We start from the raw sequence: 109,821 nt of genomic DNA, 5'->3' as shown, positions 1-109,821 counted from the left end.
CAGCCGTGTGTCTCACAGCACGCAGCATCTGCTTTGTAGCTCAGACACACACTCTCACACACACACGTTTACTGTACGCACTGCATGCACACGAGTGAATGCAACATCGTGCACACACATGTATACACACACACACACACATACACACACACACGCACACACGCACACACACACACACACACACAAAGGCTTTAATCAAGTCAAAAGCTTCCAGCTGACTGCTACACAGGAAGTCAGATGAATTCACACACTCATCCGTCTTCCACACTGCACTCACACACATGCACATCGTCACACACACTCACACACACATGCGCACCGTTTCCACATGCTGCTGGCAGATCATGTGCCAAAGCATCTGCCCTTTTCTTTGTTTATAAGCCAATAATCTGAAACCAGGAAGTAACGCTCAGTTTCCTCACTGCTCATTGGCCAGCAGAGTGCAATCTGTTCGTCACGGCCAAAGTGCTCAACCAGAACAAGGCTGTTAAATGTGCCATGATTCAGGTGATTTCAATGTTCCGTACTTTAAAATATGAAGTGAGACCCAACAACAGCCGGCTGCCTCAAGCTATGCTTGTAACTTTTGTACAAGTTATTTATTATCTCACATGAGTCACTTGGCTCCTGAGGATCCAGTTAGCCCTTTTAATTCAGTGAATATAACGATAATATTCACCAACATGCTAACAGACAAGATGCAGAGGAGGATGAGTAGGACAGGAAAAGAACTAACTGACCATTGTTCAACTGCTGGAGTCCCCAGTGGCCATTTGCTTTGGGGAACTGAGGCTAATTAAAAGGGAAAAACAAAATTCAAAGAGCAATGGCTTCCAGACAGAACATGGACATGAAGTAGGCCTAAAGCAGTAAAGATCCAAGTACGTTTGTTTATATACCAGGTAATGAACCGTTAGAGTGTGTGAGTGACACTTAATTAATTGTGAGGCTAATTTTTCAGTGTGGGCATCTGTGGAAATTTCTGTAAGTTTCGAAATAGTGAAACCATCTATCTCCTGAAAAACAACTGACATTGAATCCCAGTGTTCTTCACCTCCAGCCAACCAGCAGAATGGACTCAGTGTTTGGGGTGAGCAGGGTTGTCAGTTTAACCGCATGGCACTGTGTGGGAGTACAACAGCCTGCTGTGTGTGTGAGAGTGTGTGAGTGTGTGTGAGAGTGTGTGAGTGTGTGTGAGAGTGTGTGAGAGTGTGTGTGTGTGAGTGTGTGTGTATATGTGTGTGTGTGTGAGTGTGTGTGTGTGTATATATATGTGTGTGTGTGTGTGTGAGTGTGTATATGTGTGTGTGTGAGTGAGTGTGTGTTGTGTGTGTGTGTGTGAGTGTGTATATGTGTGAGTGTGAGTGAGTGTGTGTTGTGTGAGTGTGTGTGTGTGTTGTGTGTGAGTGTGTGTGTGTTTTGTGTGTGTGTGTGCGTGTGTGTGTGTGTGAGTGTGAGCCTCGGGCAGACAGCAGGAATGTGTCAGTGCGGTGATGAATGAAGCCGAGGCCGTGGAGCCCTTTGGACGAGCTGCACCGTCAGGGCTCACCTGCACCGCGGGGCTCACCTGCCTCCGGGCAAACTCGAACTCCTGCGTGAGGTTTGTGTCTTGCTGCCAGGGCTGCTCGGCTTTAATGAGGAGGACGAATGCTGTGGCACTGCAGAAAGCTAATGTTTCCTCTGGCAGCCGACAGGCAGTGCTGGATGGGTCGCTGTGAAAAGCAGCGGGCTAACACCGGCTCATATTTGTCTGTGTTATTTTGCTGTAGATACCACGGCAGCAGCTAGCGAAGTGATATGACTGATTCTACTGAGCTAAAACGGGACTACCCTCCTTATTTCAGAACTAGTTTTTGGGAAGTTTGTTTACCAGACCAACCACAAGAATGAGTGAAATTTCAATATGTGCATTAATCACATTCTTCTTATTATTCTTCTTATTATGGCTCTGGACCAACTGGCACCAGAGAAATACAAAACTAACACTGTTCAGTTACAAGCCTGGGTGAATGTATGTGTCTCTGAACTCTGAGCAGTGGTAAAACAGTTCCTGGGTGAAATAGTTTAGCATGTGGTTTCGGTTCAAAGACAGGATCTTGTAGTTCCAGCGTGTGGTGTAGTTTTGCACTGTGGCCACCGGGGGGTTTCTGCTGCGGGCGCCACAGTTCCGGTTTCTCCTTCCTCTGTGTAGTGTGTGAACATCTGGGGGCAAGACTAGACTACATTAACCAGCGTATGTGTGTTGGGTTAGTGTCGCTGTGGCGTGTTTGGTGGCCGGCCGGGTGTATCAGCGTGACAGGTAATGCTAATGGAGGTAGCCGATCGCCACACTTGTCAAGTTTTTTTAATCCATCCATTTTCCATTTTTCGCAGGGGCAGCAGTCTAAGCAGGGACACCCAGACTTCCCTCTCACCAGACACTTCCTCCAGCTCCTCTGGGGGGACCCCACGTTTTTTTAATATCTTGCTGCGTGTCCTCCGGTCAGCACTAAGTTTATGTGTTGCCGTGTGTAAGTTTATGTTCATTCACCTGTCCCCTGGTTATCCATATTCTTGCCGGTCACAAACACTCTGGGGGCTATTCTTTAATAAACCTTTTAACACTGTTATATTCTAACCAAGGGTTTACTGGATTCATAGCATAATGATTTCATCAAGTGTCGGCGGGCCTGATGAAGCCACAGAGGGGATTATAATGCTATAAGTCCAGTTGCCTTGATTTTAAACTCTTGGACGTAACATGAGCTGGATGAGTCTTCACAGGCAGCATTAATCCTCACAGCAAGTATCATTATACGAGCAAACATTTTCTCATTAGCCTCTTCCACAGTGTTTACCACTTATAAATATGTGACATCTGATTCTCATTCTCTTTCTGTCCTGACACCTTCTTCACTGACACCTCCGCCCCCAAACACACACCCTCCTCCCCTCCATCGCCCATCTCGGATAACCCATATGACGGTGATGACAAGCTGACCTCTCTCTCTCTCTCTCCCTCCCTCCCTCGCCCCCCTTGTCTCCCCCCTCCTCACTTCTCAGATTTCCCACCATGCCGTGCTGCAGACAAGATGTGGTGTCACCTCTGCCTGTCCTCCCTGCAAACTCTAACACTCTGACCCTTACACGTACGTGTGTGTGTGTGTGTGTGTGTGCGTGTGTGTGTGTGTGTGCGCCCCATGCTTCAACTTAATCATCAGCCAGTTTCCAAAATTGTGCAATAAGCCGTGTTCTTGAATCCAAGGACACTACATATTTATTCATACTAATTTTTAGTGCAAAACTTCTGCACTTTTGTTTGCACAGTGTTTGTTGTGTTGTCAGTGTGACTGCTGCACATCCCTACAGTCTGAAGCCGTTTTAATGTTTGTACGTTTAAGGGTGTGTCAGCCACACACGTTTCCCCCTGTGACTCACTGATAACCAGTCATCAGGCTCAGGGAGCACATCTACATTTGTATCTGAATGTGGGTGAATCCAACTAAAAACACGTGTCTCACTACTGCTTCAAACTGCAGAAGGAACGGAAGGAACGTTTGGCTTATGGCAGTTTCTCAGATTTTTTACTTAGAATGTAAAATATCTCCAGCAGCACTGGCACATGTTGGCATGATGTTTTTTCGTATTATTAAAGTCAAATTTAAGTGATGTTGAAGTCTAAAGAATGAAATAGATCAATAACTTTCTGTCACAATGTTAGCTCTGTGGAGTTACACACATAAAACTGTCTTTGCTGTCAACGCACTAACATGGAGTGAATGGATCACCCACATTACACACATAGCTGACAGAAATAAAGACCTGTGGCGCTGCTGCGTGCACACCCGGGCCTGGGTTCATGCACACCGGGCCTGGGTTCGTGCTGGGTCAGGTGTTGCAGAGAGAAATGTCAAGAATCTCTTGGCCCAACCTCACCATGACCCCAACAAAGGTCAGCGCAGGTCAACGAAATCTGACCCCCTCAGGAGGTAGGCTATCTCTGTACCAACACACACTCACACAGATGGAGAGTGGTGGTGGTGATGCTGTCAGGACAGAGTGTCAGGTCAACCTGTGAAAGAGGACAGACACCCAGTCACATGTTGCAGCTGTGGCTGAGATAAACATCAATATTTCTTTATCTGTTGATCCTTCTTTGGTTTGTCGTCTTTTCTAACTACACTGCACCACGTTATTCATTTCCAGCTTTTTAAAACCACAAAGTAATAATAAAAAACATTTTAGTATGAACACACCCGAAACCAGTGGATGGACTCCTCTGGGTTCTGACAACCACTGAAAAGAACTCATCCCCAGAACTGAGCAGTTGCATGTCTCTGTTACATAAAGACAGACATAAAGTCTAGATACTCAGAAGAAACAACAGCAGGAAGATGACAGAAAAAGAGCTGCAGAATGAAAGATGTGGATGACTCTCGACCATCTTTAACCTCTTGTTTCTCTTCTGTCTCCCTCAGGTTAAGCTCGTCCTCTCTGTATTTGTACATTTTGTTTCTCACCTGTCCTCTTGGCACCCTTCAACATTAATCTTCTGCAGAGGTCGTCACTACAGCCATAATTGTTGACCTTTCTTTAACCTGATGTCATCACAGACAAACAAGGGGAGCCCTCAGCTCTAATACAGTCAAACACTCAGCTACAGAGTCTTATCCGTGCACTCTGGGTGCTGGTTTTAAACAAACTAGGGAGGCATTATGGCCACAGCGGCATAATAGATGGGTCCTTGTAGTGATGTTGACCACAAGAAGCGAATATAATTAAAGCTAGGAAGTAGCCAGCATTGTGTGGCTTGGGAGAGCAGAGAAGACTTGTTGGTGTTTGTGGTGTCTTTTAATGTTCCAGACAACTGACAGAAGTGTAAGAGGTTAAATCTGCCTCTCCAGGTGACAGGTCAGACCTCCACGGCTCCAAGTATGGGAGAAGAAATAAGCCCGAAACTCTGTCTGTGACCCTGCTGAGGCCTTTAGCCATTCTTTAAGAAAGTGTGATGCAAACATCATCCATGTCAGGAGTAACAGTGACGACTGAAGACAGAGCTCAGTCACAGGAAGTCATAAAAAGAGGATGGACTACTGCAAACCTGGTGATTAAGCAATGACCCAGTGGCAACAAATTGTGAGGTTAACATGTCAAAACTGTTAACTTTAAGGCTGGAGCTGACAAGAACAGAAGACAGAATGAGGAGCTCAGTGGTGAGTCACAAACTCCGAACAGAAGAAGTGTAAACCTTAAACCTGACCTGGCACCCGGACACACAGCGATGACAGAACGCCTCAGTCATGTGTCCTGGAACTGGAGCCATAAAAGGGAATGAACAGCTCCATAACTGGCAACTCAACAACAATAAAGTGACACAGAGGAAAGATCTCACTCATGGTGGCACCAGAGCCATAAAAGCAGGATTAAGTCTTCACACCTGGTGGACCCTTGTTTAACATTGTGTGCTCTAACCGAGCGGATCACTGAGGCATGTACTTGGTCAAACAGTTCCTGATCAATGATGGGCTTGTGGCGATGACCTCATTTTCTGGTTATATCCATTGTGTTAACTCTGCAGGAACTCAGGGCTGGAACGAGCCGTTTTTTACAGGAACTCACCCCCTCACCCATACATGATCCTGGCATGTATTTTCATCACCGACAGACTCAAAGGGTTGTTACATCACTGTGTCTTATATAATATCTACCTGACAGCTATCAGGGTGTGTGCAGATGACCCAGCCCATCCTCTCCTAGAAAATGCAACATGCGAGTGTTTCTCTGGCAGCAGCTCTACGTGTTCATGAGACTGTAAATGGTGACTGTGTGACTGGAGCAGTTTCCCTTGTGAAGTGTGTTTTAAGGTGATCTTTGCTGCACCCTTACCTGTTTTAATGCCTAATCTTCATCAGTTGTCTTTATTCTTCATCCAGCTGTGATTAAAAACATTAACTGAGGGCAAAAACTGAACTTAAAGACAAAACAGCGTGAGTTGTCAGGGGGCTCGAACCTCGGACTCCTTGGAAAGAGCGCACCCTTATACCCACGTCTTTATGTTCAGATGTTAGTAGGTCAAATACAATACGTACCATTAACGTTAACGTAAACATAACATAATGTCTGATGTCGGGTGATATGTCCATATGTTCTATAAGCAGAAATGCAACCATGTGTCATATCTGGTGGGTGTGTTATTGATCAAATGTGCCATTTTCTTGTGAGGATAGTGTGATCCACTGTGTGTGTGTGTTTGTGTGTGTTTGTGGCCTCTTGGTCAACAGTATACATTTAAATTGCTATTACCCCATTAATAAGCAATTTTAAGTCAAAAAGGTTTGCTCATTAAATATTGTGTGTGTGTCTGTGTGTGTGTGTCTGTGTGTGTTTGTGTCTGTGTGTGTGTGTGTGTGTCTGTGTGTCTGTGTGTGTGTGTGTCTGTGTGTGCATGCTTATCTGTGTGTGTTGTCACCGTGTGATGGATGTGCCCTTGCTTTCGCCCCAGAGTTGAGGAGGGCTGATGCACTTTAGCTGTTCCTGTTTCTGTCTTTATTCCACACACACACACAGACAGAGGTGCTGAAAGAACATGGCACAATAGCTTGTTTATCTCAGGCTAACACAGCAGGCAGGCGGTGGTGTGTGTGTGTGTGTGATGAGGACACGGTCAGGGGATATACAGCGTCACAGTGAAGGCAAACAGTCCTAGGTGTTCAGGCCTGTCTGCCACACACACAGAGGATCCGGTTTGCGGCACAGAAAGACTCTGTTAGGAAGGATAGGAGCTCACACGAGCTTTAAGGGACACATGTAACATGTTTACATTTTTTGTCACTTAATCACAGCTGTCACAGATGATTCTGCATGTTTTTACTGTGCATTTCTTCTTCTGCATGAACAGGAATGTCTGGCCTGATAACCTCCTGCTCCCTGTTCTCCCTCTGACCTCTGACCTGACAGGGCAGCACGCTGACAAGCACACTTTCCAAAAAAATCCTTTCAGTTCCACTGTAGGTTCATGAACCTTTAGCACTTCCTCTGCTTACTGATGCTGTTTCCTCATTGAAGAAGGAAAACATTAAATGATGTCAATTCAGTATTATTGAGATTAAGCAGGAACCAGGCTGCAATTACCGCCATTAATAAATATCAATTATCTGCTTTAGACATAACTTCATACTAAGCTGAGACTTCTTATAAGCTTTATCATTCGGTATATTATACCTTGTGTCCTCAGTTGCATTGATTTCTAAGAACATCAGATGAGTCTTCAGATCTCCTTCAGATGTTTTTGGGGCCTGTTTTTCTGCAGCAGCAGGCCTGGGTCAGCGGGGCGTGGCGGCTTCTCTGCAGGGCTGCAGAGCTCCTCTGAGAGCAGAGCGGAGGAGGAGAGCTGCTGAACTCCAGGTGACCCCATCAGACAAATCCAGCACACACACACACACACACCTAACTAAAGATATTAAAGACATTCAGCAAAGTATTTTACTCTTCTGACACACATTTCTACAAAACTGATATTCACTTTAAAAGCTTTTTTTAAAAATATATCTATATATTTATATTATATATATATAACCATTAACTGCAGTGTTTTGTAGTTTTTAATAAAAATATTTCCCTTAAAATGTTCAAATAAATACATTATGTTGTACAAAGAATTACTGTAAGGAAATTGTTCTGCCTGTTTAGTTTTAGACACATGGAAATTAGTAGGAGTACAATTATATATGGTGTAATTGTAAATGATAAAATCTAATATTATTTCATTTCATATTTGTAAATTCTATGAACATTAAACTAAAACAAAAATATATATTTTTATGCTAACAACTATATTTCTGTCATTTCTAATATGGAATAATAAAAATAATCTTAATAACACCGTTCATAATTTGTACATAATTAGGTTTACTGCATGCTAAAAACCAAACAATATTAAAACATATGCAGCAAATTCATTTTAAATAAATTTTAAAATTTAAAAACTTAACCTTAAAATAGTAACTTTAATAAAAACAAGTCTCAACTGAACACACACACATTAAAACAAATGCTTGATATTATTGTGAGTTTAACGTCATTACTGTTGCATCAGCTGATCATCAGTGTTCTAACTTCATCACACACACACACACACACACACACCATCTGGCTCTAATCAGACTCTCTCACACACACACACACACACACAGTAGGCTTTGCTAAAGTTCTTTAACCCTTCACCAGCTCAAATCATATGGCTTGGCATTAATTCTGGATCCGCAGTCAGTCTGACCACAGAGGCCGTGTGGGGCTGTCTCTTGGCCCGGCCTGTTTGCGTGTATACTCGCTTCGCCTGCATGTGCTCTCATCTATTTGATTGAAAACTGAACTCTTGAACTGCAACCACACCACTTTATCTTTCACTGCTCATTGTAAGAGCATGGACACACACACACACAGACACACACACATGGACAGGCAGACTGTGTTGAACTTGAGGTGAGTTATGGAAAAGAAAACAGACGTGTAGGGTCAGACATTATGAGGTCACCCTGAAAGAATCTCCAGCCTTTCTCACACTAACTGTTTTTTCTTTGCATGCTGCTTATTTTGATCAAGTTAAAGGAGCCCATTGCATCAGAGCTAGTCAGAAATAACTAGATGATATGAATAGAAAACTAAATGAGCAGAAGTGAGGAAGAGGATTTCTTCCTGTATCACTACAATCAGCAGCAAAAACCTGCTCCACCAGAACATGAAACAGCACCCGATATGCTGACATTTAACTGTCCATGTCGTTTTTCATGCACTTTAATGGCAGACACTCAGGACAAACATTATTCCAGCGTGCTGCTTTTGGCCTCCTTGTTTTCAGCATCTTCTGAAGCTACCGCTGCACCTGTTGCTGCTCTTCCCCTCTGTCTAAGACTGGCCTCTACAATCCTCTTTCCAAGCTGGATGTTTTTCCTCGCTAGTTTTTCCAGATCTGTTCCTTTCACATTTTCTTTGTGTTGATTGTGCCTGGCTCGGGAAAGTCCGTCTTGTCTCCATGCCATCCCCTCTCCTTCACTGCAGTAATCCTGATTAAGTTTAGAGCTTGGCGACACTAACACATAACTTTAGAGCGTTTCTGTCCTTACATGACCTGTACACTCTATAAAGTAAAGTAAAGTAAAGTCGTCTCTCAAATGTTTTGGTTTCATCAACCACTTTTTAAATCTAAGTAACTGGACAAATGTATTATTTTTGTTATAATTATAACCCATTCTGGACAGCTCAAGCAGTCCTTAGACAGAATTTTTCAAGTAATCCTGATGCTGGTTCTGGTTCTGATTCTGGTTCTGATTCTGACAGCCTTCTGAAATCTGGCTCTCATTGCTCATTGTTGCTGTTTACATTTATTTTGTGTCAGCTTAATTTTTAATATGAAAACATCTTTTGCATAAACACTTTCAAACAGAAGATAGTCTGGATTTATAGAGCAACAGATGATAGATCTGTGCCATTAAAGGGACGCCAGTGATTTAGCATTATAGTGTCAATATCAATGGTGCAATGCAGTTGATAACCTGAGATGCTAAGTCTGTAAAGTCAAGAAACCGCTGGCATTTGATGAGTTGTGACTATGGAAGAGGATCTGTGGTGGGCGTGACTGTGTGTGTGTGTGTGTGTGTGTGTGTATTTACGTGTGTGATGAGGTGATGACTGAGCTTGCCACCCAGGCTCCAGGGACAGGCATCTTTGGACCAGGAGAGGGGAGAAGGAGATGAAGATGAGCAGGAGGAGGAGGAGTGTGTTTACATGTTTAGATATCCCAGAGGCTCTCCAAAGGTCAACAGGTTGGCAAGCCACCCGGAAAGTCCCGTTACATTCCTCACTGTAGCCCTGCCTGTATGTGTGTGAGGGTCAACCGGAGGCCACGCAGCCCGTGAATGTGAGAGGCCTGACTGCTATTGAAATGCATGAAGCTCTGTGTGTCCTGGGCACAGAATACATTTGCATGATTCATATCACACATATGCTCTGCAGCATCCCTGGGACTGTTGGGGACTATTTTCCAAGTGACCTCTGTGTGAGTTAAAGGTCCACCTTTGTCAACATTTTGTATAGCCTATAAAAAAACAGCTGCTCAAACATGCATTTACAGTTAAACTACACTTAATCATGAGATTTAATAGTGAGAAATTCACATTTATTTTTTGTTGTTTTTTGCACTGCTATTATAGAAACAAACACCGGTATCAGTCTGTATAAATTCATGTATATCCTGATCATTAGAAGGAAAAAAGGATCTGTGTATTGACAGAAGAAGATTTATTTGAGGTAGTTTAACATAGAAAAAGACAGAGCGGAACATGATTGGGAGTCTTTAAGGCAGCAGAACTAATAAAACTCAGTCGGTCTGCTCTCATTTAAAAACAACACATCATCATCAACGGGTTTACAGTACAGGCCAACGTTACACCCAACAATATCACTCCAGGACATGTTTCATTGATTCTGATTTAAGTATAAAAAAAGATTTATCTCAAGTATTTTTGTCAGGTTTTCAAAATGGCCTTCAGCAGTAACAGAAAAGTGTCACTGTGAGGAAAACAGTCTTTTTCCCATAATCAATAACATAAAATTCATTCAATAATTTACTCTTAAGGGGAAGAGACAGGCACTACAATACAACCCCCACCCCTTCTCTTTTCCTCAGTTCAGTAGTTCAGTCACGTCTCTCCTGTGCACGCTCACTGTCACACTCCAAATGAACCTGAGTCTAACTAGCCTCATCAAACCTGAAGGAACCGAACGTTCTCGAGCTCCAGTCAGGAAACAGTACCCTGTAGTCACCTAGTGCAAAGGCCAGAGCTGCGCATCAATAAAACATCCACACAACATCGCCTAAAATAAACAAAAATAATAACAATACAACAAAAATAGCTACAAGTGTGTTTTGCCACCAGTGGCTCCCTGTGTTCCTAAGATAAGGCTCAGACTGGTACACGGGTCACATGGACCACAGTTTCCCTGTATTAATCATGAAGGCTTCCAGGTGACTTTAAGTTTTATGATAATAGCTAAATCTACAAGTCACTCCTTTTAATTTGGAAAGTATCAGCTATGACAGAAACACTACAAACTACCTTAACTTACTGTTTTTATTACAAAAGATCACCAGAAATTCTTTTATCGAGCCCAAAAACCAGCCAAGCCCTATAATTCAGACATCATGTCAAGATGCCAAAGTGCATCCTATCACCATCCACCACAGCCTGTCCTTCAATAGGCCGCAGCGTTATCGGTCACTGATGGAAATTATGGGCATGTAAACGTTAGGACTGATGAGGTTTTTATCAATAAATATCGGCAACATGTTTTAGCTGCTTAGTCAGGGAAACATGGATAAGTTGATGTGGTGCAATTCGTCAGAAACAGTGACACTGCACCTTTAAATTATGGGCGGACATTACACAGGTAGAAACCTCAGGAAATAGACCAGTTTAGACCATCTTGTGACCCAATGTAGGGTCATGAACCCCACCTTGGGAACCATTTTAGTGAGGTACAGTACAATTTGGCACTCCATCCTTTTCCGACTCATTGAATAGGGGGACTACCCCAAAGGATTCTGGGAAATCAGCAGCCAGAGCAGGTGATGCAGGATGTCCATCAGTTTTTCTTCTGTGTCTTACATGAGTAGAAATGCTTAATCAAGCAGTGCCTCAACACTGCACGTCACCAATCACCCGTCCAGACTACGTCTCCGAACTCGGCGACGCGCCTGGTGACGTAGACGCGGAAGAGTGGTCGGTGTCCTCCAGCTCTTTGCTGAACCCGGTGCCGGAGGAAGCGGGGCGCGCGGTGGCGGAAGCTCCCTCACGCTCGCGCTTCTTCTGCTTCATGCGCCGGTTCTGGAACCAGATCTTCACCTGGGTTTCGTTGAGCTCGAGCGTGGCCGCGATCTCCACGCGCCGCGCACGCGTCAGGTACTTGCTGAAGTGGAACTCCTTCTCCAGCTCCGTCAGCTGCCGCGTGCTGAAGTTGGTGCGTATGGCGTTGTTGTGGGCACCCGCGAGGCCGAAGTCTGACGCTTTGACTGGGTGGAGGGAGAGAGGGGGAGAGAGGGGGAGAGGGGGGAGAGAAGCTGTTACAGACCTGCTGTGATTCACAAGCCTTCAGATTCATAAGAGGCGCATTCCTTCGTGTTAACGCGACAAATACATGAAAAAATGTATTTTAATGGCATGATTTTGCTGCTGACATATTGTTAAAAGGGAAGGAGGGTGGGAACACATGGAAGTAAAGACAATGAGGCGGTGTTGATGGTGATGGGAGGAGTTGCTTTAAAAGATAACAGAGCAAGACAGACTTAGGGAGAAATAACCCGTCTGCTGTTTCCATTAACAGAGAGAGAGAGAGAGAGAGAGAGGCCTGCTCTCGTCCTCAGACATGTCTGCACAATTATTTTAAACACATAAAACACACTCGATTCAAAATGAGAGCTGTTGAATTTGTGCTGTAATTAGAAAGCCGTGGTTTGATATTCCTCATGCAGAGCAGCAATGTGTAGCCTGTGACCGTAAATCCAAAGAAATCTATAATTATTATTTTTTCCCTTTTTCTGTCTATTGAAAAGATTCGTTTTGTTATGGAAGAGTTGTTTTTTCTGTCTTTGGTTGAGTAAAACCAACGCCTGAAAAAAAATCGTGTTTGTTTTTGTGAGAAAAAAAGATGAGAATAAACCAAAAAAATGTTTTTACACCAGTATCTGAACACACTGCACACAAGCGAGTCATTTTGTTTTTGTAGCAAAATTATGTTTGAGTTAAACTGCAGATTTCAGAACGAAAGGGGAAACAAAGAACAAACGGAAAGTGTGTGAGATTTACATGAGAAAGACATCTGCACCCAGAGAACCCAAACTGCGACAGACGATCTGTAAAATACGTAATATGAATCACTGCGTTTTTAGGTCAACACAAGTCAAAGGGACATTTTCCTGCCACACAGTGATTATTTCCTCATTGACTGATGTTTTTCAGCTTTTGTCTGCAGGCTCTGCCTCCAGCTTCTCGATGGGCGCCTGTAGAATGGAAACCTCAGAAATCCATAACGAAAATTCACGATAACAATTTCTTCACGTTTTCATACAGCACAGACCTGGATTGAATCGCCCAGTTCTCCCTCACCTGTCTTTGGCGGATTCCTCTTCACCTTCATCCAGTCGAAGGTCTGCCCCTGCCCGGCCTGCTGGCCCTCCTCGTCTCCTCTCCCTCGCTCCTGGGATGCGGGCAGCTCCCCATAGCCTCCCCCGTGTGGAAGCCCCAGGTAGCCCGTTGCGTCCAGACCCCCACCGATCTGCTGTGGGTAGTGTGACCCGGCTAGAGCGCCTTGAGGCCCGCAGTAGGCCCCGGCAAGAGCGCCATAGCTGGGGCCGACGGTGGGGGCCGAGCTGGGGAAGGTTGATTGATGATAGTAGGTGGAGGCCACAGACTCCTCCATGAAATACTGCGGGTGGACGGAGTTGGGTGGGCCTGCAGCATAGTCAGAGTTCGTTGCGCACTGGGCTGAATAGGCCCCAGTGTTTCCGCCATTGCTGTTATTATAAGATGACAATATTCCGCTCTGTAAGCTTTGGTTCTGATGGAGGTGTGGGTGTTGATGGTAGCCGTTGTGCTGATGCTGTTGCTGTTCGTGATGATGATGAGGATGCTGCTGCTGCTGCTGCTGCTGCTGGCTCGCTGCTGTGGTCCCGTGCGCCCCTGCACTAACCGGGTCTGCTCCGGTGCTCCCGTACATCCTTCCGTCCATGGTGCAGCCCGCGCCCTCTGCACTGCTATCACTCCTAGTCCCGGAAACAGTGGAGCCGGTGAAGCTCGTATGGAAGGCGCCGGAGGTCACGGGGAATCCCTGATGCTGATCCAGAGGGAGGGGGTGGTGATGGAGGTGATGGTGGTGGTGGTATCCAGATTTAGGCGCAGTATAGGCCGGTCCAGTCCCCGGTCGGTTACAGATGGAGTATTCCACAAAGGAGTTCATGTTGTCCATGCAGAGCTGAAGCACCGTGGGACTCAACACAGTGACCGAGGCTAATTATTAGCTAGAAGCACGTCCCGGGACGGAGTTAATGGAATTCAGTTAAAAATAAAAATAAAAAAAATCCATTTAAAGCAGTTTCCTCTGCTGGATGAGCTCAAATCAGAGGAACAAATGAAACGTTTAAGGCGAAAGAACATAAACCTGAAAAAGTTCCAATGTGGAGGACAAGAAAGTGGAGGCTGCGCGTCCCCGGAGCCGAGACACACATGAATAATGTGCTCTGCTGTGTGTGTGACGCTGTGTGTCTCTGTGTGTGTCTGTGTGTGTGAAGGCCTTACGCTGTCAATAACTCAACCTGTGGACTCATTGATGACAGTGGTAAAACAACGCGAGAGGAAAAAAGCCGAGTCACCTCTCCCCCTCCACACAGGTCACACTGCGTCCTCCTTCAGGATCTCCTAAACATTCTTCACTTCCCTCTCTCTGTCTCTCTCTCTCTGTCTCTCTCTCTCTCTCCCGTGTCACTTGTGTTCCTACCTCTGCCGTGGGTCACGTGGCTTGTCGCCTATAGTGACCGGAGGCCAGAAGTTTGTCAGCTGGTCCCGGGAGCGAGGGAACCAGTGCGTGTTATAGTGTGTGCGTTACAGGAGGAGGGGAGGGGGGGGGGTCCCTCCTTTTGGATCAGGAGTGGAGTTTGCGTGTGCACGTACATTTGTATCCGCGCGCGCGCCTCATCCATCACTCGCCGTGACATTAGCACGACAAAGAGACTTCAATCAAACCGGCCCATCAATCTGATATCAGCACGGATCTGTCAGAGCACAGAGAGCAGCGAGAATAAAAGAGGAGCTGTGAGCCGGGCCTGCAGCCTCCAGACCTGCTCCCCGAAACAACACACAGACCTGGTTCCACCGAGACTCGTTTTCATGTTCTCACAACAAGGCTGCGTAAGGTTTTCAAAAGTGCTATAATATAACTGCTCTACCTGTTTTAGTGCTACAGTAAAAGTGTAAACTGAAGGGATTAGTTCCTTAGTTTTGTCCAGAGTTTCTGTTGGTGCTGTTTAATCTGGAGGGATTACAGAGTTAGCAGCCTGCAGGCTGTAAAGGCCAAAGCTTTTGTACTTTATCAGATCTGTGGCTGAAATAAAAACCTGAATTCAGGTCTAAGGGATATTTTGCAGAGACGTTGTGGCAGCAAGTACACACAAGTAAAACAGGAAGTGTAGATTGTAGATTAATCAAGCCCACTTTAATACCACCGATTCACTGACTGAACGTCGCCTGTCCACAAACCATCCTTGGCTGAAATTTGTTGCATATTTCATCAGCTTTTGTCAACTTTTTCTGCTCCAGCTCCACCCTCCCTCACCAACACTCTAAAGATTATTGATTTATCTTTATCTGCTTTTTGCACATTCTCCCTACAGGATGGAGGAAATCTCTTCGAGGACCCAAAGGTTCCTATCGATCAAACATCCCCGATCGCAGGGGTAGACTTTTGGGAGTCAGTTCACTTTTCAACAATTGGATTGGGAAGCCATAGATTTCTGATGGGTGAATGTGCTCGTGTGCTCGTGTGTGCTAATTGAATGAACGAGCTGATCTGTTACAGAAATGAGGTTAAGGCAGACAGGAGGCCTTCTGGGCGGCCGAGCCCTGCTGGTCCAGCGGGAGAGGAAGCTGGGAGGACAACACAGCGTTCAGAGTGTGTGTGTGTGAAACTATGGCCTGCAACTGTGGACAGAGTTTAAAAGTGTTTTTAAACAGATATTTCATGTTTGTTTAGGGCAAAAAGGACAAAAGGAAATCTCTTTGGTTTGTATGAAATGTTTGCTCATGGAGTGTGTGTTCGTCTTCCTGTTACTCATTACCTTCCATTATTTCTGCCTCCAATGAACCCATCATCAATTTCTTCCCTCCAGAGCGCCTGTGAAGGAGCCTGACAGCAGACGCACTGCCGTCCTGCCACACACAGGACGAAATCAGGACGAGCGGCGTGGGCGAGCGACAAGGAGGGAGGTTAATCATCAGTGAGGGATTGAAAGGAGAGAGAGGCAGAAGGAGTGGGCAGGAAGTCTGCAGGAACAGACTGGGACAAGAAGAAGAAGATTAAATGACACCCACGCGGCTGTCTGGGTAGTGGAGACACTACAGGAGAGAGGAAGAGGTCAACAGGTCAAATTTAACTGTGTCCACATCTTTAACATTTATGTATTCATTCAGTTCAGTAACTATACTTCAATGTATATTTAGGTTTTGTACACCAGGACACAGTATGATGACATCTGATCATGAGGCCTTTGTCTGATGCAAGAAAACTTTAATAAGATGTGGTTTCACCTCCATTTTGCTTTCATAGTAAAAAGCTCTTAATATGCAAATGCTACATGTGAGTCTGCAAAGGAAAAGGAATGAGGGCAGTGGGAGGAGGCATATTTAGATGACAACTCAACAAGCTGAGCAGGTTGTAATCTGATAAATGAGGCTGAATTGTTGTAGATATTTGACTTATGATTCAATGCTGACAAGGTGAACTGACCAGCTTTGTACACATGAACGTGATTACCTTCATCTGAGGCAGGAGCTCACATAACAAGACTGACCTGTTCCAGAAAACAGACATCATCAGTATATCAGTATAGACAGATAGACAGATAGATAGATAGATAGATAGATAGATAGATAGATAGATAGATAGATAGACAGATAGATAGATAGATAGATAGATAGATAGATAGATAGATAGATAGATAGATAGATAGACTGAGGGAAATTCAAGCATCCAGTAACACAATCATTACGGGTTAGTACTGAAGAGAACAAACTAAAATAAATAAATAAATAAAAATAAAACAAATTATTAAACTAATAATACTACTAACAAATTAAATAAACTAAACTAACATATAGCTACATATAAAGTATATATTTATACCCATACTAACTGAAGAAGACAGGAAGAGAGCCGTCTTCAGAGGGCTGGTCCGCCACAGCTCAGCACACGGCCCCGCCCTGGAACTAACGAAGCGGAAATAAAAATGGCCGGAAACTTGCGGGAATCTTTTACAAGTGACAAACACATGGCGGCGCTGCAACCAACCTGAACAGTACTGAGTGAATACAATAAACTAGCATAAAACAATGAGAGTAAGATGTACGCCGGTTACTGTGCTGGCTAAGCACCTTTTGCGCAGGTTTTATATGTTAGAGTTTGAGTTTTGCGCCAGTTTGCCGCCGTCAGGTCTCTTTATCTGACTGAAGTGAAAAATACACCTGCGGCCTTCACTTCCGCTTCGAATGCTAATTTGTGGCGGCCCTGGTTGGACATACAGGTAAGACCCAGGCCTACAGCAAAGTTATATAACGTGACAATCCAAGAAATAATGGCTTGTTGCGAAGCTTTGAACGTATTTATGTGCGTTTTTTGTCAACGTGGCTTCTCTGCCTGCGCTGTGGGCCACACTGGGCCTCAGGATGGGCCTTCAGGCCTGCAAGGGTTAATCAGCCTCCCCGCAGACAGCAGCAGCATGATGTTTATAAGGCATTTAGTTTCTAAGTGAGTGTGCAGAGGATTATTGAGGATTACCTCCGTTTTGTCTCAGGCATATTCCAGATAAAATTCTACAGCACTTTTTATTTCTTGATTGATTTAATGGTTAATTGTACAGACGTGGCCGTGCTTGTGTCTCACCCTGTGTACGCTACAGGATGGATCACAGAGCTAGTAGAAGGATATTATTGGAATAAGGCTGCAGAGGGTTAGGCCCTCATGGATGAAGAGCTGTCTGTTCAGCGGTAGCCTCGTGCAGGGCCTGAGCAACACTTCAGATGTATTAAATAACCAGCTGAGGAGTGCTCATCATTTCTGAGGTGTGATGGTCAGATCAGTGCAATCTCTGAGTTCCAGAGCGGGAACACACAGAATGCTCTATCACCCTGGGTCCAGTGGTGTGGACAGGCTTATTGAGGAAGGAGGGGGCTGGTTGAAGAAGGATTTGTGGATAAAAAGAAGTTTTGGTTCAGTTGTGGGAGAGGCGGCCAGTGAAGCTTGTAGTGAGCAGGCGTGATGTGTTCAGTGGGCCAGCAGGCGTTCAGCAGGTGATTTCAGGAGGGAGTGTGACCAAAGAGATAGGACAGCCTGTGTGTGAGGTATCCCAGCTTCTCCGAGGACACAGAGAACACAGGTGGACACAGGTGTATAAGCCTCTGTGGCAGAGAACAGCATGGTCTGGTCTGGTTGGGGAAGGCTAACACAAAGCTAGCATCAGATTATTTGGCCTAACAGCATCAGTAAAGACCTGCAGGTCCTTATGATTTATGCAAAGCTTATGGTAATGTAATAAGTCAAGCTGAACTAATGGATAAGAAGTATGGTTTTATGATGATGTATGATGTTATGATGTATGTGTTCCTTATTCTGTATTTTCCTAAGATTAAAAAAATACCTATTGATATGCATATTATCTGTGGATTCTCACCAAAACATATTCTTAATTATGCGTAAGGTTAAATGAAAGTGTCTCTTCCTTCACCGCCCTCTGCAGGCTCCGGACTCTACAAGTGGTGGTGCAGCTTTAATACATCCACGGTCAAGACCAGATCTGCTCCAAACATCCCATTGCTGACATCAATAAATGGCTGGTGAGTGAACATCTTGGATATCATCTGTAATGTGAAGTCACTCCAGGCAAGTGTCTCTTTTAGTGGCAGCTGATTTATGTGAATGTAATTATGAGAAATGGATGAATATGCTACTGCTTCTTGTTTTATATGATGTAAGAGGCATGCAACTTTGTTGCGTTGGAGATGCTCATCAGGGTCTGATCTGCTGACGGTAGACAGTGCACCAACTGTGGATTGTGTACGTACACAGAATCAGAATCAGAAATACTTTAATCATCCCAGGGGGACATTGTTTATGCGGATTCTTACCTTTCTGTTGTTCTTATGCTCCCCTCCTCTGTGCTGCTTTAACTCTTTCTTCTTCTTTCCTAACTCATTTTGGAATGCAGATGTGGATGGTATTATACGTTGGTTACATTTACCACTCTTTATTAGTTTTATGGTTTTTCTGGTCTGGTGTATCATACATTATCTGTCTGCATGGGACTCAGGGCCTCGAGCCATGAGGTCATGACCTGAAAGTCCTATCTTGCCTCAGGTCAGGCATGGAATCTGACTATCAGCTCTGTCCCACATCAACTCAGACTATCTGAACTGACTGTGTGGAATGCATGCATGTATGTGATGTCCACAGGAATGCATCACTGCCCTAAATCAGGGCCAGCTGGTAGTTAGAATTAGAAAACAGAACAGTGTGCTATTGGTGGTTATTAGTTTAAAGACATTCAGCAAGTTGTTCAGATAGTTTCCTGGCCTGCTTTCAGTCTTTGCCTGTCTCTTTTAAGTCATATCAGATGGGTCCAGAACCAGGAAGCTATGCTCCAGTATTCCTGGAAAAGTGTGTGTGTGTTTTGATTTGAGGGGCTTTCTGAAATTCATGAAAGATGATATAGAAAGAGTGAACGAGAGAGGAGACTGCTGCTATAGCTGCATTATCTCTGAAACCTGAACCACACATTCAGACACTTAACAGCATTTATTAAGCGTTATTAATAACATTTACACACATTTCAGCGGAAGGAGAACCAAAGTGTCGGGGTAGCAGAGTCAACTTTTTTCCGCCTTCACTGCGTTTTGATATCATCCGGTTAAATTAAATAAATCTGCAAATGCGATTAAACAGGACGCATCAAGTTGGAGTGTTCGGCTGTACTACAACCAACTACGTGAATATTTGCTGTTTTTCCAGGCTTCTTATAGAATCCTGTTAACGGACCCAGGACTGTCAGAAGTGAAACAAACATGCCGTTAAATCAAAATCCATTATATTATTATCTTGAAATGTATTTACCTTTGTTTTTATTTATTCCACATTTACATACTGTTATTATTTCTATATTTTCTATGAATATTTGAATTTCTGTGCCTAGTGAGTAAATCTGAAAATGGCTGGGCTTCATATGTGGGGGAAAAAACCCACATCTTTACAACCTGTCATATCACTAACAAACAGGTGGTGGCAGTACCACTGTAACCCAGAAGTTAAAGGGACAAAAATGCATCTTTTTCTTGTTTATCTTTAAAAAGCATCCTTCTTATGAGGTAACTGTTATCTGGATGTAGTTTGCTGTGGGAGGAGAAATGAGAAACCGCCTTGACAATAGCAGTTTCATGGTGCAGTGGGGTATTTATAGTAAGAAACCGAGATGTCTGCTGTGAACACGTTTTACAATACACCTGATCTCAATGTGGATGTAGACCAAAGCCCGGGGGTCCATGTGTGTGGTTTGGCCCATAGGTAGGATCTCTCCATGTTGTTTTGAACTTCTGAACCTCCAAGTCATATTTTGAAAGCTCAGAGAAACTGTTGAGTTGTTAATGAGAAAAGAGGAAATGACACCTTGTAGCGACCTGTCGGCTCTGAAAGACGACGATGCCGACCCAGAATGCCCAGTATTGGGCCCTTTCCTATATGAGCTGCATTTAGTTGCCTTCACACCGTGTGGGTTTTCTTAGATAGCTTTTAATGACATGTCCATGGCTGCTTGTTAGCAGGCTGAACTGGTCACTCAGCAGTCTATTTACTGCCTGTTAATTGGTGCAGTGGAATTGACTGACAATTGTCTGTGTTGGTCCCTGGGTCCTTTATTGACCTATTAGAGAGACACTACAGTGGGGACTTTGGTGCATCAGCACGCCCATACACAAAGTGATTTGTGTGTTTCCTCCAAGGCTGCCACCTGACAACTCAATATCTGTAGTGTTGTGTTGTGTGTGTGGACACAGCCGTCGAGCCTTCTCTCTCACAAACACACCACACCTGTATATCAATGGGAGCCCGTAGAGACCTGAGAATTGATCATCTGCCTTTGGCTCACCTAAAAGAAATGGTGGTAAGTTAGCTTAGCACATGCTAATAAACACATTCACACATAGCAGAATTAATATCACAAGTACAAATGAAGTGACTGACTTGCTGTACATGTGCTGTTTTTTCAGCCGTGACCCTTTGATACTCGAATCCCCTCCTTAAACCTGATCTCTGTCACAGCATGGGGCCATTCTGGCTCAGAGCAGAGACCTGGGGCACTTTCTTTTCTTTCTTTCTTTTTTTTTTTATTGTTCATGCCCCAGAATGTCTCATTTTTGTGGATCATTTATTGCAAGCCTTCTTCAGTGAAGCTGTAGGAGTGCATAGTTTTATAGAGGCTGTGGAGTGAGATGTTTCTTTTGTTTCATTGTTCCTACCTTTGCTAAAAAGGGTTTCAATGCTGGAAAAGTCTACTCAAGCTACTTTCGGGATGGTTAGTTTCTCCAGTCACATGGTCACGTGCTCTCTGAATTAGTGCATTTGTTATTCCTCCTTCATTACTGGGATTCTCCACTACTGACTGCCACACTTGCTGTGAGTTATGGGCTGATGGGGTACTACACTGTTTACATTCTTTTTAGTCCTGACAACATTAAGTTGGTGGATAGGGATGCCATATTTTGTCATTTTATTGTCTTATGGAGCTTAGGGGTTAACTGTATATGTATGCTGCTTCCTTTTCAATTTAAACCCATCACTTTTACCCGCAGGTTGCAGTAGGTGTTAGCAGCCAAGTTAGGTCTGTAGAGCAGTGGAGTACGACAGTCTGCACGGTGGAGAATAAAGTTTCCTCTTGACGCCCAGGATGATAAAAATCCACCTCTCACATATTTCACCACTGTTGCTAAGTGGGTGATCTATCACGCCTGAGTTATGCAATATCTCTCTCTCTCACACACACTCACACACACACACACACACACACACACACACACTAGCAGAAATCATAACAGTGATGGTGACGGTGATGCAAGAGATAAAGGAGCAGTCCGCGTATTACAGCATGGCAGCAGGCCGACAGGCGGTGACAGCCAGGAGAGAGAGAGATTATTGGAACACACACACACACACACACACACACACACACACACACACACACACTCTCCCTCACACACATACAGGCACTCAGAAGGTGAGATATGTCTCCCAGCATAGAGATGTACTCTGCTGTAATCTCTTTGTCTACAAGATACACTCAGATGGATGGTTACAGGAGTGAGAGACTGTGTTGAGGTGACTGCTGTTCATTCTAGTTTCTAGTGTCATAGAAGATACACTTTTAATCTGAGCTTAATATTAGAGATAATGTTCATCAGGTTGTGGAAACATGTCACCGAGTGCTTTATGTGTCCTTCCTGACACCACTTTCATTTTAAGTCATTGGTTTAGGCATCAACATAGAAGGCTAGGTTTAGAAAGAGTTTTTGTAAAAAAAAACAGAACCTATTCCTCGTTACCATGGTGATGAGTCATGATGATGACACCCTGTTATCTTTAAATTCCTCATTAACACAGAGTTGGCTTGTATATGGACATTTGTTTAAAATGTTTTAAGTAGTTTGATCTTGTGTTAATATTTTAATGTGGTTTGTTTACTTTTGATCATCATCCTGTGAGTACTTTTTACGAGGCTTTGCCAAACGTAGTCATGTGGGCAGGCTGGGTGAGTCTCAGCTGTAAGAACTAAGAGCATTAAGCACCTATATACATGAATCGATGCGTAACATTGTGTTGCAGCAGTGGTGACAGAAAGGCAGCTCCACCTGCAAGCACACTGGCTGGTCTTCTCTGACTGCTTTCCACACTGGAATAATACAGTTTGTTGTTGTGTATTGTGTTTTCCGGTCCCCATGGGGACTGCATGTACCCAGTGTAAGACTTGTGCTCACATGCAGAGACCTCAGCTGGTTTTGTCCTGCTGACGAAATACAGCAATCCTGTTGCGTAAACTAAAGAGTTAAGGATGCCCTGTGTAGTGTGTCTATAGATTAATCTGAACAACACTGAAAGGGTTGTTTTACACAGTATTAAACTGGTTTTAGATTTGCACCTGAAACCTAATATCGCACTAAAATGTGAACTTGCCTATAGCTCGTTAAATTTTAATATTTGCTTTATTTATTATATAATAATAATAATGTTATATCATTTGTGGAAAAACTAGGCTGCTCATTCCTCTGGGTTTCTTTTTTCTACGTGCTGTGGCCCCCCTCACTCACACACCGCTCTCTCTTACAAACACACACCACACACCATGCCTGTCACAGTGAGCCAGTCATCCTGTAATGGCTGCCACTGCTCATTGTTCACATCCTGCTTTGTCTTCAGCGCCATTTTGACTCTGTGGGAGGAGGAGCAGCTAGTTAGCATCTTATCCATCCACACACCGGGAGCTAGCTGTGCTAGCTCACGGTTAGCTTCACATTGCTAGCTGAACAATGGGACAGATGGCAAGCTGCAGTTAACTTCCACGCACACATACTACCAACAGGAGGTGAGCCTTGATACTCTGCTGCTAGCCTCTGGCCTCTCACACTCTTTATAGCGCCGTATTAAGGTGGTTTTTCTCACAGGGTGATGGATGCCTCTGCTGCTGCTGCTGGTAGAGGGCCATGCTATGCTAACTGTTAGCTCCTGCTCAGAGGGCTAGCAATGCTTGGCTAACATGATAGAAGTAAACAGCTATTATCAGCCCTGGAGAATATCTCACTTTTATCCCCTTATGTCAGGGTTATCTCTGTGTAAACACATGAGCTGTACTGGGGCATATTGGGCTATATATAGCTATTTACTATAGGCTACTCAGTGTGGGAAAATTAGACAAAGGCAAGCACTTTAGTATAGGCTATCAGACACACTCGATAATTATTATTATTAATTTGATAAAAAAATAACTGATTTTTTTAGGCTGAATTTATAAATAACAATAAATTAGAACTCAAATATACATAAGAAATTGGACATTAAATGTCGTAATTTAACATTGTATAGAAATATACAAAATGCTATATGTAGAAACATTAAATATTGTTAGAAAATTGCCAGAAAATTATCATTATGATGACATCATTTGCTGGCTGTTTTTCTTAAGTGCACGTATGGTTTTAGCAGAATATACAGAATACATTGGCCAAATTCATGGAGTATAAAAACAAAATGACATGGGGCACATTGAAAATGTTTCTGTGTTTTTATTATTATTATTCCACTATGAAAATATATGTACAATAAATAATTTGGATTTTCACTATTAAAGAATCTCAATAAATAAACTAGGGTCTAAACCTCGGGTCATTAGCAGAGCTTCCCTCTCGTCCTGTGTTGTTCAGAGAAAGAATTCATTCTTCAGTTAAGATTTTCTGAAAGCAGTCCAGCATATCACACCGAGACTCTGAACAGTTCCTGAGAAGTTATTAAAGATCCATGAAGCTGCACCAGAATGGACCAGACGAAAACAAATCCACACACACCGATAAGGATTAGGCCTAATTGTTTTTTTTTTACCAGATAAAAAAAAAAATCAAAAACAAGAAAGGCAATAAATACCTGAAATTTGGACAAAGGCAGAAAAAAATCCACAACGTTTCGATCGAGGAAAAAAACAATTTCCTTTTTCGATGTTTAAATAAATTTTAAAAAAATCAAAACAGCATCTCTTAAACTACATTATAGCCTCAAAATAAAACCAGGAAGACGAAAAAAATATAAACCAACATAATGTTCAGAAATGTTTCAGGAATGTTGACGAGATTTTTATCAAGTCCTTGTCGAGTCCTCGTCGATTGTTCGTCCACACCGGCCTGTATGTCCGCTCCTTTTATAAGAATATTTTTTACCGGCTCGGCCTCAGAAGTTGAGGTGCTGCAGGTCAATGGTGCACAGTGTGCTTGTGAACAGGTCGAAGTCCTCCTCGGAGAAATCCACTGGGCTATCCAGGGAGCTCTGCAGGCTGGGTGATAGGCAGGCGTCCCCGGCAAAGAAGTTCAGGTCCGGGAGCGCGGAGGATGTTGATGAGGCGGCAACAGGGGTTGCAGAATTGGCCGTGGGAGTGATGGCGGAATCCCGCTGCTCTGGGAATGACCGGTCTGATGGTACTGCTGCCGCGGGCCCAGCCTCGTTCAGCTGCATCAGGCCAGGGTTGTCAGTGGAGTTCGTCGCGCTGAACGTTGGCGGCGAGTGGCGAGGCGCAGCAGAGTCAGACGAGCCAGATGCCCCGGGCAGCTGTGGGCGTTCGGGAAGGCTCAAACGGCCTCCCTCCTCTGGCGTGGGCTGTGCATTATCCCCGCTGTCATTAGCGTAGGCGGTGGGAGCAGCGGCCGAAGATGGATTGCCGCCCCCGGGCTCACCCTCCGATGTAGCGTCCCCGGTGCCAGAAGCTTCCAGCGGCTGGCTTGAGTACGGAGACGACGCATCGGCCCCTTCGAGCGGCTCGAACCCGCCTGGGTCGCTGGATTCGTGGCTCCCTCCACTACCATCCCGGTGGTGTGTTGTCTGTCGCTTGTGTTTCATCCGCCTGTTCTGGAACCAAACTTTAACCTGCCGCTCGGTCAGATCCAGAAGAGCGGCGATCTCCACCCTCCTGGGTCGGCATAGGTACTTGTTGAAGTGGAACTCTTTTTCCAGCTCCAGCAGCTGTGTGTTCGTATAGGCAGTGCGCAGTCGGCGGGAGCCGGCTCCTCCACCGTCCAGACCCGCCTGGCTCGGGTCTGGAATAAAAACACCGACAAAATAAAGAAGTTATGAGAACTGATATGGTTAATTGTCCGTTTTCTCAATATGTATTTTATTTCGTCGAAATATAGCCTAATGTGCTTCATAAGGGCCGCGTAAAACCTTCAGTTTCATTGCACATGAAATAGCTTCGGCATCGAGCAGAAATCCCCTCGACACTTCTGTCTGTAATAAAGCAGTAATAAAACAAAGGAGCTCTAATAAAAATTACACCTTCCAATTACTGTGGCAGCCACAGTCATAACTGTAACTGCAAACAATTTGGCGACTGTAAAAAATATAAAATAAAGGGGAACCCTAAACAAAGATAAAGACAGATGATCACAGTGACAACGTGCGTTTCTCTTTTCTCCTAATCCTTGAGAGCAGCGAGCCTGCTGTGAGGCTGCAGCGTGTGATCACAGAAATGTAAAGAGAGGAACGTAAATAAATCACAGGGCTGGAAGGAAATGTGTATGGAAATGTGGGAATGTCGACGTGAACTGAATGTGGCGGTATCTGTCAGCCAGCATAACTAAAACCCTAAATGGCTCTTTGAATGAGAACAGGAAAACAAGAATTTCTATCAAAAATGAATGGGGTGGGATCATGTTTTTAAAGCTGAGGGGGGAACATGAAAATTGCACAGATTGTTATGGAAGCCGGTGGAAAGACAGAAGTGACCTAAGCCCCAGAAAGATCAGATTGTGTGCACTGTGCTTCCTGTATGGATGTAGCTTATACCGCCCCCAACCCCCACCCCACCATATTTTGTACGCTTGCTTTGCCTCGCCATTATTTTTCCTACCTCCATCCAATATGGCGACCGTCTCAGTTGTGTTATGAATATATAATACAAGGATGATGCTGCTACTGATCTGAAAGCACATCACCCAATGAATAGCATGATTCAGCCTGCAGCAGCAATCATCTGTAGAATGATGAAGAAAATGCCACTTTGTGTGTCTTTACGCATGATGAATAATTTTACATGGGCAGAAAACATTTGGAAAGATTTTACGCTAAATTGTGCAGAACTTGCTCTGTGCTGGGTTTGCACTGGGCTCTGCTGAGTTGGCTGTTCCTATTGATCATTTTAATTGACAGTGAGCAGGCTTTCTGTTAATAGCTGTAATTTTAGGTGCATGATGAAAGAGTGTGCAAAGCGCTGCAGCATAATGCAGTGGTCTAGATATGGCTTCCCTGTTGACACAGCACTGCAAAATACACACACACACACACACACACACGCTGAGGGAGAAAACGGCAATGTCATCTAAGCTAATCCATGCAGTGTGTAATCACAGGTGGATTATTTCGAAAATAAAATAGTGTAAACAGAAAATTACAAAACATGCTGCAAGCCTTAACACACGTACACAAACACACATCCAGTATACCGACCTGTGGGTGACTCTATTCCCGTCGAAGCGTACCCAGAGGCGGTTGGCGACGGGGAGGATGAGGCGGGGGGGATGATGGATCCACCACCGCTGGAGCTGCTCCCAGGTTTGGGACACTTCTTGGATGACTTCTTCTCCTTCATCCAGGGGAACTCGTGGGCCAGCGGTCCGGTCGGAGTGGCCGTGGCCGGGGCAGGGGCCTGGCCGGGCGGGCAGGGCTGCTGGGCTGCTCGGTGATGCGTCTGGAGGCCATTAGTGGCGGTGGTTCTCCGGTTCTGCTGGCTCCTAGCAGCCGGTCTCGGCTGGCTGGCTGTGCAGGGGCTGAGGCTGGGGATGGTGTGCTCGAAGGGAGGCGGAATTACTGTCGACTCCTTGATTGATGAAGTTTGAAATGACTCCAGGACGGCGGGGAAGGACGTCAGGCACTCTGCTAGGGACGGCTGGCTGTTTATAAAACCGATCTCCCTCTCAAATTCAAAATTCATAGCTCCCTCAAACCGGTTTCACCCTCAAACTGCGAGTCCCCTGAACAATCCCTTCCACAAAATAAATAAACAAAAAACAAAACACATGCACGCACGCACGCTCGCACACGCACACAACACAATATGGCTTCTCCAAAAAATAAAACGGAAAGAAAAAACGCACGAGCATGTAAGATCCCGGCCGCAGGGGCGTAAATGCGGTGGCTATATAATAATTGTGTATATTGGTGATATTACTAGCGTATGGGGACCTGGGTAGGCTAAACTGAAGAACTATGGGGCGAAATTGCAGCCAATTCCTGGTCATGTGATCCAAAACCGCCAATCGGGGGCCCGGGCCTGGCGGCGGCGATGTCTGTGGGAAGCAGCATTATTATTTTTCCAGCAAAAGCTGAGGCTGTATCACAGGATAACCGCTATTGTTTTGTCTTAACGGGGGGTAAATTCTGGGGGGGAGAAAAGAGAAGACTGCCGGTTGCCATGTGCGCCGTGTAGGCGGCAGGTCGGTGCATCCTGGCCCGGTGATAGGCCTATGCGCTCAAACAATAGACTATCTCTCGCACATTTTCTCCAGTCTTTGGGTGATGTAATGACGGTTATCGGTTGGTGAAAGGAGCTGGCCGCACCGTTTACAATATGTCTCCCTCACAGGAGAAACTGCTGTTTACAGCACTCAGCTCATTAATCTTACATAGTGTGACAGAGGCTAAAAAATCGCCAAACTTAAGCGCAGAAAACTTGGAGAGGGTTTTAGATGGCGCAGCAGCTCTGGAGGAGAGGATGATGGAGATTTCTACTCAGCGGTAGTACAGATGGAGCAGTTTGCCTTCTAACAGATCAGACAGACAGAAGCTTAGATTTAAGGGGAGCCTATTGATGTGTAAGTGCTCGATTTTTGTATTTAATAGACTTCTTCTGTTGATGGTAGCTAGCAGGCTGTGTGCGTTTGTGTGGGGGAGAATTGCCTAAATATAACCTCACCCTGAAATAGCTAACCTTTACTAAGACTTCAACGTTCTTCTGCAAGATACCATGGACCTCCTCTCTGCACTGAGACGTGTGTGTGTTAAAAATGTTCCGTGTGTTTACGTAGAGAGAGAGAGAGTTCACAGCGAGGTCGCGTCATACAGCTGGAAAAGATGGAGAGCGCGCTGCCGGCCTCACGTCCCTCCGTCTAATAAAATAATAATACAGAAGCGGTAATATGAATAGTAAGTGAGGGTTCGCCGTGCGACTCAACAGGACGCACATGTAGATTTTTATAAAGATCAAGAAGTTGGGAGTTTAGCAGAGGATATTTTGGGGAGGGCCCCGAGTGGGGGGAAAAAAGAAGTGCGGTGATCAATCTTTCTCTCTCTGCAAAGAGCCTGACAGCAGCCCCTCTCTGTCCCGAAATAACAAGAAAAGCTCTGGTCTGACTTCCTCTATCTCTCGCTGTTTTCCTTCAGGCCTACGATTTTAGGTTGTTTTAAACTAGTTTTACGCGCAGTCAATACGCATTTAATGCAGCAGCTTTTAGGCATTTCTAATAATAATAAAACAGCTGAGCACAGGGCGCAAATAGATAATTTAGACTGCTCCCCATTCTTACATCTTCTCTTTTTTTGGCGTCCCTCACCCCAGGCATTGAGAAGGGACAGGAAAATAACTCAGAAATGTGTGTGGGAGTGAGCCATTGAGCGCATCAGAAAAGCGCAGGCAGTGAGTAGGCCGAGGCTCCATGAACACAAACACACAAACCCACACAGGAGACACAAGCTGCTGACTGCAGCTTCATTATCACAACGCAATGCGTTTTATTCCTCTTTCCTAAAATCTACATTTATTTATAGCTGCATATATTTTTGAGCTTTTTCGCAGGAGTTTATGGGAATTGTTGTTGGAGACCAGAGGCTTCCAAGTGTTTTTTTATGTTTTGGAGAAAGTGGATTGGTCGACGGGAGCATGAGACTTGACTTTTTTCCTTTTAAAATGTGTCCTGGGTAGGCCAGACTGTTATGTTGGGTCTTGCAACATTAACCGTTATATTTTATCTAATTAAACGTGTAACTACCAATTCGTGATTTTTTTTGTTTGTAGAATTTCCAGTGCAGAGCGTTATTAATTAATAATCATTCATTTTGTTTAGTCCATTGACCAATATTTTGTCCTATAACTAAAAGCAGGCTGCCTCTTTTTTTGGGGGATTTTATATTCATTAAATTATCGCCGTCGAATTGATCGCTATGTTGGATCTGCTGCTGACCCTTTTCCTGCCAGACACGCCGCCTGAAAATCTGTCTATCCTTCTGAAATGACATTTTGAACACTGGCAGTGTGCGCGTACCTGGCTGTGAGTGCGCGCTACAGTAATAGCAGCAGACTTTACAACAGTGTCTGAAACCAAGCCGAGCTCTCCGTCTGTTTTTATGAGGCAATAAATTAGATCCAATCTCTGCTTATTGGTGTTTTTATTGTCTGTTAGTCCAACGGAGATGTAAAGGGAAGTGCGGCCATTATTTATGGGCGCCTGATTTATGTCCCAAGTTTTATGCTGCTCTCAGGCCTCTGAGCACTCGCTTAAGAGAGAGAGAGAGAGAGAGAGAGAGATGAGGTATAGGGTTAGAGACCACGTGACCGAGCCATGGCGCAGGCCTCGGGGCTTTTTTTTTAAACAGCCATAAACATTAACACACACACACATGTCTAGCAGAAGGGTCTGCACGTGGTGGTGTCTATGAAGATGTGGGAGAAAAAAAGAACCATTAAAAGTTGTAGAAGCTTCAGGCTAAAGTGCAACAAGCAACTTTCAAACATCCACAGATCATTACTAATAAGCAAAGCCATCTTGGAGTTTCTGCCTGCTACGCACAGAAATCCAACCGCAACCATTAGTGCCTGAAAAGGTTGTCCAGATCTGTCTATCCACACCTCATCGTGTTGCTTAATATTTCCAGATTGGAGGAGAAAGTGTTATAAAACACACAAGTTTTCCTGAATGCTCAGTGTGACAGTTACCACAGCTGAATGCATCTGTCAAACTGTGAGAAGGCCGATATTGACACCAGGACACACTTTAACACAGATGAGTGGCAGCAAATCAAGCAGCAAGTCCTGTGGCATCAGATATATTAGAGATCAGGTTTTAGCAGGAAGCAGAGCCCATGAGTGACTCATGCCAGCCAACAGCTACAGACGCATAATAGGCTGTGATTGGTACGCTTGTGTGCACCTCCCTCCTGTCTGATTTGTGTAACATACAAGGACTGTTTTGAACTCTTCCTGTAGGTTTTATGTGTCCTTTTATGATTTGACATGTCACCTCTGGTTTTCAGACTCAGATTGAATTATTAAGGAAAGTTCTGTGCCATGCTGTTAGCCCCAGGTACTGACCTGATATTCAATACCTGCCTCAGTGTCAGGTCATCCTGAAACCTGGGATATCCTGCTTAAAGGAAATCACACCTACACCTGATCAGGGATTCATGAGCAGCATTTTGTTGCCTCAGCACTTTAAACATAAAACTAGGACACTAACCAAATGCTGTTGTTTTTAGATGTCTGATACTAAAGTCGAATCATTTGATTTATGTCTTTATAAAAATATTATTTTTGGTATTTACGGAAAATATGTATTTAAAATATTGTTGATAATAAAAGCTGCATCATAGAACTGGTTGTAAATTAGTTGTCAGCATGTTTTCATACCTTTTGTGACACAGCTGGCAGCCAAGAGGAGCACAGCAGTGCACTGGGTTGCTTGTATGTTGCCCTGACGATCAGTACAATAGGAGTTGGCAAATTTTCAATTAGCACTAATTAACCACTTTTGGGGGTGTTACTGGCTCCTGACTTTTTTTTAAACACTACTAAACACCACAATTTTTGCTCAGGATTCTTAAAAAACTGAAGATAAATCTGAATAACATAACATTTTATTAAAGAATTGTTTGACAGACAACTCTCTCAACAATGAAAGAAAAAGAAGCTACAAAGGACAAAGAAAGAAGTTGTTCTTCTCCAAAAAGACTCATTCTTTTTTCCAGCTAATAGTTTTGTCTAAATTTTCCGACTATGCACGGCTGGGTCACCAATCCCCATCCTTGCCTTTTCCCTGTACAAGCCAAGACATTTATGTACAAGGGTCATTATAGGAACATAAAAACTACTTATTTTCTTCTAAAATACAAGAACTAAAAAATTTAACCTCAGTACAATGGACAAGAAGAAACACAATGTTTTGTTTTTTTTCTTTCATAACAGGTAAATACTAAAAAAGTACATTTTTTTCTTGATATAAATACATGAAGGATAAATAATAATACAAAACAGAAAGTCTTTTTAAACTGGCTATAACAAATAAATATTTATATATGAATGTTCACTTGAACACACATTGGCGAAAGACGCTTTGATTGGAGGGCCTTCCGTCTTCAAAATAAGATTTTATTATTATTATTTTTTACTTTTTTTTTTACCTTTAACCATCAAAATGTAAACTCTAAGTGCAACAATGATGCCCAGGTGTGAAAAGCCTTTGTGTAAAATCTCCACTTTGAAAACAACATGATGGATTTACTTCCTGAACGTCAGTGAGTTTAGGACGGACCACACACAGCTTGTTTTTCTGTATTGGGCACTGGGTGAAACAGTCTGTAAGGGGTTAAGTGTGTGTGTTGTCCCAAAATGCCCTCACTGACGGTTCAAACACATAAACCATGTTGATTTAAAAGAGTGTTGTTATACACAGCAGCTCCGATTTCTGGGACATGCATTTTTGTTCAAATATATACCCTGTATCCACGTTAAAAGTCAAGATATGTGAGAACAAAATAAAAACAATAGAAAATGTGGACTTTTACGCATTGGTGTTCGCTAATGTTAGTGAACCCTTCCAAAGTGAAAGAGGGAGAGAGAGCGGAAGGCAATGACTTACTCAAACATAAATAAATAGTGTTCTCCACTCTTATTATTTACCCTGTGTCGATGATGTGCTAAAATAAGAGCATTAAACATCTTCCATGTCCTCTCGTGTTTGTTTGAAGATGTCAACAGCTGGCGTACCCTGGCTGTGGATGTGTGTCAACAAAAGGAAGCTAGCTTAGCATTGCTGTATGTGTATGAGGGAGTGATTAGCTAAAGTAGCTTAGCACAGATGTGTGTCTATGCAGGCTGGTTTAGCCTTTTGAGTTTGTAGCTTCCTAAACCCTGTTAGAGTGATGGGGAGGGGTGTAAGTGTGGTGATGGATGTGTAGGAGGCAGTCTGTGGGGGATTGTGGGAAATCTTGCCTCCTTCAGAAGCCATGTGCTGCTGCCACAGACGGGAGACGATGGGTTAGTAATGATTCGGTCTAGATGGACGGAGACGGGTAAAGCAGCGTGAGGCAAAAAGAGACAGTTCAGTGAAGGCCGTCCAGTGGTTTTTATGTGCTTCGTGAAATGTGGAGAACAGAGGGAGATGAGTGCTGTAAGCTCCGGACACATTTTTCTCCTTGTGATGGAGAGGCAGAGTCCTCCATGGAGCTCAGGTCAGCTGACAGCATGTGCTGCCTGGAGGGGGGAGAGAGCTCACCGTCACAAATCCAACCAGCTTGTTAACTGCCCATTAAAATCTCAACTATTTCATTTACTAGGCAGGAGCACTGTTGGAATATGTACGACATATGCTAGCTGAAGTACTGCTGCTTGTTTGTTCTGCCCAAACAAAAACTGTTTGGAACATTGATTAGAACACTTTCCTTTCATTTCTGTCATTTCTAACACATTTGTCATCTCCACAGAAACGGGCTACGTTTCATTTTAATTGTGCCAGGTCATTATCACCCTAATGAATAGTAACTAAACAAAGGTGCTGACCATAGATCTTGTCATATATACTATACAGCTGCCAATATATCTGTGCACCAGGGCTACTTTGTGACACCCCATGGGAGGGGAGGAGGGACAATTGACTGTACACTTCACCTCCTACGCCTACAGTATGCCTCACTGCCCTGGGACCAAGAGCTAAACTTATGGTACACTGCAAATCACTATTAAAGGATTTGTATGTGAAATGTGAAGATTAGTGAAAATTGCTTAAAACAGAAAGATACATGTAAGGTAATTTAAAAACTTAAGCCATACTGAGTTTGTGAGTTAAAGAGGTTCGATTTCTGAAGGCAAGTTAATATAATAATACTCTATGGTAAATAATTCAGTCACTTAACACTATAGGAGAATGTAATTATTGTAGAAATTTAAAAACTGGAACATTTGCTTCTTTTTCACAGCAGAAATAAGGCTTTTATGGACTTGTTTGGTATAAAGAATGGTTTGGGTCCATATCTGTTATTTGATACTTGTTCCAACCTCAGCCTTTTCAAATTAAATTTGCTGCTCTTTCAAAGTAGCAGTGAAAGCTTCTGCCTTAATCAGATTTGATGGTATAAGGCAGTGAAAAAAAGGTGGAGGCTCAACAACACCAAACACTGACTGTTCCCCTTTTGTGACTGTAAAGCACAGGACAAACCACTGGATAGCTCTTGTCTGTCTCGTTTTGTCTCCCCTGCTGTCCCATTGCAGCGAGTCCTCAGGTTTTTGTTAGTTGTTAGTGAATGTTCTGTGTCGTCTTCACTATTTCCTACATTGTCATTTTGTTCCAAACCTGCTACAGGTGAGTGAGCTTGGGTGCTTCCTGGATTCTGCCCTGAGTCGAGGTGTGGTGCGCCGACAGCTCGGTGTATGTCGGGTGTGGGGGCGGGTCACACGGACCCCCGGGGCCCCCGCCGCCCACGTGGTGCTGGTTGGCGGCCGACATGGGCCCTGCGCCATTGTAGTCCATGGCTTGGTGGTGGGGCTGCGTGGGGCCAAGGTGATTCAGCCCGTACATTGAAGGCCCTGAACCAGGCATGGGTTCCACATAGCTGCCACCTCCCACATAGACAGGACTGGCTTGCATGTTGGTGGGAGTCCCGTAGCCAGCGCTACTGGCCTGTACTAGGCCATGGTGGGGATGGGGATCGCCATAGTCTGGGTCTGGAGTGCCATACTTCTGCTGGGGAGGGCATCCCTTCATGGGAACATTGGAATAGGCAGTGGACATGGAGTAGGACACTCCTTGATGGGGCTTGCCAAAGGATGGTGGAGAAGGGGCATCATAGCCTGCACCCCCTCCTCCCCCTCCCATGGGGTGCATTGAGTTGAGGAAGCTGGCGGAAGACTGCATGGTCAGGGGTGGCGAGCCCGTTGGTGAGGGCCCTCCAGAGCTTGAGCTCAGACCCTTGGACTTCTGGTCCTTCTTGTACTTCATGCGTCGGTTCTGGAACCAGATCTTTATCTGGCGTTCTGACAGGTTGAGCAGATTAGCCATCTCCACGCGCCGTGGTCGGCATAGGTACCGGTTAAAGTGGAACTCCTTCTCCAGCTCAACTAGCTGGGCACTGGTGTACGCTGTACGAGCCCGCTTAGATGATGCTGATGACCCTCCGGTTGGACTCTTTTCCCCGCTGCTACCGCTCTCAGCTCCTCCTGATGCTGAGGAGAGAAGAGAAGACATTAAAAGAAAAAGGGGAAAAGGAGGAAAATTAAATGGAAAAAATGTAGAGGCGACATTGGAAAAGAGCAGCTATCAAAAGAAAAACAAATTAGAAACTAGGAGAAATACACATTAAAGGAATAAAACTGTAGATATTAAAATGTAAGAATGGGTAGAAAGATGAAATGAAATGAATAAACTGAGAAAGGTAGAGAGAATATATCACAATCAAGCTGCAAGCTGGAGGAAATTGAAAGCATTCAGGTTCTTAATAAACCAGAGGGGGGTCCGGGCAGGCTGGCCGAATTATCCCTTGATATTAGTTGTCAACACTTCATAACAGTGGCAGTTATTAAGAGACGGAGGCCCCGGTGGTGGCCAGGGGCAGCCAAATTGCATCTTGGCTGGCAAGAAAAACCCCCACAGCAACAGCAGCTGCAGTGAAAGAACTACAAGCAGGAAGTGAGGCTGACCTGCACTCACTTCAAACACCTTGCCAAGAAGTCAAAGTGATCATCACATTTGTGTCACACTTCTGATAGAAGTGGAAACCTGCTCAGAGACTCTGCAGACAGTTCGGCTACACCTGCTCCTCCCTTTCACTGATTCACTTTTATTACAGTTTGTGTTGGATTAGTCTTTTGACACTTGGGTTTGGATCTCAGTAGAAGTCTGCTACCATATTTTGTCTTGGTGAAGCAAGCGATAAGTGCAAATGTAGATATTTTAAAAATAAAGCCTGCTAAACCTAAAATCCTCCAGTGGCTGTATGTCTCACAAGATGTCTTTGGAATCAATAAAACATCATGACATGGACGCCAAAGACCGAAAACCCTAAAACGCACAAGCCACATTTAACTGGCATGCAACACTTGGAAGCTGCGTGTTGAGTTATAAAATTTTAGTGCCCAAAATTTCTAGTAATATTGCAAAATAGATTTTAAAACTCATGCTGTGCCTTTGAGGGAAATGAAAGAGCCCTCTGTCTTTATCTTCCAAATCATTGTTTCAGTCTTGCCAAAAACAATGAGGGGAAAATTACTGAAACTACTTTATTATGATTTAGGTTTCATTTCTGCAGTCCCTGCCAATCTCTAATGACAGCGCTGTTGTTAAAGTAGATGTTAAGATCTTGTAATAGTAGCGTTTCTATAAATACAACGGGTGAACAAACACAACTCATGTTGCAGTCAGGTTGTAAACCAGCTGACAGTCCATGAGCTGAAACTAAAGCTGTCTAATACAGCAGATCTTCAGATAATCATGGAAGTCAAACTTTGAACAGCAGAAAGCTTTCTTTAAATTGTGAATAATGTAGTTGCCTTCATTTTCTTGACTAACCTCGGAGCTTGCTTACAGCTTTGATGTAGCCAGATTGTAGCTCAGATTGTAGCTAGTTCTAACATATAAAGAAGTGAGTGTCTACAGCCACTACCTTATTTAAACCCGGTAACGCTGACAGTTCCATATGCTAAAACAGGACTCAACTCAATGTACACGACGGTTGGTTCGCTGCTGAAATAAGCAGCTGCTAAAGTTAACTTAAACAGAAACACATGATACTTTGGTAGCTCCTGCCATCTTGGTTTTTAAATCCGAACTAAACCTTAATGCTGCACTACAGGGTCTCTGTCTCTCTGTAAGTATGCAGCAGGTGCCTCTGTTGTGAATTTGCTGGTATGTGCATGCATACGATGCGTTCATACTAATAATAGCTGATGCAGCATAGTTTGAAGAATGTACTAGAGTTTAGAGTATAAACAGCTGACCCTTGTGTTCATGTGGATGGAGAGATGAGCGTGGAAACCACCGAGTCGTGCGTCTCATGGAGCACTGACATTCACTAAATGATTGTTTCAAATTCTCCTCAATAAACAGTCTAATCTCCTCTCAGATCTTCATCTGGTCCACTGAAAGCTTTTTGAATATAAATCACACTCATATTCATTATGGCACAATATATTTCTTCTCATTGATGGCTACCAATTCAAATAACCTATCAGTCTGCCTCAATGACTTTGTGCTACGTACTTTATCACACATGCAGATGATATTATCATCTCATTGCATTTTCCTCCCCTTGCTGGCTGATATCTACCATTTCAAATGTTTGCCTGTCACCCTCTCTCTCAAAATCTCCTCATCTGTTATCGTACATGACATTTAAATTCGTCCTGTTAATATCTTCGTACTTGCAGTGGCTTTCTGGCAAATCAGTGGCAAAGGGTGAAAGAAAATAAACAGGTGTTGAAACTGCACATTGGTCACATATTGAACCCATTAATGAGGAAGTTAGCTGTGGATGTGATCTTTCTTCTATATCTGTTACTGCTAAGCTGGTCTGATAGTCTTGTTTTGACAAAAAGCATGAAATGTACTTTCTATAGCTTTATAAAGGCACTTGGTATAAGCAGCGTCTTCCCCCTCAGCCTGCTTCCAGTCTTTATGCTATAGGCAAAACTTCAAATGTTCCAGCACAACACAAACATCAGTAATTTTCTCTCTTTAAATTAAAGTTAAAAGGTGCGGTGTCATATATTCATATGAACCTCATTTGTTGTGTCCAATCCACATTTCACTGTTGTGTGAATTGTTGTTTAGTGAATCGGGTTCAGCAACCTGTAAAATTACACCAACAACACACAGACAGATAATACCCAGTCTGACAGTTGTCTGTGGTAACCTCCCTGTCTGAACAAGTGAATGTGTAAATCTGTTTTGCCATAATAGCTTAAGAAACCTCCTAAATCCTCTGGGGATCTGGGCTTGGCAAGAGGATGTTGATAAGAGAGGTGAGGAAAGAGTGATGCGGTGATGGGAAGGAGAAGGCAGGATAAAAGGAACAAAGACGTTAATGAGGAAGAAAATGAAGGAAGGAAGAAATGGAGGACAGACTGAGCTGAGGAAAGCAGTAATGAGAAACAGAAAGAGGGTGAGGCTGTTGTTGCTGTGGCACTGTGTGCGGGAAATCAAAGCACAGACAGACAGAGACAGGTGTAATCTAACACACCGTTGCCGGAGTTGTTGCTGGGTGAACAGTTTTTCTGCTTGGTCGTCTGTCGACACTCTTTCATCCAGGGATAGATCTGCTTGGCCATGGCTGGGTTGGGTGGCAGTGAGGAGGAGGAGGATGACGTTGAGGATGATGTGGAGGAGGAAGAATTGGATGACTTATTGGGGCCTGATTTGGAAACTGAGGAGGCTCCAGCACTGCCCCCCGGCTGCTGAGCCCCGGTATTACCATTGCTGGGGTTTGGGGGTAGAGGAGGGGACACTTGGGAGCCAGGGTGGTGCTCAGGAGGCAGGCTAGGCTGCATGCAGCTGCCATTCAGCTCCTTGGTCTTGGCTAGCTGCTGCTGGTGGCCTCCATTACTGCCCAGTGACTGTAAAGAGCAGGCAGAGCGCTGGTATGAATCCACATCCAGATGGGTCGCCGACTGGAAGGCCGGCTGGTGGTGGGACACTGGGACCGGGGCATCGTAGCCCCCAAAGCCGTTTGGAGCCGCTGCTGCCGCCCCCTGCACCTGGTAGGACGAGTAGCCACCAAAAAGCGTTGAGGAGTTGTCGTAGTATGTTGTCTTCTGCATTTCTGAGAGAAGTGGTGGCGTCTTGTGCTCCGGTCCTTATTGAGAGCCACTGCCGGAAGACCATTTGGTACCGGGGGTCACGTGACGGTGTCTCGCCAACAATCCCCTGCAATCTGACCTAAAAGGTTAGGAGAGACAGAATAAAGAAATGAGAGAGATAAATCCATCTTCCTCCAATGAAAGGCGCCATGACATGAATAGAAACCACTGCTTTTCTTTCCTCACCCCCCTCCCCTACCTTCCCCTCCCCTCTGAGTCCAGTGCACAGCCTGCAGATGCTCTAGTGGAGGGGGCATGAAGAGGGCAAACTGTGCTCCCTCTATATATGTACACACACACACACACACACACACACACACACACACTGAACAAAAGATTCACACACTTTTTAAATATACAACAATACAATGGACAGTTAATGCTAATCATCATAATTAGAACCTCTGCAATCTATTGGAATTGTGCAATTAGGTATTTTTATTATTCACTAATTATTTTCATTTCTGAGCATTTATTCCAGTCATGACAAATCCTCCCTTCTGCGTTTGAAAATTACAAATGTTTTCAGCATCACGTGGTAATTTTAATCACGGAGTTATTTCCACGCTTACCTTTTCCCCCAATAAAGCTTTCCACCCTCGTGTCTGCTGTTATTGAAGCTGAACGTGACATTTTGTTGTGTAATGGCGGCAGTAAGTGTGTGAATGTGGCCCGTATGTGTTTTCCCTTTGTGACTGATGTAGGTAGCCCATTTCTGTCAACCTCTGCCTACCACGTGTGATTTACTGTATTCCGCCTGCTCGGCTGTTACCTCACCTCATCCTCGCTCACAGGACGATTATAGCTGCTGAATAACTTTTTTTTAACGCAGTAGATTTTTTTTAAAGGGTCACTGGAAATGTGTGGGATTAATGCGCATTGCTTTTGCATGAAATAAGATTTTCAGATTTTCTTTTGCTTTTTTCGAAAGGAATAAATGTGTTTAGATGTCATTAAACTGGCAAGGTGAACGCAGCCTGTAAATCTAATGTTATTCCTGAAATTATTTATCAAGGTTTCTTTTGGATTGTTTTACAAAGCATTTTAAAATGACTAAGCAGCTATTTGGAGAAAAATCCGACAGACGGAAAGAATGACGGTTAAAACGAGATCCCGGAAAAAGCTTCACGAGTGAGTGATCCATTAGGGTCGAGCGGCCAGAGTGCTCTATCATGGCCCCTTTAGGGAAAAGGATGGAAAAAAAACCAGCAGGGTGAGCCTCCATGGACTCCCTGTCCCTCTCCCTGTCTTTGCGTGCACCACTGGGGTGGGCCCGTGGCCGCAAGAGGCCGGCTTGTCAGGCGCAGGAGAGCACCTGGCATTCAGTGCTTCTCAGGAGATAAAATGTTTCAGTGGAAAGCTGCATCACACACAGGCTGCTGCTGCTGGCCGCAGCTAACTGCCGCGGATCACCAATAATTTATCATCTGGGCTAATATTAGCATCAACAGCCTGCACAGAATATTATGAAGCCATTAGTTGTTTTTAAAAGCGCCATAAAACGAAAGCTGTTGTTTTTGGTGGTTTTTAAGATCGATTTCGTTTTGAACAAATAAAAATAAAAATAAACCAAATCGCCTGAATAATACTGTCACACTTTGATGATAGTGCTACAGAATGTTACACAGAAATGATCTGAAAGGATGTTTAATAATACATTACGGTATTTGCAGACATGGAAAACGTCTAAATGTGCCTGAATAATTAGCTCAAAAGACCAAGAAGTCTGTAAAGATGATGTGGCCCAATTAGTGACATTAATATGTCGATAATGGCGAATTCTGCCTATTTTTTTTCCAAATAAAAATAAACAATAAATCTATTAATTTACAGTCTGGATGCTTTTCTAATCATCACACATCAAAAACGTGCTAAAATAATTCTTGTCTTTTTTGAAAACGTGCCATCATTATATTTTGTTCTCGAGATTAGACAGTCCAGCCTTACTCCAGCTCTCAGCACGTCACACATGTCAGCCATTTATCTTTCTAGGAGACAAGCTGGAATCCTAATTATTTACTCTGAGGAATAGTCCCAAGGAGGGAGAGAGGGAGAGAGAGAGGCCGCAGCAGTGAGTGTAGGAGGAATATGTTATTAAATCATATCGCTGTTTCGCCATTAAACGGGACACGTAATGTCTCTGCCCCTGGCATGTAGGGCTACGGCTTAATACAATCACCAACTTTACTAGACGCCTCCCTGAATAATCCACTTACACTGACAGAGAAACAGACGCCCAAACAAAAACAACAGAGAGAGAGAGGGAGGGAGAGAGAGAGGGAGAGAGAGCGGTCGGCCTTGGTGTCCAGTGTCTGTTTTATCCTGGGATATAAAATTACAAATGGCGCCTGCCATGAAGAGCTATGCAGCCAAGGAGACACACAGAGAATGCATTAACTTGGACAATCCACGTATTCCTTATCCCATTAACAGACAGACAGAGAGAGAGAGGGGCCAATTATACTGGAGCCTAACCTGCAGAAACAATGCAGGGCTGGCCTGGTCAATTCAGGCTGAAATCACCAAACAGCAAAGCCTCCATATGTGATTAAAATTATACTGTAAAAAATACAAATAAATAATGTCACGGTTGGCAAAAAAGAGCGCTGACAAAAATAGGAAAATACACGAAAGGGAGAAGTGGATGACTCCTTAGCAGGAACCGGTCGGCCATTGCTTTGTAAATAAATAGCTGTAAGTGAGGAAGAGGAGTGGACCGAGAAGGGGAAGAAATGAGGGGAAAAGACAGGAGAGAGGACGGAGATGGACGGAACAGGAGAAGAAGGGGGGCTGCTGGTGGCGGGGAGCTACGGCAGCTTAACGCGTTGTGAACTCTTCTTGAACCGGGATTGGAGTCATACGGGCCATAAATCACTGAGCCCGCCACTCCGCCGTCCACACACTGCACAGCGAACAAACACACTATATTTCTGGTTTGTTGTTAGAGCTCGTACATTACACCGGCTGGCCTGCCCGCCTGGCCGCCTGCCTGCCGGTGATGTTCCTTACCTCTCCCTCCTTCCTTTAGCACCGGTGGTCCCGGTCCAGTCCGGCACGGACCCAGCAGCACCTCATCACAGATATCCTGAGTCCTCACGCACGTTCAGTTGGATAATCAATAACAATAATAAATAATTAAATAAATAACAGATCCGCTCCGCTTTCCGTTTCGCTCTCCTCCTCCTCCACCGCCTCCTCTTCCTCTTCCTCTTCTTCTTCTCTCCGCACACCCGCTACTCCTCCGGTGCTGTCTCGAGACTAGCACGGCTGCTCGCGACCACCACCACAACAACACCTCCTGGAGCCCCAGCAGCAGCAGCAGCAGCGGCACACCGGGCTGCGCGAACCGGACACCTTGTGGCATGAACGGCTGGCGGAGGAGAGGGGAGTCTGGAGGGGGTTCAAGGCACCGGCGGGTGGCTCGATCCAGGCTTAGGAGCAGAATTACCAGACGGGCTCGGTGTAGGCTACAGGCAGGCTAGCTAGCGCACGAGCTGAACGAGCTTACCGGGAGCCTGCCTGCTGCCTGCTCGCCCCCCGCCCCCCACCCGCCCTCCACCTCCACCCCAGCACCAGCGCTGCCTGCACCGCTGCTGCCTGATAACAATGGCCTCAAATTTCTTTCTTTTTTAGCCTCACACAGCCAGCCAGCCAGCCAGCCAGTCAGGCAGACTCCAAGGACCAGGTCCGCCACAAAATGCCCCCCATCTCATGTTGGGTGCTGCTTTTATTATATAGGATTTATATATATCCCCTTCTCGCCTCCTCGGGTCTCCCGCCTCTCCTCACTCCTCTGCCTTTCTGTCTTGGGTCTTTGCTCCCGCCTCGCTCCGGTCTCTGCAGGCTATAGGCGCACTCCAGCACGGCTAGCAGCAGCAATGTAGTAGTAGTAGGTTTGGTCGTTGTGTTGTTGACAGCGCGCCCGGGTTCCACGCAGCGTGCACGGGCGGAATAACGGGGATCGACTCGTGGACGCGATGATTCCCTCATCAAAGAGCTCAGCGTCACTCAGACATTATGCTAATGTGACTGACTGGAAGTGAAACACGCAGGCACCTATGCTCCTTCTGCTTCCACTGTGCTCATGAGTTAACAATAATCAGGCTTTAGTAGTTTTGTTTACGTAGTTGAGGAATTCCCATTTTCTCTGACTTCCATCAGCAGGTCACACACTGGGCCACTAAACATCAGATAGCCTGTAGTTAGCCCTGCTTTATATTTAAGCTGTGTTAGCTGTGATTATGATGCACAGATGTGAACTACAAACAGGATTAAGATTGGCTTCATTTTACAGTCACATGTTCACACTGCTGCCTCTGGATTAGCCATGTGACACAATTAAAGGCAGTTTATACATCAAACTAAAATGTGAGCTGGATTAAAGCTAAATGCAAACATTTAAGGAACAATGTAAAATGTCTGAGACATAAAAAAGGTTTGTGATGATTGCATCAACTTTTTTGAATGTGGAAGTTTGAATAAAGTTTTCATTTGAAGACAGGCCCAAGTCATTTCACTCCACTTTGAATTTTTAGGAAATTAGATTTTCTTCACCTCATTATGTTTCTGTTGAAAGTAGTTATAGTCTGTATTGTCAAGATTTCAACACTTTATCTCCCTGTTGCTACTTCGGCTCAGAACATAAGTAAAAGGTGTTCATACCGGAAGGGAGGATACTCTGTTAAAAAGATGTAGATAAAGGTAGGCTGACAATGTAAAACACGTGTAATATAAGTAACTCTAGGGAGCAGCTGTGAGGGGAGAACATGACCTTTAAAAGACCTGGAATTGGAGAATTTTAAAGGAATAAAAACACAACAAGATGACCTGTGTTGTAGCGTTTTGACTATAACACACATGGGAGTGGATGCAGCAACATTTAGAGAAAGAGGTGAAGCAGGAGTGACAAGAACACCCCAGAAGGAAAGAGACACTGAGAGGTGAGCCCGAAATGGAAATGAAAGTATGGAGGTGTCTTGCAGTGTTTTCATACCACACACACCCTCTCCCTCTCTCTGTCTCTATAGCTCTCTCACTTCCCTCTATTTTTATTATTCAGGACGCTACCCCTGTCGTTTATGGCTACGTAAGATTTATGAGTTCTCTCGCACCCAGCAGCTTGTGTGTGCGTGCGTGTGTGTGTGTAAACAGCCCAACTTTAAAACAGATAGCATTTGCTGTGGGCTGCTGAAATGAGAGGATGAGCTCCGTGTAGGTGGAAGGTGGGAGCCTGAAATGTGTCTGTCTGCAACTTTTCCTGCAAACCGGCTTTTGTACGCGGACTGAAGGATCTCCTAACTCATTAACTAAACTACTAATCAGCAGTTTTTTTGTCTTGGTCTTTCTTTCTTTTTTTGTTCCACTGAGCAACAGTGTGGGAATAAGCAGTGCGGATTACGCGTATGTATTGACTTGTAAAAGCAGGCTGGTGCTTGCAAAGGATGGCAGATATGCTTTATTTTCCTTGGATGGCAGACGCGCATCGATGCTCTGTGTTTCGGATTGAGTCACGGATATTGGGTTTCACAACTGAAACTCTGCCGTGCAGAGCTATGGAAATCTGTTTTTTTCTTTTCCCTTTTCCCCTCTGGGACCTCAGACATGCAGGCCACTGAGGATGACACTAAGGAATTTCCTTCGACTATGCGTTTTGAAAACATGTTTTACGCACGGATTTACTGTGTGGAAACACTGTTACTTTACGTTTTTAATAAATATTTTACACACATGAAGAATTGTTCCTGTTTGCTGCCTGTTTCATTCTGCCGTGGGTGCTAGCTTTATTAATCTTTATGCCTTTATTGCTGGCAGCGTTAGCATTAGCGTCATTACTGGAGTTACAAAGTGCTGTTTTAATAACTGTCTGTCAAATGATGAACTGACCCTCCGTGTTTCCTGCTACGGCTGTAACCTCACTGCCCTTCACGCCTCTGGATTATATTACATTAACACGTGTCATTACATTATATTACATCATGCACACGGAAGCATTCAGCTGCCGCTCAGAACTGACCGTCATCGATAAGTGATTTATATTTTTAAGTCTACAATAAACCAACAAACATTTTTTTTCTGCATAATCTGCACATTTATTGGTGAGCCGTTAAGCCCGCACATTGCATGTATTAATTTCATCACATTATTTTTTATTTTTGCCATTATTATTTAATAATAATGGCAAAAAAATCGTAAAACTATCTTTGTTTTATGCAACGTGTTTTCAAATAGTTTTTAAAATTTGAAGTTTTTATTTTTTAAATGTGTAGAATCCTTATGGTCTGGCCTCTGCGCAGACTTAACGGCCTCTTACACTGAGGAATAATAATAAACATTTGGACTCACCCAAAGATGGTTCCTCTTTTTTCCTGATGATTTAATGAAGGAAAGCTGCTTCCACAAAGCTCCTAAGAACTGCAGGATAAGCGGGGAACGGGGGAGAGGCAGAGGGGAGGGCAAAGATAGGAAAGAATAAAGGGAGAGATATGTAATCAAAAGGTCTCGGTAAAATCCGATACAGAGCACAGACCTCTTGTAGGCTAATCGAACGGCTGGGACAGGAGCAGCCGCTGACAGGTAGCTGCTGCTGACCTTAAAATTATTCCCGGAATAAAAGAAGAAAAAAAGAGGATGATGGGGTGGGAGTGATCCGATATGCTATTGATTCTGGTTATCATATTACACACTCTATTGTAATTACAATATTTCCCAGGAAATCCTCGATTTGTATGAGCTGCAGTAAATACGCATAAAAAGAAAAAACAGCTCCGTGTTATCAGTAAGATAAAAATAAGAGAAAGTAACAAAACCTGGCTTTTTGTCACATTACGCACAAAAAAATAACGTGTTACCAAATCACACAGTACAAAATATTTATAAGAAGCCTTTTTATTAAGGCTTCCGTGACCGCTACTGGCGCATTAATACAGAGAGCAGCCATAGAGCAAAATAATACAAATCCAACAGAACTTGGCTGCGTCTAAATCCTGAAATCGTGCTTCATTTTCTCTGTAAACCACATCAAAATAAACCTCAAAAGCTCGTTTAAAAAACCCAAACACATTTAAGCTGTTTACATTCGTTAATACTAAAGACATTCATAACATTCCCAGTGAGATTAACTACTTTGAAAAGTCAGAAATGCTGCTTAGAAAAAAACAAAAGAAAACAAACGAAAAACAGAAGCGGCCCAAAAGCAGCCGTTTGATCCACGCAGCCCATAAATAACCGGAGCATCATTCAAAGAGAAAACACTCCATCCCGTGACAACATATTCAGTGTTAAAGCCGCGCTGAGCACCCAGAGCCAGAGAACGCGTTCCAGAAACCCGGCGATAGATGCATCCATCCACTGCTGCGTGTCTGTGGAGCTGAGCTGTGTAATTGTGTAATAGTATTCACGACCAAAGGATGAAAAGCGCTGTCCGGGTTGTTGCATAGTGGCTGTTATTATTAAAGAGCAATGGAATAAAATCTCTGGCTCGTTCTGCTCCTGTTTCTGCTCCCTGACAGCTTCCCCCAAACACATAAATCAAAAGCAAAGGATCCCCCGACCTCCCCGTACCAGCCTGCACCACCACCACCATCATTACTACTACTACTACAACAACCACTGCTACCCCTACTACTATAAAGTTATTTATTGTTTCCATCCATGCACTCACGCACAGCTCTGGCTGCCGTCCATCCCCATCGCAGCACCAGCAGTCGGGGTTCTTTCCTCTCTGTATCCCCCCTCAGCCCCGCGGGTTAGTTGGTAATTTGCAGCCACGGAGCAGGAGTGGACTAGTCTAAAGTTGCCCAGAAAGTGATGCAGAGGCCGACTAGCTTAGCCAGCTAGCCCATAGGCCGAGACAAAGAGAGGAGGCCGCCTCCAGAGCCCACTAGAAACAGCTGATGAGCCAAATTTTAAGTAGAAGAGGAGGCTTTAAGAAAGAGAGGGAATTTTAGATCAAATCAGGACTCCAAATAAAACAATGCAGATGAGTGCATTTCTCAGACTGGAAGAAGTGAAAGTTTAAAAGAAATAAATGGGGTTACTGGCTGAACATGGGAGCAGCAAAGGCTGCAGCATATTCAATGATAGAACAGCAGCTTCAGATCTGAGCGGGATAAATGGATGAATCCAAAACTGAAAGTATGTTCACCAACATTAAAAATGAGCACTTTTAGATAATATAATTTGAAATGTTAGGGACAGTAACATACAGCGAAGCTACGACACTTTGTTGGAGTGGAGTCACGTTTATCCCTGCAGAGGATGGACAGACTGATGTTGCTGCTCTTACTGGTGCAGCTTCACCTCAGAGTCTTGTGATCCGAACAAACTTTATCACTGCTCTCAGCTCTTATCTCCGCCTGGTCTGGTGGTGCCGTCACCGGCCTCACACACTCCCTTTGTTTATCAGTGCTGTGCTGGATAGCAACAGGCAGAGTGTTTTCAGGTTAGCTTGATCTGGACGTTTTATGCTGCCCTCTTTTTTGTCCTTTTTAGTTACTTGACCTTTAGATATAATCCAAAACACCACAGAAATGAGGACTATAACACCACCTCATGTACAGAACATGAAGCTTTGAACACACTTTGTGATGATAGTACCAGAGCTGGAGGCTCTCACGGTGACATATTGGTGCACAGCTCTCCAAAAGTGACCTCCTGACCCTGGACAGCAATGGTTCAGGTCATTAATGATCAACCAACTGGTAAAGTGCAGCAGAACTCCATTTTGGTGTTTGATGCTTAAACATTAGACACAGACATGCAGTGGACTCCAGCTTCCAGTTTAATGTAAATCTATTATTTCAAATGTTCTTTATAGACTGCGGGGCAGACAGAAATGAAGCTCACAGACTTTGGAAGTTTATTCCTTTGACTCAAAAAGATCATTGTGGCTCCTCTACTGCTGTTTTAAGCATAGGCGGTTAACAGGTATCCTTCCTTCTTCTGAATTAATTCATAGCAGTTTTTTTATCAACTGTAAAGTTCAGTCATCTGATTGTCAGCTTTCTGATGCTTCCACTGGTCTTTTGAGGATTCCAAACTGAAAGAATATTCTCTTTAAATTAAAGCTCCTCTGCCAAGAAACTTTTCAGATAAAGGTAATAACTTCAAAACGTACTCTGCCCTCAAACAACCTATCTGTTGAGCACACCCCCCCATGTGTATCCAATTTCCAGATTTGATGTCATGCACTGCAACGTCACTGGGCCTCTGGGCCGTTTGGCTCTACTTTTAGTCAAGAGTTTGACTGACCGTTAATGTCTGTCTAGAAATTCTAAGCTTTCGGCCAACTGACTTCAGCAAAGTTCAGTCAATGTCCAAGCTCCTTTCATTTAAAAAAAGACACTTTCAACAAGTCTATTAGAAGAGTTCCTTGAAATGTAATGAGGTCGAACGACCATGCAGCATCATCACCAGCACGCCACACGCTCACAAACAACCACAGCAAATGGGCAAGCGACGACAAACACCACACAAGCACTGCGATGCATTTCATCTCCTCCCCTCCTGCTCCGGGCAGATGACATGCGAGTTTCAACACCATTTTTCAGAGGGCAGATAGAGAGAGAGCGGGAGAGAGCAGGGGACACCTCACATGTTCATCTGCTGCTAGTTTGTTTAAATAAAGTGTGGGCCTCAGAGGAGCGAAGGGCTTTTGGTTTGTTGCCTGCCCGCTGTTTTCCCACATTCTGTCATCAGTAAGGCACAGTTTTACACATTTAAAAAGTCTACACAAGAGAAACATTATCTATGTGCATCATCTGCATTTTGAAATACAGCAGCCTGTTGATGTGGACAGCTCTGCCAGACTGACATGAGGAAACTGTACACACTGTAGCCTATTCATTTCACAACCAGTCTAAATTACACAACCTCCATCGGTGGGTATAAAGACGGCCATTTCTCAGTTACATCTTAACAGCGTAACATGTGTTGTACACCAGTGTGTGAAGGTATCATCTGCTATGAACATCCTCTTTATATAATACCTTCTTTTCATTCCGGCCTGTGAAATCTGAACAAATCTTCACCATGGCTGTGGGTTGCTTCTGGCTGTTGACTCATAACTCAGGCATTACGCTCACCCTGTGCACAAAAGACCTATTTGAACCTACATGGCTTGGGCTGAATTTAGTTCTCAGTTCATGGCCTCACAAATAGCTGGAACGTTTGCAGGGATAATGCACGAATTTAGAGAGCTGGGCTTAGTCTCCAACAAGTTAACAAATGTAGGGGCAGTGTGAGGCTGTGATAGCTTTTGGGTTCTTCCAAACCCAAAAAGAACCCAAAATTCTTCTGTTCCACCAAAATGTCTGGATACGTCTGCTTTGTATTACTTAAATCCCTTCTTCAAAACGTGCTCAAAAGTTTAACTTAAAATATGCAACATGATTACAGTCAATGTTGTTAATATTAGTTTTTGAACCAATGAGGTGCCAGAGTAAAACCCCCCTCTGTTGCCGCAGGCAGGGTCGCCCATCTTCCTGAAGAGCTCGACCCCCGGGTCACCAACAGTCTTGAAACTCATGCCATCAGCTCCTTCCTTTGACAGAGAGTTAATCTTTATCAAAGATGCTAATATTTAACCTCCAACTCAAAGACATTCCTGGCATCAGGAGAGAAAAAGAGAGAGAGGATGAGCAAGTCTGGGGGGGAGTTTAGCCGTAAAAAGTGCCAAGCTCACCAAGTCTGTCAGGCGTTGGATAGACGGGGATGGATGTGACTCTGTGTGTGTGTGTGGTCAGAGTGGAAGATAGTAGCTGCTAAAAAAAAATCTCAATTATATACAACACTACACTTGCATGTTCTGTAATAAAAGCTAAGCTGGGTATGTAGATGTGTATATATATATATTTTAGATCATAGTTTGCCATCAAAGCACAGACGTCCCTTCAGTCAAATGCACGCTAACATCTGGGGAGTTATGGCAGTCCAGGCTGGTTGGGATCCTGTGTGGAGGTTTTAGGAGGATGTTTTCAAAGCTTTACTGCATCAACTCTATTTTAGCAGAGTTTATTTATTCACGCTGAACAAAATGTAGCCACATGTAGAGTTTTAGTGTTTCTAAGGATCAGTGAGGGTGTGTAGTTGTAGGGTTTGGATGTCCTTTCTGTAACCATGTTTTTTCAGAGGTTTTGTCATTGTGTGTTTGACCAAGCGAACATGTTGAATTTCTGGCCATGCGGTCATTGTGGCAGCGTGTTGGTGAAACAGATATATTTTCTGTGTTGGGATGTCGGTCCATCCCGGGACAGGAGCGCTCGGTGATATGTGTCTGTAGTCATTTGTGGTTTGGCAGTGCTTTAAAAATGGATTTTGCCAAGTTGTTATTATATAGCTTTGAGGCCTCATTACGCTGAGTGTTGAACAACCTGCACCAGTACAACAGGCCGGTATCTATTTCCTAACAACATGGTCCTCTCAAGAGACACGGATCAGAAGAAAGATGCTGTTGATTGTAATACAATCGGGCCACTTGGCCCAGCAGCAGACAGGCCTGCTTAAGCCTGTTACAGCAGGAGAGAGCGACTGTATGGATCTCAGCCAGACCTGTCAGCTTTTATACACTGCGACTCTGCTCGGCGTGCTTGCCACCACTATTTTACTCTGATTTGTGTTTTGCCCATAGTTTGTCAGTGATGTATGAAAAAATCAATTAAATCACAGCTGTGTTGGAGTTGCTGTGGGTTTTTGTGATTTTTAAAGTCTCTGTACCTGGAAGTTAGCAAAAACCACCAAGGTCAAGCAAGCTGAGGAGCTGTCCTCCAGTGGCTGGAGATGACTCACATACAGGATATAGCATCCTGTTCCCAACCCTTCTTTATTTTGACTTGTGACCCACTGAAGCTATGTCTTTTTTCAGATGCCAGGTTTAGGCACATTGATTTTGCCTTTTCAGATGGCTTTAAGGTGTGCAAAAGTTGTTGATTATTTTAAAAAAATGGTATGGCACTAATGAGGATGTGGACTCGTGGAAAAAAAACCAAAACATTTGCATCTGGGCATTTAATATGGAATGTAGGCCATATCCGATCTACACACTTTTGGCCTTGTACAGTATATTTTTGCACACTGTTTCAGAAAGATAAATAAAGTCAGTGTGATCAGTGCATCTACTTCTACTAATTTGTAGACAGCCGTTAACTATGGCTGGATGGGTATGGCTAACCCTGGACACTGCATAGATATGATATCTTCTTAGCCTTTGTTTTTGTTTTTTTTGTTTTAAGGAAACAGGTTGAGGAATTGCAATCATTAAAGAAAATTGTCTGTTTTTCCATGTGGGACTACTTGATAAGGAGAAATTAGTTGCTCAAGTAATCTTACAACTATTTGGCCTTTGTAATATACCTTTTAATAAGTGTTGTAATATTTTCCTGCGGTTTCATGTGGGCCTATGCAGCGTAGGACTCTTAATACAGTATACAAAAGATGTAAAGACTTAATTTAATAAAGTCATTTTTAGATACCAAAATCATGTTTTTTCACAACAAATGACTGAACAGGATCAGGCCTAGTGGCTGGTTGCTCCAAATATATGCATATATATTATGGACATAAATTACCCACCTCAGTCCTTGCATAATCTAATTGTGTTTCTATTTTGCTTGTGGTGGTTTTTTTATCCTTTAAATCTCCCATGAAATGCCCACATCTGTGCGCTATAACAAGAAGAAACCGACCACATTGGGTCATTATGGAATAAACTCCAGTTAGTAACAATTGTAGAATAGTTGAGGCGTAATTATAGATCTAATTATAACCACTCTGTGTGTTTTAGCTTAGATCTGCAGGGTTAGAAAAAGAAATCTTTTTTAGGACCATTTGTCCATTTGGTGTGCGTTTGGGGGGTGGCAGGGACGGACATGACAATTTGTGGCGAAAGAGAGGGGGGGGCTTCTTGTGTAAGCAATCTTTTCACACTATCATAAATCACTGCATGGCCAACATGCATCTTCTTTCTTTACACCTTGCCGTCAGGTCCCATTCACTCCGACTCACCCCCCCCCTCTCTCTCTCTCACACACACACACTCACACACACACACACACACACACACACACACACACAGACTACAACACCTCTCTTCATGCTGCAGGTAAACTTCTTTTCAAATGACAAGAGAGAAAGAGCCAGAGACCCTGGCGTGGCGCCCCTTTAGTCTCTTCCGTTACCTATCCTGAGACATCTGTCTTCAGCTGCCTTCACACACACAGGAAAAAAAAACAAAAAACTTTTTGGCTAGCAATAGAGCTTGCACGCGGGCACACCCCGCGGATGCCTCTGTGAGTTCGAGAGAGACCACGGTCACACAACAGATAATTAATGACATGTCGAGCGGCAGTGCGCGTGGGATGGGGACGCCTCGGGAACACACGCCGGCACACTCAGCGAGAAGCATCCCGGCAGACCTTACCTGCTCCCTCTCGGCTGGTCTCTCCTGCTGGATCTCCTCCTGTTGTTCTGGGTTTTTTCTCCTCTGGATGCAGTCTGTTTTGGACACTGACGGACACGCCGACTGTAGCTCAGATGGCTTCAGAATCCTTACTTGGGAAACCTTGGAAGTATTTTTGACTGATTGCGATTGCGTAATTACGCACGGTCCGTCCAGGAATTTGGCTTACGCGTAGTCACGGTCAAAATAAAACGAAAGCATAATTTAAATAAATTAAACCCGGCTGTTAAGCTCCAACGTAGACTGGTACTTGAATACCGGTGCATCCGTTACAACGCCTCTTGAGTAGAAAGTAAGGGAAACGCTAGTGCCTGCTTGGGAAAAAACATAAATCTTAAGCAGCTCCGCTATAAATCTCCAACAATCCAAGCCTACCTACAGCACACACGCTGACGGGGACTGCTCGGTCTGGGGCTCGCGGTGCTACTTTACCCTAAAAAACACCCCCTCCCCCCTCCGCCTGTGCTGCAAAATTCGCCGTATAGCGGGCTGCTGCGTGCCTGGCCAGCACCACAGGGCTTGCGCCTTTCTCTCTAGCCACCGGCGCTAGTAACGTTTTTGGGAACAGAGCTAGCTCCAGCGGGTTGACTGAGCAGATACTCCAGAATAAAGCCAGCAGATATTTCCTGGATTTAGCCTAACTCCGTATTCCCAAGGCTCCTCTCCGCGCTCTACCTCTGTCCTTCCTCCTCTTCTCTCCCAGTTCACCAAAAGAGTAGCACAGGTCTCCTTTCAGTCCCTTCTTACTTTCTTCCTTTGCTTCATTCCCAAGCCACCAAAACAGGCGCTTTATTGCTGCTGTGCTAAACTGGTACTCAGGCGTCACCTTGCTGACCTGTAGCCTAGCTGCATCTAGTATTTACCTTTACGTGCATTTATCAACGATTGATTATCATCCCGTCCAATGTCACATTCCCTTTGGCCTCTTCTTCCTTCTCGGGACCTTTAGCTTGCTCGTCCTCGTTTTTCTAGTAGGCAAATAGCGAATTGACACCGTGAACTGTTCCTGAACCGAGCTGTGGACTGACAGCTAGACAGGCTGTGAGAACCTAGGGAGTCGGGAAGGGGGTGGAATTGGGGGTTCTGGTTCTTCTTCCTGTCCAATAAGGGAGTGTGGTTGAGGTGCACCAGGGGTTTAGCGAGGTTCAGCATGACCTGCCTGTCCATCCTGCCCGTGCGAAGGCCAGATGTTGGTTATTACATGGCGTCAAACTGAGTGCGATCAGAGGATAGGAAGAGGGAGAAAGGAGGTCGTGAGAGGGGAGGAAGAGCAGAAATTCCGCTGTGACTCGACCTGCGCTCTCGCACAGGGAATTCTTTCCAGCTTGTTTACACATTCAGTTGTTAGATGTCCGTCAAATAATTTCACTGGTCAAATCAGTGATAGTGATGTGAACCTACTGGATGCCCAGAAATAGCGAGATCTCCCGGCAACAGTGTTATGATTTTGACAGGCCTACAGAATCTGGACGCACAGTTTTTTTCAGCTATAACAGGCTTTTGATTTTAAAATAGAGAAATGGATCTTATCACAGACAATATTTAGATACTTTTGACTCTAGCCTTGCAGGTGAATAATAAAACTTTGTGAGGATTTTTGAGCGTTGTCCAGGCTGGATTTACAGTTATTGAGTGCAAGATTAAATTAATCTTATAACCGATGCACTTGGCTTTGATTTCATTCTATCTCTCCCTGTGTGTGCGCATTTGTGTTATCTGCCCACGCGTATAGACGTGCCCTCTACCACACACACATTTAAAGAGTGAGAGAGATAAAGCAGAGAGAGAGTGTGTGTAGAGAGAAGTTCAATTACACCGAAGTCACACCGTCATTTGTAGTGTGTGCCCGGTTTGATAAAAGAAAGAGGAAAACGGTGAGGGGAAATAAGCTCGCGCCTGCTCCCCGCCTCTTGGAGACATTTCCGGCTCGGCAGCAGCGGCTCGGTGTCTCTTATCGCTGCCGTGCACGCTGCTGCTGCTGCTGCTCGCTCCGGCCCGGTTCAATTGGGTAAAGGGGTAAAAAAAAAAGCGCAGCTCGCGGGCTCTGGATACGGTTTCAGCCGCTCATTTTTCACGAGCTTTGAATCACTGCCCGCGCGCAGACGATTATAAATTAGCGCGAGGCCTCTTATTGATTTATTTCCGAACGGGTAATCATCTCCGCTCGAGGAAGAGCCCGGGAAGTACCTGGCGCGTGGAACACAGGACTGGATCTGCCGCTTGTAAGAGACACGAGAATTATAATAATAATAATAATAATAATAATAATAATAATAATAATAATAATAATAATAATAATAATCATGTATTTGGTATTGTAATAAATCAGTGCGTATTGGAAATAATCCCTCGTGTTGGCGCTGATTTAAACGCATGTTAACGTGTTTTGTTAACATTATTTTCCCCACACTTAAATCTTTGGCTCGTTAACGTCCAGCAGCTGCAGATTTATGAGGCCGCGCCGCGCTCTGATTTATGTCTGACTGTTTTCGAAGAATCTCTGCTCCAGCCGAACGTCTCTTTGCTCTTAGTTTTTTCCTTCTTTCCTCACTTTACTCCTTTAGCTTTGTGCCTGAGCAACCGCTGGGCTAAACACCTTATCACTTCATTTTACAGCTCAGCTGAGGACAGCTTCCAGCGTTAAGCGCCACTTTTATGGATATTGGCTCCATGTTCATTGCTGTTCGTTCGTTTAATTTAAAAGCCCTTTTTTAATATCATTTTATTTTTTAAATAACTTCATGATTTACGTGTAGTTCTGACAAGCAAACAGACATTTTTTCTATTTAACTGGGGTTATGTTTGTATGAATTTAAATTGTGTTAATATGACTTTGAATCTGTTTAAATTTATCATAAAAAAGGCCGTTTATAAAAAATGAAAAACATTTGGCCTACCGGAATTAAATACTTTTCTGCGTGGGATACAAACACTGGAGCAGACAATAACCACTGCCAGTCTCAGCAGTGAGTGGGAAGATACGACGGCTGCCTGCTTGCCTCCATGCGTGTCTTTTAGACGCGTGGGTTTCGTCGACCTTGTCTTTGACCAGTGAAAGGATGCTCCACGGTGGATACAAACAAACACAGATTTTTTTTTCACCAACATTGCATCCTTGGTGCATAAGAAACAAGCTTCCTCTCAGCTGATACCGATCGATCAAACGAACAGCAAACAATATAACCGAGATCAGCGCACATCAGAACATAATATGAGAAAGATCGTTCTGGAAGTGTGTTTCCTTTCGTTGAATAAACAGCATGAATATATAGCAAAGTGCACGCAGGCACAAGCAGCCGTGTTCTAGTCTTAGCTCCTCTGCCTCCTCTTTTCTGCTGATGCCACAATGAGCTTCTAATGCCGCCATTGTCCTGCAGCAGGTTTCCGTGTAAACATTAATTTCAGCCACAATTACTTCACGCCGTGGTGTCACAATGGAAAACAGGCCATGCCAAATCTATGCGTTTCCCACAGCGAGCAGTGCGTTCTCACATTTGGATTATAAATAATAGCGCAGAAGCAGAAATGTATTTATCGTGGCGTGAATTCAGATACAGTGGAACAGATAGCTGAGCCTGGAGAGCAGCAGCAGCAGCAGCTGTAATGGATGTCAGACAGGGAGTGATATCATTTCTCAACACCGATTCAAATATTTGAACTATTTCAGCTGGTTTCATCTGGAACTATCTTGCCAGACAAAACATCGCCTACTTAACAGTGGACACATGACTGGGATAAGATAAGATAAACCAAGCGCTCCTGCCGTCGCGTTCCCTGTGTGACTCAGGACTGTGTTCATGCAGCAGGCTTTGAAACTGCATTGGACTCATTTTTAACATGAGGTGTGCGTCCCTCTGCGCAGGGCCGCGCTCGCAGCCTGCCTCCTACCTTCATGTCCGCAGCAGGCGGCCTGACTGGCGTTTGGAAACATACATCAATGCTTCCCTGTCACCCAAATCAGATATGAACTCGAGCTACCCACGGAAATATATAAATATATATGAAAAACGGAGGAAAGAAATCCTGTCAGCCCCCATCCCATCTCCACGCTCCCTTTCTCCATCTCTTTCTCCGTCCACAGAAATGAGGCGAGATATTGTTTTTGACACGGCGGCGGACAGCAGGAATACACATTTTGAAAAGCGCTGCCTCTCGCTGCTGCTGCCATCATGATGTGATGGGGAGCCGCGGAGCCGCTCTAATTTGGTTATACTAAGGTTTACACTGGTAGTGATGGCCGAGTAGGAAGAGAGACGGGGAGGGAGGGGGAGATAAGAGCCTACCCTTAGAAATATAATTGTAAAGTGAATCTGGGAGCGCATCCATCCATCCATCTTTCCACCTGCATGAGATGCAGCCAGTAATAATAGTAACAATAATAATAATAATAATAAAGGTTTTGCTGCTGTTGTTTCTGTCCTCTCTGTATTTATTGCACTCTGTAACCAGCTGGCTCCAAACCAAAACATCACACAAGCATCACATACTGTTGTGAGTTATGAGGTTAGCAGATGAAATCACGCTTACCCCCCCCCCCCCCCCCCCCCCCCCCCCCATACCCCACACCACCCTACTGCACTCTCAAGGTGGAAACCTACAAATGGAACCACAACCAGCTCACACGTGTGTTGCAGTGATTGCTTTTGACTCTTCTGAGGGTGTGAATAAGAGATGCAGTCTGATATGAGGTATATGTGAATAATAATAATAAACATGGGGTTAAAAAAACAGTGGGAAATCCTCCCATGTCTGCATCTTATTTTCCCCTCACCACATTAAAAAAAATAAAGGTCTGATTCACGGTGAAGGATTTGAGCAAAGGCAGAGACACAGTGCTGACATGAATAATGGCGATCAGTTCCATTCCAGCAGGAATCCAAAGAAAACATATTGGAGAAAGAAATGCAAGGAGAGAGACAAAGGGAGAAGAAGTTCTGAAAATGTCCGTGCATAGTCTGGTTGTATGCAAAGATTTGAAGTACCAAAGCACCTCTGGTCTCCTCTGAGTATCTTACCAACAGCAGATGGAGAGCAACAAGATGCAGCGCAAACTAAAGCCAGCCCGTGTCTCCTGGATCGGTCAGTGCAGTTTTATCATTGCGTTTAAAACCAGGGGCCTAATTGTAGCTGAGAAGCCATGAACTCAAGCCGGCGTAATTTAACATCTTCAGCCTGCCTCCCCCAGGCTGTGCTACTTGGATGCATTTACACCTCCTGGCTAGATGGATGAGATTTTCCTGGCCGGCAGGTTCTTTTTATGGGATTTCATGGCGGCCGAGGCGTGCCCGGTGTGCCAAATTTAAACAAATCTCCCGTTAATTGGTCGCCGCAGTAATTCAAGACCTCGAGCTACTGCCAGCCACTGTCATACTGAGGCAGGAAAAAAAAGAAAGCACCCCGAGTAATAACCAAGTGTAAAAACGCGGAGGGGTGTGAGTAAAGGGGGAGAGAAGGAGGAGGAAGAGAGAGCGAGGCGAGTGAAAACAGAGACGGAACACAGGGAAACGGAAAGAGGACCAGTGGCGGCCGCGTGGCGAGATCTCTTCCTCCTCTCCTTCCTCTTCCTCGTTCCGGTGTATCATCGGTCCGTGGACCGTCATTTTCCCCCCACCGTCTTCCCACAGCGGAGGAAAACATGATTTATCGCGGGCAGCGCCATAAACAACAGCACTCTCTCACAAACACACAATGGCAGCCGCGGCCGCACGCTGACACCCTGCCTCACTATAAATCAAGAGAAGTAGCTGGCTGGGAGGAAAAAAAGAGGAGAGAGAGGAAGAGAGAGGGAGGGATGGACAGATGAGCCAGGCAGATAGAGAGAGATGTAGAGGCAGACAGGAGGTGATGGGAGAAAGATGGAGAAGAATATCAAAGTGCTTCTTAAAATATCAACAGCCATCGGCTAACATTGCATTGCTCCCTCTCTCTCTTCCCGGTTTGCAGTCTGGGCGGCTGCACCGCTTCAACCTATAAACAATGGCTGATGATGATGATGATGGGTGGGGGGTGATGTGTAAACAACACGACAGCAACATGCACGATGAGAAAACACATGGAAAGATGGGTATTTTTTGGGCATATTTACCACGATGTTAAAATAGCCTATGATTCAGTGAGAGGATGCGGCCGAAGGCGGCGCAGCGGCGTAGAAGATGAGGAAGAAGTAGTGTGGTTCCCCCCATGCAGTCCCCTTCCTTCCGCAATACTCACGGTGTCCACAACGACCCGCAAGACGCACACCCGTCCAAATTTGTTTTATTGCAGCCTCCTTCTCTCTTTTCTCTTCCTCTCTCTCTCTGTTGGCGTTTCTCAGTGTCTCCTCTTCTCCCCCTCTCTCCCTCTCTCTCTTCTCTCTCTCTCTCTCCCCCCTCTCTTCGCTGCTATAGGGGGGGCTTCTATTTTTTTGTGAAAGGACAGTTGAATTTTCCACGTCAAGCACACACACACACACACTGGAGCAGCACTATGTCTCACCGTTATATTCCTGACGAATACATATCTATTCTGCAACCTCTGCATTAATTATTTAATGAATCACGTGACGTGTTGGTCGGGGCGGGGGTGTGTAGAGGTGCTGCTGGTGGGGGTGGTGGTGGTGGTGGGGGTATCCGTGCTCTCTGTGGGACCCATCCGGACCCACGCAGGACTCTGAGTCACAAATGAACACAAAAACAAAGGGACAGCGCTCAAACTCACTTCCCTGTCTTTTCAACGGGAGTCAGTGAGTTAGTGCTATAAACTGTAAGGTGAGGCAGGACAGGCCTGTGTCACAGAGTGAGAGAGAGACGAGTAAAAGATGACTGTCACCGCCTGTGTTCGTTTTAAAAATGACTGCACGCCTCACACTCTTTTTTCCTTATTCCTCACTGTCATCTCTTTCGCAGTTCGCCGTCAGTCGGCCGAACGAGGGGGATTCCTTATATTGTCCTGTCTTATATTTCAATGGATCTGTTTCCAGCAGTATAATATTAGATGATGACGGCGCAAAGCACGGGAATAATTTATCCGATACTGCGCTCCACAGCAGTTTATTCCTCCTCTTCGGTGTCACTTTCGTGCGTCCTGGAGCTAAACTAAATATTTAACAGCCACAAATACTCCTGCCAACTGCGTCAGTGGAAAAACAAACGCCGAACACGCCAAATTGTCTGTTTGATAATTATACATTTAAAAGCGAGTTACGGGAATAAAAAAAACTAAAATTAAAACAAAATAAAGGTATTGTTTCCCCTTACACTCTGTGTGATAATATGAGCCAGACTTAAATATTTGATCTATTAACAAGTTACCTTGGGGGCGCACGCTGTAATTCGTTTAAATGAAGGATTTTATTTAGAAGGAAAAGCGTCGAGGTAGCAGGAGAGGCTACAGTGCTATAGATTTAAAAATATTTAGAGGGAAGGAGGGAAACACAAACCAGGAGAGAGTGAGAGACAGACGAAGAAACAAGGCAGAGACAAAACCCCCGCCGTGAGGCCGTGCAGGGCAGCAACAATAGAACGTTGGAATCCTTCTGGCGCTCGGTTACAAAGCTCAAGCCGCCTCCAGCAGAACAATGGAGCTCCCGAGCACTTGAAGGAGGAAGAAAAAAGTGTGGTGAGGCTATAACGGGACTAACCTAGCTGCTGAGTAGCAAACAAGAAACACTTCAAGGTCAAAGAATGGGCCGCAGCAGCCCCAAGACGCAGCGCGTCCCCTCCTCACAGGAGCCGTGAGGCTTTCAGAGAGCGGTTAAAAATGTCTGCTGCAGCTACCTGCCTCCACATCCGTCCACATCCTTCCAGCATGAACAGCTCCTCTGTCAGTCCAATGTTTAATATTTAATTCAGAGGATTAGAGGCAGAGTCACAATATGTAAAACTAGAAATGCAGTTTGGAATTGTGCCCAGCATGACAAAAAAATTAATAACGCGGCTGTGTCTGAAATGTGTCATTTATAGCTTCTTATTTTGACGCACTAAAAACGCACAGTTTCCATTCTTAACTGAGCAGCGCCGCGCTTCCCTGAGATTTTTACCCACAACAAGATTGAAATCAAACATTTGCGGTGGTGATGATGGCGTCTTTAATGACGGCCATAAATTATGGCGATCACAGTGTGAAACAACAGCTAAGATAAGTAGCAGCAGAGACCTGGGCCGGCCTGACAACAGCAATACGAAATCAGCTTTGTAAACTTGGCACAGCCACATGCGAAGCTATTACACGCGCAGACAAAACACTTGCAGTGGGCCAAACATCCGAGTTATGATGGGAGGAGGGTTGTTGAGTCAACCAGGAAGAAATACTTCCAGCAGCAGTGGTTTAAGGCTGCAGTAAACCATTCCAGCAATGAACTCAGTGACAGATTACCACCGTCTGACAACACAAACCACATTTTACTGCTTCAACGTCACTGACATTAAACCGCAAAAATGCAATTGCCCCAATCATAATTTCACATGTTTCTCCAGAGAAGCAACCAGCATTACGCAACACTAAATATCATAAATATATATCCAAATAATTCTTGTCAAGTAGGTGCAAGGTTATACCAAAAAACAGTGAGAGGAATGTGAACGTGATGGTGGTGTTCTTTGGAGTCTTGGGGGTGTCTTGGTCCGTGATGGATTAAGACAGGTAGATTCTTCCTCCTCGTTAATGATTAACAACGCTTTGAATAAAAAGAGAGAAACTGAAAATGTCTCTTTGTTAAGACGGAGAATGGCCGTAAAATTAAAGTGTCCAACACGTGATTAAGTGGCTACATATTAGACCGCCAAGACTACTTTATTATTATTATTATTATTATTATTATTATTATTATTATTATTATTATTATTATTATTATTATTATTATTATTATGCTGGTCTGAGACTGAGAGAGAGAAGACAGGGAGAGAGAGGGAGAGATTGATTTACTAAGCCCCGACATCTCGCCTTTTACTGCGGCTCGTAAATCTGTCTGGAGACGGCAGCACGCGCACAACCGGTTTTTGAAATATATTCTTCTCCTGCGCAGACATGAGGTCTTCCCTCTGTTATGGCACCAGAGACTTCCCCGGCCGCTCTCAGGAGTCTGAGGCTTGACCGGTAGAATCTCTTTAATTATTGTTCTTTAGAATAAAGGACACATCAAGTTTCATACAGTGGAATGGACATTGTAAAATATCTGCAACCTGGATGATTACTGTATTATTATTATTATTATTATTGTTATTATTGTTGTTATTATTGTCAGAGGTATGATCCATAATTGATATCTGTAATTCACTGGCTGTTCTTGGAATAGGACCTGCAGTGCATCTTAATGGGCCGTTTTGTCCTCAGACATGACAGGATCAATGAGTTTGGAGCAGTGTCCAAACTGTCTCACCATTGTCAGCTTCATAAAGCCTTGAGGGCCTGCTGAGCTACAGTAAATCAATTATACGTTATATAGTTTTAGCTGCACAGTTTTACATGGATACTTTTTTGTCAGGTGTAGTTTACTCTGCTGCACATTCAGACTAACAAACCAGGGCCGTGGCTCTGTGGGGGACATGTGTTTAAACATGCACGCCTTTGTGTTATAATCATACTCATCAGAATTAACAGCACTGCATTGATCGCCAAGGGGCTAAACTGGGTCATGGTAAAGTTGCTTTAACTACAAACCAGCACCATGCAGCATTAGCATTAAATATATATAAAGTAATGACTATAGAATAAGATTCATAGACACTGTTCATTATTAATTTAGTGTGGAATCAAAGACAAGTTTGCGTCCGAATTATTATGAGCCACTGATTTCTCCAAATCCGAAATATGTGTTGAACTGATGCCCGCGTCCTCATCATAGATTATGTTAGTGTGTGGTGTTGGAACAGAATGTGAAGAGAGCTTGGTTAATCCCGCTGTATCAATACGCTTGTACGGACCTAATGCTCCGCCATTATTCATACAGGCCAGAGGAGCCTATTTATCACTCAAATCTAACGGATGTGACCGCTGCTGTAACGCACAACAGCAGGATCCTCACACTTCAGGCCTGCTGGTCTCCGTCCAGTGAATGCAGCTTCACGGACTCAAAGGCCACCCAACACTGCAATGAGAAACTTTATCGCCCGGAGTATGTGCCTTATTAATCAATATTAACATATAGCCATTTATTATTGGGTAAAGATGTCGCAGTGCATGTTGTCCGCTTGATTGTGATGCATCTGTAGGATATGAAACGAAACGAGTCATTATAGACGGGTGGGTTTTCAGAAGCCCGATTAAAACTCACCTATTGTTAGAATCCATAACTTCATTCATGGCCTAAACTCGGTCTGCTTTAACATGAAATGAAAGCGCTTCTTCATGTTCCCTTCCTCCTGTGCTGCTATAGAAGCGATGCTGACATAAGACAACTGGATATAAAACTGGATTTACTGTGTGTTTTTTTTAAAATCGGAGGCTGATATAATAAAATTTGAGTTATTAATTATCTCAATTATCTGAAATAACTAACTTGTTCGTTTAACAAGGCACAGACATGCGCGCATTAAACTACGGCCTGGCCCCTTTTAAGAAATTGTGTATGCACGCGTTGCAGCTTGGCAGCCATTATTTGGCTCTGTCTATTTAATACTTAATATGTGTCTACTTTTAAACGGCTTGCTCTCTCTCCCCTTCTCTCTCTCTCACGCACACACAGGCAGCTCGCGCAGTAAAAGCCTTGCAGCCATATATCTCTCGTGACGACCTCCTCCTGCAGCCCGCGCGCCTGCACCATGACCCTTCTCGACTCCTCGCGCTCTCCAGAATAATAAATTTCTCGGGCAACGCGGATGCAGCGAGCAAGAGGCAGAAAAAACGCGCGGGCGATTTGTTTGGCAATTAGCAAACCACCGCGAGCCTCCCCGGGCCAGAGGGGGAGAGAGGGCGAGAGAGGGGGACGTTTGTGTAACTGTTCTGGGGGGTGTGCGTGTGGCTGGGACTTGAACATGTTACAGTGCATGTCGGCATGAATGTGTGTTGTGAACCTGAAACCCTGCAGCTTCCTGCTGAAACATCAGCTCCATCAGCTGCTGGTCAGAGTCCGAGCTGCCTCACATCTGCCTGCCTCTGTTATTTCACTGCTTAATCCCACTGAGATTACAAAAGCTAATCTGTTTTTGGATGGGGAGAAGCATCCGGACCTGCAGTGGAAGCTGCAGAGAAAACAACACTTATCAAATGTGCAGGAGTAGTAATCACACACGTCTGTTCACTAAGTGAAAGCTCAGGCTCTCATGCAGCAGCAGACAGCACCACCTTTAATTTAAGCCGTGTGTGTTTTTAATGAACCTGCATGAGCTCAGGGCAGAAATCACATTAACTCCATTCAAGGTTTCAATGTGTGAACTTTGCAAACTGCTGCATTGCATTTTAGTTTAAATCAATGACAAACCTCATGGTCACACCTGCTTTAAGGCCATCATTTCATTTACATGTTTATATTTTGCAGACCTGGACCATCTTCTCCTTTATCGGTGCTTCGGTGCTAATATAGTTATATAGTAATTCATGAACAAGTCATTCCTCAGACGTATGGAGTGAGTTATTGTTAGGATGTGCTGTCATTGTCTGTGTGTACTATTGTATATTTTTTACACCTGCATGCATCGACATATTGAACCCAACGCTGGCTCCGTTTTTAATCTTGTTTCCTTTGAAATAGTCTCATTTTAGTTTTAATAATTTGATGACTAATTGGATTTGGACGGAGTTGATTGTTTTTGTATTAACCAGAAGACACTGATGCAGTTCATGAATCAAAGCTTCATTTGTAAACTATTAGCTCCAGAGGTACAGGAGAAAAGCATCCCTGCTTCCTAAAGATTTCCAATAATCCTGAGAATATCAGGGTGCTGTGACCTCTGACCTTTCTTCTCCTATATTCTTCTTGTAAATGATGCTGTTGAAGCACTTTAGCATCTGCTGTAAGTGGATTTCTTTGGTTACAATTTGTCACTGATATCATACAATCTAAAGACAGAATAGATCCTGCTCTGTGGTACATGATTGACTCGTATAGTATCAATGGTCTGACCTACCTGCTCTGCATCCATATCCATCTTAGCTAAACTGGGAAACTCTTCCAATATAAACAAAACATAAAGCTGCAAAAGCACCACGATGCAAGATGAGCATATGTCAAATGTATGGATAGTTTGAGGAGATGGTCAGATAACAGACAACAAGCAAATACTTCTAAGGACTCTAAGCATGATTTCATTATAATCTCTTTAGACAACTCCACAATACACATAATGCATATGATATGAAAAATATCTTGCTCATGCTCAGTCTCAGGATGGTTCTCACTTATTCAGTCAGATCTCTCTGCACCGGAAAAAGCCACATATATGAACACAGCAGCTGGTTTTGCAGCAAGAGATCACATCACAGGTGGTCTTTTAAGAATTCTACAATAAGTTTCATATATATTTAGAACATTTAATAGTAATGAAAAAACTGAGCTAAACTGACCAACAGCTTTTTGCCCATACGCTATTGTGTCTTTGATTAATCAGTACTCCCTGTCACAGACACACACACACCGACCCTCCCAGCTGCAGGTCAGATTACCAGGCTGGAAAATGACCAGCAGCCCAACACCAATAAATACTGATGGCTGCAGCTCACTGAATCACATGCACAATCATGCTTACAGTAAAACTACCACAGCTCTTCTTTGCCAAACACAAACTTGAATTCTTCTCCTAGTAACAGCTTTTAACCAGGCTGTAACAGCGCTGTCTGTTAAAAGGCTGCTGAGCAGCTTTTCAGCAGCAGACAGGAGGGGCAGGCTGTGTTTACACAAGTTCCAAGTCTGTTCAAACACCGTGCAGCATCAGGCACATTTTACTCTTTCAGTCTAACAGACCTGATCTACCCGTCTGCATATACTACTACCTACTTCCATTAAAGTGCTGCTTTTCTTGCTCTTAAATGACCTTGTGAACAAACCATAAACCAGTTACAATAGATGAAACTCTTGCATGTTTGTGAATTAGTTTTTGACATTTTGGCCAGGAGTTTCACACAGCCCAGTTTAAGTGACTGCTGGTAGTGGCCTGCAGCTGACCCCAGCAGAGGTGGATAGGTTGTCTGTGTGCCTGTCTGGGTGTGGGAGTGGGGATATCACTGCCTGCCCGGGTTACAGTGCCCTGAACTCGGCCTGTTATGACTAAGTGGCCCGGGGGCTCCGGAGGTCTGAGAATGTCCGAGGGAGCGAGGGTCCAGCAGCCTTGTGAGGTCAAGGGGGGGGCAGGACTAGTGGGGGAAGGTGTGTGTGTGTGGGGGGTGCAGGGGAACACGGGTCAGCCTCTGGCTTCAGAGCCAGTGGACCTCATCGGTCAGAAAAACGTGTCCCCTAGTTGAACCCTCCGTGGCCGCAGCTTGGCCATTCCGCTGTCCCTGCATGACCATCGATTTTTCCTCCTCTCTTTCTACCTCCACTTCGATGCTCCTCGCTTATATGTCTGCCATTTGTTTTCTCGTATTTTTCCACGCATCACATCACTCCATGGCTCCTGTCCCCATGAGAGTCCGGAGTCCCTCCACCAAAACTGCCCTCTTAGTTTTAATCCTGATCTGATTGATTTCTGAAGGGGTCAAACACAAGTGAGTGCGTTTCCTTAGGCCGCTACTGTTCGGCTCAGCAGATACCGGAGGCCTGAGCGCACACGGGGACCGGCGATCGTTCGCAGTTCATTTGGAAAGCCTCGCAGATCTTTTGTTTTCGAAGCAAATTGTTTTGGAGCGCAACCGAGAGAGTATCCATTAACCAGCGCTTCCCCAGTTCTTTTAATTTTTCTCCTTCACCCTCCCCTCCTCCCCCTGCATGCCTCTTTCCAATTGAACGCCATATTATTCATATTCCTATCGCAGTCTCTGTAGCCTGTTTGCACCTGGCGAACAACGCACACACACGCAGCAGTACCTCATTAAAAGCTATATGCCTAAACCACAACAACACTTTATAACCACAGAAACACAGCCAAGACAAAATGCATAATAAGCTCCGGGTGAACCAGGAATTATTCACATGGGCCTCTCTGTCATAAATTAGCCACATTTCTGAAACGTCTAAAGAAAGATGAGCCTACATAGGAAGGCGTTGAGTTAGTTTTCCAATTTTATTATGTACATTTAATTTCTATTAAAAAATATTCATAAAATAATTCTGGGGAAAAAAAATCAAGCAATGCGCTGTTTTTCATCTCCCCTACCCCCTACAAATCCCGTGCGTAAAAAGACGCGTAACAGATGTTAAAGAAGGCCTCAACGTGAGTGACGAGCAGACGCAGAGGTGACACCACCACAGCAAAGGGGATGGAAACAGTTGCATAAACTCTGAGGGGGAAAAAACAGCACAACGCATAGCTCTCAACTGTATCTGTATACACTGCACACAAACACATCACAGACACCTTCCACAACACAAACACTCAACTCCAAAAGTCCCTGAGCTAAAATCAAAGCCCCCGCGGCCATAGATGCCCCCTACCCCCTGACCTCGCCAAATGTGCAAGGGGGTAATAAAACCATAAAAACGCCACTTGAGCCATCACACAGAGAATCAAGAGAGCCAAAAACAGAAACTGACCAAATTAAATTCCCAGGCCTCTTACCTTTGACGCCACCATTTTTTGCGACCCCTTGGCCATCTTCTTCTCCTTCTGCACTCTGCGGGCTCTCCTCTGGTTTGTTGGAGTTACTTTGGAGGGATTTTCTTCTTTCCAATGAGGAAGAAAAGTTTTTTTCTTATAGGATACTTGTGGGGTGTAAAAAATAGCTTGTTGATGGGTGGGAAAGGGAGGTGTGCGTGTGTTTGTGTGTGCGTGAGGAAGGGAGGAGGGAGGGAGGGAGAGGAGGGGTGGTGTCTTCCAAGTGTCTTCTAAGACGTCTTCTTTTTCTTCTTCTCCGTCTGTCTCTCTGTTCCTTGCCCTCTCTCTCCTGGCAGAAGGGGTCTTGTGTGTTGCTGCTGGATGACAATGGAGAAGGAGAAGAAGTGTTTAAAGAAGAACAAGTGATTAATGATTGTTTCTTGTATAATTCTCGCATTTTTCTTGGGCTGCCGGCCCCTCTGTCCTGTCCAGAAAATAATGGCGGTGAACTTTTTTTTTTCTTCAGACGATTGAGGGTGGGGGGTGGGCATCCTCACAAAATTTGCTCCCATTCACAGAAGCAGCAGAAGGCCTGGGCTGATAAAGGAGGCTAAAAAAGAATAGGCTAAGGATTCCTTGGTGGATTTTATTGTGCACAGTTGTCAAGCCTCTCGCAAATTCATTTATTTCAACTGGGACTGCAAGTGCTCTGGGGGCTCTAGGGGTTATTGTGGAGGCACATGTGTGTATATTGGACTGGTGGTGGTGGGGGGGGGGGGGTGGTGTCTGTTTAGATGCTGCAATATAGGACAATTGGTGTGAGGAGAAAATTACAGCATTGGACAGAAACATAACGTTATGTGAAGAGGGGGAAACACTGACTGCGTTAAAATGTTCTTCACATAAAAGAAGGGATATATACGTGGATTGTTTTCTACAACTGCATTAATGCATTTTCTGAAAAAATAGAGCAGAGTGGTTAATATTAACAAAGTAAAATAATACAGAGAGGTTATAATTACTGTAACGCCACACACGGTGCCCATGCCTGTTTAGGGCTTTACGCATTATGGCACAGGCTGTGTGTGTGTGTACAGTTTGAGAGGAGGGCGGTTTTTGCACCAGAGGAGCCGCTCATAAATAGGAAGAAAACAGATAAATGGGCAGAGGGAGTCTCTGTGGCAAGAGGCCCAGGGAGAAATCAACCAACAAGTAATAGGGAATCTTCTCTGGGCCGAGGAATACGAGCGGACCAATTTGGGGGGCACACTTTTTTTGTTTAAAGTTCATCGAGAGGAATGCTATTTTCTCGTTCTCCCCCCTCTTGCTCTATATTTTTCGATACCTGCTCTAAGAAAAGAAAATGAAAATTAATACGAGAGCCGCGCCTTACAAAAGAAGCCATTCGTCTTGTTGATTATCTATTTGGTTGTCAGGGTTTGAGCTATGGCGCCGGCCCACTCCCTTTTTGTAATATATAAAAAAATAAAACACACATGCGCGCACTGCACCGGTCCAGAAAACACCGATAGGAGGGAAAAGTGTGGTGCAAAAAATACACTCATTAAAGCATTAAAAGACCACGAACCGAGAAACTATTTAATTTTTTTCACCCTCTTCAGAACCAAAGGAAAAAGCAGGAGGAGGGGGTGTGCCATACTCTGTGTCAGGCCGGTGCAAGCGCATCTGAGCAGCCGTTAAATTAACGGGAGAACGGGAGTGAAACGGAGGGACGGTTTGTGATTTAAAACGAGATTACAGGACGTAATGTACCAAGATCACTCACGGCCGGGACAGATTAATCATCGCAGGCTCCTGATTTCTCCAGACAGGTCGCTGTGCCTTTGTAGGCAAAACCAACACTGAAATTACATGGAATTATTTATTGTGTGCGAGCAAGAGCATGTTTGCTTTTAAATACATCATCCATGCTTTAAAACCCGAGGAAGGACGAAAGTGTGTGTGATTGCTGTGGAAACCAAAAAGATTCTATTATTGAAAATAAAGCACTTTTTAAACGGGATGATACATGTAGCATCACCTGAAAACGTCATTTTAGGAGAGCAAAATTATATTGAAAGAAGAACTGAGAAGATAAAAAATATACATTTTCAACCATTTATTTAAATTTCTATGAACTATTTACAAATAATAGTAAAGGTAGACACTGAGGAAGCATCAGCAGAGAAAGGAGCAAATTACATATAAGGGAGGTAACACATATTCAACAATACCATCGTTATTGTTATTATCATCATGATCAATAAGGATCTTTGGAATGTAAATAAAATACCATCAATTAAAAACACTTGAAGAATAAAATAGCTAAAAAGTGACACAAAGTAAAAGAATAGAGGAAAGAGAAGGGAGGAGAGGAATAATAGAGGCTCCTTATTTTCTGTATGTCCCTTTCTAGAACAATTGTTTATAATTAAATTACTTTTTTTTAGATTTTTACATACAAGAAATCAATAGCGCTTTTTGTATTGCAGGTAATAATAATAATTATTATAATAACTCGTCACACAATTTCAAAAATATAAAAGCTCGAAAAGCTGTCACTTCATTTAACGAGCAAGAAAAAAATAAGATGACAAAAATAAAAATATATATAAGTACAACTGAGGTAATAGGTAGTACATTTTATAGTGCTGTGTTTTATAATGTGTTCATGAACTGTTAGTACCAGAATTTTGGTTGTGATCGTTAGTGTCCTTTGTTTAGGCAGCTTTTAAACCCTGTTTGTAGTAGTGGGAAATCTTTTTTTTTTAATTTAACTTTATTCCGCTCTCCACCACCCTGTTAGACTGCTTCCCTGTATAATACATCACAGAATGAACAAACAACGGACACATAAACGCTCCTCGTCACTCTCAGCAACAACAGCATCATTTACAATCAACACTGAATTCAAAAATAACTACAATTAAAAATTGTAAAAGCTATATTTTGTCATTAAACAAAACAGAAATACCAACAGTTATATTTGTAACAGCGAGACAGCAAAGTGTCTGGATCATTTTGGATCATTCCGGAGGTTATATTTGATGTTAGCGTAATAATATAAAGACGGGCGGAGGGATATGAGCATGTATGTGGTTTGTGTGTATAAGAATACTTCTGTTGACGAAACGAGTTTCATTTATTACATGTGCGTGTTGTGTGTGTGTGTGTGTGGAGGGGGTAGTGGTGGTTTGGGGATGGGTGCATAGAGGGACAGGGGACGGGTGGGGGGGTAATGGGCAGAGCCGCGGTTCACCTCTTTGCTTTGTACCCGCAGAGTAAACATGACAAATGGGGCCCGAGTTTGGCATGATTAAAGATGAAAACGAGGATCTATCTTCACAAAAAAAAATCTTGGATAGAAAAAGGAAAGGAACCACACACGCGCGGGGACATTATCTTCAGCCTACCGTCTCCTGCTCTGTCAGAGGGAGGCAGAGAGAGCGAGTATAAAAGAGAGAAATTATAAGAGAGAGGCAGCAGAGAGGGATCAAGCCGCGGCAGTTCTTTCAGTCTCCTTCACCTACGTTTTGTTCATATTTTATGAATGGAAAATCTCCCCTTCCACCCCTCCCGCGTCCTAACGTCATATTATAGTGAGTAACATCAGCACAGACCAGGGCCATACAGGCGGCAACGGCATCTCTCCCTCCTACTAGAGCAAAAGCATTATTCCGGTCCAAAGTGCAGGTTCCGGTGGTTACAAGCGTGGTCGCCCCTTTGGCGTTCAGTTTGGAATTTAGGGAGCAAAAAGCCAGGGTAATATATCAGACAACAGGCCAGAGGACCAGGCTATAGGGGTCCGGAGGAGCGGTTCTGGGAGCCGGTTAGAGCCTGGGAGTTTGTATTGCTGTTGTTTGTCCCGGAGCGGACCTTGGTGTTGGGGAGCTTGTGGTCCTTCTTCCATTTCATCCTTCGGTTTTGGAACCAGATCTTGATCTGTCGTTCTGACAGGCACAGTGTGTGTGCGATTTCCACCCTGCGCCTGCGCGTCAGGTACCGGTTGTAGTGGAACTCCTTCTCGAGCTCCAGAACCTGCTGGCGCGTGTAGGCCGTCCGCGAACGCTTGGGCTCCCCCCCTGTGTAGTTTGAACTCACTGTGGAAGAACAATTGGAAAGAACATTAACATAATAATAATAACACTAATAATTCTAATGATAATGCATGGTTTCATATTTACATGCCCTACAGTAATGGGTTTACAGCCTTTCTAGCCTGGTGGTCCCATTAAACAGGGCGCACCATAGTGGAATAGTGATGGTACTTTATAAATTGAAAACAGCACATCAAGCCACAGTGAGGTAAAATGGCAGACACACGAGCATGCACGCAGGGAGGAGAGATCAAGCAGCTGAATCCACTGAAACGCCTGTAACCCCTTTAATGCAAGCGCTGCTTTCAACCTGCACTCGATCTGTTTTCTTGAGACGCTGTATTTGAGCCTGTTGTCAGGTGTCATTTTGGGCCCTGGGGCGGTGTGAATCTTCCCAACATAGCCAGCCTGACGCTGGTGTCCAAATGTTGTGATGTGAGAGCAAATCGAGGGCACGGTCTAAAACGGTGGAAATCTGCGCTGCACTGACGTGTCTGCACACGCAGGATCAGGGCTGCCTGGAAATATGGATGCGTAGAAACAGCAGAATTGGAAGCAGCTTTATGTTTTTCTTTGCGTAATCTTATAGGCACAAATGCCCTAAACTGAAAGCAATGACGGCTGCATTGTCTGTGTTGGACAAATAAAGGTGGCGGTGGGGGTGCAGAAGCTACACCACTGCACTGAATGGCCGACTGGGTAATGATTCAACAAATCTCATGAACTACGACTGGACAGCAGCGTGCAAGCGTGCTGCAACACAGCCCAGCGTCTCATGAGAGACTGCAGCTAACTCTGCAGAGAGAAACAGCTTCCACCTCAAAATAAAAGAAAATAAAAAATAATCGTGGAGTGACTTATTAAGGTGTCATTGCAAAAGCCGCCCGAACACGCGCCCCGGTTATCCAAATACGCAAAAGGCAGCGAGTCTCTAGAAGCTCAGAGAAGCCATAACAGACTGGAGCAGCTATTCGCTTTTACATTAGTGTTTTACGATCGGCTCCATAAACATGAATATTTCAGCTGCCATAAAACTTTCCCTCCCCTGGAACAACGAGTGGGAACGGAAGGCTCGACAGAGTAAAGTACACCGTTTATACAACCCGACCACTTAAAATCAAATTACCAAAGCATAAAAGCTAACTTATGGGCTCGATCTGAGTTGTCATAAGGCGAGGAATTAGAGCAGACGAGCCTGAGATCGGACTTCAAAAGGCACCTCAGCGGAGAGGTGTAATAAAAATTTATGGAGGGTGTAATTATATTGGCCCTGCAAACAGACGATCGTAAATCTTGACCCAAGGGCTACTCTTCTACTTCTAACAGAAAGCAGACGAGGAGGAAGCCGTAGATTTCTGACGGTGGACACCTAGCTGACTGCATGGGTTTCAACTGGGCAGAAAGGCGAAGCGAGAGAGATGGAGAGAGAGGGGGAGAGAGAGAAAGAAGTTTGCATGCAGCTCTTACCGATGTTTACATGGACTTTCTTCATCCACGGGTAAACTACGGGGTCCTTGCGAGTGCTCGAAGGGGAAGAAATGCTTTGGCTGTGAGGCGTTTGACCGCAAGACGGAGGTGGAGGCGGGCTCGGTGTCACCGAGTCGCAGCGGTGGCTCTGCTCCGGGACTGGGGTGGTTTGCAGCCCGGTCGGGGGTACGACGTGACCCCGAGGGGACATCACCACCGAGGCGGGCTGAGCTGTGCGCTGGCACGGCGTGTATGGCGGCTCAGCCCGCTGCTGGTGTTGGCTCTGATGGTGTGGGTGGTGTTGATGGTGGTGGTAGAGAGAGTCCGGCTGGAAGGCAGCAGGCTCCTGCCTCTGGGAGCTGTAATAGTCCGGAGAGTGACTGGGCAGATAGTCGCTCTGTGAGTATTCCTCGCACGGTGGGAACTTCGGGTCCACATAGTTGGAGTTGATCAAATACGAGCTCATGGCCATTAATTTCAGTCTTTTGTAGAATTGCACCTACTCGGAAAATATATAACTAAAATTTATATCTCATCCCTTTACTCTTCGGTTATTCCTGTTCCGTTGAACCCTCCTACTTTTCTGTCAAGTGAACAAAGTTAAGAAGCCACGTGACGGCTGCCGGCCAATGGCGCGCCTCCAGGAGGAACCCCGGATAAGGAAATGGGATTAAGCATATACACGGCCCCGCACGCGCATCATCATATGGCCTCAGTTTGTGGGCATTCACAGCCGTACAATACTTTCCCCTCTCCCGCCCCGTCTCTCTCCTTCTGCCTGTCCCCTCTCTCTATCCATCCGCCACATGTCGGCGCGCACGCCGCCGTAAGCAGGCAGAGAATCACAACAATAACAAAGCGCGTCCAACATTCTGGACACACACGAGCAGCAGAGTACAGTACAGATGAAGTCCTGCCTTATTGCAAACGGACCTTTCCCCCTCTTACGCGTCTGGCTGGAACTTCAAATAGAAAGAAAGCGCTGGAGGGGATTTAAAGTGGCGCCTGCACCACCCTCCGTGTATATATTTGGGTGTGTGTAGGGACGTGCTTGCCAAAGATCTTTTTCTTTTTTTTTCTTTCCAGTACTTCTTAAATCACTAATAACGGGGAGTGGGAGAGTGGCCTGGCCGGCTGCTGCACCGCCACCCAGCAGCGGTACCGTGTCAGAGATAAATCTGGCTTGTTAAGAATCGATAGAAAATTCATCAACTAATTCAGGTTCCACTGCCTCTTAAATCACTTGCAGACCTTTGCATTAGAACCGAGAATTCAACATTGTTTCCCCCTTTTTAAAATCCTATGTTGCCCATTCCACATTTAACTTTCAGCCTCAGCCCAGGTTGCGTTTTGACTTGCATGCATAAACGGGATTTATTCCCCTCCACTCTCTGATATTAACATCACCGGAATAGTAAGTTCATATGCCCACATGCCCTTGAGCTGAACGCAGATACACCGCGCTTTGTTTTTCCTCCTGAAGGGAATTCATTTCCCTCCGTGACCGGCTCACACAAGCTGCTGCAGACTTCCAGAGCTTTTGTTCCCCCCGCTGCAGAACAAGCAGGACACAATCCCACTTTCTGTTGTCGTCACTTTCATAAACACTAAAGATTTCAGCATTTCTTTGTTGAAATGCACAAAGCATAATAATTTACAAGAACTCTGCTTCTGTGTCTGAATCTACACGGTGGCTTTTCAGCCCAACAACACAAAACACACAGAAAGTCTCACAAACATGCTGCACCGTGATCAATACAATATATATGCTGTTGGCGTTATCGCTGGTATTAATGATTCGCACACACAGACACACAAGCAAAGATGATGGAGATATCCAAGTCCTTTGTTTCGAGAGAATTGACCGTCTCTAAATCGAAACCTTAGCACCTCCACCCCCACGCACAACCCCCCAATACGCCTTCCTTAGATGAACAGTAACGCACGGCATCATTTTTCAACAAGACAAATAATAAATAAGAGTCCAATTCACCCTGGAGTTGGCCCTTTGAAACACTGACGTGCTTTGTTGATCGAAAAAAATAATACCCAAGTTGAATTGAGTTTTCGTCACTTTAGATGAGAATAAAATATCAAATAATAAACATTTGAGTCCCTAAAATTACTAGGTCTATATTTATAATGTGCAGGAAGCAAAGGAAGGAAATATTAGTACACACTTTCATTTAATTTAAACATAAACCAGCATCCTTTACTTAATAAAAGCTTTACAATCGAATAATAGCAGCTAAAGGCCTCTGCCGTGTTGGATCCATCGCTGCCGTCGTGTATAAATCCACTATATACTCCCCTAGAAGCGAATTTGTGATTGTTTTAATGATTTTTACACAAATCCGGATCTACAGGGTAGATATAGAAGACATGGGCTCTCTGAAGGCGCAGGGTTTACACCGTCGATAGGCTTTTATTGCTTTCATAAACTCGCTGCCACTCTGGGATATTTCCATTCGTCAGTACTGTCTCTGACCCCTGACCCGCTCACTGCTGGTGGGGATCTGGGAAATGAAGTTATAATTCTGTAACGCTTCCTGTAACTCGAGGGCATCGAAAAGAAAGAAAGAAAAACTCAGGCGCAGATAAAACAAAGCGGTGAAATAATGGAACACACGCCGTTTCACTTTTACGCAGCATAAAGGGTAAAAACATGGAGTACAGATTATAGCTTACATTAATGTGCGTAAGTGCCGGTTTAAATACTGAGAGACAAACCTTGATAATAAAAAAGGCCTTTTAATTTGAATGCTGTTTGTGCAGTGAAGGAATGTCACTGGAAAAATCTCACATTTTATGTACATTTTTTATTATATAAAAACATATTTAATTCTGTTGTAATGTTAAATTCAGTAATTTTACCATGACCTGTCTAAGCTGGTGGGTGTAACAGGACTCGATCGGTGACATTTCTTTATTTTTATTTATATATATATTCTTGTTCAAAACACAAGTTTCATTACAAAATAACATACTTCAAAACTTTCTACCGACCCACACAAAAATGTAATTAGTTCTGCGGTTGTAATTATTTAGAAAAAGGTGGATAGGGGTAAAAAAAAAAAAATCCTTGGCAGCCCCAACCGTGGACCGTTCTAACAGAATGAACGCAATTTAATGAAAGAAAAGACAAATTACTTGGCACGGGGAAACGCTGTTCTATCAAAAATGGTTCTGAGTGATCTGACTGAAGAATGGATGGAGCAGTGAATGAAATGGATAAATATCCTCTCAGTGTGGTGAATGAATTGGCGTGCGTCTGTAAAAGTCTGATTTAACTGAATTAAAAAGTGATCTGAGCAGCGCGCACAGAAAGGCCTGCACTCTGTAATCCTGCTTAAAACACATTCTCATTTTATTCTAAACATTAAACTCATGTACACAATTATTTTAGTTGATATAATGGTTTCTATACTGTGGCAATAACAATTTAGATGCAAATTAAATGCAAAAAAAAAATCTTGCTTAATACAGGAGAAGCATGCTTTCATGTATACATGCATTTTTCTTGCTATATTTTCAATGTAATTTCTATCTGCTCTTATGCTCCCGCATTGATTTTGTGACACCAACACTCCCTCCCTGCTGCAGGCAATATTGCAGTTCTCGGTTTCCTCCAAAAGTTGATCATACATCACAGAACCGGACAACAACAGCAGAGAGCGTGGGGACTGTTCAGGGCTGGAGGGAGAAGGCACCGCGATTCTATTCTATTCTATTCTATTCTATTCTATTATGTTCTATTCTATTATGTTCTATTGGCTGTGCGCAGGCAGGTGTGGGCGTGTTCCTCTGTCACCTTGACCTCCCGTTCTGCTGCGGGTCACATCAGGTATCGATCAAGGTGTGTTTGAGTCTGACTGCGGCACTTCCCCTCCCTCTGTCAAGTTTGTCAGCAGCAGCCATTCAGTTCAACGGGGACCCTTTGTTTCCCGGGTACAGGTAGAGGTCAATGTGCCAAGCAGAGATCCAGAAAGACACACACGGATATTTGGAAGACAAACTAGTCCTGTCGCCTAAACGAATTCCTGTCCGAAAGCCATGTAGAGTAACAGGCTTATAACATGGTTTTATATATATATATATATATATATATATATATATATATATATATATATATATATATATATATATATATATTATAATTTGCTGCGGTTACGTTATTTTACATTTTATTTATTATTTTATTTATTTTATCAGATATCCTAATGTACAGCTAAGATCCACCGCTAGAACCCCCACTTGAAAAACCCGATGATCCTGTTTCCACGCCACACATAGAGCCTGCACAGTGCAGCAGCCCCTGCACAGAAAGATGGCCTTTCCTCTGCAGCAACATTAAAATCTAATATCAAGACATATTTCACTGTAGACAGAGCGAAAAAAGAGATAATGGAGGCAGAGAGGGGATGACACACAGTGGGATAAAGTGGGTGGAAAAGGTCAGCGGATCTGGATTTAAACATGTGAGTTTTATTGCGGGTCAATTCCGTTTACAGCTCAAACACCAACAAGCTCAAACAGCTAAGAGGTTTTTTCAGAGGCGAGGATGAGTGGGGGTGAACTTAAAAGCAATAAAATATTCAGAGAGCGGAAGAGAGCCTCGCTGAATAAATAACTTTTAAAGTCGTCTTTACAGTTTACGACTTTCTGAGCAGTTTGTCCCAAGCAGTAGCCTCAAACTCATTTGTTGTTGGCAAAGCTGCTGAAAATACGCACCGCGCTCTGCGCTCCTGCAAATTGGGATTAAAGTCTTCTCTGAGATGGATTAATTTTACCTCACGGTAAGACTGCGCCGTTTGTTGTGAGGCCTTGTGTGAGCAGCATTGTGTCGGTTCTTAAATAGCCATGCTAAACTACAACGAAGCCATTCTGATAAAACATTTAACACGCGAGTGCAGCAGGTATATAAAGATATTAAAAACAAACCTGCCTGCACAAACCACTATAATAATTATTTTAGAGTTTTTTAACATAAAAGGCAGAAATGTAAGCATTTGCTTAATTATCATGAAGCTACATAAAAGTACAAACATTCTTTTTCCGACAGAAGGCCCTAACTTTAAAATTCCACAAAGAGAAAATTAAAGTGAACATATTGAAGGGTTAAACGGCCTCATTATCTGCTGCGACCGGACTTGTCAACGTTCTGAAATATTACGGGGTGAAAAAAAGCTACAGGGACAACGAGGAAGAGAAATGTGGTTTTGCTCCTTTGTGCAGTTTGAAAAATAAATGGAGGTCCATTCCCCTGGTTATTGTCATGCAAAGTGAGGGACGGAGGAAAAAAATGAAGTGCTGCAAAGGCCTGTCCCTCCGTGTGGCAAGTATTAATCTGTAGATGTTTCTGGAATATCTATTGTGTGCATGTTGGAAGCTCTGCGAGAATAAGGCTATAAATTAATCTCACAATGCAGCAGGCGGACCAGCAGCCCGCAGCGTGTCAGGTGGAGCTGGGGAACCAGCAGGGAGGAAATGCAGACAGACATGAGGACTGTAGCTGCGAGATGACCAGAGTTTACTAAATAACATCCTGACGTTTCCAAAAGATTCTCCCTTTAATTCCGTCACAACAAATAATCCAGTGCAAATCCTGCAGCTCGGCACACCGTGCGGCTCCACGCAGACAGGAAGCGTGCTCATAGGCTATTCATTTCTAGTGCTAATAAACATGCCACCGCTTCTAGAGATTAGCGTCATATTTGAACAGAATTGTGAGCAGGTTGGGCACAGCGTTAGCGCCTCATGGTGCGGCGCAAACGAAGAAAAGGAAACAAATGCTCCTTTTAATCAGAGAAACGGCGCATTAGCAATCAGCAGAGGGAAATAAACAGCGGAACCCACTGAGGCCGACAGGCTCCACACAACAGAGGCAGAACAGCACACACTGATAGAGCCGCAGCAACAACCGCTGCAAGACATCCCAGCTGATTATTATTATTATTAAAGAGTGGAGTTAGGCTGTTCCAGATGTGGGATTATAGCACATTGTGTTTTACAGAAAAAAAACAATATATATATAGTTTAAAAAAGAGAGCAAACAGAAAATGTAGCTTTTAGTTTGGGACTAGAGGGAGAAAGTTGTCCAGCGTGACCTTTAACCTGCCACTGGCCACGACCTCGCCTTCACCCTCAACAGCCGCATAGTGCAGATCCGTCTATGTACGTTTGTAATGATCCTACTGCTGCTTTGTTGGATGGTTACAGAAAGCCCAAATTATTACTAGACTGTCTGCTGGGCCCTGATGTGACACATCCAAAATGGCATAATTATGCTAACTAATTAGCCGGCAGGATAGGTACAGTGAAGGAAATGGAGCTTTCCAGGAGGATTCACATCCCAGGGGAGTGACGTGCACAGTCAATCAGAAAGTATGAATTGATAAAGTATGAACGGGGAGGAGGGGGGAGGAGGGGGTTCTGCAGCGACTCTTTACACGTGGTCTTCCCCTGCCTCCCGGCGTGGGCAAAGCACCTGCCACACATGCACACACGGTGAGAGCGCAAAGCTGGCACACACACAACACGCACACACAACGATATGCAAATGAGGCAGCTTCTTCTTCTTCTACAAGGCGATTTGTGTTTTTGTACTCACTCCGCTGCAGCTTGCAGATCCGCGTCTCTTTCAGGCATCGTCCTCACATCGAGCTCAGTTTACCTGCTGCTATAATATCTGCTTCATTCCTCCAGCTGTGCTCCACTTTTTGCGTCCGGAATGAGAAGCCTTCCCACCTCAGCCTTCACACCTCAGTCCCCCTCTCCTCACTCTCTCCCTCTCTTAACGCCACAGGTTTTTTTTTTACCTCTTCGAAATTCTTCGTGTTGTCTTAAAGTCGCTGTCATTTCTTTTTCTGTCTTCCGGCACACAGGCGCAGAGACGCACCCCCTCTGGTCTCCGGTAAACACATCAGAGCAGCACTGCTCACAGTCCGCGTCTAAATGCGCTAATACTGTACAGTTACAGCACATTTAGCGGCGATAATCCAGCGAAAACAAAGGCACCGCTTCTTTCCACAGCAGCACCAGACGCTCCGTGCGTAAAAACCCAGACCAAACCGGCGGTAAACGATAGAGGAAACCCCCCACCCTCACTGCTGGCCGTTCCCCGTGTTTCCCGGTGTTACAGGGAGCGGTTTGGGGCTGAGGGAGACCGAGCAGGGCTGCTGTGGAGACTGTGGGCTCTTTAAGGCATTAAGTGTTGTGTGTGTGTGCATGGACTCAAGTTTTCAAATTAATCTGCCAGTTTGGCACACTCTTTGTTTAACGGGCGAGGCGTGTCACCCCGCGTCCCCGGTACACATTTTAATATTGGTGAGACGCGCTGACCTCCCGTTCACCCCGAGCAAAGCCAAGCCTCCCTCACCCCTCCTCCCCCAGCCTTTCTTTCTGCCATTTCCACCTCTTTCACTCCCCTCTGTCCCTCATCCCCTCGTTCTGTCATTCTGTTCTTACCCTTCCCTCTCTCTCCCTCTCTCTCTCTGTCATACCAAATTGAGTTGGAGTCATTACATTGAAGAAAAATGGTCAGTAGATGTGAAGGGGGGGTCTCACTCAGTTTCTCCCTCACAGATTTTTCTTTCTTCCAGGATCATTTCTCCTTTTCCCTTTGTTGTATAAATATAAATGACACCGCGGTGCACGCTGACGTGTGAACCCACAGCGTGTAATCGCACCAGAGAATTATAAAAAGAGTATTTGTTGTATACAGACCAGTGTGCGGCATTGCAGCAGACTTTAGATATAAACAACAGTTTTTATTGCGCTTAACGGGCTGTGAGCCGGAGGAGAGCAGGCGCGGAGGTATCAGGTGGATTTATATTGATGTTATTCGACTCTTTGCAACCCGGCGATGGATTCTTATCGAGTTAACCATATGTCCACATTTTACCCTCATTTTACTATGACTTTTCTTATATTTCCGGTATTTTCCTATATCTCACGTCGCTTTGAAAACACGGCTGTTACTGCCTGTTTTGTTCAGTTCAGTTTCATCTTACACCGTGTTTTATGTAAATGTTTGCATTCAAGAAAAAATAATATGTATTTATGACGTTTCACAGGGGCCGTGCACGCGCACATGGTGTGTGTTATCAAACCTGCTGCCTCCCGTTTGACCCTCAATAGAATTAATATGGTGAACTTGGGATGAACCCGAGAGAAAGACGGAATCTATAACGTAGTTATTCCGCTATTACCTTTTGGGCTTTTGACGTGCGGACCCAGGCCAGCACGTTTACGTCAATAAGCGGATTATTTATTTACTGAATAATCATTTAGCTCCTCTATAGGGACTCATTCCCTCCAGTCTGACCCGCAGTTAGTTCCGACAGAAGCTGTGAGATTTTTCTGATTCTGAGGTCACCTGATCAAACTTTTGTTTTTTTGGTCCCATCTTCACACATGTTTAAATTTGTATGAATATTTGATTACGTTGCTATATTTCACTCATTTATTATGAACAATGTTAAAATGTTCTACTATTTTAACCCGATTTTAACAAGAACTAAAGAAATAGGTTAGAAGAAAAACAAACACTGCGAGGCTCATTTCTCTCAGCTAGAAAAGTAACCGGGACAGGACATTCATCTCGCAATGGAAAAATCAGATAAGGAGAGCAATATTTTTGGATGCTGTGGGAGATTGGAGTTTACTTTTGACAGGGTTGTGCCGATAAGGCTGAGGAGAGGAAGAGATCTGCTTTGCTAAACTCCCCTCTCCAAAATATATAAATAGCTTCCAAGCATGAAACCACCACTTTACAAGCACTGATCTCTGGTTCTGCACCGTGCGCACACGCACACACACACACACACACACACACACGCACTCAAGTGAAACAATTTGGAATAAAAACATCAAAATCTCGCATTTCAACATTTATAGAGGGGACTGTGCAGATTATTATTTTCACCTGTTTAAGGGGAGTTTTATTGATATAAGATAATATGTGTTTTAAACTGGTGCATTTAGTGTAACCATCAGTAGGGGCACAGCTTTCTAACATATGTATATTTTAATGTATAATTCACCCTCCTCCTCCTCTCAGTAAAATCACCCGGCCCTAAAGTCAATCATAATATTTCAAAGGAAGGTGCTTCTATTTGAAACAAATGTTCGCCGGTGTGAACAAAACTCGTAGCCAAACACCTGCACCCCCCCCCCCCCTCCAGACATCCCACCACCTCCAGCCACCTCCATGTCACCGAATACCTTCCGCCCTCCCAGCACCACCTTCAACCCCTTCTGTTTTTCCTGTCTTTCTCTTCCCTTCATCTCCCTCTCTGTGCATCGCGGCGGCAGGAGGAGCCTCGCTTTTGTTAACGGGCAAAGGAAGGGAAGGTCAGGCCTCAGCCGCTCCTTTGCCTCCTGCTATCATTTCTCTCATCTGTACCCCCCACGACCCCCTACACACACCTCTGCTCATGCTCGGACTCCCTCCCTCGCTCCCTCTTTTTTGCCTTTGACATACAGCAATTGGTCCAGAGTGAAGTGAGTGAGTGAGGAGAGGGAGAGGCGAGGGCGGAACTCACGCACGCCGGTGAACTTTTGACCCTTCAACTCGGTGAACCTACTGCTGGACATCCAGTCATGTTGTTCTCCTGATAATAACCCTCCTCCTCTGCGCCTCGGGCAGGAAGACAGCGAAATAAGAAAGAGAGTAACTACGGCAGTAGGCTACTAATTCAGGTGGTGGGCTGTTTCTGTCCGAGCCTGGCTGCTGCTCATTCTCTCTGCTGTGTAGAGGAAAATACAAACAGACATGAATGAAAAAGTAAGAATCTCTGATTCTGTGCATGTAAAGACGCGGGCTGTGTGTGTTTCTGTACCCTCTCCATCCATCAGCCGCAGAGACGACGCGACAGTTCTGACAGTTCTGACAGCTTGTGTGTTTTAGCAGTGAGAGCCGGAGCCGGGAGGTTCGCAGGTTATCTTGGACAGGATTCAAAAGAACTGGGGCGCGTGCTGTAGTGAGGGAGGGAGGAAGGTGTGGGCTCGCGGGGGGCTCTCGCGCCGGGTCTCGCGTCCTCCTGGTCTAAAGCGGGCTCTGGTGGCGGCGCGAGGGAGTTGCATTCTCTGGGAAAAAATGGGTCCAATAAAGTTTGAATCAAACGGAAGCCGCTTCAAGGGGATTAAAAGTAAAGAGTCACGAGTTACTGCAACATAAAAGTCCCGATTTTATTTTTTTTTTTCAGAAAAATCACAAAAAGGAGAAATGGCCACACTGAAGGCTTATTTTTGTAGTAGTCCTATTTTTCCATATCGACCTACTGTAATAATTACCATTGTTTAAATTTACAATACTTACTGTATTTGTACGTTATGTGATACAGTAAATTATTAACCTGAAACCTTCCAGCACATCATTGTATATTAACACGTCATTCATAAAATCCTAGCACATGTCAATAACTTATTTGTTTCGTAGGCTATTTTCATTAAAACCTATCAATTTAACAAAGCGCTCCCCCATGACCTGGGAGCGTTTTTAAATATTTGCATTGTTATAAGCCGTCTCCAAGTCAAACAGCCCTCTGCTGTCTTATCCAGGCTTGTTTTACTCACTCACACAAAGCGGCAGGCTTTTATCGAGAGCAAACAATTTTAAAGTAATCACCCAATCATGAGTTGCTTTCTCTTTTTTCTGCGTTAACTTAATATGGTGCAAATGACCATTTTCAAGTCAAATCAGATGTGATATCACAGCAGTTGTGACAGTCTAATGGATGGCTCTGTTTACTCAGCCTGATTTAAATTGTGGAAGTTTTTTCGTTTGTCTGAGATAAACTTCCCGCCCTCCTCCTGGAAACAGGAAGCCCATTGGCTGCAGATAAATAAAAACAGCCACCTGTTAATTCATTTCCTCCGTGTTACAAACACACTCCTCTGGAGGGGGGGGGGGTAGTTTGGTGCTATAAGCCCCCCCCCTCCTCCTCCTCTCTTGCGCAGGCGCAATAGTCTCCTTCGCAGTGCGTGGCTCGAGTCTGTCTGCTGACCTCGCGGTGACTCCTTCTCGTGCATTATTCATGAGACGTGGCCGCGCGGTTCACCCCTATCAGTATGCAGAGGACATTAAAGCTTCGCAAATGCCGATTTAAACGTAAAGCAATCACACGAGATGCTGCGACGGGGGAGAGGGGAATAGTTCAGAGGCAGGAGTGTGTGTGTGTGTGTGTGTGTGTGTGTGTGTGTGTGTGTGTGTGTGTGTGTGTGTGTGTGTGTGTGTGTGTGTGTGAGGGCACGGCTTTCCAGCTTGTCAATAGGCTGCGCTTATTTCTGCTCCATTCCTTGACGGGCTTCTGTGTAAAAAACAAAGCCTAAAAAATAATAATTATAATAATAACAATAATAATGAACATCACATTGGAGCTGGTCAAAAGTGCCACACGCCAGTGAGTTCTGCAACAACACACAGGCTGTTCCCATGGCCCGGTCATTACCTTCCCTCTCAGCTCTCTCGTGCTCTACCAGTAAACCCAGCAAATACAACAAAACACACCCCACTCCCACACACACACACAAAGCCCTCTACTCCCTCACATACAGACAAACACACACCTTTGCAGTGCACTGGGAAAAAGAAAGAGCCAGCCGCATGAGTTACTCACCCCACTCATCATCACCAACACACAGGCTGTTCAAGCCAAACTCGGCGCCTTCTGACAGACTCGACAGGTTCAAAAGGAGCAGCAAGCCTGTACACATAATACACATAATGCACATAATGCCGAGGAGAAGCGGCTCTGCAGGCTGCCTGCAGAGACGGGAAACAGATGACACACACAGCAAAAACAAAGGAGCCCATACAGAGCCGCTGCTGCGCCTTCCCATGTCACAGCCTCTCTCACTTTTGCCGACAAGGAAAGGACCTACATTTGTGTCACGCGTGTCATGTCGTGTCCCCTTGTGTAGTCCATGTGTATGTGTGTGTGCAGGAGGAGTTGCTTTGGGAGGGGGATTCCTGTATCATCATTAAAAGGAGGAAGTTGATGAAAAATGAAATGGGGAGGTTCTTTTGCCTTCCTGTTTACTGAACTGAAACTTCCTCAAAGATCCAGGCCGGGTCCAGACACACACACACACAGACACACACACAGTTTGGGGGTTATATCACCCCGGGACAGAAGCAAAAATATGTTCGATCCATTATTATTATTTAAAGAACGTACAATATCAACCTAGATTGGTGTTAAAATGGCTGATATTAAGGAGACAGTGTTTTGTATATTATAACTGTTGTAATCCAAGGAAAGGAAAAATATGCAGGGATAGACAAACGCTTACTGTGAAGAAGAGCGCCTTCACTTTTCACCCAACTCCCCAACGGGTGTCTCAGTAATTTATGGTATCCCAAACATGACTCCAAATAACATTGTGAAGCTCGTGTGAAAAATCATTGCGATGGCGGAGGGCAGCGCCAGGAATCCCCAGACTGAAAATGCATCTGGGCAGTCTGACTTCACATGTAAAGAGAAGATAATAAATGAGAGTTTGAGAGCAGAGGGACTTCCGAAAGCTGAATCCTCCTCTCTTATTAGCGGAGGAGTGCAGAGGACAGCGGATTAACTATGTGGTCGTGACCGGGGAGAAATACTCAGACGTGAAGTAGGCCACGCTGCTGTGTAAATACTGTAAGGGCAGCTTTTAGCGTGGGTTTCCTAGAGGGGAATATTTCATCGGAGCAAGACATATAAAAGACGGGCTATATAATAAAATAGAAAATAAAATGAATTAAATACAAAATTAAAAAACGTAATAGGAAATTGTAAATACAGCCTACCTAAACATGACAAATTAAAACCAAATCCACATTGTTTTTAAAAAGGAGGCCATGCAGGAAAAGTATACTAAAACATAATATACTTATTTTGAAAAAAGAAAAAAAATCTTAAGTCCTCCAACCCTCTGTTTCCTCATCGTTACCAAGTACAAATTCTACCAGCTTTAAATATCATAAGAGTTTATCTCAGCACTCTAAAACTCTCCATATGTTTTGGACTCCGGGCGCCATGTTGTCGTCAAGTTTAACACAAAAGAAGATTTATTAATTCATTTTATTGTCTTGTGACGTCAACTGCGACACCACGTGATATCAATGCCTGGCTGTTAAAAAACAAAAATTTGTAACTCCATATTTACTTAAAATGCGTCCGTCTGCTGCAACACACGTTAAACAGCAACATGATGGAGACCGTGCGCGCGAGCAGTGGACGGCGCCGCGTGAGTGGCAGCAGCGCTGTTTGACAGCTTCAGCCCGGCTTCAGACATCAGAGGGAAATAGTGTGAAAAATTCATAAAGATTTACAGGGTCAGTGAAAACTCTAACACATCCGCGTTTATCTCCCTGTTGACTCACATCACAGTCTGCGCTTATGTTATTATTCAGAAAATCACAACAAGCTGCTGGCTTTTCACCAAAAACTGTTTCAACTGTAATTTATGTGTGGATTAAATTTGGTGCTATCTGAAGAGTTTTATTGGCACTACACATAGATCAATACATACATACATACATACATATATATATATATATATATATATATATATATATATATATATATATATATATATATATAACCATTACTGGTGAAACTATATAATTAATAATGACCTAACACCAGTTGTTCTAATAGAGGTGTTGTGTGACGTGGCTCCAGTCTTATGTTGTGTTTATTTGAGTGTTGAATCTGATCTAAAGGCTGTTTAAGAGTCCTACTAGTTCCAGTGGAAACTCGGAGATACTTGTGTTGCTCAGTTCGGAATTCTTTTGTATCACGTTCTTGAATTCTTAATTATAGCGGGGTAAGGTTTGGTGTATCTCAAAATTAATTAATACCAATGTTAATATAGTGTTGACCCTTGCCTTCATTAATGAATTGATCGTCAGTCCATGTATAACAAACACCATATTGTCTTGAATTCTGGCACTTGGTTCCCATCGGGTTTGTAAATTCGTTTGGTTCTTCTGTAAGTCTGGTTCAGTTTGAACTTTTCTTTGAAACAAAAACCACTAAATCTGAGGCTATAGTGTCTACAGTATGTGTGCGCGTGTCTGCTGAGAATCAAACAGGACCAAACTGTGGCGTAAAATAGCCCCTGCAAAGACTCGAGCCTTGGAAATGTTTGTATCCACGACGCTTTTTTCACTCACACCCATCCTGTCTGGAAAATACAAGGGCGGAGGGTGTACAAAGATTTTCTTATGGTACCCAAGGACGCATGTCACTGCAGTGTGTGTGAGTGAGAGAGAGAGCGTGCGTGAGAGTGCGCGCGTGTCCTTGTCCATCAACTTCGTGGTTATAGCACACATGGGCATTTTTACAACTCTTGATCCTTATTGGAACAGATTTACGCACACGATAGCTGTGCGTAAAATGGTGTTGGATCCGTTTGATCCAGAGAAAGAGTAAAGTTGTGAGTCAGCAATAGCGACCAACAACATCTGTTGCTGTCAGTTCATCATCCTTTCAGCAAATGCATTATCCGAATCTCCTTTAAAATGTAAAAAGAAAAATAACAAATTTAAAACCTGAAACTAGCCTCTACACAGCCAGCTTCATTCCAACCAGCTCTGGTTCCGTATTTAGTACTTTTGCCAAAGTTTAGTCTATCACAGACACACACAGACAGCTACAGTGCATTTGTATGACTGTAACCAACGCCATGTTTACTAATGGTTCCTTCTCCACACTGACAAACATACAGCAATTTTCCTGCATGGCTGTGTGCCATCATTACGCACACACTAAATGACGCCCGTTGGGGCTACACACACACACACACACACAGATTCATAATCTCACTCCATCTGTGACGCCACGACCGTCGCCCGGCCTGGACCAGCCACAACAAGGAATCTCAAATATCTCAGATACACCGGAGCTTGGCTGCACTCCGCGAGCGCGTTAATACAGGAGCACTACACAGTGAGTGAGTGACATGGTAATTACACACCTCTCTCTCACTTTACCACCCCCACCCCTCTCTCTACTTAGCCCTCACTTACAGCCAGCCTTCAAACTCTACTTACTGTGTGAACCGGCTCCTTCTCTTCGCCGGTTTTTCAAGCATCCGGAGCGAAACAGAGTAGAGATCGCCGGGCTCTGAGTGTGAACCGGAGCTGGAATAGCGGCCGGTAGTAGTGGCCTGGTGTGTCTCTCTCACACACTCCCTCCCTCTCCCGCTCTGTCTCTGCTTTACTGACCCCTTTAGGATCCCCGCGAAGCCGTTAAACCGTCACTTGCTTTCTAGAATGTGAAATATATAGTACATTGTCAACTCCCCAAAACCATAAAACTAACTTTATGGACCCCACGTGACCAAAGGAGAGCCAGTAAGAGGTATCAGTTTGAGGCCAGGCCTGATCTTTACGATGCAACTTGAAGATAAAACCCCTCATCTGTTTGACATGTAAATGTCAAAGCTGTCTTCCTTTTTATAGTTTGGCCCAAAGCCGAAGGGGGTTAGGTTAAAAAAAATATCTCAACACATACACAGACAGAAGAGGCAGGAGACAGAGGTTGTGTCCAGATGAGGCTCGAAGCAGGACCTTGCCCCCCCGCCTCCAATCAACTTAGAGAGCCGTGTATGGGAAACTGCAGCACCATCAGCCGGTGAGTTTAAAAGTTCAGTTGGTTGTTTACAGTTGGAAACGAGGAGAGGGTAACTTAATTTGTCCGGGAGCGGCCTCCGTTCGGGCGGAAAAGGGAGAAAAGTGACCAATTTGTCCACCGTAGGTAGTTTGTCCTCAGCAGAGAGGACTGTCCTGTGTGTGTGTGTGTTTCTCAGTGTTTGTTTTATGCAGCTTGATTAGTGATTGGTGATCTTGGGCGGTGGGGCTTCTGTGGTCCTTGGATATGTGGCGTTCATGGTTAAAGGGGCCTCAAAAAATCAGGCGCAGGCCTCTGGACTGGATGTAAATGCACAGAAACATGCGGACGGAGCAAAGTTTGCATCAACAAGTTATTTTGTGTATCTGTCCACCTGATCAAACCCAACCAGCCAATGTGACTGAACAACCCCTGCAAAACACAATATCGACTGTGGCTTGGCAGCTGACAGATGGAGCCATCTTGAGAAACAAGTTTGCACGAGAAATATAAGATCTACAATAAATTCATAAGGACAGAGCCAAAAATATTCTCAGCAGATCCTAAAAGGATTCTTAAACTTCTGGGCTGCGTGAACCCATGTGTGTGGCAGTTTGGTTTATGAGCAGCTGCTTAAGTCTTTATGAGTTTGATGAGTATGATGAACTTTATTTTTTTTAACGCCAAGATACAAACAAATACAAAAAGCTCACTGGCAGAAAGCTTACAGGCCTTTAAGGACGGCAGCCATTTCCCTCACACACACACACACACACACACACACACCTCCACACTTGGACGTGCTCTCACACACTACAACTACAAATATCCAACTGGTCACATTTAAAAATGTCAATATATATTTATGTACATCATTTTCGAAACGTAGAGCCAATAATTACAATAATAATAACAATATAATACAGTTACGCTTTTTTAGAATATATAGCTATACACAACATTATGGATGGGTACTGAGACAAAGACACACATTCTCTGCTTCCTCAATAAAAATAGGAAGAGATTTTAATCAGCTGACCGAGGGGAGGGGGGGGTCAAACTAGTAGGATATACATACGTTATTGAATCATGTAAATAACTTACAATAAGTGCTGACATGCTAACTTTTCTAGAAAGCACTCGGTCAATTACAAAACATCGCACTTGACACATAAAACGATGAAACCATAGGTAGCGAGGTTGTAGGTCGGACATATTAGGTAGTATATTCATCCTCTTCTCCTCCGGACATGTTAAAACGACGACAACATACAGGAACACCAAGTTTTCTTCTTTTTACAAGAGCAAGTACCACAGTCATTTTTACGTTGCCCTAAAACACCAAAGACCAACATGCCAAAAAATAAAAAGTGCTGCGCTGCTGTACAGTACTCGGCTGATGAAGTGTTTGTTTCTTTTTTCTGAATGTAGATGTGGAACCTCTTCTTTTCTGCTGGCCTCTTTTTGTGTTTTTCTTCAAGTTTTCTGTTTTCTCTTTTGTTTGTTTCTTGTCTCCCTCGTGGGAGCCTGTTAGTTACTTTTCCAACGAGATGGACGGATGGATTATTTTTTCTATTTTAATCTTTAGGGTTGGAAGGCGCTTCCCGCAGAGGCGAGGCTCATGCTTTTCAGTTTGTTATCCTTCTTCCACTTCATCCTCCGGTTCTGGAACCAGATCTTAATCTGCCGCTCCGTGAGACAGAGCGCGTGCGCGATCTCGATCCGCCGTCGTCGCGTGAGGTACCGGTTGAAGTGGAACTCTTTCTCCAGCTCGAGCGTCTGGTAGCGGGTGTACGCGGTCCGCGCCCGTTTCCCATCAGGGCCCGTCATATCTGAGGGTTTGGAGCGGACAAAGGGCGGTTAAAGGAGCGTGTTTGGATGCGTCCATCATTTACACACAGACAGAAGGTGGGCAGCACACGATGAGCCTACAGGACCCCCACCAAATATCCCCTAACAGCACTGGATCAACATCTTTGTTTTCATTTCTGAAAGACACATTTCTGCAGATTTGCTCGGATTGCAGCCGCCAAACACACACAGCACATAAGACAGAATTTCACACAGGTTCTGTGCGTAAAGACACACGAGTAGTGCGTAAAAACTATCCCTCATTCTAGCCAGTCATCCCTTGACACATTTCATTTCAACAATTTCCACTCCACGGCCTGCGCTAAAAGATTTGCTTTTATTCGTCACATTGCTATTTTCTTTTTTAACCACTCCTCTTCACCATCACCTTCTATATATTCCCCCTTCTCACTCCCTCTTGTGCCCTTCATGGTTTTATTGCCTCGTCCTCAGCCTCACTTCTCTAATAGCCCAAAGTTCCCACACGTAATAAAGCTTCACTTTTTCAAAGGAGCAGCAGCTTCCAAAGCCTTCCTGCTCTCTCTCTTTTTGTAACTCCCTCCTTTTCTTTTCCCACCCGGCTCTGTCTGCGCTCTCCAGCCTGTTGGGCTTTGCTGCCCGGCTTGGCTCTCCCCTGACAGATTTATGACGCTTTTGTGGAATTTGCTAAAATAAAAAAAAGAGGAAGAAAAGACAGAGGGGGTAACCATCCGGCGTCCCTGGCCTGCTTCTACAGGCGGGATGTGTAAAAAGAATTCCAGCCTGGTGCACTGAAAACACACACTAATACAGAACTTCTTCAGCTTGTTAACTGAAGGATGAGCAGCTGCTCTGTTCAATTTCTGATTTCTGAAATTTCACACCAGGTAAAAACTGTGAAATTTACATATGTAATCTAAACTAAAACGCAAAAAGTTATGCTTTTCCAGCTTTAGGACCAAGATGATGGATTTTTGACAGCCATATGAAAACATTAAACTGACGCAGTGAGAAAAGGCTTGGTGGGGTGCAGACAAAATCGAGTAACCATGGCTAATTGTGTGTCTTCCAGCTATTCTCAAGCAGCCAATTTACTCAAATCAAATCAAAGCAACAATAAGTCTGCAGATTCTTTAGTATGTATACAAAGAAGCACAAAGCACTATGGCTCCCCATGTAGCTTCAACAAGCACTTAACTGTCACCGGCCCCATGTGTCCTTACATATGAATATTATCGCCCTGGAACTTTTATGATACAGAGCTAATAAGCTGTAAACACAAGAGCAGCATGTACCATGGCTAATGTGCAGCTTTCTCATCCAGGGGAATATCTGTGGTGCCTGAGCGTCGCTGCCAGTGCTGCCAGCGGCGGATCCCGCCGGGCCGCCCTCCTGCTTCTGCAAAGACTGCTGGTGCCCGACCCTGGGTGGCGGGTTGTTACCGTGACCGGTGTCCCGGTTATGCTGCAATTCCTCGGTCTCCGGTGACGCGTCATCCAGCTCCGTGAAGCGCTGAGCCGTGCCGCCGCCGCCGCCGGAGGAGGCGGAGGACAGGTTTGGAGAGCTGAGATTACCGCTTCCTGGTTGCTCCGAGCGGGGAGACGATCCGTGGGCTCCCAGCTTGGGGTTTTCACTACCGGGTGACAGGAGAGATTCTGCCGCGGAGGCAAGGGAGCAGGTGGACAGCTGCCTGAATCCCCTGTCCGAGGTCGGGGAGCCGAAGTCCCCGACGACCGAGCCGCCCCCGAAGTGTCCTCCGGTGTTGCCTTCGCTGCTCCCCCTTCCCCGGTTGGTGACGGTCAGGTCCATGCCATTGTAGCTGTAGCCGTACGCGCCCGTGGCATGGTGCATGGTGGCGGCGGAAGAGTCCCTGTACGCCCCGCCGTTCATTGCGCCGCTGCTGGCTCCATAATTTAGCAGTTGATAGTCGGGGCCATTTGGGTAGCGCCCCGAGAACGAGTTTACAAAGTAAGAGCTCATTTAGGTTGTTTTAGAGAGTTGCAGGCTTACAGCTGAGTACTAAGGGGCGCTTGATTTGTTAGATTTCTCTTGGTCGTTATAACGCGGGTACTTTCAACGATTTATGATGTATTAGTGAATTATGGCGTTGCACTGTACTTCGTTTTTAGCTATGTATGCGCCGTCCAAATATGGGGGTGGGGTGGTGTGTGTGCTGGATAGAGGGGTGTGTGTGCGTGATGGGGGAGGTGAGGGGTGAGGTGAGGGAGGAGAGAGAGAGACAGAGAGAAGGGAGGGTGTGCGGTCACGTGCTTTTGTTGACCAGTCGTAAATTCTCGCCGATGACTTTGGAGAGGTAATTCATGCTCTGAGGTTTCTAATGATAAAGGACTGGGCGGGGGAAGCTCTCTCTCCTTCCCTCTCTCTCGCTCTCTCCCTCACCCTTTATTCCACTGCTAGAGGTGTCGGGGGTGAGCTCAGAGCGCCACCTACTGCAGACATAATTTATTGCAATGATTACAAAGGGAGGGAGAAAGTAGACCCTCCAAAAGAGCCTCAGAGAGCTGTTAAAACATTTCTCCCCGTGTGTGTTTTTGTGTACACGTCACAAGTCCGGTCTATTAATTGACCTTTGCTTAGGCTGGAATTTAGCCGGCTACCATTAAACAGCCCTAAGATGGCAAACAGATAATAACATGCTGCCTCTCACCTTCAGCTGAGAGTCTACTGATCATCTGCAAGTAGGGCTACATGGGAAAAAGTAGAACATCATCATTTGTAATTAATAATATGGCTAGAGCTGATAGTAGCATAATGTGACTCCAGAGCCAGAGAGGAAAAAGAGAATTATTTCTCAAGTTTTGTTCAGATATCTTCACCATGTTCTTTCCTTCTCTCTGCCCCTCCTCCTCCTCCTCCTCCTCTTTCCCTGCAGCCTCCCTTCCAGCTGCAGAGCAGGAATGTTAAACCTGATCTGTGACGTCCACACTGGATGGAAATCTGCTGATTTATGATTTGTTGATTCCCGGGTTGGGATGCATTTCAGCCAGAGTGCCTCTGTGTGTCTGAGTGTTTTTGTGTGCGTGTGTGTTTTTGCAGTGTAGGCCTCAACTCAGTGCAGCTTTGACACACAGGCTGGACAGGGGGACAGATGAAGATTTCCAGATTTTTGTGTGTGAAATGATACAAATGAATGTACTCAGTGGGAGAGTGTGTGTGTGTGTAGCTGCAGGCCACATTTCAGACCCTTAGCTTTCACACTGAGTGTCGACTATAGAGAAACCAGCAGTTGGAATGGAAATCACCTTGGGTCTTCCAAAGTAACCGCACAGATACAAAAAAACAGGGGAAGCTAAAATTCCATACTACGTGTCAGATCTTACTTTTAATATTATTATATCAGCCGACTGACAAGCCTTGAAGCACAGAGCCAGAAATGTGCCAGGAATGGCCTCCGAGCTGCAGGGACGGACAGGAGGCGGCACTGACCCAGTTGGCACACACCCCTGAACACACTCGGCTTGTTATATATAAATTTCCACCAACACTGAATATTTGTCCCTTGAAACAACTCACTGACTATTTTGGTCCAAACAGTATTTGATAAATGAGAGTAGAGACAGCAGATTTGGAAAAGGTGGAGTCTTTGCACCACTAACATCCAGCCTCTGCACAGATTGTTTATGGATAAAATCACCCTTTAAATGGCACAGATATTCCTCCATGCAGGGCACATATGTGAGCACAATTTCTTGCAATCAATGGAGTCCTTAATGCCTCATTTCAAGCTGCGCGCAAATGTGAAGGTTTCTGTTAAGATGCTTCAGTTTATTAACTTTTGGAGATGAAATGTCAGAGACTTCATCTGGCTCGAAGTCTATAGACAACATAGAAATCCAACCACTGTTTTGTTGCCGAAAATAAGAGAAACTTCACCTGTGTGTGCACTTAATGTGTTGTGTGGGTAAAACGAGCCCTCTAGGTCACAGAGAAACCTTTTCCACTATGTTTGACAGAGAACATCTGCCAGCGTGTACTTTCTGTTTTTCTTGTCACCTCAGTACAGTCATGTCAAACCTCCTGTAGCCTGACCAGCAGCCTGTCTATACACAAACAGAACCAAACCTTTATTCTTGCACGAATAAACATTCATCTAAATATAGGCTCCCACACTTACTATTAAGGGCTTTATTTTATTTTTCCAGTATTAATAATTTACTTGCAAGTTGTGTCATCTTGGCAACACATCCTAGAACTAGAAGTTATTTACTGGAAGTCTTAGTCCAGCTGATTCTGAGCCTGTGGTTTACAGTAGTGTTTCTTCAATAGACACATATTAAAATAATAATAAACTAAATAATGGAATTTAGTCCACAGCAGTATGAGGTGTAAACAACGTAGAAGTTATTTTGCCACTTTTTACAACATAGTGTGTTATTAATATTTCATGCTGTATTTATATATAAACTGACACAGGATCAGCTGCGTGTGTTTTTTATGCCTTAAGACAATAGAAAAATAAACAAAACCAAAAAAAAAGCTTTTTAGTGTTCATGTGCGCGCGCTACCAATGAAACCCAAGATGGAAGCCGCGCGCCGGTCACTCAGAGGACAAGCAGAGTTCAAAGGGTCACGAGGACATTGTCCACTTTGTCTGGGTGAAGTGTGTGTGTGTGTGTGACGTGTCTGACTGCCCGGCTCGAGGACAGGTCAACTTTCTCTCTCTCTCTCTCTCGCTCTCTCTCTCTCACACACACACACACAGGTCATCAATTAGTTCGGCCAGCCATCAGCAAAAGCAGCTCGCGCGCCCCTTGTCACTTCCCCTCCGGACCGCCGCGTGCGCTTACATATTTGGCCCGGGCCGCGGTCTCGCCTCACGCGCCGTAAATAGCTTGTGTTTCACACTTACAAGCAGGAGGCTCAAAGGTTTATGAGTGTTTGAGCGCGGCTGTAAAGTACAGCACTAAATCATCACTGGTTCGTTTGAATATATGCGTCCAGCACCGGGAGGAAGAAGAACCTGTCTCCATACACTGCTTCACCTTTTATTGAACATGTCTCATAGGTAGTATACGGAATTACTGGACAAAACACTAACATAAACAAACAATGTAAAAATCCATAAAATATAGGCTACATTTTCCTGAAGGTTTTTAGGTAGTTTGGAGAATAACATCAGTAGGTTATCACCCCCACCCTCCCCACGCACCCCTCTATATCTGAAAACAACTGTAAGGGTTAAATTACCCCCACCCTCCCCGCAAATACATTATTTTCATTTTTTTCCTCCTTGCGGATTTTCTATGGGCTACAGTTTAAATATGAACATATAGATACACATCCCCATGTTTTTTTCTTTTTTTGTGCGCTGTTGCACTTGTAATAGAACGGATAATACACACATTTACAAAACAATCAAATCGAGCAGGGGACGGAAACAACCCTAAATCCCAAAGCTTTAAAACAAGTGCCTGACAGGTAGAAGTACATTTGAAAGAGAAAATAAAAATAGGTAGAAGTTGGGCGGGTTTCTTGGAATGCAGCAAGAAATTATGTTTTAAAATAGTTTTTACTAATTTACTGTGTTTGTTTTTTTTTTTTTTTACTTTGGATGCCAACACCCAATGTGCCCCACGCCTACACGATTCTTTGAGTCCTAATAGAAAGGAGAGGGATCAGGTCAGAAACCCCTCTCTGTCTCACAGGCCTCTGCTCAGCTTAGAAATAAAACAGAACATAATGCAGGCTGCGTTTTCCCAGAGTTTTAACACCAGATGAACGTCTGGATAAACTTTGAGACGGGGAGGGGAAGGGGTTAACCAGCATGTCTTCTCTTCCATCCTCCTCTTCCTCTTATAATTGTCTCACATCAGTTTATTTACTCCGTCCGTTTCTCCTCTTCATCTGCACCGTTCACCGTGGAGGAGGAAGAGGAGGAAGACGAAGAAGAGTTAATGAGCTTGTTCTCCTTCTTCCACTTCATCCTGCGGTTCTGGAACCAGATCTTGATCTGCCGCTCCGTGAGGCAGAGCGCGTGCGCGATCTCAATTCGCCGCCGCCGCGTGAGGTACCGGTTGAAGTGGAACTCTTTCTCCAGCTCGAGCGTCTGGTAGCGCGTGTACGTCTGCCGCCCGCGTCTCCCGGGGCTGCCGAAGGTCCCTGAGAGACAGACACACACACAGAGCAGGTTACAGTTTAACCGAAGAAGTAACACACACCTAAGAGTCACCTTAACGCCTGTTATTCTATTCTATGCTATTCTATTCTATTCTATTCTATTCTATTCTATTCTATTCTATTCTATTCTATTCTATTCTAGTTTGAGCTGCTGCAGCTGAGTCTTCACAGATATAATATGTTATGTTTCCTGCACCCACTCGATGAAATGTTGTTTTTCTTAAGATTTAAGATTTTTAAGATTTCTTAAGATTTATTTAAGATATTTTTTAAGAGGTTTCTCCTTTATGTGAATTTATGAACTCTTATTTTTCCTAATGCTAAAGAAAGACTTCTGTCTTCTATCTATAATAATATTAAGGATAATAATTTTAATAATAATAGCCTAATAATGATAATAATAATAATAATAATGTCAGTATCGATCATGTTTCACAGGGAATCCCCTGGTGAGGATCAGCTTCCAGGGCTTTAGTCTCCTCTGATCCTCACTAACAGTATTTTGGCCCCTGGTGGTAAACAAATCGCCATGTTGTCAGTTTAGCAGCTTCAGTTTCTGTATTGATTTTGAAGGCGCAGATCATGGATGGAAAAACCGCACGCCACTCAGAGCAACATATCTAAATATCCATAAATAATAATAATAACAAAAATAAAACGGATTACAGAGGAGCACTCAGGGGGTTCTGTGCCACTCTGCTCTCTCTCCAGCTGCCATTTACATTTCCAGCTGTCATTCATACAGTCCTCGCGCTGCGTTTTTACTGCTCAGCTATATGTCTTTGCGGCGCAGCCTGTTTCCACCTCATCTGTCATAACTTGGAGTGTCCTGCAGGGCTTTTGTACAGCAGCAGCCCTGCATCATCCACCATTAGTCGCTTCACTCTCAACAGGCTGTTTTTATTCCTCTTAAACAAAGACACTCCGCAGCACAGAGGATCATTTTATTCGTTGCTTTAATCCATGCTAAAGTGTAAAATAGGACAGACGTGCTTGTTTTGGGGAGAGTCTGTTAAATCAAATGATTTCCTTGTAGAGCTGGCCCTGCTTCTCACTTACACTCCGGACTTGGAAGCACTCACAGGCCTGATTATCTAATCGGTTTTTATTAAACAGTGGAAGGTTAACAGTGCAGGCTCCGTGTGAGATAATATGTGAGCAGCTGTGATATAATTCTCCTCTATCAGTATAATGAGTTATTAAAGTTTGCTAAAAGATGAGAACTTTTTCCCTTTTTAGTCTCTTATTCGTTGGTCCTGCGCAAAGATAAATTAAAAGAAACATTCAAAGATAATGAAACATGCTCAGACTGCTTCCTCTCTGTCTATATATCTTTCTATCTGTTCCTTGTTTTCACCCACAACACTGTCTGACAGGCTTTTCCTCTCAACTCTCCTTCCCCCTGCTCGGTAGCAGCGTCGGTCAGCAGGTCATATACAGTAACAGGAGCTACAACCCAAACAAACCCGGTTTATGACGGACAATAAAATACCGAGCACATGAGTGACTGGCAGGCCAACAAACGGGCATCATAAAGCAAGCAGAGGAGGAGCAGGGAGGGAAAAGGAGAAAGCAAAGACAGCAGAGAGGCTGACGGAGGAAACAAACGTCAGTTTTATGACGGGGGTCATAAAATATGCACGAAAGAAGGGAAGATGAGGAAGAAGACACTCACCGTTACACGAGTTCATCCTCTGCATCCACGGGTAAATAGGAGCTGACGCCGCTTGCTTGTCCAACGTTTCCCCTAACAGCCCCTTCCCGCTGACCCCCGCGCACTCCGCTTTACGGTGCATGGCGTCCTGGCTCAGCGCGAGCTGGTGCTCATCCAGGCTGCACTGGTGCTCCTTATCCCGGTAGAAGCTGCTGGCTGCCGCCGCCGCTGCCGCCGCTGCCGCTGCGTAGTCGCAGGCACCGGCTCCTGCCGTGCCCCCAACACCGACCCCCGCCGCCGCCCGGTGCCCGCTGTACGCTGCATTGGCCGCCTGCTGGTAATAGGTGGATGCCGGGTACGCTTTCTCCTGGTGCACCCCGCCTCCGCTGTATGCCACGGCCGCGGCGGCAGTGACGGCTGCTGCCCCAGGGTAGTGCCTGAGCGGGTGGTCGGCGGCGTATCCCGACGAGTAAAGCGGGATCTGACCCAGGAACGACTCTGCCGCCGCCGCCGCCTGTCCGCCTCCACCAGTTCCCGGTAGCGTCACCGGGAAAGACGAGTTGACAAAATAGGAACTCATCGGGAGAAAGTAGGAGAGGAGAAGAAGAGGAGAGGGGAGGACAGGAGGGCACGAAACAAACACAACAACAACGTTCACGCGATGAAGAAGGAGGAGTAGACGGAGGCTATCGGCTAACGGCTAACGGTTCTCCCTCCCGTCCTCCTTCCTCTGCCTTCCCCTGCCTGCACTTTATGATTTGTTGTGTTTTATAGCCGACAGTCCGACGGGCTGCTGCTATCACTTAGTTTATCGCAGATTGGAAGGAGGGGGTGAGGAGGGTGAGGATGATGGTGGAGGTAGGGGGTGGAGGGGTGGTGGGTTATCGGGGTGGCTGAGTGCCAGTGTGGGACAGCATGAGAGAGAGAGAGAGAGAGGTGGGGGGGCAGAGGGAGTATTTGTGTGTGTGCGTGTTTTAGTTGAGTAGACGGGATGGGGTGAGGAGGGGTATGAGGGGGGAGACAGAGACCAGCTGACCTCATACTGACCAATAGGAAGCTTCCGTGCCTGGCATTCGTCCTCCCCACACTGGAGAGAGGAAGAAGAGGAGGAAGAGGAGGGGGTCTGGGAACTACCGCGACCTCCCCACCACCACCACCTCCCCACCTCTCTCCTCTCTCTTTTCCTATTTCCCTTCCCCACTCTCCCACTCTCACCCTCTCTCTAATTCTCATTCAATCTCTGTTTCTAATCTTCCTCTGGTTCCCGGTGAGATTGCGCAATCACACCGGAATCCTCCGCGCGTTAAATTGAATCTTTCTCTCTCTGTGTGTCTTCCTCCGTCTGTTGTTGGACCCATAAAACCCAGTAGGATATCACACACACACACACACACACACACACACACACACACACACACACACACACACACACACACGCTCTTCCTTTGGGGGGGGGGGGGGGGGGGGGGGGGGGGGGGGGGTGCTGCTGCACCACTGGAGGCAACCGAATAATAAAACATATCCCCGGCGCTTTGCAGATAATACCAACCGCATTAAAATGAATTTGTGGAGCGTAAATCACAGCCGGGAGCGCGCAGGACTCATGTGTGGTCCCGTGCGCGTGTTAGCCTACAATTTAATGTGGGCTATGCGCTGCTATAATTGAGGTGTTAGTATGTGCTGCTTGCAAATTTGGTTGGTGGATTTACGCTGCCCTCCGCTGCCACTGTGTGTGTCCTGCTCTCACCACAGGCTTTTCAGCGCGGCTATTTTCTCAATAAGAGAAGCAATTGATAATCTGACAGGGATTTACTGATTAGAATCTGATAGTTGTTGATGTTTTATTTGTGAAAGACCCTGTCCTGTGCTCTGCTACCTTTAGACCCTGTTTCTTTTTTTTAAATGAACTGTAGTCGCCTGTTCTTCAGGCAGGACTCTGCTGGAACTGATCAATGTGCGCCGTGAATTATTATTTTCTTCAACAGTGACACTGATTGGGCTGACATGTAAAAGGAGAAGGAGAACAGAAACAGTCCCGAAAGTTTCCAATTTTTTCCGTTTTCTTGACACTGATTAGACTATAGTCCTGCGCCTGAAACTCTTTCCATGCTGCCTGTAAATATTCAAGGAAGTCCTTTAATTAGCTTCGTTTTAGCTGAAGGTATCCATGCTACAACAACCATAACAAAAAAAACATGTATTATTAATGCGCAATACAATTTCACAATTTACGGCCTGCATTAATTACAAAGTAGAACTTCCTCAAACAAGAACCCATAGGACTGAATAAATAATAAGCTCATAATAAACAAACTGTTAGAGGGAAATTATAGTATGAAAATTACAAAAACACAGTTAAACATACCGCATATAAATGTTGCTGTTTAAACAGCAGTCTAAGATTGTTACTGTACACACGACAGAATTAACCTGTTGGCAGGAACCTACTTAAATTATTATGATGTCATTTATACTTTCAGCATATTGTTTTAAATATCAGGAGTTTAAACATAACTGTAGCTACTGTGTGTGTGTGTGTGTGTGTTTGTAATTAAGTGAAAGCATGTTAGAGCAACATCTGATTCTGTATTTGTGTCTTTCAAAGATGGAAAACAGAATCTGCGCTCGGCCTACTTTTCACTGCACTTACAAACGGAACAGGCGACGTGTCGCTGAGGTCATAAAATAACCGCAGCCATAAATAAGTCTCCCTCTCTCCCTCTCTTGAGTCTCGCAGTGTTTTCCCCACAGGCTCTGACTTGTCTGCGTGGCCGAGCAGAAGACAGTCCGACTGACAAATAGAGACAAAGACTCTATTTTTACTTTTACTTTGCCCCCACCTCCTCCTCCATCCGCCATGTCTTTTCCATTCTTCTTTTTTACAGTAACACTGTTCAGAGCAGGGAGACACTGACGCTCGTATTTTGTGTGTTATGCTGCAGGATCACAGACAGATGAGGACTCTCTCTTATTAACTTTCATTCTGACCCCCTGTCTCTCTCTCTCTCTCTCTCTCTGGCAGGACGCTGCGTTTCCTCTGCGCTTTGTGGGAACGGGAAGCAGCAGCATTGTGTTGGAGCTGACTGTGGTTTAATCATTAATGAGCACTAACAGTCGGGACAGGACAGGCATGGCCTCCAGCCTGGGACACACAGGACGGTAATACTATTATTATATATACAGCCCATATGCTTCAGCACGGGCTTACGTGATTGTGGCTTTGGCAGCAGCCCGGTGGTTCAGACAAAATATGACGTCCTGACAGAGGAGTGACATGAACATCAGGATGAAACGGCTGCACTGGATGGATCTGCTGCTAAAAGCCTGTTCACCGTGTTTTGAGTGTATCGCCCAGTGTAAACTGGTGGCAGGCCTCAGCAGGTGATGTGTGAGTGTTTCTGCAAAGTGCTGCGTTTCATCACACTTCACATGTTCAGCGTGATGCTTGAGCTGTTTTTACATGAAAATGTATAAAAGTCCAAAATACCCTAAGATTATTACACAAAAATATGGACAGCTTGTATCGGTATAATACAGGAGTTTTTAGCTACGGTACAACTTTAGAACCGTCATAATTACGTGGCCTAAATACGTACATATATACATATACTATACTTATACAAATTCCACACAGACTAATATTAAAACTAGTCTAACAAGCCTACTGTAGAGATATGTGATTTATAAATGGCCCACATAGTTTTTATTGTATTTGTAAAGCTACACACACACACACACACACATTTAAATATTAGCTTTAGTATGATTAAATAAATCAAGTGTGTCTCTTTTCTTCAGTAACCATCTCACTTCTGTTACAATATCACTGGTTTGATCTATTTATACAGAACGCTTCTGTGTGTGTGTGTGTGTGTGTGTGTGTGTGTGTGTGTAGGAGGGTGCTGCATCTTGTACCTAAAGAATGGAATGTTTTTGTGTCTTGCAGGTGTTGGGAGCAAATGCCAAAAATGAAGTGGGAATAAACTGGATCCTGTGTTTTTGCAAAAGGAGAAACTTGGGCCGTCTGGATGAAGTGTGCTGGTGTGTGTGTGACAGTCAAGGTGAGACGCACAAAAGCACAACAAGGAAATAAGTCATGTAAGTAAAATTAGCCTAACGGAAGGACAAAAATACATATTTTTTTTAACACCGCTGAGCCAGGATGACTGACACCCAAATATATTGTTTTAGTAATTTTTTAAATTAATATAAATCCTAATCCTGCGTGATCCTCAATAACTTCCTGTTTCAAGGGATATACATGGGGACAAATGCCAAAAAGTGACGTGCTTAAAACCGGAAATTAGTAGTGTATATATATCTCATATATATATTTATACCGGGAAGAGGACGTGTTGACCCTATTCATGAATAGGATCCGTCAAGAATCTCCAAGTCTTACGGAAATTCTCCATCAGCGCACCATCAGACGCCACCTTCGTCACAAGCAGCCAACTGGAGGATTTGTCTTTGAATCAAACTTAAGTCTTTTATTGGACCTTTGAGGCAACAGCTGTGGACTAAAGGAGAGATGCAGCCAGAAGAGCACGCCCCACTGTAAGGTGTGCTGGTGGATCATTGATGCTGTGGGACTGTTTTTGTCTTTGTTTGGACACCCTGTTAGGATACATGGCATCATGGACTCCATCAAACAGCAGCAGATATTACAGCCTGTGCCGGGATGCTAAACGTGGGGCTGGACTTTCACTCCGGACAGGGATCTTAAACACACCTCAACACACACACACACACACCGTGGTATAATTTGAAAGTATATATATATATTTTACTGGTAATTAAACCTTCTTTCGATCAGTTACTGTGGCATAGTTTTTGTGAATATTCAAAATGAAGCCTTATGAATAGTTTTTTATTTATTTATGAATCTGGAGGGCATCGTACATCTTACGTCACGCGCACTAACTGTCACACTGTTGTTATTCTCCCTATCCGCCGTTTCCTCTCAGATTAGCACAGGCTACAGTTAAACCAGACTTGAACCTTGCCGCTTGCCGTAGGCATCTAAATTAAAAAAAGAATTCCTGTTGCTGAACGGCTGGTCCTTTTATACAGACTTCCCTTAATGCTTTTTAACTTTGCATAGATACAATTCACCACTGACGCTATAGCAGCTAGCCGGACTTAGCAGCGTTAGAGTTACTATTAGGCTATTTAAATAAGTATTAATAATAATAAAATCAATAAAAAAGTGTAGCCATAATAGAGGACTAAGTCTAAATCTTATTAACAGCGCATGTCTCGTGGTTTCTAATTAGCAGAATGATAATTAAGTCTATTTTTTTCTATGTTTTAAGTCGCAATGTTCAGACTAAAGTCGCTGTAATTGAGCTGTGTGGTGCAAACGGCTGAAAAGCCGCCGGAGGAACTCCAGGAATCTTCTGGATTCCTATAGAAGAGAAAAGAGAGACAGAACTCCGGGCTTTTATGGCTTTATGACTCTTTATGACTGCTTGTAAAGTCCGAGGAATGGCAGCGAGGTGAAAAACAGGCCGGCAGCAAACAGCAGATGAACAAATGTGCTGTTCTGCACACAAGGAACGCGCGTGCACACACACACACACGAGCACTGTACAGTTCATCTGCGGTTCACTTCAGCCGCAGCGCCGCGTTTTACACCGACACGGCGAAATAATCCAGTGCCTGAAGAAACCCGCTGTTTCTATCATCGCTTTGCTTTTTATATATATTTAGAAATTTAAGAAAACGATACATTCACACGTTTAAAACTTCCTCCCGCGGCTGGAGGAGGCCAGGGGGTCGTTAAGATAAATCAGACATTTTCTGTGGCTGTAATTTAAAACAAAAGTGAGGTGATGTTTTTGAATGTTAAAAAAAATCCACGTTGAGTAAATAAATTGTTGCGCATTGCTACAGATGTGTGTTGTGCTCGGACATTTCTTCAAGTAATGGACATGTTAGATCCTCTCCATGCGGGATCATGGTAAAGTTCCGTTGACCCTCACTGTGCAGCGCTGCAGAAGTTTACACATATTTTGATGCTATTGTTGCTGTAGTGAAGTTTTGTGTGTGTGTGTTTGTGTGCGACCTCCGTGTCACAGTGTAATGACAAACTCAGAGAAAGTGCCTGCCTGGTGATTTTTTCTTGCTTGTTTTGTTTCTGTTCAGCCGATTAATGGTTTCCAGGCAGCGCGACCTTCAGGGTCCTGTGAGCTCGTGCTCTGGGTCAGTTCACCGGACTATTACCGGTGGGCCGAGCTCTGGGCCGTAGAAGGGCCCGAGGACTAGTTACACATTAACGGGCGGATGAATGCGGCATCACGAGGAGGGCCGCCTGTTTCTCCTCAAAGTTTCTGCTTTAAGGCGAGCTTGCGGGGTCAGGACGGATCCAAGTCCTCACAGGGGGCTGTAACAAAGCGGCTATTATTATTATTATTATTATTATTATTATTATTATTATTATTATTATACAGTCTTTATAAAGATGTAGGCGATGGTAGTGGAATTGTTAGGCTGTGTTCAGCTGAATAATAATGGCGCGGAGTGATACCGCCGTGCTGATCATAATCTCACTACGCAGAAAATCCAATCGAGGTGTTTGGATGTCGACTAGAAGAGAAATAGATGAGAGGGGAGAATATGGATTTTCTGTCCGATGTTAATGCAGTGGTGCTGATTTTGAATGCCGGATTAAAGTCTGATGCTGTGGTCATAAATTAAATACAGCACTGTGTAGCTTCCATTCCCTTCAGCAGGCGCTTTTAAATAATCACACACACACACACACACACACACACACACACACACACACACACACACCTGGGTGCATATATCTAGGGGGGAGGGGCGGCACAGCAGATCTGCAGATGAGTGCTACTAAAAATGAAATCACAGAGCAAGGACGAGTTATTATGTTTACACGAACACATTGAAGCACATGCACGCGCACAGTGCAGCCTCTGGTTGCTTATGCATATCGAAGCAGCGACCCTGACCAATCAGCACAAGTTTTTACACCCTCATAAGCTTCGGTTTCCTTGGGCGAACACACACACACACACACACAAAGAACCCTCAAGGTGCGTTTTTCTGTTCTTGTGTGCGCGCACGGCTTTCTCTACGCCTCATTCACCACAGTGCAACAGCCGCGAGGCCTAACCTTGGAGAGAAAGCGAGACAGAGCAACTTCTCCCCCCCCCCCCCCCCCCCCACCCCCACCCCAGTGCCACAAATCTGTCTCTCTGCGTTTACATCAAAGACAAAGAAAGAGAGGAAAAAAGACTCATGCACGCCCCCACATACTTGTGCGCGACCACGTGCACTCGCTCTCTGCCTTTCGTCATGGCTGGTGTGTTTTCATTCCAAAGACGATAAAAAAAGCAAAGTAGTGGACACATCATCCGTTTGTCAACAGCTACAGACCATCCTCACACACACACACACACACACGCCCAGAACACACAGCTATTGTGTGTCGTAGAGTGATAGACGTGTGTGTATTAAACCTGAGGAAGAAACGTGTGGTTGTGTTCGGTACTGTTATCAGCAGGACGCTAGATGGCACCAGAGGGTTTTGTTAGAGGGCTGAGTCCTGCTCGGGAGCTCACTGGCGAGCACCGCCGCCACACAGCAGCACTGTCCCGGCTCAGTGTCCGTGTGACCGCCGCTGCTGCAGCTGTAAACATAGTAAGCTACGTGTTAGCTTAGCTCCTTTCTTTTCACAGCCATGGATTGATGCTGTTTTCTAGAATGTATTTTTACATTAAACCACTGTTTCCTTGTTATCCACGGTCTGCATGATATTGGTAGTAATGAGTATTGATCTGTCTCATAAAGGCTGAAAAAGTTCTGTTTTGTTTTTAATAAATGAACCCATAAACCTGCCCCGTGCCCCATGCATGACTATTAACACACACACACACACACACACACACACACACACACTCTCTGAATTATTGGATCTTTGTACTATTAATACCAATAATCTTAATAATGCTGATAGTAACAGTCTATATTTTATATTTTCAGTTTTTGTGCCCCTATTTATTCATTGTTGGTACTGAAGTCCTCATAAACCAATAAACCAACGTCAGATATTCTAATAGTTATAAAAACATATCGAGCAGTATCCTGCACAAAAGCGGCCGGTGAAGAAGTAGGAGCTATGTTCAGTTCATAGAGTGTATTTAATACAGCAGGATATAGCGTGGTATTCGTACAAAATAGTTTTAATTTAAAATGCAACAATTTTATAAACTTTGGCACGTGCGTTAAAGATTATTGCAAAATTACCACCCCATAAAAACATGCACTATATAAAATGGAGCGGGTATATAATACTGGCATGAGTCCTGTTCCTGCATTATGATTAAAAAGGTGGTTTGAGATGTAAACTATAAACTTTATATATGAAAGTATGTTTTATTTCAACGCATATTCTTCATGTTTACATAGTGCGTTTTTTTATTCAATATATTTATTTTCAGACGTGTCCATGCGTAACTACCGAGCAGCCTGACCGTCGGTGTAACACTGTAACAAACATTAGATATTAAAATAAAAAATAACAACTACTTTAACTTTAACCAGTTCCTTAATACATTTGCAATGCATTTGCAAAAGAAAAGAAAAAACATATCGATTATATGCGTTTGAGGATGAAGGGATTCCCTCTGGTCGAGGTGTTTGATATTTGAGACAGCAACAAATTGCAGAGCAAAGACTTGACAGACAGACTCTCAGATGTGTTTGTGAGTGCGGGTTGTTAGTGGGGGGTTTGTTGGGTGGTGTCCTCACCTCACAGAAAAAAAACAGCCCGCCCGCCCCAGGGAGGAAATGAGAAAGGAAACTAAGTCATAAAATGGGCTGAACGGACAGACACGCATTCCTGTGTCTGTAGGACACACACACACACACACACACACACCAGGTGTCAATCTGCTGCAAGAACCTGGAAGCTCTTCCACCAAGATCTGGAAGTGAAACAGTTTTTAAAAAACCCAGAGGCACTAAGGACACACACACACACACACACACACACACACACACACACACACACACACTGAAAGACAGAGTCTACAATTTACAGTCCTAACTGCAACCAGAGGCAGACAAAGCAGATGTAAGAAACACTGGCTGATTCAGATTTTTCTTTTAAATGGTGATTTGCCAAATCTGGCACACCTGCACTCACATCCTCATTCCCATGAACAGCCACTGTCCCCTCCCTCACTGCACCCTGCTCGGCTTTGGGCAAAAAAAAGATGTAAGCTAATCTTCCGGATTTCAAACAGCCGAGTTTTAACCGATGGATGGCTCCTCTGTACTTAATCCCACCACTTAGAGAGTCAATTCATCTGGATAATTCATCATGGAGCCTAATCCAGCGAGGAAATGCTTTAATCTGAGATGGGAAAGTAGCACCTCATTTATAACGTTAATGCATCAACCAGAAGCATCCGAATCACGCAGAGACTCTCTTCCCCCTTTCTGCTCCTTTAGCGTTGCGCATGCTGCAGCCAGCGCATGGCTGCCGGAGGAGAAACGTGCATGAATGGCTCTTACCGTTTGTTGATAATCCGTCACGATCCCAACACACCTGCAGCTCACTTCGGCGTCCCGCGTGCAGGCAGCCAGGCACCCCGGAATGGCACGAGACAGCCCAAGTCCGGATGGATGGATGATAATTGAATGGAGGGGTGGCGGAGGTGAGGGTGAGGAATTGGAAGAGGGGGGAGGGGGGAGGCAGGGGGGGGGGGGGGGCGTCCCCCTCCCGTTGTCACCCAGTCGTCAAAACACTGCTGTCATCTTCATCGCCGTCCCTGCTATCCTCCTCCTCCTCCTCCTGCTTCTGGCAGTGACAAGTGACAAATGAAATCAAATGTCTTATCAGAATTAAAAATAAAAATAATGAGGTCATCTTCGGGATGGGTTTCCCAGGTTGGATCTCCCAGTTCGCCCCCTCTTCGCTTCACCACAGCGGAACCGTGCCCATCTCGGTCAACCGATTTATCGTAGACGGCAGCACGAGACCAGACGGAACTAGGAGCCATAGCGGAGGAAGAACAGGAACAGGAGGAGGAGGAGGGCGGGGGTTGCTTTCTCCTCGTGCCGGTGCCACACTCACAACTAGTATCCTCATTAAGTCCGCTTAATTAGAGCCGTGCGTCCTCGCCGTTGGCTCCGCGCTGTGCCTCACGAGCCCCGGGTAGAAGCGGCTGCTCGGGCCGGAGCGGAGTGCAGCAGCAATATAGCCACTTGGGAAATCATAAAAAGTTCATGTTCACGTTAAGCGCGTCCACATGACCAGCCCGTCGGCCAATCCCTGCGCGCGGCCACTCATAAACTTGTATCACAAAGTTGTAAATTTTCATAAAACAACAAGGAATTTATTGCATTTCTTCATGGAGTGCCGTTAGAGTGGAGCTGCTCCTTCTCTCTCTCACATTCTCTCCGCCGCCATTTTCTGCTTCTTCTTCCTATGCCCTCATAAACAGCAGCAGACACTGGCTGCAGCCTCCTTAACACTGAGCTCTCTGCTTTCTTCTGCGCTTCACCTTTGTATTAGTCCTTGTCATGAAATGTTTTTTTTATTTTAAAAACACTGTAATGTGGTGCATGCACAACATTACAGTGTTTTCCCCAAATGCCCTTTTTAACACAAAGCCAGTAATAACTTAGGATGGTAAGGTAGCAGGGTAAATAAATAATAACTCTTTGTCACATAATACCAAAAAGAAGAAAACAGATCTGGTGTTATTGACATTTTAGTGAAACAAATAGGACGTGAGGCTGGAAATAGGGACCACTGCCGTGTTTAAATGGCTTTCACGTTTGGAAACAACCATCTGACCACGTAGGTGATATGAATTGTATGACTAACATCATGTAAAATAATATAGAATATTTCTGGATCCAGTGCAGACATCCACAGTGGCGTCCCAGCCCACTCCTTCTCTGCATGCTGTCTACACTGCTACCCTGAAATTCTGCAAAATACAAAGTTTAAAGTAAACAAAGTGAAATTTAGCCTCATTGCGATCTGCAAACAAATCAACAGCGTCACCTGAGTGTCTGTGCGGCCCTGGAACGTCATGCGTAAAAGCGGTTTCGCAATGCGGCAACGCATCACCTTGTTTACGGCCTGCAGGCTGCAGACACTGCGAAGAAGAAATGCAGCGGATTTATACAACAATCCTGCACCTAAACCAACATAACAGCATGGAGCTGGGTTCAAATGAGGGAAAATGTGTTCTTCTCTTCGGCGCCTGTCCGTCTCCTTTGACGAAATATTATTTTCTCTGCATGCTGGAGATTTTCTTCCTCGCGGATTTTGTATTAGTGAGGTGCAGCCTCTTTTGCTGCAGTATGCAAAAAAGAAAGTCCTTCTGTGTCCTAACAGGACCCTTCACAGTCCAGTATTTGACCAAACGGAATAAAAGCGTCTTTGACATCAAAACCAACGTATTGATGAGTTAAATTACACGTTTACGCCAATAAGAATGAGATTTTACGCACGCACCGCCCCACATACTGTATGAACAATATGAGCATCTGTTTTGTTTTCTCGTGTCTGAATTATGAAGCATCCAATATACTGTTGCGAATTTCAGCAAAAATGTTGCTGCGTAAATAAGAATCTGTCCCATCTGGCTACTGAACTCTGCATCCAAGCCCAGATCCGCATATCAAATCAGTTCATAACACAGTCAGCGTGCAGATTTAGTTCGTATCCCATTTAAACCCAGAAAACTTGATTTTAAACCTCTGTGACCCACGTGTGACCCTTCCACACGGCGCGGTGTCTGCTGTGCAGGAGACGCTTCCTCTTTGCAAATACACCAAGTTAAAAATTACCAGAAAAGTAAAACAGCGGCAGGGAACAGGAGGCACGAACAGGCCCCACGATCTGTTGGTTCCTTTTGTGTGTTGTTGCTTTTATTGGGGCTTCCGGCCTTTTCATGGACGCCATAAAGACATTAAGACCTGCTACATCCCCCAATCCACCAACGCCCTCTGATTCTTCACTCAGGCCTCCACAGACAACCGAGGACCTTTACACAAACCGCTCTCCTTGAAACTCCCTCTGGATTCGGCAGCGGCTTGAAAGGAACACGTGGATTTTTGGGGGTTCTGTGCTACAGGTAACTTTGGGAAGCCTGCAGCTTTTCTGTTCCGAGCTGAAGGGTCTGACGGTCTGCAGGCTGGAGCTTGGTTGTTGCTCCAGAATCACAACAATGTAATTTACCTTTAAAATAATCCAGGCAGAATTTTCATTTCCTACAATTCCTATTGTGGAAATCTGTGTTACAAATACAAGCAGAAAAATGCCTTCTTTTTGGGAGTGTTTGTTTCCTC

At 44.5% G+C, this 109,821-nt stretch overlaps 6 protein-coding genes and 1 long non-coding RNA gene across 14 annotated transcripts; 1 reads left to right on the top strand and 6 right to left on the bottom strand.

Annotated features, from left to right (window-relative positions):
- Positions 1-11,705: 11,705 nt before the first annotated feature.
- On the bottom strand, positions 11,706-13,998 carry LOC114440183 (homeobox protein Hox-B1a-like). The gene is made up of 2 exons (XM_028412488.1): positions 13,140-13,998; positions 11,706-12,046 (listed from the first exon to the last, which is right to left on the bottom strand). Exons 1-2 carry the CDS (start codon positions 13,996-13,998, stop codon positions 11,706-11,708), a joined length of 1,200 nt encoding a protein of 399 aa, XP_028268289.1.
- Positions 13,999-24,218: 10,220 nt separating this feature from the next.
- On the bottom strand, positions 24,219-28,945 carry hoxb2a (homeobox B2a). The gene is made up of 2 exons (XM_028411140.1): positions 27,040-28,945; positions 24,219-25,631 (listed from the first exon to the last, which is right to left on the bottom strand). Exons 1-2 carry the CDS (start codon positions 27,521-27,523, stop codon positions 24,772-24,774), a joined length of 1,344 nt encoding a protein of 447 aa, XP_028266941.1. The 5' UTR covers positions 27,524-28,945; the 3' UTR covers positions 24,219-24,771.
- A 2,476-nt stretch (positions 28,946-31,421) lies between these two features.
- hoxb3a (homeobox B3a) lies at positions 31,422-87,476 on the bottom strand. 6 transcript variants are annotated; one of them, XM_028411134.1, is made up of 5 exons: positions 87,305-87,476; positions 66,722-67,074; positions 44,987-45,055; positions 38,029-38,723; positions 31,422-35,017 (listed from the first exon to the last, which is right to left on the bottom strand). In XM_028411134.1, the coding sequence occupies exons 4-5, from the start codon at positions 38,603-38,605 to the stop codon at positions 34,152-34,154; spliced, it is 1,443 nt and encodes a 480-aa protein (XP_028266935.1). In that variant the 5' UTR covers positions 38,606-38,723; positions 44,987-45,055; positions 66,722-67,074; positions 87,305-87,476; the 3' UTR covers positions 31,422-34,151. The 6 variants fall into 6 exon arrangements, with proteins under 6 accessions (XP_028266935.1, XP_028266936.1, XP_028266939.1 ...); XM_028411135.1 differs by having other exon boundaries at positions 66,722-67,071; XM_028411138.1 differs by lacking the exons at positions 66,722-67,074; positions 87,305-87,476 and adding an exon at positions 58,308-58,401.
- hoxb4a (homeobox B4a) lies at positions 69,483-74,481 on the bottom strand. Its single transcript, XM_028411149.1, has 2 exons — positions 72,262-74,481; positions 69,483-70,797 (listed from the first exon to the last, which is right to left on the bottom strand). Exons 1-2 carry the CDS (start codon positions 72,731-72,733, stop codon positions 70,493-70,495), a joined length of 777 nt encoding a protein of 258 aa, XP_028266950.1. The 5' UTR covers positions 72,734-74,481; the 3' UTR covers positions 69,483-70,492.
- Positions 87,477-88,553: 1,077 nt separating the features above from the next.
- hoxb5a (homeobox B5a) lies at positions 88,554-91,828 on the bottom strand. The gene is made up of 2 exons (XM_028411141.1): positions 90,989-91,828; positions 88,554-89,695 (listed from the first exon to the last, which is right to left on the bottom strand). Exons 1-2 carry the CDS (start codon positions 91,671-91,673, stop codon positions 89,448-89,450), a joined length of 933 nt encoding a protein of 310 aa, XP_028266942.1. The 5' UTR covers positions 91,674-91,828; the 3' UTR covers positions 88,554-89,447.
- Positions 91,829-95,182: 3,354 nt separating this feature from the next.
- On the bottom strand, positions 95,183-98,832 carry LOC114439300 (homeobox protein Hox-B6a-like). 2 transcript variants are annotated; one of them, XM_028411148.1, is made up of 3 exons: positions 97,911-98,832; positions 97,507-97,718; positions 95,183-95,813 (listed from the first exon to the last, which is right to left on the bottom strand). In XM_028411148.1, the coding sequence occupies exons 1-3, from the start codon at positions 98,063-98,065 to the stop codon at positions 95,533-95,535; spliced, it is 648 nt and encodes a 215-aa protein (XP_028266949.1). In that variant the 5' UTR covers positions 98,066-98,832; the 3' UTR covers positions 95,183-95,532. The 2 variants fall into 2 exon arrangements, with proteins under 2 accessions (XP_028266949.1, XP_028266948.1); XM_028411147.1 differs by having other exon boundaries at positions 97,507-98,831.
- On the top strand, positions 97,432-103,276 carry LOC114439302 (uncharacterized). 2 transcript variants are annotated; one of them, XR_003671038.1, is made up of 3 exons: positions 97,432-97,537; positions 100,508-100,644; positions 101,432-103,276. It is a non-coding gene; the product is annotated as an uncharacterized LOC114439302 (long non-coding RNA). The 2 variants fall into 2 exon arrangements; XR_003671037.1 differs by lacking the exon at positions 97,432-97,537 and adding an exon at positions 99,911-100,411.
- Positions 103,277-109,821: the final 6,545 nt, after the last annotated feature.

This window comes from Parambassis ranga, chromosome 8, assembly GCF_900634625.1.
Source record: "Parambassis ranga chromosome 8, fParRan2.1, whole genome shotgun sequence".
Classification (NCBI taxonomy): domain Eukaryota; kingdom Metazoa; phylum Chordata; class Actinopteri; family Ambassidae; genus Parambassis; species Parambassis ranga.
The sequence above is the reverse complement of the archived record's forward strand: the minus strand, read 5'-3'. Positions and strand labels throughout refer to the sequence as shown.

What these genes read in the sequence shown, in the direction of transcription:
- LOC114440183 (XM_028412488.1), bottom strand. Translation starts at nt 13,998, where the DNA reads ATGGACAACATGAACTCCTTTGTGGAATACTCCATCTGTAACCGACCG. An exon ending in GAGGAATCCGCCAAAGACAG is followed by an intron (nt 12,047 to 13,139) that starts GTGAGGGAGAAC and finishes CCCTCCACCCAG; the next exon opens with TCAAAGCGTCAGACTTCGGC.
- hoxb2a (XM_028411140.1), bottom strand. Translation starts at nt 27,523, where the DNA reads ATGAATTTTGAATTTGAGAGGGAGATCGGTTTTATAAACAGCCAGCCG. An exon ending in GGGAATAGAGTCACCCACAG is followed by an intron (nt 25,632 to 27,039) that starts GTCGGTATACTG and finishes TTTTTATTCCAG; the next exon opens with ACCCGAGCCAGGCGGGTCTG.
- hoxb3a (XM_028411134.1), bottom strand. Translation starts at nt 38,605, where the DNA reads ATGCAGAAGACAACATACTACGACAACTCCTCAACGCTTTTTGGTGGC. An exon ending in CAGCAACAACTCCGGCAACG is followed by an intron (nt 35,018 to 38,028) that starts GTGTGTTAGATT and finishes TTCTCTCCTCAG; the next exon opens with CATCAGGAGGAGCTGAGAGC.
- hoxb4a (XM_028411149.1), bottom strand. Translation starts at nt 72,733, where the DNA reads ATGGCCATGAGCTCGTATTTGATCAACTCCAACTATGTGGACCCGAAG. An exon ending in GAAAGTCCATGTAAACATCG is followed by an intron (nt 70,798 to 72,261) that starts GTAAGAGCTGCA and finishes GTTCTTCCACAG; the next exon opens with TGAGTTCAAACTACACAGGG.
- hoxb5a (XM_028411141.1), bottom strand. Translation starts at nt 91,673, where the DNA reads ATGAGCTCTTACTTTGTAAACTCGTTCTCGGGGCGCTACCCAAATGGC. An exon ending in AAAGCTGCACATTAGCCATG is followed by an intron (nt 89,696 to 90,988) that starts GTACATGCTGCT and finishes CCAAACCCTCAG; the next exon opens with ATATGACGGGCCCTGATGGG.
- LOC114439300 (XM_028411147.1), bottom strand. Translation starts at nt 98,065, where the DNA reads ATGAGTTCCTATTTTGTCAACTCGTCTTTCCCGGTGACGCTACCGGGA. An exon ending in GAGGATGAACTCGTGTAACG is followed by an intron (nt 95,814 to 97,506) that starts GTGAGTGTCTTC and finishes TCTGTCTCTCAG; the next exon opens with GGACCTTCGGCAGCCCCGGG.